Source organism: Rissa tridactyla, chromosome 3 (assembly GCF_028500815.1).
Source record: "Rissa tridactyla isolate bRisTri1 chromosome 3, bRisTri1.patW.cur.20221130, whole genome shotgun sequence".
Taxonomy (NCBI): Eukaryota; Metazoa; Chordata; class Aves; order Charadriiformes; family Laridae; genus Rissa; species Rissa tridactyla.
Genome location: NC_071468.1, coordinates 47,005,044 through 47,121,042, shown reverse-complemented (window position 1 = coordinate 47,121,042; position 115,999 = coordinate 47,005,044). Strand labels below are relative to the sequence as shown.

General features: G+C 39.6%; 1 protein-coding gene across 1 annotated transcript; it reads right to left on the bottom strand.

Moving 5' to 3' along the window:
- Window positions 1–15,167: 15,167 nt before the first annotated feature.
- Window positions 15,168–114,106, bottom strand: GALNT2 (polypeptide N-acetylgalactosaminyltransferase 2). Its single transcript, XM_054195727.1, has 16 exons — window positions 113,897–114,106; window positions 60,695–60,785; window positions 54,073–54,226; window positions 48,198–48,296; window positions 47,551–47,618; window positions 46,586–46,651; window positions 44,635–44,756; window positions 36,879–36,966; window positions 33,010–33,097; window positions 32,352–32,455; window positions 27,386–27,512; window positions 23,387–23,479; window positions 23,109–23,192; window positions 21,311–21,437; window positions 16,974–17,093; window positions 15,168–15,683 (listed from the first exon to the last, which is right to left on the bottom strand). The coding sequence occupies exons 1-16, from the start codon at window positions 114,017–114,019 to the stop codon at window positions 15,528–15,530; spliced, it is 1,710 nt and encodes a 569-aa protein (XP_054051702.1). The 5' UTR covers window positions 114,020–114,106; the 3' UTR covers window positions 15,168–15,527.
- Window positions 114,107–115,999: the final 1,893 nt, after the last annotated feature.

Sequence of the window (115,999 nt, the reverse complement as noted above, 5' to 3'; positions counted from 1 at the left end):
AGATGTCCCCCACGCCTTGAGTTTGTGTCCCTCATTCCCCCATGGCCGCAGAGCCGTCTGCTGGGGACCAGGCTGCAGAGCATCCTCCAGGTAAGTGCTAGTGTGGCTCAGCACTGACCTCTTGCTGTGATCCGCCAGGTGTCTGCCGTGTCTCATTTGCTCAGGGTATTTCTTCACAGTAACTTGTGTTTCCCACGGGAAAAAATTGAGTTTGCATCTAAGTTGACCAAAGAAAAATCCAGATTTTCAGGGAAAATAAAACATTAAACAGAAGCAACCAGCACTGAGCCCCTTGACCTATTTAATATCTCTATGGACCCAGTCTCTAGAAAGTGACTATTTCTCTTAAATTGCTCAGCTAGTATCAAAAAAGGGGAGGGCAGGAGATTCTGGTGTGCTCAACGCAGCCAAGCTCTCACAAACCTTTTCGACATATAGGTAGCTGAATCGACACCCCTTAATGTGCTGGTCTGAAAGACATTTTAGTGTGATCTAAAAGACAGTCTGGACCCATCATAAAATCAGCTTCTCCAAGAAACAGGTTCCTTTTCTCCTATGCCTTCTATTTTTGTGGGGAACCCCCAGGTTTCCACTTTGAGACATCACATCCAAGATCACGGACTGATCAAACCCCAGGGCTCGCCTGCACTGTGGAGGCTGCCTCGTCCCAAGCGAGTGCCGAGTCTGGAAACATCTGGGTGCATCATCGGGGTGCTGCATGGGCACAAACACACCCTGGCTGGTGGCAGGGCTCCACGAGATGTGAACAGCCACACACAGCACAGCACCTGCATCCGCAGCTGGCTCCATACACGGCTCCACAGGCACGCAGAGGCAGGAGGGACCTAAGGAGATGATTATGAGCCCATGCAGTGAGACCAGCCACACGCCAGTCGAGACGGTCAACTGTGTCATAAGCCAAATGAGAATTTCCGTGTTCACTGTGGTGGCTGGAGGCCACCCCCAGGAGCACGTGGCTTTGCTCCCTGGTCCCTGGATGTGCTGTGACCAGAGCTGATGCTGTGTGTAATCAGCCTATACGATCAGAGGCGCGAGAAGCAACGTGAATCATCTTTAACACACTAATTGAATAAAACAAGGAATTTAATTTGTGAAATTATGAAATCCAGGGTCTGGTTAAGACTGACACACACACACACGCATAACCTCCGCGCTGTCATTTAAAGCAATGACATCCATTCATATCAGGCCAGGGCCTGCAGTAACTAAATCTCCTGCGAAATTATTCTCAAGAGAATTTGCAATTAATAATTCCAACAATGTAGTTTTTCTTAATTAAGCCAAACTTATCATTCCATTTTGCGGTGTTTTCTAATATCCTGCTCCACTTGCCCCTCCGTCCCCAGAGGGGAGCAGAGAGAAACAAAGTGCCAAGTCAGAGACGCTGCAGAGAAGGATCCCCCCCAGCCGTCACTAAGTCAAAGCACAGGCAGCTCTTAAAGCAGCTTCATCCGAGACTTGAAAGAGCACTTTACACGCAGTAACAAATGGCATCTCATCAGACCCCTGCAAAGCAAAGCCATCTCAACTCTCCTCAGAGATCGTCTCCGCTCTGGTTTCCTTAGATTACAGCCCAGATCAGAGGCACAGCCAGCCACAGTTTTGTCTTTGGGAATGAGAGTTTAAGAAAACAAAAGGCAAAAGGTGATGAGAATTGAGGACCCAGAGACCTCTCTCCCTTTTCTGCCGTTCCCACATCCCCAGGTGAGGGCTTGGACAGGATTCCCCAGGAACAGCTGCACCAGAGATGGTGGCACAGGATTCAGATATTTTACCAGCTTTGGCTTTGTTTTTGCAGAAATCTGTTTCCCATTACAGGTTTTGCTTGGGAACCTGCAATCCTTCCTTCATCCAAGAAGCAAGAGCAAAAGCAGGTTCTCAGGCTCGTGGGGACTTTGTGATGCACAAACCTGGATGAGAATCAACCTCCCCCGCTCAGACAGGCTCACCCACCGCAGCGCAGCCCTCGCCCCACGCTGGCCCAGAGGCAACCGCGACGTGAACACGCCGAGGTACAACAAGCCAAAATACGCTTCTTTTCGTACTTCCATGACTCGAGGCTGGATTGCAAACTTAAAAGAAGGGTGAGATATTCCTTCTGCCAGATTCAGACTCCCCAAGAACAAGGCAGGATTTACAATCGCAGCATTGTCTCATACCCTTTGGGGAAAACAGCAAAGCAAACCACTTCAATCTCTTCTGGACAGACACAAAATTTAAAAACAAACAGCCAGGTATAACGATGCCAAACAATAATCTACCAAAGTGGAAAGTTGTGAGGGAAAGCAGGGGAGGGGAGAAACACTTATTAAATTTGCTGGAAAGAAGATTAGCATCTGCAGCCAGCCACCCCAGAATAAACTGCAAATCACTGTCAGGCATTGGAAAAGTTCATTGCCTACTAGTCTATCTGTATCCCAAAGCCTTTTAACATTGAAACTGTTGGAGATACAGACAAATACATGAATTAATGTACATATGTATGTATGTTTGTATGAACATTTGGACTGCAAAAGCGGGTCTCCAAACATAAGCAACTGTATCTCCACCCAGCCACAGAAGAAAGTACCCATCCAACGCTCGCAAAGGAAAATATAGCTCTGTACCTGTCAGATTTCCTCTGGTTTGTGTGTGCTGTTCCTCTTCTCATTGTCTCTGCGATTCATCTTTTCTCAGTCCTCTCCATTACTGTGCCCAACAGCCCACTACCACCTGGTACGGAGCTACTTCTGAGGTTATATGGCACAGAGGCGTCCCAACAACTAGCAGCATAATACTAGCATAACATTTTTGTGTTCAAGTAACCCCTTTTTTTTTTGTTCCTACCCCGTGATTAATATAGAGCAGGTAGAGCACTGCTCTGTTCAGAAAAGCAGTTTCAAAAGTGCCACTGCAGAGTTCCACAGTTTCTGTCTTTTCCGACACCCGATAACATCAAGTATTTACCAAACCAAACACGGGTGATGACCCACGGTCTGCAGCCAGACTGAACAACCAGTGCTATTAAATACTGCAAGCCAGGCTTAACGAACTTATTAAAGTAGGGGAGAGAGTAGCACTTTTAATGAAGAAAATTTGTTACTGCAGCCAGGAGCTTGGTGCGTGTCACCCTGGACTAGAGAATCTCTGCCGTATCTGAAAGGTACTTCAGTAGGACTCAGACCAGCTGCTAAACATCCGTATTCCTTACAGGGGTCTTGGCCAATGCAACAAACAGGCATTAGATAGTTTAAACAAATCATCCATATTCAGCAGCACTCTCTTACCCGGGATGACAGCAGACAATTTCAAGGCATTGTGCACTACAGTGATTTTAGAAGCTGGTTTTACATTATATAAGATACACCTGCCTTCCCCCTGGCCTGGGGTAAAAAAGCACACACCAAGTGTAGACATCTGAGTGGACTCGGTCCAGCAACAGCTTTCTATTGCTCATGCAGTAAGCAAAAGAGACTCCTGAACTTTTGTTCCCACAGGCCACCGTCAGCCATCCATTTCTCGAGATTTGTCCAACAGCATCACCACCAAATTTTAATGGAAACATCTATAGAGGCGGGTTGGATCACCAGACCATTTGTAAATCACCTATCGTGAACAGGTTGCAAGGCACCGGGATGAATGTTTCTCGGATTCCTTCCCAGCAGAGCAGCCTGCGGGACTGATGACCAGGCACCCTCTGAGCAAGGGAGAACAGGTCCTTGACAAAATCGGGCTGCAAGGGAACGTCCCTGTTACAGCCTAAACCTCAGCGCTGCTGGAAATCCTGACCTGCAGCTATCTAGGTGGGCACCCAACCCTCATGCCTGTGCATCAGGTTTAACCACCAGATACGCCAGACCAGCCAGACCTTACTCTTCTCTCCGTGTGCTCACCCTACCTGTTTTCTCCTCGGCTTTATGGTTGCTGGTCCCGACCGGCTCCACTTTCCTGCTGCAAATTACCAAATCGCTTTGACGCTACCCAAAAGGGAGAAAACTGGAATGGAAAGAGAGAAAGGAAGAATTTCCTCTTACTGTTTTCTTTTCGAACAACAAGGAGTTATTTATAACACGGTTAGGTTCGTTGTTGCGAGACAGCAGTGCCCTTTCCCAGCTGCCAGAGCCTCTCTAGCAACGACAGCCTCGCAGCAGCCTGCAGGATTTTATGGCCTGGGGGAGCTTAACCCAGTTTCTCGTGTGGTTAATGAAAATCAGCAGCGGATGAGATTTGCTGTCGCTGCGGTTCTTCGGGACCCTTCAGCAAAGGCTGAAGCACCCAGGAACAGCTGAGCAGCTCTATCTTCTTAAGACAGATTTACTTAAAAATGGGTGGCTGCAAAGTCATCTTCCCTCATCGAAAACAAAGCAAAACGTCTTAGCCGGAGTCGAGGGGGTTTACAATCTGGTTCGAAAGTTGCCCTTCCCTCCTGTCGGCACCTCAGGGCTGTGTGATTGAGGCACTAAGCAAAGAGCACACCGCTCCCTAAGCGGGTGACCTGAATCCTGCTTTGCCCATCGATGCTGCAGGGCACTGAAGGGGTTTCGTGTGCTGCCTTCCCTCCCCTCCCCATCAGGTAGGTGCTCCAGGATGCCAGGTAGATGCACCACAGGACAACCCAGGGGCATCCTCTCCTTTTGGAGGAACCCAACAGCTCCACAATCCCCAGGGCTGAGGGACGGTGTCCTCCACAGAGGGGGACAGCCTTCAGAGGCACTGCTAACAGGGTCGGCGTCACAGATGCCAGGCCCTTATCCACACGGGTGCACGTTGGCACAGCACGGCTGAAGGACCCAACACTGCCCTTCAAGGCTCCCCCACAAAGTGGTCTGCAAGCGCTCGCTTCGGCACATGTCCAGCGAGAGCATCTCTGGCCAAACAGCACACAAGTGTCCCAAAGAAGTGGCAAGAAGAGCAGATTTGTAGGTCTCCGAGCTGCTCAAAGCAGTGGGGAAGAAGATGGAGCAGGAATGTTTTAGGAAAGGGTGATAAAGGGTCACTATCATGGGATGCTTTGGACCTTTGGCACCTTCACACAGGCCTCGAGTTTCATGAGTTGCTCCCTGGATGGACCCAAACCTCCCGAGTCGAGCTACGGCCAAAGAGCTTCGCCGTAACTTTGCAGCAGTGGTTGGAAAAAGACGCAGGACTTTTGTTTGGCGCGGCTGCCAAAAGTTAATTAAAACAACAAAAACAAACTAAGGAGAGGGCTGTGCATATGACAGGGTTCATCAGTCGAATCAGGTAGAGCTTGTGCTTATTACACGCGTCAGACCAAACTCCCCGCAGCGAGCTTTCTCTGCCTTTCCACCTCTTCAGGGCTAATTTAAGAGCTGTTCTTCGCAGCCCATAATAATCATTAGGGAAAAAAAAATAATCAAATTCTGTTCTGCCAAAAGGAGGACACTAGAACAAGGGAACCAGCAGGAAACTTGTCTTGCTGCCATCTCTGGCTTTCCTAAGGTAACTTGTGCTCCAGGGCGCCCAGTGACAGAAAACGGAGCTGCCAGCGGGACACAGGGCCCGAGCCCTCCCCGCGAGGGAAGCCGGGCAAACAGAAGCTCGGCTGCTGGGAAAGGGAAGAGGCCGCTTCCCACAGATAAAAAAAAAGCAGTGGCCTGATATGTATAGGTGAACACAGAAATAACCTTACAGAGAAGCAGACAGACAAGCATTTTCTCTGTGGATACCTTCCACTCAGCCTCTTTTGTACCTAACAATCCCTCCAGATCTTCCCTGCGAGGGGAAGGAGTGGTAACCTGGTAATCCTGCGAGGGCTGGGAACCTCCCCTGCCCTGAGAGGCAGCCCCCGACAAAAGAGAAAGCGTCATCTCAGTGACAGAGCTCTTCGCACACGACAACCCCAGCTCAACAAAACGCTTAAAAACACGTTTGTGGCTGCACTTGCTCCAGCCTTTGCAGAGGCAGGGAGCGAGGCCGCCGGGAATGCCACCTCCAATGCAAGTACTCAGGCAGAGCCAGAACAAAGCAAGCAGGCTAAAAGGTCACGTACAACTCACATGGATTTGTGACCCCCATGAAATGACCTGTTATTCGGCCTGGTGTAAAGAAGATATTCCTTTCCCTCTCAATGTTAAAGTGAATGCTTTTCTTTTTTTCTTTTTTTTTTTTTTTTTTTTTAAAAAATCTTTCCAGAAAGTCACTCACAGAATCACAGAATGGTAGGGGTTGGAAGGGACTTCTGGAGATCACCTAGTCCAACTCCCCTGCCAGAGCAGGGTCACCTAGAGCAAGTTGCACAGGAACACGTCCAGGCGGGTTTTGAATGTCTCCAGAGTTGGAGACTCCACCACCTCTCTGGGCAGCCTGTTCCAGTGCTCTGCCACCCGCAAAGTAAAGAAGCTCCTCCTCATGTTTAGGTGGAACTTCCTACGTTCAAGTTTGTGCCCGTTACCTCTTGTCCTGTTGCTGGGCACCACTGAAAAGAGCCTGGCCCCATCCCCCTGACACCCATCCTTTAGGTATTTATAAGCACTCGATTGCTTCAAGGGCACTGCTCACTCCTGCCAGGCTCAGTTCTGCTCCGCACAGGCTGGGCATGTCTTCGGCTTCTTTGACAGAAATTGTTTTCATCCATATGAAATGGATCACAAAAGCATAGTACCGGCACTAACACAAAACGGTGGGGCTGCTTCCCACCTATCCCACAGCGCAGGAATTCCCAGGTTGCAAAAGCCACTTTCCCTTTTTGTCATCATTTCTCTAGCAATAGAGCCCGGCGTGCCCCATCTTGAACCAGGACCTGCTTTGTCGCAGGTGAAGTTATTCAGAAGCTCATACAAGCCTTTCTCCAAGCACTGCTAATAAAGGTCAAAATTCAGATGCGACACAAAGATCATTGCATCCAGGCTGATGGAAAATCCCATGGCATGTTTTCAGAAGTCTATAAGAACTTGTTTCCTTCAGAAGCTCTCAAAAACTGTCCTTAAGGACTGTGCAATGGAGAGACACTGGAATGGCAAAGATGCCGTCTTCTACCTAAGAGGCTATTGAGAATGCCAATTCTTATGGGTTTATATCTGTCACGGTTCTGGATGGGAAGGAAATTCTTAAAATACCATGTGGAATTTGATCCCTGAAGGCACCAGACTTCTGCCATTCACAAGAAAATGCAAAACTGGTTTCCTGATCTTTTCTAGGCTCATTTTTTCATGTTTCTTCTTTCTAGATGAAAGTCTGAAATTTAAAATCTTTCTGCAGCCATTTGCCATTATGATATCAAAATCGACAAAAAAACTTTTCACATTTTATGCAAGAGGTTAAGGACACCGCTTTGTGAGCTGTAGAAAAGAAAGGTAATTTGAAACCTGTGCTGGAGACGAGGTTGTCCACCTAGCATATTAAATATCAGCTGCTTGGTAATTACTCCTGGGTGTGCTCAGTCGGCATCGCCACCTCACACGTTCCTGGCGATGCCCTGTTGCTTACCCAAGCCTGCTGCTCTCCAAGGCGCTCTGTGCAGCCTCAGGTATGACCTACCCAGGGCATTTCAGCTGGAAACTGTTACCCAACACGGACCGAAGGACAAGCTAACCCAGTAACTAAATGCCTAAGGAAAGATCAAAGGAATGAGATTAACACTGAGCAATATTTCCTCCACCTGCCCTCCAAGCTCCCTTCAGTCTCTGATTTGGAGACTTCCTGGTGCATGTTTTAGATGTTTGCACGTTTTACAGCCTCTTTTTTTTTTTTCCTTCACTGAAGAAGCTTTCACATCTATGGAGTAATTTTCAACAGCGTGAAGAACTTTTGTCTTAAACTTGGTACCCGAAAACATCCTTTTTTTGCCTTCTCATTCACTGTTTGTGAAGACCAAGACTTAACTCCCTACCCGTGTTCTCCTTACTGTTCACGATCTAACCTCTTCTTGTAGAGTCACCGTACCTTTCCAGCTCAAATCAGGTGGAACAAGATAATTCCTGCTCCATGCTGATAAAGGGCTTCGAATTAACAAGGAAAGAAAGTGGGCCATGGCATCCGCTCTGTGCCAGTTGAGCTATGTCTGCCTCCCTTACTCCATTTTCCCCATGTCTCTTAAGATTTACCAGCACGCTGTGCGAACACTTTGATCTATTCCAGCACATAATCCTGTCCTGAAAAATGGGAACCACAACAGGTCAGAGATCCCAAGCGGACAACCAATTTTCGGGATGTTTTCCGAGCACACTGACAGACCCTCAAGAGTATCAGAGCAGCAGCCTGAAAGCACTGCTCGTCGACAGCTAACAGGGTTTTCCTTGTTGTTTTTTGATCCAAAAAAACCCCACCCTGTTTTATCACCTGCAGGCCCAACACCGATTTACCTGGTTCTGCTGGATTTGCTGGAAGCCAAGGAAGATGTACCACCCCTCAGGATCGTTGACTCACAGCACTGTCTAAAAGCTGGCTGTCTTTGCTACAAAGCCTGAAGTACAACACCAGTGGTAAGCATCAGTGGGAACCTTACCCAAGGAACAGCCGTAAGGGCCTCATCCTATATTTACTGGAGTTGAGAGGGGTATCTTCTTTGCTCCACATCCCTTCATCTGCCTTGAGGACAGCTCAGGGAGCAGCTGTGGCAACGGATAGTCTGAAAAACCTGCTTCTCAGCTAGTTTAAGCGGCTCAGTCTGTAAGGGGAAAAGTTAAGAGATGACAGAATCAGACTCCAGAAGCTCGGATACAAGAAGAATATTTTGAGGAATGAAACTTGATTAGCAGGCAAGACGGATAGACATTCAGCCTGGAACCAATTACTCATTAAAACAAATATTGGAATAGCTGACAAGACAAGAATTAGATCAGCTGAAGAATAAGATTTCCTAATTCTCAAATTCTTTGGTTTCCCAAGATGTTTAACTGCTTAAATTTTATTTTCAATTAACTGACTGTCCTGCACACTTCTGAAAATTGATCAAGTCTTCTACATCTGAGCTGGATGATGTTGTCGGAGGTCACATCCAAACAGAAGCTGACGACTTAATATGGATATCATTGTTGAAGATGTTACAGCTTCTGCTGTAGAGCGCAGGAGAGCGAGATCTCATGTTACCTGAAACTGTGAATTTACTGACTTTGAAATACATTCTAAGCTGCAGCTCTGCAGCTGCTTCTCCACACCATCTCACCTTGCACCTCCTTCTCTTTCACTTCACTGTTTTTTAATCTTTTCTACCTTGACATCAAGATACTAGTAAGGGTGTCATCTTCTTTTGTAGCTTCTACTGTGACAGAAGCCCTGACCCTCCCACCAGTGACCTAAAGATGCCACCCTCTCCCAAGTAACTCGTTCAATAGGAAAAGTAAAAGCAACATCTTCATACAGTTCTGAAACCAGCTGGCAGAGAGCCTAACACCGGTACGGTTTGCACCATACCACACAAAACACAAACTGCATGCAAGTTGGAGCATTTTCTTTCTCAAGATTGTTTAAACCAAAGCATTATGTCCCTTCCAAGTAGGAAAGTCCATATCAAACATTAGCGTGATGCCGAAACCAAGAAAGAGAATTTTTTTCTCTTTCTTGCTCTCTCTTCCTCCTGTCTTGCCACTACAGGCCCTGCTGGCTTAAGACTCAGATATCAGCTATAAGGCTGTTTTGGTATAAGTAACAATAATAATTGTTATTAAAGGCATCTCAACTGGAAAGCAAAACAGAACATCCCTCAGCTTGGGCTCTCTCATGAAGACAAAAGGTTTGATTTTTACGGTCTAGTTAAGCGAAGCTCGAGTGGCTTTCAGCTACTGAAAGTAACAACACTTTCCATGGGGTCTTTTTTGCCAACGCTCCTCACACCCCTCGCTGGCTCACCACGCGGCATTCCTAACGCTCCTTTTAAGTGCTGCTAGCTCACAGATCAGCACAAGGCAGCGACAAAACTGTTCCCAAAGTCTCACAGTGACGAGCGGGGAGGAGCAGTACCTTAAGCAGATGCTGGATCCCGCCACTCACAGGATGGGGAAGCTGCTTTCATGTTTCACTGGTGCGGAAGGGAGGGAAGTTCAGCATCTTCCCCCCTCGCCTGCTTCTGGTTATGGAGCCCCACCACTTTGTGCCAGCTCCAGCTCTCCACACCCTTCAAAAGGCCGACTCAACTCTCCAAGATAGACAGGAAAAAATACAGTTAATCTTGTCCTGCTGCTTTATTCACCCAATGGTCTCATAGAAGGGGCACCAACACTAGCACAAGGGAGGGGAGGCAGGATCAGCATCCCTCTCCCCCTCGGCAGCAACAAACAGGCCGGCTCAGCTGAGCACGGAGCTGCCACCGAGGAATCCACCTCACGTCCACTTCAAAACCAACTTGATGGACAAGAAGAAAGGTGGCACGGAAGTTAAAAAGTGAAGAGAAAAGTGTTTTGCAGAAGTGGTGCTCGCTACGCAACCAGCGCACAACAGGCTCTTTGTAGTCGTTTTCTAACCCTGGTTTTACCACAATTGCCAGCTCACTAAAGGTGAGGTTTAATTAATACAGGTGTGGCAGAAAACGTAGCTATTTGCTACTTTCAGACCCCTTTTAACAAGAAAAATAAAAATCTTTGTATTAAACCCATCTGCTGGGTAGAAATAGGGACTTGAAATCCAACAGGTCTCCCTTCCTGCATGCAGAGCAACAACACGCTGCTGTGCTGCAAGAAATCAAATCAAATCAAATCAAAAGGGTATTTTGCACCCATTCAGACAACTTCTTGGAGGGCTGTACAGAGAGAACATCTGCGGACTGACTTTATTCCCAATTTTTAAGCTTGATTACTAGCAGATCTTAAAATAGCTACTGGATGTTAAGCAGTAAATAAAATGTGCAGTCTAACAAAAGATGCAACCCTGACATTTGTGCTCATTCTGTAATCATGGCTTATTATCCCAGACTATTTTTTTCAGTGGTTTCCATTCATTTGAACTCATTCTGTACAGGAACAAGCCTCTTGCTAGAGTGTTCCATAAGTGTGTTCTATAACAACTTATTGCTATTAAATTATTCATTGTGTTTCAGGCTGAATGCGGACACAGGTGATGCATGCATGCAACTCAGGCCCACATAAATTTTCCAGAGTATCTACGTTTAATATACACCTAAGTAAGGCAAAGTAGACACTGGTGTTTGTATACAGAAAAAATAATGTATTTTAAAATAACTGAGGTTATGGCAGTAACACCCCAGACAGGAACGGGATAGTGCTCTACAGGACCGACTTTAAACAAGACAATGGTCCTTACCTCAAGCAGATTACAGCCTTTTACTCTACCCTGGTATTCAGCCCCCTTTCCAAACACATGCAGGCATCTATCTTCTTGAAAATTCAAGACTTAAAAATATGTTTTTATTACTCCACAAAGAGGAAAGGTTAAACGTTCCCTTATAAAAGGGGTATAAATATATCAGGTTTTATGTACAGTGACAGGCATGCAGAGTAAACCCATGCATAGAAACTGGATAAAAAGCATGACCTGAAACTCCAGAAAATTAATGACACTGAATGGGAAACTTTTTTCATATATATACTTGGGTATGAGGCAAAGGAACCAATGGAGTTCTGGTCAGAAAGTAATGCAAAATTTGCTGGATGGTTCATTGGGTCCTGATCCTTATACCAAGAAGTTCACTGAGAACAATATGCACAGAAAGAAAGAAAGTTTGCACCCAAGAACCCTCCTTTCCTACAGCGTGGTAAGTAAAAGTCTTTCTGTCAGTACAATTAACAGAGTAGAAGCGTTTAAATCTTTCCTACAAATGCTCCTGCAGGTTATGCTAGCTGATCATGTCCTTGGGGCTAACTGTAGAGCTAAATTCCTTAGACCAGGAGCAAGGATCCTAGTCCTGTATGCCACGGAGTGGGAAAGAAGGATGTGCCCCAAGGACTGACTTGAGGCATCTCTGAAGCACGACAAAACATCACAGATGAGATTTTTTTTTTACCTCATTCATTCTCCTGCTTCCCATTTACCGTCCCAGAAAGCATCGTACCGTCCCCTGCCTGTTTGGCTTGCCGCCCACCTCTGCCAAGGTGATGCTGTAACAGAGCACCGTGCCCTGGCTGCGGCCCCACTTACTCTTACAGCAGTGGGAGAATCTCACACTTTCACAGTTGTCCATCACCTACCATGGAGGATTTGCTCCCTCCCCAACTGTGCCTGTGCCAAGTTAATTTGCAAGCTCTCTAGACTAAACCTATGAAGAGTCCACCTCCCCAAAATGCCTTTCTTCAAAAAAAAAAAGTTCTTTTTTTTTTGTTTTAAATATGGAATATTTAAGATCTGGTTTCCAGTGCACCACAGACATCTGAATTACCACCCTGCACAACAGAGAGCAGAAAGACAATGCGAGCAGATGAGGACAGGCACCCCAGTCGACTATGAGAGCTGCTGCTGCAATCATCCTGCAGGCTGCAGGAGGCCCCAGCACGCTCGGCACAGTGGTTTCTGGCAGCAGAGAGGGTCAGTGGAAGTCTCAAGAAGATCAGGCCTAATGGGGCAGGAGGGGGAGTGCCTGAACAGTATGTTTTCAGGTGACTACATCAGGCAGTGTTAACTCACTCTTTAACTTAAAGCGGCTTCCAAAATAAGACAATTTCCTCAAAGTTACCATATTAAATACAGACAAATTCTCTTTTCACAAATGCAAATATACACCCACATGTACACACTTTTAGAAACGTGATTTTATGAAACAACAAAGTTAACTGAAGCATTTGAAAAATACTTCAGTCTACAAGCTCCAGGCAGACGTCTTGATTTTATTCGGTTATATTAACCACCACACATTTATCTATAAAGCATTCTTCTTTATTTAAGTTAAACAATTTTTCAAGGATGGTTTCCATCTATAAAATGAACAAAGTACAAGCTCTGTACAGCAGACTTTTCAAACCAACTGAAAAAACAGTTTCCAAACTATGTTTTGAAAATCTGCAAAACAATATCACCATTCTTGCTCTGAAGACAATAAGAAAAGTTCTCAGGAGACTCCATCGCAATTTGCTTCAAGGGCTCTTAATTTATCTTTCAAATGGGCAAATTTCTTCAACATTAAAAACCCCTAAAATCACAGTAAGTAACTTTGGCACACTGTCATGTAAACATAACAAAAGGATACCACTTCTTGTCTGTTCTCTCAAAGAAAAGCAATGCTGTCTTTAACATACAGCTCCTATATTAAAACCCCTATGCACAGCATCCATGGGGAATTAGTGAAAATATTCCTACTGTATATGATAGCAGTTGACATTAAAGACTTAAGAGGTGGAATATGGATTTTTTTTTTTTTTACAAGCAATTCTGATTCAGAGTTAAGAGACAGGTCAATATTCAGAGTTGCAACCGCTGATTTCCGTTAGTACTACCCTTACTATGATCAAAGTTGTAAATGGAAATACTTCCATGGCAGAGACTGAGTAGTTGTTTGGTTTTTTTTTTCCTTTTAAATTCCGTTTTTCAAAACCTCAAACAACTGACTTGCCGCTGAGCCCGTATTTCAGCATTTGTTTTCCAGAATATGAAGCAATCTACTGCTATGTTTATGAATCACGTTCTTCAAGTTCTCAGCTAGGTTAAAAGGCTACAGATAGGGAAAGACTAAAAGCTGAGAAATAGTTTATCCACTGTACAGCCTCTAAAACAGGCAAGTTTTGGAGAAAGTGGATTGTGAAGAAGCCGGGGGCGGAAGTATTAATTATTCATAAAAAAAAAGTCAGATAATGGATGGGAGAAACTGGATTTCCCATCCAAAAGGTATGCAGGTACTTGCAAGTCGTGACTTCAGACACACAAGGTATTTATGGGCACATTGACTAGCACAGTTAAAGCCATTTTGCCCAGAAGAGTCCCACCTCTACACCTCATGTAGAGATGCAGCCAAAGGAAACTGAAAAATGGGGAACTACTCCATTTCCAGGAACAAAGCAAGAAGGGAACTGTACCAGCATACTACAGTACAGAAGGTGTTTTTCATCTCCTTATGATCAACCCTTACATTTTTTCCCCCGAGATCCATCATCTTACCAAAACCACTTCCTGGCACTGCACGTCTGCACTCCCTTTTGTCAGTGCTGTCTCACTTATTAATACCTATTTACCTTTCATTTTAAAAGCTCATTGAAGCATTTGCTTTTAATAAAAAAAGTACATAGTCTACACAAACATAAGAAAGGACAGGTCAAAGTTGGGGTTAACTTCGACAGTATTATTTTCATATAAAAATGACATCAGCTGGATTGAAGCTGCAAAATGCACGGGTTCTATGGTTAAAAACACATAGGATTTGCTGGTATCCAGGCTGATTCCCAGAGCCAAGCCTGAATCCATTCAAAAGCTCCATTTAAAGAAACAAAATGGAAGAAAGTTTCCCAGTAGTAGGTCTATAAATTAAGGAAGTGCAATTCAGAGATATTACATAGCTGCTCATCCTTGCAAATTAAAATTCAGATCTTGTGCTGTCAACAGTAACATTACTATTCTATCTTATTTCTACAATTCAAAAGGGGAGTTTGAGACAAAGAAATTTTTCTCATTAGGGCCCAGAATAAAACTGTGCCAAACACACAGGGCTGCATGAAAGCTCTGCAATGTTTATGTAATTTTGTAACAAAGGAAGAAGCATTTTAAAGACAAAGTACTACAGAAATGATCAACGCAAATATCAAGTACAAGCTTAACGTTATCCAGAGCACATGTAATGAATTTCCAAGTTGGAATAAACGATCCGAGCAATCATGTGTGCAGATGCATTGGCTTATTCTGCTATTTTCTTTCTCCTCCTGAGTTTCATGATCTCCAGTGAGGGCAAAGTGTTAAGAAGTAGATCCAGTTTGCAAAGCAAAAGCATCCAGTGTTAGCACGGACATCATACTCAGCAGCACAAAATCCGCACCTTCATAAAGTTTCACCCTCCTAACATTCCAATCCAATTTCTGGTTATACATATGTCAATCACTTCGTTGATAATTATAGGATGATGAAAAGTGATATAAATCGTTGGGAGCTGACAATATATATACTTTTATATATTTATATTTAGAGTCCATCATAGAAAAGTTCATATTCAAATTACCAAGTACACATAGGAGAAAAAAAAAATCAAACCCTTCAAAATGACACTTCTGTTTCTGGAAACGACAAACCATGATTTCTATGCAAATGGAGATTCCAAATGACCTTTTCCTAGTAATTTTTCCCACCCTCCCTCCCACACCCTGTTCCCCACAGGTGTTTCTTCAGATCCTTTTTTTATCATACATCAGCTGTTCCTAGAGTTAATCATCTGCTGTGCAAGTACGTAACTGAAGACAGAAAGGAACCGTTGAAGTCTTCACACCAAGAAGGAATTGTGCTGCAGTCATGTTCAGTGACATCTTTGCAGTGCTCCAAGTCTCCTGGATCCCTGCTGTCTGCTTCAGCACTCTCCTACTTTCAGATAAAGGTGGAATACTGAGGTATATAAGTTCCGTGGAAAGTTTTAAGAAATACATCAGTAATTCAATCAAAACTTTGACCAACGTCTATGAATTGAAACAGCATTTTGCTTGTAAGTCCTTCTACTGCTGCAGATTAAGTGTGAATTTCCACTGTTGTGACAAAGAAGGACCGCAGATCTCAACGGTGAGACCACCATTTTTGGCATTTCGGCTGTCTAGACAGAGGTTGCTGCCAACGTGCCTCAGTTTAGAATTGCTTTCAATTTGTTCCCATTTCTGGAAGAGAAAATACAGTTACTGAGCTGGAAAAGCAGGAAAAGGACAAGTTCTACATCCTGCCTTTTGAAGTCTTCATAAGTTTCCCTGGCTTGTGCTTAGGAAAGCCGTGAAAACTGCAATAATAGTAGGCAGTTTAGATGATCCTCGAATAAGAGCATATATGTTATTGCAAGCCTTGCCAAAACAACTGTTCATTCAGCTAACACACTGCAATAGACACAGAATACACCAAATCATTTTCCTCTACTTCAGCACTTCTCAAATATGCTGTCACTTCACCTTACCCGTGTGAAACCTTCAGTCTGAAGAAAAAAAATAAAAATCACAAAACCCATCCACATAACACAACAATTCTGAACAAAGAGAAGTAAGAAGCACAATTACTAAAGACACCTTTACAGAAATCTGTCACCTTTCAATTATACAGAAGACAACCAGTCAACCTGGTCTGTCAGAAACTCTTTGCCCAAAGTGACACCAAGAATAGAGTAAATCCCAAACACGGGATGTTAAATACAGAATGTTGTATTTCTTACATATTGTGCCTTTAAACCTTATCAAGATAATCTCACTTCCTTAGTTTCCTTTTCTGAAGAGTAGCAAGAATATTCTTCCTTCATCAAGGAATAGCATTTCATTTATCTGTCTGCAAAAACTGAGATACAGAAGCAGAGAAGCTGGCAGACAATCAAAACTGATGACTTAGAAGAAAGATATGAATTGTTATACGACTAGATCAAAAAGATGGAATGACTCTGCAAATGCGATTTTCTGCAGGCATAGGAAATAGATGAAGTTACAATGCTGCATTATTAAAAATGAATTGAAGGAGTCTAGCACTGTTATAAACAGGTCACAGCTGAAAGAAGAAAGGAAAGCCAAACCACACTCTTCTGAGACACAGACTACATAATCTTCAAACTTCACTGAATAAGACCTTTCAAAAATACATTGTGGAATATGTATTCTATTTCAGAAAATAGACGTGGCAGTTGAAGACTGTTACACGTTAATGCTGTTGGGTGAAAGCTTTACATAAGGCCAGCATTGGGATAAAACCTCTATACATTCATAAGAGATTGTCACTAGCATATGAAAACAAAAGCTTAGTACACAAGCTATTTCCCACTGCTCTGCCCAGATGTCATGCATCCTAACTTTACAACAGCGAGACAGAGTGACAAGTAGAACGGACAGAAGAGATGATTACTAGTGCATGTTCTTGCATTCTCATTCACAGCCCTTGTTTTCTCCACTGTTTGCAGAGAGCATTCACAATATACTAACCTGTCTGCTGTCGTTTTCCCTACAGCCCTGAAGTTTTATTAGTGAACCAGGTGCTCTGTCCACAACAGTAAGGCACAAATCCATGTGTTTCACTGACTTGTCCTTTGTTAAGGCCCACTCCTAGAAAAAGGGAGAAAAAAGTATACAAAATTGTTTATACGAACATATGCACAAAGTGCACATGCAATCTCTGCATACATAGCACAGTTAAAATCCTGTAAATAGCTACGTATGAGGATTACAACAGTTCATTCCTTCCCATAAAGCAGGAGAGTCAAAAAAGGTCCCCTTCAAACACCATAACTCCAATTGCTTCAGTATCCCTAAATTGGCTCACAGGCTGGGCTGGCTGTTTGCCCCCTCTGCTGGCTTTACACAAGTACAGCAGGCAGTCACACAGATCCTCAGGTTTACAATATTTGTCCAGCTATATTTTTATTTCCCTCTCTCTCTATATATATATGTGTGTGTATGTGTGTATTATACAGTCCCCATATCTTCTATGTAGGATAAATTTCCATATATGTAAAATATACATATATAATTTTACATACATACATATATATATATATATATATATAAAAAGCCTAAAAAACTGGTTAGCAGCATTGCTGGCCACCCTACCCCACACACTAAACAAAACATATGTACCACAGTGAGGAAAGAGTTATTTCTTACTATGATAGAGACCACCAGAAAGCAATACACGAGAGGGCCAAACTCAAGGGTAGAGGGAGAAAATTACTTCCTATCCAAGGCATGATGTACAACAGAATTTCATTTAAATGCATTTAAATACACAACTCAAATAGAGAGTAAAGAAGAGCTGTTCTATATGTATTGCTGCCCAGCTTGCTTGGTGTCAGCATCCATCTACAGGGTCTGATCTTACGTTGATGTTCAGACTCTCCATGCACTTCTCAAAGTTTGGTCTCCAGGATCCAGATTAGTCCTCATTCGTCTAATTATCCTTTGAGGAAGAAAGCTGATCTAAAGCCACGCTAATTATCCAAATCATGCTCGTCTCTACTTAAAATGTCATGATCAGCTTTTCTCCAGCAACTAAAGAGGATTCAGAGTTGTATAATACAAGACCCTAGATATAGGGGGCCAGGCCTGGCTGCATTTAAATGTTATTTTGCAAGCAATCTGTGTTTCAGAAAGAAATTAAATGACTAATCCCACACCTTCTTTTTTTTTTTTTTTTACTTCTTTTCTGATACCGTAACTGAATTTTTGGCTTGTGTAATCACTTTTAAACTCAGCAGATTTAACAATTATTAAATTCCTTTGAGAACAGATGCTCAGGAAACAACCAGAACTTCTAACCCACATCATTACAAGTAATCACCATCATACAGGTAGCAAGCCATTAGATAGGTACCATATTATGCCAGTACTAGAATAATGACAACTATGCAAAACAAAGCAAAGGGACAACTCTATGTATCCCTTTATTTGCCTCCATAACTCTTTAGCTGAAAACTTTTCCTTTCACTCTCAATATGTTAATCTCAGATGACAGCAAAATTACTTGCCTTCTCAGTTCTGTCCAGTTCGTAAGATGTCAACAAGAATCATTAGTAGCCACTTTTAACAACTTAAGGAATTAAGCAAGTTATTTTCAGAGCTTATCAGGATTCATAAGTGACCCTAAAACAGTTTGCCCCTTATAAGATTTATACTGAATAGTGACAGTTGAAAATACTACCAGGGAAGTGGTAAAACTTCTGTTTGAGAGCCCTGCAGTCAGGGAAAGTTAGGTCCTTGAAAATATTGCTTCATACATCTTCACCCTTGCATCAAAAGGCTGTAAGAGCCCCAGACACAACAGAAACCATGCAAAAAATTAACACATTTAAAGGACAAAGGCACTACTTCACAAAAAGCTCCAAGCTCTGCTGCTGGATACATCTACATGACAGCCCCTTCATGATACAAAACACAGCGTATAGATACTTTCCTCCAGTGATCAGGAACTAGACTAGCTATAATGGAAATAAGATTAAGCAAGTTCCACTGCACCAGAAGAGAAGAGAAGTTACAAGTAGTGTATGTGCTCAGGGCACAGGCTGGAAATAGGATAGCTCCGTATAACAATTTGAAAATCGGGACATCCGAAAGAACCTGTACCATAAATCAGAAGTCACCACTAACCTGAAACCTTCCCCTTGCACTTAAGTGCATTTGGCTTTACTTTTAGTTCCTTATCATAATCCTACATATTTGTACATAATTGTCAAATACACCAAAATTTCTTCAGCCCTTTACAGGTGCACATCTGCCTTTTTAATCATGGAATTCTAGTAACCTCAGGGAAGAGGGGGGTAAGGCAGAAAACCCATTTTGACTTAAATTTTGCATTTTAAATTGTGTTGAGTGTAAGACAGAGAACACTCTTCAAATTATAGGAGGTGGTCTGCACAGCCTATAATATCTAAGTAGTCTTAAATCCAAACCCATCCACCCCCCACCCCCCCAAACCTCTTGATAAGAACAGGTACAAAAGATGCACTACAGATTTAAAGACTCTAATTTGTTCCCTATCTCCCTTCTCCATGCTGTTCATTCCTTCCAATCCAATGTGAATTTTGCTTGGACATAAAACCCGGGTTTGACCCATTCTGCAGACCCACTCTGTCTGCATGGCCTCCCACAGGACCTGTTCAAAGCAAGTGTATATTGCTTTGTCAAGGTCAGCTTCACAGAAGAAACTACATAGAAAAAGAAGGTCAGGGGAGGGGAAAAGAGAGAGATACAGGGGAGGGGCATTTGAAAGAGGAAGATAAATTTGTGTATCTATAGAGAATACGCAACATCACCAGAAACTTCCAAGATTTCTGCACCAAGGAAATTCTGACACATCCACCCTATCTCTTAAAAAACACTATGATATTCTGAAAAGATGAGTGCACTTTCATAAAGATAGTAGAAAAAGCCTCCCCATATACATTCTCTCTAATGATATGGAAAAAGGGGCATATTGAGTATATGATGGCAACACAATCAAATCAACAAATAATCATAGAACGGTTTAGGTTGGAAGGGACCATAAAGATCATCTAGTTCCATCCCCCCTGCCACGGCCAGGGACACCTCCCACTGGACCAGGTTGCTCAAAGCCCCATCCAGCCTGGCCTTGAACACTTCCAGGGATGGGGCATCCACAGCCTTCCTGGGCAACCTGTTCCAGTGCCTCACCACCCTCACAGTAAAGAATTTCTTCCTTATATCCAATCTAAATCTACCCTCTTCCAGTTTGAAGCCATTACCCATTGTCCTGTCACTACATGCCGTTGTAAAAAGTCCCTCCCCAGCTTTCCTGTAGGTCACCTTCAGATACTGGAAGACCGCTATAAGGTCTCCCCGGAGCCTTCTCTTTTCCAACATGGTAACTCTTCCAGGAAATAACTTCTTTATTCTAGTCTTTGGCTGATTTTAGGGTTTTCCCCTTCTAATTTAAATCAGAGCAAGCAAAATTCTGATACTCTTTCAACAGTTAATTTGTAATTGGTCAGCATTCTATTTTAGCAGATGTACTTGAAGATTTAATCTTACATTTGATTTATAGTCCGGTTGATTCTGAAAATAATTTAGCGACAAAGCAGCTCACAAAACAGTGAGCACGTATGCATAGACTTCGTGATAACTAAGTCACAACTGCATAAATAGATTCTTTGAAATAATTAATGCTCTCATTTACAGATTTGACGCATTTCAATTATTTTAAGAGTAGGATTAGAAAGGATTTGTTGAAACACTCCCTTTACTGTGAGCGAATAGGATTATGACATTTAGGCACCTCTGTTTTCAACAAGAGCCAAACAGGGATTTAAGACAGATTTTTTTTATACCCCACTACCGCAAATTGGAAGTGACTAATAGGACATCACAGTAAAGCATTCTTCTATTTTGCTGGCCTTAGGCAATATGCTTAATACAACCCAAATCTTTTTTTAAGTAAAAATCCCCTTCAAAAAAAATCAAACACACCAATGCTTTGAAAAAAGCTTTCTTTACAAGTATAAAGCTCCTGGGAAGGAAGTTACTGTCTTCTAGTGTAAAAGCAAATATTAATAGAGACAAAGGAAGGGGATAATCTGATGCACATTGGATGTATCTCTAGGCTCAGATTCTAATCCTGAAACTGCAAAGTTATATTTGAGGGAGAAGTTATTTAGCCAGTCTGTTATAATAACTGATTTGCTGATTTGGCTTCACCTTCCTATCACCAGCACACAGTACCTGCTTGAGTTAAAAAGTTCCACTTCTGGTTTTTTAACTTAAAGGTCACATACTGTGGAAAAAAAAAATAATAAAATCAATGGCATACAGACCTGATTTCCTCCGGCATTATGACATTCATAAACTCCAACAACTCCATCTGCAAAATGGCCCAAAGTGTCAAGGCAATTGGTACCCTGTTGCAAAGCCCCAAAAGCTATATCTTGATGATCAGGTACCCTAAAACAAAACCAGAAACATGTGATTAATGTAATTTCTTTATATTTGTCTTTTTTAACTCCTTGTCTTTACTCAGAGTATTTTTAAGATGACAGGTTAAACATGAGTGATTACTACTATCTGGAAATTTCAATCATCTTCTGAAGAGGGAAGGCAACTATCTGTTCATGAACTGGTCAAACATGAGTAAACTTGCAAGTTTAGGACAGAATATAAAGACACTTGTACCAGAGAATGAGGATGAACATACAAATCCAGCACAAAAAGCAAATTAAAGATGACTTATCATCATCATTTTAAGGTCACTCAAGCTTAATGCTATCAGTTAAGGTCATCAAGCCCTCTTACTCTTTCAGCCAAGCTAGCTTGTGGCATAAATATGACATTTTACATTTTTTCCTAGACTGTTTTTACTGAAGTGTTAGAAAAGTGAACTTGTGGGGTAGAACCCATGAGTTCACATCAAAGAGTAAGGCATATTAGCTCTTTTTAAAAACTTCAGACTATAATATGAGTGTAGTAATTCAACCCAGCAGAATGAGCACATGAGAGATGACACAGTGTAAGACAGCATTACACTTCAGTAGTGCTTATGGTAGCACATTTTCCAGAAGAGCTTGCAAGATGTATTTTTTCTGACAAATTAAAAAAAAATAAATATCCTCTGGCACTTTTAAGAGAAAAATAAGGAATAACTTACTTCCTCAGCATCATCCTGGTTTATGAGACTCTCTAGTATGTGTCGTTCTGTACATGTTTCACTAGGACTGTAATGGCTGGTGCTTTTGCATTCCAAGCCTAAATGCCACTAGCAGTTACCTGACTCTACTGACGTGACATGCCCCCAGGAAAAAAAACAAGTATTCTTATAAGCCACACAGAGTATCTTACCATTACACTACCAATATTAGGTTGACAGCAGACAAACTAGTTTACAGACTCATATCTGACAGACATACTTATTAATGGATTATTGAACAAAAACCTTTTTATCCTTCCAAAAACTGTTTCTCCCCCAAGGATTTTTCGTTAGTCAGCATGCATTCATGTTACAGAAACTGTTTAAGAGATGTTACCCCTCATTTCCGTCTTCTCACACACCTTCCTCAAAAGTTAGCGATTATCCAGTGACAGAGAACAAGAGACAGAAAGAGCAGAAGACTCAGTTTCTTAGAGTCTTAGGCATCTGCCCTTGTCTGCCAAATGTAGAAGGCCCTCTTGTCTGCTGACTCCCGTTAAATTGTACTGTACTGAGATTCAGTCTCCTCACTCAACTAGGCATGTGCTCTGGTGAAGGCGAAAGCTTTAAAGGGATGACAACGGGATACAGAACATCTCTGAGCAAACAGCTTGTGTAGGAGACTAACTTCAGGCTCAGGCAAGTTGGGTCCTTTGGACAGTGTTCTCTAAAATAGCACGACTACAGCTGCAGTAGCAGGTAAGTAGAAAAAGGAAAAGGAGCTTACTAGGGGAAAAATTTCTCTTTATGAATGGAACTAATAAAAAACAAAAGCAAGTAAGCCTGCATGAGGCATTGATTTCACGAATAAATTAAAAAACATCTTTTACATCCAAGGAAGGGGAAAGAAAAACTGATGATTTCTGGTGAAGGGAGAAAAAAAAAAAAAGAAAAGAGAACTCCATACTATCTCCGATTCAGCCAAGACTCACCGTAACTCAGGATAAACATTTTCAAGATACCACTTGAAGGGTTTGCAGCTCAGTCTCTTTCTGAGTTCCATTCGGCTTTGAATACTGGAGGGGAAAAAAAGGAGCAGTTTTCAAAGTCAGGCTGTTGTCTTCATATACATTAAGGAATACACAGAAAACTCAAGAACAGTAGAACTATCTCTTAAAGAGATAACATGAGACCTAGCACTGCTTTCACCTCAGAAGGTGCTGTCTCATGAGGAATAAATGAATAGGACAAAGAAGCACTTGTGACTTACTTGCCATAAGGTACATTCCTGGCTGAAGGCACTGCGGCGTAATAGAAGTTTTTATACTCATCCATCCAGACTTCTGCTGCCCTGCGTGTATTTCTAGGGACAATGATATGAAACACACAGGTTATATTTTGTCTAGCTGCAATTAAACCATATCATTTATCCTTGGGTTGATTTTAATCCTTCCTAGTACTACATAGTCAGCTGCCTCAAGCCAGGCAAAAGATTCCCTATTAAAGACCCAAGTAATAGAAAACCATTAGAGAGTAACATAACTGAAATCAATGCATTTATAATGAAATTTATGTCTTTTCCACACACATCACTACTTCAAGCTTTCATCCAGAATTTAATACGCATCTTGGAGTTCTTTCTGCAAACTTCATTAAGTTGTTATGTTGCTGTTTGGTTTTTTCTTTTTATAACAGTACCTTGACAGAAGCCAAATTCAGTGAGTGTTCACCTGGATAAGCGAGTTAATTGGAAACATAAAAATCTCAACAATTGGCAATATCTAATAACATCTTTTACCTTTCTGAAAGCAGATATGCTAACAGAGGTAAGATCTATTTTCAGTCTTCGTCCTATTCCTACCAGCAGGTCACTCAAAGTTCCCAAAAGACAGAAGCTGTCATGACACTTAAGGCTATGAGCCAAGCAAGTCTGCTGTAGCTGAGGTAACAGAGGAAATCCAGTAATTAGAAAATATTTTTAATGTTTTAAAATTCAAAATATCAATTATTGCAATAAATGTGAAAAACACTAACCCAAATTCTTTACTTCTAATCAAACACATCTCTAACTAAAATTCCTGTATTTATGTAACTGGTGTCTTTAAATCTCCTTTTGGACTGCCAGAGGGTAATGCCTTTTACATGGAAGCCAGGGGATGGAAAAACTCATTTACTTTTATTGTTTGTAGTTTTATGCTTAGAAAATTAAGTCTTATTTCACTTGCAACTGCCATGCTCTGAACTTATTTTACATTTGGCAGTAAGTTAATCTAAAGCAACTGGAGTAAACTCAGTCAGCCAATAACTTCTTTAATATGATTTTCCAATCCAAAAGATAAAAATTAGTCAGGAGCTGAGGAAGGAAGGACGTGGGGAAGGAAAAAAAAAAAGAAAAAAAAAAACAAAACTCACGGGACAGACCTCAATCATTTTTTTTTTGTTTGAGGACTGATTTTTCCTTGCAAAGATTCCTTTAAGCTTTTTGTAAGCAACATCCCATTCAATACAGATTACAGAGCTATTTCAGTTTATCTGCACTTGCAGTCTCTCAGGCTTGTGTGAGTGAGAGTCAGCCACTCAGCACCTGCCCCTGTGGCTTGCTCAGCAATCAGCTTGGCTGCCCACAGACCAAACAGATTTTAGTGATGGGAGAGGAACTATTCAGTTTGCCAGGGTTTAACGACTCCAAAGGCACTGTCAGGGCCAGAATGCATGCCCGCGTCACGCTTCCCCATACTCAGGGACGAACAGTTCAGGTTTAGTGTGACATGCGTACAGAAACTGTGTAGATGTAGAGAACTGCCTAAACTAGTAAGACCGCAAAGGCGGCAGGGTACCGAGGAACAAAACATAGGGCGCACTCAGCACTTAATGCTGAGCTACAGTTAATGAAACCTAGCACCGGGCGATCAGAGGCAGCTTCGCACGGAGCAGACTGAGGTCTGCAAGGTTTATGAGCTCGTCTGAAGTGGTGTATTAAGGCAGTGCATAATGGTCTAACAAATCCTGCCAGACACAAGCTGTGTCCGCCCACACCACAGAGCCAGGATGTGGTCTCCCCTCTCATGAAACAGGACTCCCAGCCACTCATCCAGAGCCACCAATTTGTTTTGGCTGCCAAAAGGCAGTGCATACTGACTAGTCAGCTAAAAATAGGACGCTTACCCAGAGCACCCCAGAACAAATTGCATACAGTCAAGGGACAGATGATGGTATAAGCTAACAAGTCCCGACTGCAAGACTAGCACAGATTCCATGCAGCAAGTTTCTTGGCACCATCGTCCTACACATATCTGATAATACCTGTATTACATGGGTATCCCATTACCTTACATTTCTCGTTCTCTCATTGCTAAAACTGATTTTAAGGCATTCTGTTACATCGGGTTTGACACCCAAGAAAGCTGACCGATGAGGAAACCAAATATACAGCAACCTGTCAACCCTGCTTTTAGGTGATATGCAACTTTTGTAGGTCAATTCAAGAATAATTCCAATGAAACAAAGAATTTTAATGGCGTTTCAGAATTTGAGACAGCTGGACAGCCAAGGACACAGGTAATAAACTACTTGCAGAGAAAGGTAGAGCTGGAAAGGGATGTAAGTACCCAAGACACAGTTTGCAGGCTTCAGCTGCTCTCAACATTCAAGTACATGAGGGATCTCGTTTCAAAATCATTTTGAATACAAATGACTGCAAAACACAATGCGCCTTTTAAAAAGGCCGTCATAGTAATCGTCAGGATGTTTAAGTGATCAAATCACAATAATGATTTGATTTCACCACAAAATCCCAAAGCTTTAATCCCAGTATGAATGCAGAATCTTCAGTCCCTGCTAATATGATCCATTTCTGATGTCTGCTGTATGCTTGCATGCATACAGCCACACCTTTTTCCTTCTTTTCGGTTGAGCTATGTTTAAGTACCTATTTAAAAAAAAACAAACAAACAAACAAAAAAACAAAAAAAACCCACCACAAAAAAAACCCCAAGAAAAGCAGAATCTTGTCTGGAATAGAGATGTGATGTATTAAGATGTAGATTTCTTTGCTAGCTTTTGTTTTCCTATAAGTACTATTATTCATTTCACTGTAGTATAAGATACAGATCTCAAAGAAAAAGACCAGAAAAATCCCTACTATAACTACTGGAAGAAACAGGACAGTGACTTTATTTTAGCAAACAATTAAATGAGAGTCATCTTGGTGGCATAACCAGAGTGGAAGAGAAGAATTATACCCTAAGGAAGCTCCTCAATCTAAGGTGAAACACAAGTCCAAATGCATCGGCAGCTTACAATGTTTTTAGGAATTTAAGTACAACTGTGCTCTGTGTGTTGCTTCATGTTAAACAGAGTTTGGGCTCCATATCCCTTCAAGGGTGAACAAACAACTTTATTTGCAGCTCTTAACACACAGAACCTTTAGTTGAGACTTGTACTTCTTCAGCCCCCTGAGAATCAAGTCCAATTCTCTAAACCAAAACCTACAGTAATTCTTCAGCCACAACTGATATAGCCTTGGTCAAAACCTCCACCATACACTTATACAATACCTTCATCCATATTACTTAAAAAACACTATGAACATGAATCAGAATTACTGTTCTCATTCTACAGAGGAGAAAATGAGGAAATAGCTCAGTATTTCAGCTACTGCTGAACATTGTATCAACAGCAAAATTAATAGGCATATTAATCTAAACCCTTGATACCTCAGTTTCTTAGGTCTACAGAAAAAGCATTTTTAAACATATCACAGGAAAGGCAAATATGACATAGGATGAAGTTGCCAACAGACTGGCACAAATGCCAGAATCAGTCTACATAATCATTTGCATATCACATACTGATCATGTATTAACAAAAAGCAAACAAAGCATATTCATAACTTAGTGTATTCTGGCTCTTAGTGAATGATGAACCTTTCTATAAAACAAAGATTTATGAGACAATTCTGAAAAGAAAGCCTCCTTTAAAACCAATTAAGCAAAGTTCTCAAAATTGATAGAATGCCAAGCTAAGCATTCCCTTTTTTTCTAGATTCTCAGGCTGTGCCTACTAGAAGTTTCCCTTTTTCAACTTTCAGGTTCTTCTCTCAATCTGCATAGTTGCTTCAAAGTCATTAATTTCCTTTTAATTTTTTTCCACGCTAGATAATATTGCAAATATTTCTAAAGAAGAGATCCTTAAAATGAAATTACTGCCACCTTCTGATCATCTGAAGAAATCCAAAATATTGCTATTTAGCTGAAGACTTAACAGTTACCTTGCAAACACGGTACCACTCCCACCGGGAAACGTGTAAGGATGCTGTTTGCGGAATACATGACCCACTCTGCTGCAAGGGATGATTTCTAGGCTCCCACCACATTGCCAAACTCTGAATGAGATCTCTGAAATAAAAACATGAAAGACCAACATCACAAAATACTGTAATTTTGTAGTATATTATTTACAGAGAAGGCTTTCAGTGATTATTGCTGAGAAGATCAATAAAATGGTTTTCTGAGAAATTATAGGATAAACAAAGACATATTTCAGCATTTATTATTCTCCAAGCTTGAGAGAAATAATTATAATAACTTGGAAGCAAACCTGTATGTCTTCTCTTATCAGAGGTTACCAGCATTCCCCAAATTCATAAACCACATTGCAATTTGCCAGAGTACATTAGGTCTATATGTACTATTCCTGTGCTTTATCTAAAGGGTAAGCAACAGTAGGTACCCTTAACAGACAAATTAATGTTCTAGCTTATAGCAGAATTTTTTAGCTAAAGATGGAACAACACAGTGGAAAAAAAATCAAGGCATGATAAAACAACCAATAGATACGAGCTGCTAACTTATTATAGCAGATAACCAAACAGTCCCAAACACTGGCCATGGAAGGTGTTATATCAAGTCAATCTTTATTTGAAGACAGACTGAATAAAAATGCAACTTCTGTAAGCCAAAGGTTATGGACAGTACAATTCTCAGCCACACTAGTGAGCTTACCCACCTAGTGAGGACAAGAAGGTCTAGAAATATTTATACACCTTTCTCAGCTTAGGCCTTTGGCAGCAGAAGTCACCTGGTGCTGATAGAGAGCTTTTCCTCATTCACTCCAAATAAGCACAGTCAGAAGAGTGAAACAGTGCTACTGGATGCAATTTTGATGATTCCCCCTTTAGTCCAGCAGGTGCTGCCAGTTATTGAGTGCTACCTTTAGTTTCAAGCCTCTTCATAATCATTCAGTATATTTCCACAAATTAAAAATGATAGTAATAAATGCCTCTAATTTAAATTCAGTGTCTACCTTTTATGACTTTTAAGTGCCATTCCATCTCCCATAAGTCTTCCCCTCACATACACAAAATTAATCTTAAAAACAGCATTACTTCAAAAATTAAATTTACAAAAACAAAACAAAACCAAAAAACAACCCCAGACATTAGAGAGCATGTCTTCTTGATGGTCTGTCCACAGAAAAAGAAAGAAAGAAAAAAAGAGGTGCTGTGATTTCAGCTGTTGACAGTGCAAGTCAACTGCCTTTCTTCTGAATAGCCTTTACTTTTACAAGGATAATTTCCTGTTTGTTTTACTTCAGTGATAAGTTCTGTTGCATCAGGGCCAATTAGGCACATTCACGAGTCCTAGACAGTCAACATAATCCAATCTCCAGACAGATTATCCTCCAAAAATATTAGTGACAATATTGTCCTTGTCAGTAATTTTTGGTCTTGATCTTCCACTTAAATTAATATGAGAAAATAGGCAAAAGTATTTTTAAAGCCATTGAACATGACGTTCTCTGCATACATTTTTCACGGCACTGACTTCATTCTTACACCTCTTATTTTGAGCTTAGAATGAAAAAAGTGAGAATCGCAGTAAATGACTGGTCACTGCTTCTATTAAACAAGTAAGTAACAAAAGCACTTCTATGTTTCTACCAGAATAAATTACACACAGATAGAAGATTTCAGGCTTTCCCATATCTAGCTCAAATTTCATCCCATACTTCTAAAATTGTGAAAGCAGAGGAGTAATAGTTTTCTTGTACCACTCTGAAGCATTATTTATGGAGTTTTGATAGAAAGTTCATATAGTTATTAGCCCAATGTGAGGACAAGCTAGTGACAGAAGACAGGGAGATCTATCAAAGATAAAGGCTTTTGCATTAGACAAGTAAGCGCAGACTAAATGCTTCAAATCTACTATTAGACTTATTTAAGTATTAGGAAACAAATGCCTCTGAAATGATGTAAAGTGAGATTCTGGTTAAAAATGAAGGTCAATGCAGTATGCCTAAAGCTCTTTCATTTTAAAATGATTCATTTGAACATTTAATCCAAAAAGTCACTGTCATCTATTAAATGTATGTGGGTATTGAAAAAGTATTGTTGTTTAATAAGTAATTTTGAAATACCTTGTGTCAACTATTTTCATTATTCATAGCTTCCTCTACCGTGTACATTAATTTGATTAATTCTCCTCCATAAATTCCCAGAAATGTAAACTTACACGTATACTTTCCAACACCTTAGATTCTGAAGATTCTCAAAAAATGTGAAAATGATGAAAAATAGCTCTATAGAAAAAAGAGCAAGGGACTAGTAAATAGGGAGAAGCAAACTAGTTCTTATTTGCACCAACATGGCTTCTAAAGCCTATGTGGATTTTTTTAAAGAAAAAGGAATGTACAGCAACTGAGACTTAAACACCCCACAAATTCTCAACATACTCAAATAGTGGGAGAAGAAATGTTACTATTGTATCAATGTCAATGGACAGTTTTTCATTAAAAAGGCATAAACAGTACATCAAACATTCTTCAGTTGCATGAGGTTACGTTACACCTCTCAATAACAGATTTGCTCTTTTTATTGTAGTGTGTCATCAACATAAAAGATAGGGAATGTCTCACTCACTCCCTGATTTTAGCAAAATTAAGAAAGGCCCAGGTTTTCAAACTAGACCCAAACTTTCTAATGGTCCCTCCAGCTTTCCAGTGTACTCCAATCCTTCTCTGCTTATTAAAAAGCATTGTAAAGATTCTGAGAATTAGAGTTTAGGATTTCAAGACAAGACTGAACAAACCCTGATCCATGTTTTGTACAGCAAGCACGTGTCATCAGTCACATTTAGCAACAAACTGAAAATGCACTGGGTCTTCATGGTAACGGTAAGAGCTGTCTCTTAGCTAATTTAGGGAAAATACTGCAGGCCCATCTTGAAATTTGTGAAGTTGGGACTATACTAACATGTGAACAAAATCTCATACAACAGCTGCTCTGTACGTGCTTGAACGAAAAATGCTGAGTTTTATAAAGCATAAATATAATGTATAGAATTATTTCGCAAGTCCATCTAGCAGGTTATTTGCATGAAATATCAAGCTGCTGATCCAGAGATACACTTGAGAGCAAAGAAGCGTGTGAGTACACATGTTGAATTTTAAAATGCACACCACAGATTTCCAGTATCTGGTGCATGTGTCATTTATTGCCAATAAAATCATTCGTCACATGATTTTTTACTCATCTTCAGTTAGTCTGGCAGTTATGAACAAATCATTAGCTGTTTGCTGTACTGACTGACTTTGCCTTTTCAGCGAGCAGAGAAAAGGCACCCCAAAGTCTCCATCTCCTCCTTTCCACGGAGAAGGGGGAACAGAATGCAGCAGCAGCAACATAAACAGTCTTCTCATCTTGAGTAAGGAGCTGTTGCTTGTGCCCCTTCCTGCTATCCAGTTCTCAATTATGAAAGCAGCTGCTAAATTTTCAGGAAAAAAAGCTTTGTCGCTCACGTACATGCTTGCAGCTAATCAAATATTTAAGTTCTCTAGTGGCAAAGGAGGTTTTCAAAGTGAATGCGAGTATTGCTGTAGTAAGTCTATCCAATAACTTTCCAGTACATTTAAAAAATGAAAAATTATGATATGCATATGAATACAATTTAGCAATATACAGCCATAATAGTGAGAAAACAGAAACACAGAAAGCTATTGTTGAAAATACATAAGAGCTTTCTTTGAGTATTGCATAGAAAGGTCAGAGACTGGACTGTAAGGATGCCTCCTTCCAGCCTTTAAAATCCTTACAGGAGTGTTAAACATTTGGTTACCACGTCTCCATACTTTGTGTGCTCTATACAGCAGACGTTTCCTTGTAGGCCAAGCATACACTCAATGCATATGAATATGTCAGTAACTCAAAATACTCATGGGTTTTTACAAGTTCAAGATATTTTAGGATTTTGCAGCTAGCACGTGCAGTAGAGAAGTTTCTATCCTTAGAACTGGTCCTGAAAACACACTACTTTGAACCATCCCTACCCTAAAAAAACTAAATTAATGACAGACTGGAAGTCTTGAGAAGTTAGACAGTTCTGGTCCTCTCAAATCTTTTTTGTTTTAGTACAAGTATACCAGTCTTAACTGGAGAAAAAAATTGCACAATACAGTAATGCAAAGCACAAAAAAAAAAAAACCAAAACAGTACTAAAGTCAGATCTAACCACCAGGTCAAAGAAGAGATGGCTAAAGCACAAGTTCTCTCAGCCCCTGCTCCCTCTTCCCTAAATCCCACTCACTTAAACATCTGAAAATAAGGAATTACAGCAAAAATGCCTTCTCAACCGTAATTATCTTATAGGGCTAAAGTAGGCATTTAAAATTAAAAAAGTCACTAAGTGTAGATGTCAGGCAGTATAGTATTATTAAAGTTAAGAAACAGATTATTCTTCAGTCAGAGTTTTAAATGATTTCTTAAGCTGTAAGAACATTAAACTCGAACTCCTGTGTTCTACTTTCCACGATTAAATTTCAACGACTTCTTAAAACATGCCTTAGATTGCCAGCATTTAAACATTATTGTATTTTAATCAATAACTTTAGATAAGGAGATGACTTGCAAACAAGATAGTGTTTTTGAAAATCCTTTTGAAAGGATTTTGAAAAATCCTGTAATTTTTTTATTTTATCAGCCAACTTCCATTAAAAAAAAAAACCACGGTGTAATGAACAAATACTTTTATTCTCTCATATTTAGCATATAATTCCTACCTTGTTTTAATCCTTTAATTGAAACAAACTTTTTGTATTTTGCCAATGATATATGTGAAGCTTTAACTCTGGTTTTAACCCTTTTGGCACAAAATCAAGGAGACATGAATCCGTGACAGTAAAGGCAATGATGAAAACTTGCTTGCTTTCAAAACTGATCCGAAGGTAAATAATATACATACCTAAGTTTTCTCCACCCCAAACATCCATCATCATGTCATACTTCCCTAGTTGTTCAAAATAAGATTTGTCCATCACAAATAACCCACCAGCTATCATGGGTGTCCTAAACAAACAAGAAAAAATAAATTAAACACTTAAAGAACCATGAACTGGGAGGTAGCTATTATTTGCACCTCAAGATTAACATCTCCTTGAAAAAATTTGCAATGCTTTCAAATGCAATGAATTTCGCATCTACCACTTCAAATGTTGTCTGCACACATTTCTATAGCATATAGAGTGCTATGACCACCATCAGAGGCAGTTCCCAATCTCCATTTGGCTCACAAGTTCCTTATGTAAAGGGTGGCAATTTGTGCCAGCAATAAAGCATTCAAACTGATGCCTTATCTTTAGCCCTCAAAACATGCCAACTTCTAACAAAAAGCGGATGCCACTCTGTTTAGGGGAAATAATCTACTAGTGTGCTTTAAAGTATTTTTTTCAAATACAATTTATTTCTGAAAGTCCCATAATGCTACACAAATACGAATGAAATTTCAATATTAATGAAAGCTATAGTAAAGATCCCCTTTCAGACTCAGAGAAGATGATTTTTAACTTTGGTCAGTTGCAAACTACAGTCTTTTAGAGGGAGAAATGGTGGTTCAAACATACTTTATGGGAGCAACTGGATTTCCCTGCCGTGCTCTTCTTTGCTCTGGTGTCATGTAATCCCACTTAAACACCAGGTTCCAATCAAAGCCTTCAAGGAGAAAAAAAAAAAAAAAAAAAAGAGTAGGATGTTAAAAATATTATGGTCATCATTCAACTTGTAATAACATAATGTTGACTGAAAAAAACAGGATCTGTTACTTAAAGGAAAAATTTAAACTTTTAAAAGCTTCTCGGTAAAAAACAAACAAGTAGGAGTCCAGATGAAAGATAAAGAAGTGGACAGGAAAATAAAACAAAAAGTAATCTCAAGTTCAAAATAACTTTGATTTCTCTTGTTGCCATCTATTACACGAAGTAAGAAACCCAGTCAACACGTGAAAAAAATGCCTTATATATGAATCCAGTGTCTCATATCCTTAAATCAAGTAGAACACCATATGAAGATCTTCCAGCCATTTCAAATGCTCCTAACAGTCTTTACTGTTCAACTCCTATCAAATGATCACATATTTATGTTTACACAGGCTTTATGCAGTACTCTTGCTACTCCTCTATCAGCAGAAACTCTGTACCGTGAAGGTCACAACAGGTTATGTAGCTCCCACTTATCTCATTAACGTTCATTTAACTTCCTGCCTCCCCACTGCGTCCTTTAAGTGCATCACTTTTTGAACCTGAGGCAAACGCTACAGCACCAAAATCTTACTTCCCTTATGTATGCACATATATGTGTGTACACACACAGCAACAGCTGGCCTGGTCCTTTTGTGAGTTTAGCACAGAAGAACATAAAGATCACTAGAATAGACAAGACCAACAGATCACCTACAGCAGCTTTCTACCTGACAACCATTTGAATTAACTCCTTTAGGCAATGATAATGCAGCTGGTATAAGACAAACTTCCTATAGAAAACACTTTCATAACAGTTTCTGAGCTGGGTTATGCCCATAAGCATGAACATCTATTAAAAAACTACAGAAGGTCCATAGCCCTCTCCCAGTACACCTAGCAAACCAGCCTTATACAGACTGCCTGCTGCAAAACACATTTAGATTCTATGAAGTCATATAATGAATGATTTCCAGATTTCTGGTGCACAGATGTCAATAGTTTTCTTTCTCCAGCATGAAGATAAAGCAATTACTTTGTGGGGAAGTGAGGAAAAAGCTAAGGTAAACAGACAACAATTACAGTTCTACAAACTGTCTGTCTGCATCCATAAATGTGCATAGTAACGATTGATGCAGGGAGTTAAAAACTAAACAGTTTTCATTTTAAGTCACAAGATACTTATCACACACAATACAGAAATTATCCCGAACAGGCTTTACAGCATGCATGCCAACTCTCTCTCTCCATGTTTGAGTATTTCATGAAGTGTTGCACTGTAAAAATGAAAGACACTCTAACTACTCCAAAACTCAAGTAGCAAAACAGTAAAATGGCTACAATCAATAGTACTGCAAAGCCTCCAGCATGAAGAGTAAAATGAGTTCGAATATTTCCATGCAGTTAAAGAGTCACATTTCATCATACATATGCAGCAAAATCACTTGCATCTGGGAGACCTTGAAAATACCTACTCTTCTCTGGCAGAAGCGGTAGAGATACTGTTACGTATACTCCAGTGAACACAAGGGGTCTCTTTTGGAACACAGCACTCTGTTACAAAGTCTGAACAAGTGTATAAATTATCTACCCATAAAAACTGGTTTTCTGCCTCCATTTTCACTGACTCTGGGAAAAATCTGCACTCAATGAGATAATATCAGTAACTCTGTAAAAGGAGTATTTTTAAACACAAGTGCATATCCAATATGAAATTCTATCCAGTGTAAACTGCATCATAGGCATAGTCTAGATTATTAGATCTCAGTTAACTATAGTTTATTCCAGTGATTAAAGTGTTTCTCAGGGCAGCATAAACATTTTTGCAAATCCACCCTCAAAAAAAAAAAGTATTTGTAACATGAAGTGCATGGATTTAGCATTGGCCAGACTTGGGAAGTATTTCAGCACTGGCTGTTTTAAAATGTTTGTAGCATTTGCCAGGTTGCTCGTCTTGGGTGATTAAGTCCTTTCAAAACAGGCCAGGCACAACTGCTGTCCCAGCTGTCTCAACTCTCCCAGCTTCAGCCACACAGATACTGTATCTAAGGTTGAAAGCATAGTTTGGTCTCCATGTTTAGACTTGGCTCCAGCAAGAGTCCCGTGATGCCAAATGCTGTAGTGCCTCTAACATGGTAATCTGTCCTCTGGGAACTGAAAAGAAATATATTATTCATGTTTCAACAGACCCCCAAATAGCTTTAAACAGTGGTATGCGCAACATTTCTATTGTTAACATTAAAAAAAGGCAGCCTCTCACTACTTAGTCCAGAAGTATGGAGGCTCCAGGTACTTTAAAAAAAAGAAAAACAAAATTCAAAAAAATATTCTATTTCTATTGTGTGCAAGGGGACAAAATGAAAAAAAAAAGTTAAAAAGATAAATAAGTAAATTGTGAAACCGTTCCAAAGATGAAAAGTGAAAAGCAACAAGTGAAATGATCTCTCAATCTTCTCCCACTTCACTTGGGAAGAATTAAAGAGCATGAACCCCGCAGGAACCAATCGAAGGTTTCAATGAAAGAATTCCTCCTCCTACTGCAAACAATAAAAGCCGCATAATGGTATAGAGATTTCCATACTCAAGGCATAGTGAATAGATTGGGTAAAAGCCTTAAGGTTTTAATAAAGCTGGCACACAGATAATAGCACAGAACTATCCATTAGCATACTGTGAATATAAGCACTGTAGGTGTTATTTCAGAACATTAATTAAAAGGATTAGAAGCTCTCACCTTCAGATCACTGACCGAAAATTGAAGCATATGTGACATTTTGCAAATATCACTTTTATTTTATTTTACTGGAACAACACTTGGTGGCCAGTTAGGGACTAGTAACTGATAGAACAGGCTCAAAATTTGTTTTTCCTTCCTCACTCATTCAGAAAAAGCTGAAACACTGTGGCAACTGCAATGCGTAATTTCTACATTGTGGTTCACCTTATACCTTTGAGCAGACAGTTCAGTTTCCAGGTTTGTGGAACAATTATTTCAGGAAAAAAAGAAAGGGTGTGTGTGCACAGAACAGCTGTTTTAAATGCTAGATTCTTGCTTACAGTGACAAAAACCAGGGAAGGATTTTTATTTTTTTTTTTTTTGAGAGAGAGCTTCACAAGTCTTTTTATTATTTTCTGTCAACAGTTTACACTAGCTAGACATAGTGAAACCGTAGTACTTCTAAATTCAATTTAACAGGAATTTTTGTAACTGTAAAGGTATAAATACTGCAAATTTTCAAAGTCACATGTTACTCTCTTCACAATTACAGATCATGGCCAACAAAAACATTTAATTTTAAAACACATTCCAAAACGTTCTGCTTATTTAGAAGAGTTTAATTTTTTTAAGCAAACCAGCATCTCAAAAAAAACTCATAGGCACTGCATTGCTGATGGGCTTCTAAGCTAGAGAGCAATTAAAGCCTATCTTATCTAAAAAGAGAATCATAAACTCTGGCCATAAGCTGCTTCTGACACATTTACACAATCCTACAAAGACTGGATTCAGTACTGCACATTATAAAAAGGCAGCATAAACTTACAAGAATTAGTATAATAAAGATGAAGTGTTTTAAAGCAGAAGACAATAAGGCCAATTAAAATCCAAGCCTAAAACCAACTGAACTATAGAACTTAAACTAAATATATGAAAGGGAAGAAGAGTACATTAAGTGCCCATTCCACAACTGCAGTGATCATGAGTTTTGATTCCTGATGCTGTTTTTAAAAAAAATTTGTATTCCAGTACAGGTACATACCGCCTTTTAAATCAGCTGACGCCCCCACGTACTGGAAGTTGTCCATATTAATTACATCAATAATAGGAGACACAACTCTGGTCTTGTCCTAAAATAAATATTAGAAAGTAATATTGAAATAATGAAATCAATATATAAAGGTTCAGGCAAGATGAGATGTTGAACAGTGCAGCAGGATTTCATTAGCACGTCTCCCCCAGCTCTCCCTTCACCTTATGGGTCTGAAAAGCCAGCGCTGGGAATAGCATTACTCAGCTCTGCTTCAGAAAGCAGAAACCACACGATATGGCTGGGAATCCTCTTTCTATTCTAGGCTACTTATATTCAAGCAATCCCCCTCTTCTGACTTGCTCTTGAAGAAGGCAGCAAACTTAAAGTTCTAAAGGCAGTGAAGCAAACAGCACTTCCATTCTTAGTTTTAAAACTAGCTCAAAGAAAAGAAGCATCCAGCCAATTCATATTTTCCACAGGAAATCTCTAGCCACGCAGTGTACTACGGTCTTATTATTTCAACCTTTAAGGAACACTTAGGCCTTTCTGCAATCAGAAAAGTCTTAGGTTAATGCTAACCCATTTTGCACTAGAAGAATCACACTTCACAATCGGATACTTAGATAGGAAAGACAACCTAACCCCCTCCCCTCTAAACTAATGAATGCTATTAATCTCCAGCAGCCAAGATTCCAGTGGTACAGATACTACATTCCTCTGTCGAACCATGGTCTCGTATACTACTCTGAGCAATATTAATTACCTCAGCTGATGTTTTTGGCAAAGCAGTTTAAGAAAAAATAAAAATCTTTCCAACAACTCCACATGCATCATCCAGTAGGATCACAAGACATCAGTACTCTAAAAAAAGACTCATCTAATATTAGAAATGCAGTATCATGGTTAAGCCAGTTTGTCTCCATCAATTATTAAGAGGGAAAAAAAAAGTTACAATTACACACTGGAGCATAACTTCTATGGTAGTTTGATGGAACATTTTGATTGAGCTCAAAATAAAAGTTTGAGCTCCACAATTCGACATCATTCAGAGAGCACAGATAACTTCAGAACAGTATAACACCAAACGTGTGAATATAAAAAAATGTTTTGAATAAACAGGAGGTATTTTGGTAACTGTTAGAGAGAAACAGGTCTCATAGTTAAAAAACCCATACCAACCTTAACATCTCTATTTTAAGAATTTACTTCATAAGTATGTCTTCAAACAACAATACATATATTCTAAGTAGTGGCTCAGCAAAGCAAAGCATCCCTCTTGCTAATCAGTATTATACAGAACAGATTGGAACCAAACTAGTACAAGAATAGCTTGAGCTCATAACGTGAGATTTATAAGCCACTCTCCTAGTCAAATGCTTTGCTTGGTCCAATAACGACATCAAACACCCATTGTAATTTATTGAATCTTAACTATTCAACTTGTGCTGATTTTAATAAGCCCTAATTCCACAGTTGGCATTTAGTAGGTCATTCTGCCTGAGTCAGCAAAAGGTCGCTAACTTCTTATCAGCCAAAAGACGAATTCAAGAGAATCCAAACTGAAGACTAAGCCAAAAGCTGAAGACTCATTACTGATTTCTATATTCCTTTTAAGTATCACTGCAGCTATATCACCTGGGCCAAATATCTGCATTTATGAGGGATACAACATAAAATCTAATCAGGTCTGCTACTAAGTATTAATTAGCTTGGTCTAAAGCAAACTGGAAACACAGACAAAGAGACCAACCTGTCCTATTCCCTCATCGATCACATCTTTAGCTCATGGTTTTGTTAGCTGTAGCCCCAAGTCTGTGTTTTTAATGGCAAGCATACAGTTTTGCTGTGTTGTACTTGAGAGCCAATTATGACTTACTGCACCTTAACTGCAAAATACTGTGTTTGTGTGCCCTCCCCTACACCACTAAAGCACTTCAGATGCACCCATGAGCTTATTGTAGGCATTCTATGTACAGTGACAGAATTAAAAAACTCCTTTATTTGAAGACTGATGAATTAGAAGATATCCAGTTATTCACTATATATCCATCAGCACGAAACACAAAAATGAAACTACCCTTCCTTTTTTTCTCCTTCTTTCCTTAGATGAAACTGAGACATCTTTTACCAAGGCAAATCATGCCTGACCAATCTGATAGCTTTCTATGATGTTATAACGGGTTGGCTGGATGAGGGGAGAGCTGTAGATGTCATCTACCTTGACCTTAGCAAGGCTTTTGACACTGTCTCCCATAACATCCTCATTAGGAAGCTGAGGAAGTATGGGCTAGACGAGGTGACAGTGAGGTGGATCGAGAGCTGGCTGAGTGACAGAACCCAGAGGGTTGTGATCAGCGGCACAGAGTCCAGTTGGAGGCCTGTAACGAGTGGTGTCCCTCAGGGGTCAATACTTGGACCAATTTTGTTCAATATATTCATTAATGACCTAGACGAGGGGACAGAGTGTATCCTCAGCAAGTTTGCTGATGATACCAAGCTGGGAGGGGTGGCCGACACTCCAGAGGGCCGTGCTGCCATCCAGCGTGACCTGGACAGGCTGGAGAGCTGGGCAGAGAAGAACCTAATGAGGTTCAACAAAAGCAAGTGTAGGGTCCTGCACCTGGGAAGGAAGAATGCCAAACACCAGTATATGTTAGGGGCGGACATGCTGGGAAGCAGCTCTGAGGAGAAGGACCTGGGGGTCCTGGTAGACAGCAAATTATCCATGAGCCAGCAGTGTGCCCTTGTCGCCAAGAAGGCCAATGGCATCCTGGGCTGCATAGGGAAGACTGCGGCCAGTAGGTCGAGGGAGGTCATTCTCCCCCTCTACTCTGCACTGGTGAGGCCACAACTGGAGTACTGTGTCCAGTTTTGGGCTCCCCAGTTCAAGAGGGACAGGGAACTACTGGAGCGAGTCCAGCGAAGGGCAACCAAGATGATTATGGGACTGGAGCACCTCCCTTATGAGGAAAGGCTGAAAGAGCTGGGACTCTTTAGCCTGGAGAAGAGAAGGTTGAGGGGGGACCTGATTAATGTTTACAAGTATCTAAAGGGTGGGTTTAAGGAGGACGGAGCCAGGCTCTTTTCAATGGTTCCCAGCGACAGGACAAGGGGCAATGGGCACAAGCTAGAACATAGGAAGTTCCGTTCAAATACACGGAAAAACTTCTTTACAGTGAGGGTGACAGAGCACTGGAACAGGCTGCCCAGGGAGGTTGTGGAGTCCCCTCCTCTGGAGATTTTCAAGACCCGCCTGGATGCAGCCCTGAGGGATGTGCTTTAGGCAATCCTGCTCTAGCAGGGGAGTTGGACTAGATGATCTCTAGAGGTCCCTTCCAACTCTGAAGATTCCGTGATTCCGTGATCTTATACATCTATGCCCATCTCTAAAAACCTTTTCTGACAAAAATGTGCATTTTCTCAGGTGGTTGTACTTCGCACAGTCGAATGTTGTGGTAAAAGTTGCCCAAGCTATCAGGTATCACATTAGCTGGAGCTTCAGTTAGACTCCAACTTCTGTCCACTGCACTGAGTAAGCGGGTATCATGCTGTCTCTATACCTTTGGGAATTCCTCAGGCTTTTACTGCTGGTCTGATTAGTTCTATCAATGTCAGTGTGACACCACAGTAACACCACTTGCTACACCTAACGTATTATTTAAACAACTTACAGTTGTTTCTCCAACAGACAAAGAGCCAGGTTGTGAGCATTCAGTTTGATGTACAACCACCACTTTGTTAGCTTGGAAACATACTGTTCCTTCCATGATTTGAAATAACAGATTTGCTCAGCAGCAAAATAGACAAGACTTGCACATTCTTAAGGTGATGCTTTGCTGGGCACTACAAAGTTGTTAACACAGAAACTGCCAAAAAGAGCTTGTGGGCTCCAAAGTACAGGGCGTTCATTCACTTAAAATACTAAAAAGCAGATGTTCCCTTTAAATTATCCTAAAGCCAGATACTTATTTATCCATAGTGTGATATTAAAGTAGAAATCTTATGTGCATTTTAGGAACAAAAACACAAGCAAAAAGGAACTCTTCTTTTTGTAATCTCCTGTTTCGTTCTGGGGGGATGATGCCATAATTTATAATGGAACATACAATTGGAAAACCATGTGCTTCTTGGTGAGGATAACGGAAAGAAATAGCCTGTGAATACTGCAAGTTTGTAGTGCCTGGAAATCTGTAGCAGAATATTTAATTTTAATACTTCATAAGGAGGTTATGTATGCTCTAGAGACTTTGACTATTATATATTATTCTCATAAACCATCAGAAATTATCCTCAAGATTCTGAATACATTGCTTCCTCCCCCCTCTAAAAATCTCAAGACACTTCAAAGATTAAGCTTCACAACAGTCTCAAGAGGAAAATATAAATATTTCCCTTTCAGCATTGTGCCACTTAAAGGTTGACGCATTCAAGGTCACAAAATCCGAGACAGATATGAAAAAGCAATCCACATCTCAATTCTTAATTTTAGGTCTTTCTTCCTTTTAAGATCATCTTTGTTTAAAAATACCTTCCTAAAAGTGATATAGGATTTGCAGCTATGCTATGAAAACAGATCAGTTCAGTTCTGCACCAGAATCTTCCAATTTTTCTTTTTCTCATATAACTGACGCATTATAAGAATAGAACATCAAAGTGATTAGAAATTGCAAATGGAAAAAGCCAAGTAGACAAATGCTCATGAAATAGCTAGTTGTTACCAATGTTTTCAAGGTTGTGTGTACTTATCACTATGTTGAAATTTTGGGACAATCAAAGGGTTAAACTCCAATGGCTCCTCATTTAATCTTCCTTAACCAATGCACACACACAAAAAATCTAGAAGTCCTAAAATATAGCCTTAGGGAATCAGGCAGAAAATCATTCTCCAGGAGGGAGCAAAGAGGGAGAAGATATATCAGCTCCAGGTTACACAGTTATCTGAATGTTCTGAACTCTAAAATATTCACCTTGTACGTATGTTGCTTCTGCTTTAAGCCTTTACTCAAATTGCTGAAGAAAAATTCTTAGCAGCGTCAGACCCCTCTAGGAATGTTAAGCAAGTATGATCAATAGACAAAGATACGTAACCAGAAAATCATCTTGAAGAAAACTGTGGGATGGTTCATCCTTCAATTGAAGAGGAGCGCGTGATGCCTCAGGGGCTCCTAACACAAGCAAGAGGTCAAAGACACAGCTTTCTAAAGTGGTTACAGCACATAGAGTATTGTAGAACTGATTCTATTCAGACTGTTCTTGGAAGCTGTAAGTTTTTTATATTGTAACACACACAACTAATCCCCGAAAACTCTGACAGAATCAAATGCCAAGTGGACAATTCTGGAAGGAAAAGATAAAAACTCCCTACGCTTTCCACTACATATAGCACAGATGCAGCAGCTCATCAGAAAATACTCTCTTAGTGTCTAGTAACCCTGACCTGAAAAAGTTACCTTTGAGGTCAGAGCAGAAATGAGTTTGTATCTGTTCAGCTTCTTGTCACTGAGACTATCCAGATTGTTTAGCCTGGAGAAGAGGAGGGTGAGGGGAGACCTTATCGCTCTCTACAACTACCTGAAAGGAGGTTGTAGTGAGGTGGAGGTAGGTCTCTTTTCCTAATATCCAATCTAAACCTCCCCTGGTGCAACTTGAGGCCATTTCTTCTCGTCCTATTGCCTGTTACTTGGGAGAAATTTCTTCAAAAGGGTTATCAAGCATTGGAACTGGCTGCCCAGGGAAGTGGTTGAATCACCATCCCTGGAGGTATTTAAGAGGTGGGTAGATGGCTTAGGGACATGGTTTAGTGGTGGTTTTGGCACTGCTAGGTTAATGGTTGGACTCTATGACCTTAAAGGTCCGTTCCAATCTAGACGATTCTATGATTCTATGAAGAAAATGCTGCCAATTAAGATCAAGTAACATACCGTCTGCACTGTGAGCAAAACCAATCCATTTAAAATAACAAAGAACTATCATATACTATACATAAACATTGTCACTGCCTTAGTTATTTGAACAAGCAGAAAGCTTAGAAGCTACCTTATCAAACCCCATACCTGTTGGTTGGGAATCTCCCCAGATGAAGGTAAACTGGAATTCCACATCAATTATTTAACAGTACATCAAGCTTTTAGCAATGGAAAACTGTAGTCATACAGATGAAAACTATTCAATGGCACATAAGATTAGCATGTATCACAGTGACAATTATGAGGAGCAAGTTTTGAAGGATCTAATAATTCATGTGCTGCTCAAAAGTAGCTGCTACACAACACAAAACATGCACCAGTTTCTCCCACCAAGTATACCATGTGAAATGCTGGATCTTCACAAAGTTGTCAGCAATTTAATAAAAGGCTTTACATTCTGTTATTATGAAAAGCTAATGCTTTTTCATATCCCATATCAGTTTCGGAAAGCTAAATGAGTGTGCCCTGACAAGCAACACAGTTGTCTTACTAAAAGCAGGGTTTTGTTGACCAAAACTACCATTTCTCTTCTGATTTCTCAAACGGGTAGATGCTTCAAACCTTTTACACAAAAAGGCTTGAAAACAGTTCCCACATCCTAGAATCCATTTATGAATTAGCTTCAAGCATTCTCCACTTCTTTCTCAGATGTATTTAATGCCTTCAAGTTTATTTGCCTAGTTAATAATTATAGAGAAATTTCCCCAACCCTTCTGAGACTGCAACACTTTACAGGGCCACAAAAATAGAAGGAAGTGCTATGTTACTCATGCTGAAGGGCTTTGTAGGCTCTAGGTATTTTAATAGTCTCCAGGTTTGGGCTGATTAAAGTTATTTCTACTCCAAAATAGGATTTTAACTGCTGATGTGTCTCAGGTGACTTACAGTATTTCTGGAATACACAGTAAAGCATCATAGAACCAAACAGAATAAGGAAAATCAGTCATCAGTTGATGCCAATGGAGAACCTACTGAGTATAAGGATTTAACTTCCTTATACCCCTCCCCTCCTTTTTGGGGGAAATGCAAAGGGAAGTGTAGGGAGGATAAGCAAAGAACTGGGCATTAACAAGACAGAGTAATTTAGCAAAACCACTTTGACCAGAGCATTTTGAAAGAAAGCCCTTCCAGGAAGAGGAGTTTACCAGAGAGAGAATGCAATAAAGAAAGAAGAAAAACCCTGTTGTCTTGAGTGTTCCCCAGTGCTTCTTAGGATCACACTTGATTCACTTACCACTTCAGTTAGATCCTCCAGAGGAAGTATAACCAACCCTTGGAGAAAACAGTATACTTTCACTCTCAATACTCTCAATTGCTTTTCTGGGACACAGATTAAGCGTCATTTTCATAGAAGCTGAGAGCCCACAGTCCCTGCCAATTTCCATGAAAATTTTAGTTTCACAGCTCAGCCTCTCTCCTATTATCACACTGAATCTTAATGAGACATAAATACTCAGGTAAACTGAATTACTTTGAGATAATATTGGTTGAGAAGAAATATACTTTGCTCTAAAGATCTTCAACGCTTACAGAGGAGGTCCCTAAAGAACCAAAGAAGCCTATATTTGAATTGCACGTAAAGATAATAATAAATATTCACATTTTATGTTCCTGTGTTCACAGATTAAATGAACAAAAAGTGGGTTTTAATCACGAAACTCTCTGATCATCTCCATCATCTCACTTCAGAGAAAAAGCTTCCTTAGAAAAATGCATAAAATTAATGTAGTATAAACCAGATGGCTTTAAAATTTAAAAGCCGCTCCTTTAGGAAATTACTTTAGAAGAACACTACTAACCTCAGCTACTCTTTCCAAAAGTGGTTCCAACCAGTGTTCATTGCATTCACAGTGGCTATCCAGGAAGGTCAGTACTTTTGCTTGTGCTGCATCTGCCCCTCTGACACGGGAGCGCATCAAGCCTGAGATGTAAAGATAAAATGTATAAAGTATTTATTGAGGAAAACAATCTACAGTAGTGAGAAACTATTGCATTCCAAGTTAATCATGAATTAAATTACTTTAACTCGGACAGGACAAACACACAAGTTCCAATGTCAAAATGAGAATCTAGTTAACAATTCAGTGAAATGACTTCACAACAAACAGCCTGCAAGCTTCCAACCTACTGCACCTTAGCCTACAGGTTTCAATCTGATTTAAGTAGAAAAATTAAAGTACCTTTTTGAAAAGAGTGATACACAAGTACAGTTGGGTCTGCATTACAATAAACAGTATTTATACTTATAAACATTATTCGAGGTGAGTCCTAAACCCAAACACCTTTCCTACAGTTCTACAACAGAACTGCGGAAAGCACCATCATTAACTCAGCCCCCCCACCTTTTTGCTGCCCCCCCTACCCCACGTCTCCCAGTTCTCATCACAGTCTGTCCATTCTTCTATCGTCTCCTTCCAGAAATAACCATGCTTCATTAATTCATCTCTGAGAGCCTTCCCCCCACCTCTTTCAACTGTCTTTCTCCTATGATTCTTGTGACTCTCTTGTTTTGTGGTTTGGTGAGTTTTTGGCGTTTGGTTTTTGTCTTAAAACTTACCTTGAAAATTTCATTTTCAGATACACTGATGCATATTTTTAAGTATGAATGAAAATTCAGTTCATCTGTGTATACATTATAAAGGTAATATTTGTAATTACCAAAAATTACTAAAAAATAAAAATAAAAAAATTGTTACTTCATTCCATTTTTCCAGTACTATTATCTCCATCTTTAAGTGCTGTACTGATCAGGGGAATGATATCAACTTACTCAGAACCCTGCAGCCATGCATGTCCTAAGAGGCCTACTTTCCTAACAAGCCTTTTTTCACAAGTATATCCCATCCCAAACAAAATATTTAAACACTAAGAGCCCATCAGTTTGCAATTACTAATTACAGGACAACACAGGTTTTGTGCATGTCATTTCCAATTTCTGACAATCTAATGATTCTAGCTGCTCCCTAGGCCAGGCTGGCAGCCTAGAAGATACAGCACCTATAAAAATAAACAAGCACATATCTGCTAACTCAGTCAGCTATTTCAACTGTCAACTCTCAGTTATTATTTCAAACAGCTGTAGAATAACAGTTGCCTGTATCTAATACTTTAAGCTCCGTAGCCAGGAAGCTGCTAACTGAAGGGCTCAGTGACATGGGACAATAATTTACAAAGCAACAAAAGGGAAAACAAAAAAACATAAGACAAGTTTGTTACATGGCAGACTGGCTTCAGCAAAACTGGCATATATGGTCCCAGCCTTCCTGGCTACCCAAACACTCTCAAGTCTGCCAAACAAACTGTGTGCCGGGCTGTCCATCAACTGGATCCTTAAAATGATCTCTAGTAATGGAACCAGCAAAAAAGGAGAGCTATTTTTTAAACTGGATCGTTTCAAACATTCATACAGTTTACAGTGAGACTTTACTTACAACAGAAGCAGGTTAACTGAGGATTCAGTACAGTAAGAAAAAGGAGAGGGAAAGGGTGAAAAGCAATTTCTCAAGTCAGTAAAAGCCAACAACGGGCAACTGCACACACAACAATATGGAATTAAACTGGATTACTGTTTTGATGTGCACAAATGCATTTGTTGTTATTCCTTACATTAGTAAGTTGATTTATAAAGTGAAAATTGCCCCTCCAATATGGAATATATAGCAGAATGTTCCTTTAAAAAGTCTTGATGAAGATTAACAGAGAAGGCAGCACAGAGGAATTTGTATCTTCCTTCCCCCAGATAAAGCCTACCTTCTCGGCGATCATTTCGAAGAACCCGCACTTTTTCAATTTTTCCCAAGAGAGCACCATCCTCAGCTTTAAAAAAAAAATTAAGAAAAAAAAAAAACAAGTTATGAGAACCAGTTTAATATCCAACACTGTATACCATAAGGGAGGCTGTCTTCAAAGAAAAACAAAAGCTTTGTAGTGGAAAATGTTTATGGTCATAAATAGTTACATATAAAATACATGCTTAAAAAAAACCCACCTGCTTGTCTCACCAGAAATTAAGGAAAGTCACCAGGCTAAGAAATTGCTACCCTCATTATGTTATTTAAACATAATTTAATTTTAAACTCTTGAAATTTTTATTTGATTGTATTCTCTTTGCTTACTTTAGCCAGTTTCTACATTGCATAAGGAAAAAAACACTTTTATAGGATTAAAAAAAATAAACAAACTGATGTTTTTGCACATAAGAAAGTTCTCTTTTTAACAGCATTAAGGCTTAAACCTACCCTAAGCTAGCTATAAGCTAACAATGCAAGTGTAGACACTAACTTCCTTTAAGAAATATTACTCAGAGGTCCATTTCAATTGTTGAAGTTTGTATTATGATACCCTAGTAGTTATAAAACCTTAACTTAATTTAGATTCAGTAAGAATTTTTCCAAGAGACTGATGGAGACCAGCATTCATTTAAAGCAGTGCTACAAAAACACTTGGCGCAAGCACCATGGGTTTAGTATGTTAAGGCTATTTTCAATTACATACTCCACTCCTTCAGCTAGCAGGAAGCAATAAAATACACTTGAAGTATTTATTAGAACTCTTCACATTTCCACAATGACAGATATGAAAGAATTGATAACTAGTTTTAGATCAGTCTCTGCAAACTCCTATTCACGTTAACCTTTCTTAACCAAGTCACCTACTAGCATTTACAGAAAGTCTTACCAGAATAAACAAAGTCAAAATCCTGTAAAAGTACTTACAATCATTACTGTAGTCATCTACCAGTATGATTTCCTTAATAAGATGTGATGGGCTTTTTTTAAGGACACTGAAACAGATTAAAAATAAGGGTATTCAAAACCAAGCAGTCTTAATTTTCTACAATAATGTCATAAAAGCAGTTACTTCATTAAACCACAGTAGAACCTAGCCAAGGATGCTATCTTCAATGTTGGCTTATTCTTACAGAAAAGAATCGTGAAGAGAGGCACACATAGAATCATTCCCCCCAGAATTCCAGCCTCCAGAAATGAGTGGATTAGACAACTTGTAACATGGAAGTCCTGCAGATGCTTTAGGTCAAACATCCCGTGAGAATCCATCTTCCCCGAGTTTTTCTTCAAACAAGTTATACAGCCAACTTCCAAACATCTTCTAGTAATCGGTTCCACATTTTCATGCATTTGCAGTTAACAGGAGGGATTTTATTTGTTTAATGCTGCTATTTCAGAATGTAAGAACCGGAGGCATGAAGGAAATTAAGGCTCAGCTTTCCCTCTGCAAACAGTTCAGAAAGACATAATGGATTGTTGCCTCCCTTCCTTATCATAAGCTATTATCTGACACAAATGAATGGCCTTTAGGGGGAAAATAAAATAAAAATAATTAAAGTCTTTCTTAGGTATACCTGACAACAGTTCGAAGCAAAGCAGATCTTGCCTCATTATGAAAGGTGATCACCACGCTAGTGGCTGGCAAATCTATCCGCCATTGTTTCCGTTGACATCTGAAAGACATAATACCCTGTCATTTAAACATAGTATTTACATCCCATGCTTAGCAGACAGCCTTCATCATGAAGCAGTTATCTGTTATATTCATATACATACTATATCTACCTAGGAAGAATGAAATATCTTCTTTGAAGGTGAGATTATAATCAACTCCTGCCACTTTTGGTAGCTGTCTTAGTACACAACAGCCTAAGAAGTCAGTGTAAAATATAGGCAAGTTCAGAAAAGTCACTGGATTATCATCACTGCAGTATGTCATAAACACCTTTTATGCAACTGAATAAGGAACCAGAGTGCTTATTTTACATTAAAAGCATTCAATAAATCTAAGCAAATGAGCATATTTTCAATGAAAATGCACAGGCTAACAGGCTACCATATGTCTCCTCTTTAGCATGGCACAAGTCCACTTCTCCCTTTATTTTTAAAGCTCCCGTAGCATCCTGGTCTTGCTCATAGGAAAAATAGCTTTCTATTCTAATGAGAAGTCATAAGGATTGTAACATTCAGGATTTGAAAAATAAAGCTAGCTGTGATGATATTGAGCCAGCTAAACACAGAACCACATCCTACCAAACCATGAAGATAATGAAAAATTCCATCTATGTCAACTCAGTTTTCATCACCTTTAGTAGCCTGAATAAAAAACAAATCCCAAAGGAATTCCTTCAGGACTACATAAAGCTAAGCTGTTCGAATCCATGACAATAAACCTAAAGAAGACACTACTCTCATTGTATTAGAAACTAACAGTACTAGAAAACACTGTATATCGAGTCTATGCTGAAAAAGCATTACAGTCTAACAGGTCACAATACTGATCACCGTTACGCAGTAACATACAGGAGTGATGATTTCTTCACATATCATTTATTTAATATTAGGGGTAGAGTCTGAACAGGCCTGATTGTCTTCAGAGGGAATAAACTCAGCTAGCATACACCTGTAGCAAATTCAGCAAGTAATTCTGTACTCCGTGCAGCATTAATCAAGCTAGAAGAAGAGAGGTAAGTTACATTGCTACCTAAACTTCTAAAATTAGGCCTCTGCCTATAGAAAAGGCCTCTCTACACCTAAGTAAACATCTGCAACGTGTATCGTAAATCACACCACCTTTATCTTCTTGGAATCAGAGAGCGAACAGCAACGTGCTGCTTTCCCTTGCCCACTCTACAAAATCCCAAGGACCTGCAGCTTTTTCGATATAACACACCCATAACATCAACACTTAGTGCTTGCTGTGAAACAAAACATTATTGTGCCATGCTGACCTCATTCACTCTGAAGAAAAACAAAGCCCATGCCAACCCTACAATTGCTGTATCAGATTAGGAAGTCCTTATCTAGCTCTGTTTCTCAAATGGTGGATGTACAAGATGGCTTCGTCACTAGCACCCAGCATTGAAGCAATAAATCACAAACGTGTATGCATTCCTGGAAAGCAAAGAATTAAGACCTCCCCTATTGCAAGCTTCTGGCAATTCATCTAGACAGCTAGAAGACATACAGCTACTATACACCAAAGCCTACAGTGCCAAAAAAGATAGTATTTTTTCCGCTAACTTTCAAATTGCCCACAGAGGACAAGCCTACTGTACATGCAGTTATCACATGAAGCATTTGCATTAGAATAATTTAAAAAGTCACATTAAACTTATACTGATCTCTTTGCAGAAGAGAGCACTTGAGGAGAGCACATCTTAGGGTAGAATTACTCAAGGCAATGAAGCCTCTCAATTTTAAGAAAACTTAAGAGAAGAGCACTCCTGTGTATTTCTGAGGGAGAAATTAAGATCTTTAGGCTTTGAAATAGAACTGGAGGAATATTTCAACCAATGTTTCTGCTCTTCAAAAATCCCTGCTTTAACTGGCTTAGTAGTGGTCCTCCTCCCATTCTGCTGTGTCAATAGCGCCACAGTTAAAAATCAAACCAAAGAAACGATGTCATCACTTTTGGCACAGAAATTAGACTTTCTTTCCTCAACTTACAGCACTTAATTTTTAATGCAGAAAGAGAAGAGTCATTTCGATTAAATAGAATTTGAACTGAAAACTTCAATTTAGAGCTTCAATGCTCAGCATAGGTATTTAAAACCAGTTAAAACATGGAAAGTACATTCTTTTCCCCCAGAAATTTGAGCCACTGGACTAGCTCACATCATTAACAAATTTTCTGAAATGTCCATGGTTTATTGAAACCATTTTTTGACAGAAATATCCACTTTAACTAGTGCAAAAAGTACATTCACCTCAACAGATACCTGGTTATCAGAGAGACAGGAAAGTTTGTCTGTTCTCTACTTAAGAGTAAAACTTGTGTGAGGTCAGAAGCTTCGATTAGTTGCCAAATGTGAAAGAAAAAACAGTTTAGCCCAGCTAAAACATTTAGCAGCAATTCTCAAGAATCAAGCCAACACATCAGGTAAGAGATGTGATGAGAAACCGCTGGTCCAAAGTAAGCATGGTGGACATTGGTCCACAAAAAAAACACGGAGCATTTTACATTTCATCCCACTTGGGAGACTATTTTACCTTGACAGGACAGATCTGGAAGTTTCCTATTGCAACTGTAACACTCTCTTTCTCAATCTCCAAAATCTACTATGACACGGATTGCTCTCCGTTACTCCTTGTAAACACACTGCAAGAGGGAAACCCAGAGGTTTCTCACAGCTGTTGGAAGTGGCAGTTGTGAACATCAGCTGGAATGGGAATCTGCATTCCTGCTCAGACCTCTTCTCTCTACTTCCTTTCTTATGTCGTACCTGCCTGTTTCTCACTTCTCCCTTTTGCTTAAAATAAAGGCAAGAAGCTCAAACAGGCAAACCAAAGTGTTTTCTATTGCTGCTGGCAGGCTTTCTGAAAAAGCAAGTAGTAAACTTTGGTCTTAAGTTGATGCTAGTAAAAGTTTGTCCAGAGCAGAAAAGACTAAACAAAGTAGCATTGAAAGAGATGCATAATTACACACACATTTACATATCTAACGTAGAATCCTGATAAACTGTTTCTAAATAGCCTAGACAATTTCAGTAATTAAAGAGTATTATTATGCAGTTATTTTACAGTCACACAACCTCTTAGACACATCAATACAATTAATAAAATGTTGCTTAAGCTGAAACAAGTATTTAATAGAATAGAATAATTGTTTTGGTAGGAAAATGCCTTTAAGATCATCAAGTCCAACTGCTAACTTAGCACTGTCAAGTCCACAACCAAACCGTATCCATCAGCACACCTACACATCTTTTAAATACCTCCAGGGACAGAGCCTCAACCACTTCCCTGGGCAGCCTGTTCCAGTGCTTGTCAACTCTTTTGGTGAAGAAATTTTTCACAATGTCCAGTCTAAACCTCCCCTAGCATAACTTGAGGTCATTTCTCCTCTTGTCCTCTTGCTTGTTACTTGGGAGAAGAGACCAGTCTCCACCTCGCTACAACCTCCTTTCAGGTAGTTGTAGAGAGTGATAAGGTCTCCCCTCAGCCTCCTTTTCCAGGCTAAACAACCCCAGTTCCCTCAGCTGCTCCTCCTAAGACTTGTGCTCTAGACCCTTCACCAGCTTTGTTGCCCTTCTTTGGACATGCTCCAGCACCTCAATGTCTGTCTTGTGGTGAGGGGCACAAAACTGAACACAGTACTCGAGGTGGGGCCTCACCAGTGCTGAGTACAGGGAGATGATCACTTCCCTAGTCTTGCTGGCCACACTATTCCTGATACAGGCCAGGATGCTGTTGGCCTTCTTGGCCACCTGGGCATACTGCTGGCTCATATTCAGCTGGCTGTCGACCAACACCCCCAGGTGTTTTTCCTCCAGGCAGCTTTCCAGCCACTCTTCCCCAAGCCTGTAGTGTTGCATGGGGTTGTTGTGACCCAAGTGCAGGACCTGGTACTTGGCCTTGATTAACCTCATACCATTGGCCTCAGCCCGTTGAACCAGCCTGTCCAGATCCCTCTGTAGAGTCTTCCTACCCTGAAGCCAATCAACATTCCTGCCCAACTTAGTGTCTTCTGCAAACTTACTGAGAAAGCACTTGATCCTCTTGTACAAAACATTGATAAAGATATTAAAGAGAAATGGCCCCAATATTGAGCCTTGGGGAGCACCCCTTGTGCCCAGCCATTAACTGGATTTAACTCCATTCACCACCACTCTCTGGGCCTGGCCATCCAGCCAGTTTTTCACCCAGCGAAAAGTACACCCGTCGAAGGCACGAGCAGCCAGTTCCTCCAGGAGAATGCTGTAGGAAACATTGTCACAAACTTTACTAAAGTCTAGGTAGACAACACAGCCCTTCCATCATCCACTAAGCAGGTCACCTTGTCACGGAAGGGGATCAGGTTAATCAAACAGGACCTGTCTCACAAACCCAGGCTGACTGGGCCCGATCACCTGTTTGTCCTGTGCCATGTGATGGCACTCAAGATGATCTGCCCCATAATGTCCCCAGAACTGTGGTCAGACTAACAGGCCTGTAGTTCCCTGGATCCTCCTTCTGGCCCTTCCGGCATTTCTTGTGAAAAAAAGTATGTGTGATGAAGAAAATTCAAAAGTCATTTTAAACTCCTCAGTATACCACAGGCATTGTGCTTCTCACTGCTTTCCTGGCAACAAGTGAAATACCAGATTCTTCCTACTTGTCGGTTCAATTAACAGCAAATTATTCAAAACTTGCTTTACTCTATCTACAAGTCAGCTGCTTAAAGGAACCTAAACCCATGCTATTATACAAAGTATTCAAAAATGACATAGTAAGTGTCTGAGTTTTTATACAAATCTCCTTCACCGTGCCATTCCTGATTAAAGAGCTTTTTGGAGAAAAAACAGGCACCTTCCTTTTCTCTGTCCCTCTGGTGTCTCCTCCAGCTTCTTCTCCCTACAAAGCTGTGAATGTATGTTCATCCTAACTGCAGAATTAGTTAGGCAAATTAACTATACACAGTTGGCTAATTTTATGCTTGGAGACTAGTTTTTAAAATCAAGTTCAACCTGCTTTTGTTGTTTTTAAGTTATGGAAGTCCCAATGAGCAACTGCTGTTTTAATATTAATCAATTCTGCTTAAACAAGATTAGTGCAAGTCACTGAAATCCCTTTCTAAATGAAAGTCATCTCCACCCACAAGAAAATAATGCTTTTCCTTACTCTGAAGTGTACTATTTCCTGAATCTGCACAAGCAGCCTGACACAGCAACATTCGTTAAGCATCTCAAGCGTAATTCTGTCCTGTGTTCACTAGGGTGTGCATAAATGTTTTCCTTTAGGTCTGAGTTAGCAATCGTCATATACTTAGAAGAACAGAATCACAGAGCAACTGAGATTGGAAGGGGCCCCTGGAAATCTTTTAGTCCAAACTCCCTGCTCAAAGAAGGGCTAGCCACAGCAGGTGCGCATTGGACTTTGAATATCCCAAGGCTGGGGACTTCACACCCTCTCTAGGCAACCTGCTCCACTGTCTGATCATCCTCACAGTGAAAGAGACTTACAAATGTAGAAACCAAGAAAAGCCATCAGATAAACAGGAACAAAAAGAGACTGAAATGCAGTAGCAGTTTGGATATAGAATACATACTGATGGAAGTCATGGGAACAGAAGAACTTGAATAAGATTCATTGCTGTTTAACCCACTGTTCAAGGTTCACACTACAGTTTAGTGTTCTGTCATTTTGAAAGCTGGAGAGCTCCTGCTTTAGAAAAAACACCTGATGCTCAAAAGCCATAAATATAAAAAGGTTAACCCAAAGTCAAACATGGCTCAGTTTGGCACTTACTGATCATGCCTAGTGTCAGGAATGCTTCGGTCCATTCGTAGTTTGTCACTTTCTACCTGATTGAACTTATTGCGGGCATACGGATCCTGACCAGATCGCACCATGGTAGCGCCAACATAAGCATCTTGATCAAAGTCTTGCCACCGAACTTTTCCTACAATACACAAAAACAGGAAAATATCTAATTTAATCCTTGCAATTTGAAGAACAGCATTCAGCAATCCAAATGTAACCAATGAACTAGCTTGTTTTTTTAAATTTTGCAACAAAGTAATTAATCCTCAACAGCACTGTTAACAGTGTAACATCAACAGTCATTTTTGCTTATTAAATTACTCTAGAATACCCTGCGAACCAAGTAATCACCAGACCATGCTTCAGCTTGTCCGTTTTGGGTTTTTTTTGTTTGTTGTTTGTGGTGAGTTTTTTTGTGTGTTGTTGTTTTTGGGTTGTTTTTTTAAAACCCCAACTACCACAATTTCCATTTAAAAAAAAAACCCTGCATGTGTCAACAGACATTAATATGGCAGATGATCTATCCATAAAGTTATCCAAGTAACATTAATTTTTTAAGATTTAGTCCAGACTTCAAAGACATTATAATTTACTGTCTCATTAGATAAGTAAAAACAGTCAGTCATAAACAAACCATTTGAGGACAAGGCCTTTTAGAAGGACAAGGCAACATTATTCTCAAAAACAAGCACTTCATGTAGGCAGAGCACTAGATCGCACTCCAACATGACATAACTGCAACCTCCTTCACAATCAGAACTGATTCACAGATTAATCTCTCCTTAACAAGGACCGTGTTATTATGTGACTGGTTGTGGCGCTAACACAGAAAGACGCATTAGCATCCAGCCATCAGGAATGAAATTTCAGGACTTTCACCATCTTCAGGTGTCAAACAACAGTATGATATTTACCAAATATCTTAAAACTACCAGTTCTTACCTCTGGTTGAACATTTACCTTTTTTGCCTATTGACAGCCAAACCTATGCTACCTACAGTAAATTTATACCACCTTTAACTCAAAATCAGAGCTCAAGTTCTAATGCAATACAGATGTTCTTGTTTTAACATGGATGTATATGAGAAGTATGTTGTGTGGTGAACACAGCATACTGTTGGCATAAAAAAAAAAGATAGAAAGCAAAGGCTGTCTTTGGGGGTCACTGTTTATTACAGATGAGAGGAGTTAATATTGTTTTCATAATTAACAAGTTTTTGAGGTACTTTCTATTAAATTCAGTAAGTAGCAGATTGCAGAGATGTCACTCCATTCAAGCTCAACTTTTAGACAAATATAAGCTCAGGCATATCCTAAACTAAGCTGATACGCATAGAGGGGATACTACTCCAGCAACAATTAACAAGAGTCAGAGGTTGCTCAGATGTTTCAAGATTTGCCTTTCCTCTGTCTCTCAACCTGCACAGCGTGGAAACTAAGGCAGACCTCATTTACAGCTTTCTATCCATAAGCCATGCCCCAACTATGGTGCGTTAACTCCTACTAGGAGATTTTGGTATTGAAAGAATACTTTCCAGCATTAAACAAAATAAGGGTCTGTTGTTTAACCAGACAAATACTACCAACTTGATTAAAAATTCTCTGTAATCTTAGGATCATTTAAGGAGCTCATCTACAAAAGCAACTTTGACCCAAGGCGTGGCTGGGTTATCAGATGGTAGTGGAGGTTGTAAGGAAAAAATATCAAAGTCAGGGGGAGGTGGCTTCAGGTTGGTAGGTTTGTTTTTAAGAAACTTCCAACATCCAAATAAAGTCACAGAGTAAAAGAAAAGTGCCCATACTTTTGGATTACTGGTTTAAGAGCTAGCCTAGCCAGTTAATACTAAGCTACTATTTTAACTTCTTTAGGATGGTTATTCAGATGTAAAAACATGCACACACACACACAGAAGCCAGAACTAGAGAGTTAAATAAAAACAGACTGCAGAACATTTAACAGACACTCAGTGAAGCAGCCCAGAGGGGAAACTATAGGAAAATGACTGGAGGGAAAAATACAAATTTTCAAATCCCAGTTACTGAAAGAACACTACAAAGAAACTTTCCAGCTGTTTTGGTAGCCCACAGACTGCCAAGAGTTTTTCCTTAGCCTTTCAAGTTCTTTCTTCAGAATATTTCCAGGAACTTTGAAAACAAGTTTACACCTCAGCCAGCTACCACACTATAAATAACCCAATACAGAACTGTTTACAAATATTACACTAAACCTCACTTGCAACAAAACTATACAAAGTGCAAGAGCAGCCGATTCAGGAAACTGGAAGAAACAGCAGAGATCACAAGATCATGTCCCTGTATAACTCTCTCCCTTAGCATTTCCCAATGCTTTTGCAAACTCCTTGGTAACTAAACTATATTACCACCCTTGCTTCTAATTTATAATATAACTTCAATCTGGAACATATGTTGAATATTTTCTGAAATACAGAACATGTCATGTCACTGCTTTTCTGGTCTAAAAATAAGGATTTTAGTGCATTTTAGAAAATGCAATGTACACTTAAAAATGCATTTATATAGGACTTTGAACTTTCAAACACTTCAGCTTCCAATGGATTTTAATGCTATGCCTGACTTCGGGTCTGCCAGCCCCATCCACTCCTCCAGTTGCCTTCCATCCCGTGCAAAGAGCAGCTAATACACAAGAGGTCACAAGGGCACCACATCAGTGATAAAGGTGATGCCATCGCAAGTATTCTTCTTAAACAGGTTGTGCTCTTCGTGAACTACAACATGTCATGTGGGCTGCCCACATGCTTACAAGTGCTAATGGCTCAAGTTAACTACTGGAAGGACATGGACCTGTTGGAATGGGTCCAGCAGAGGGCCACGAAGATGATCAGAGGGGTGGAGCACCTCTCCTATGAGGACAGGCTGAGAGAGTTGGGATTGTTCAGCCTGGAGAAGAGAAGGCTCCAGGGAGACCTTAGAGCAGCCTTTCAGTACCTAAAGGGGGCCTATAGGAAAGATGGGGAGGGAGTCTTCATCAGGGAGTGTAGCAAGATGATGAGGGTAATGGTTTTAAACTGAAAGAGGGGAAATTCAGATTAGATATTAGGAAGAAATTGTGAGGGTGGTGAGGCACTGTAACAGGTTGCCCAGGGAAGCTGTGGATGCCCCATTCCTGGAAGTGTTCAGGGCCAGGCTGGATGGGGCTTTGAGCAGCCTGGTCTAATGGGAGGTGTCCTTGCCCATGGCAGGGGGTTGGAACTAGATGATCTTTAAGGTCCCTTCCAAACCAAACCATTCTACGATTCTACGAAAATGAAGGGCTGATCCAAAGCTAAGTATACTGTCCAGCCTTACTTTTGATGAAAGGCTTGCCTTTCTGACAATTTATCAACTAAATTTTGAAGTCAGAAGTTGTTTAACAAACCTTTTCTGATAATACGTGCTGTTTCTGTTATACACTTCCCTGGGGTACACAAATATGAGCATGTTTGGTTTAATTTCTTCTGGAGAGTTAGCTGGCTCTCTAGTTTTCTGAGATTCAATGACCTTGCCAGGTGGAATGAGTATCAGAAAATGCAGCTATATTATTCCAAACTTAACTTAAGCATGTTTATAACTTTAAATTCAAGCAAATGTGTGTCTACCTGTACAAAGGCCTACACTACAATAAATTAATCTTTTAAACTCAACAGTAAATGAACTGTAGAGTTTGCTACCAGAGTCAAATAGAGCCAAAATATAAAATTAAAAAAAATATATTAAAAAAAAAATCACTGAAGCAGAACCAGGGTATGCTGCACTGCTAAACTTTTGACAAGAAGTGCTTATTTTACAGGCTGTTCTGTGCCTGAGAAGCTGAACAGAAACAAGAAAAAGGTGAAATCCAGTGATGCTGCTCCTCTTTGTCCCAGGTATTTCACAACTCTGAAGTCTTGGAAAAGGCAATCAACAAAAATAGTGCAACTCACTCGATTTTAAATAGGAGGCACATTTTGGTTTTCTTTGCCCTGTAATAAGTAGCTGTATTTAAAAAATAGTGCTAGTTTGGTACACTTTATTCCCTTACAGTTCCCATCCAAGTAGAGCTTGATATAAATAATTGTAAATGTATTATTTACCATTTTCCAATACTTTAAAACCAGCAAATGCAACGCTAATCCAGAAAGCATGGAGTAAATTTAAGAAGAAAGGAAGGACACTGCTTCATAGGACTAAATTTACTGAAAAGCAGTGACAGCCCACAGAATATAAGAACAAGTGAATCTGGCTTCTGGAGCCAGAAGGGAGGGCAAAGCCTGGCTCTGGCTCCAGCAGCTCCAGCAGAAGGCCCTGTCAACTGTGTGCAATATGAATCAGACCTATTAGGGAAAAGTCAGATAACAGTACGAGCAGCTCAAACTGAGATAGAAGAGGGGAAAAAAAAAAGCCTAGCAGATAAATCTGCACAAAATCAAGCAGCAGGCAAGAAAGAATAGGAATAGATGGATACAAAATCCTCTAAATAGCCTGCACTCCCTCTTACAGACTCAATACAGCTCAAAAGCAATAGGATACTTCATATAAATATGACTATTTTGACTTACAGTCATTAAGAGATTCCAGTTCTTCATTAACTAACAAAAAGAGCTGTTTGAGTAACTGATGAAACCATGATTTCAGAGAACTGGTTATACATTTTTGCTTTAGTTATTGATGCAGACAATTCATTGGTCATTCTTTCTAACTACAAGAGCTAACACCACTATCTTCACAAAATAAGCAACAGACTTCTGCAGGACATAAAAAAAGTCACCAAAGGACAAAGGATGCATACACCGTGATTCTCAGAAGGTAAAAAAAACACCAACAGTTTAAATCTTTATATAAAGCCATTTTAAAAATAAAGATAATAAACAATTCCTTAATTCTGATAAGTTCTGAAAGATACTACGCTCTATAATGCTGAAACCTAAACTACAGGTCTCAACCTCTGTGGAAAAGCAAGAAAGTTTTGAACTAAAGCCCTCCTAAAATTTGATCACTTAGCTTTAAAACAGCACAAAGAAACTGGAGAAATAAAAATTTCAAGCTTCATTGCCATAAGGATTCAAAAGTTTGCCTACATGAATTGAAATAATCAAAATAGTAATTGAAGAGTGCGTAATTCTGTGTAGCCTTTGACATTTGATTCAAGACTCTCATACTACTTTGCAGTAACAATTCTCCTGCCTGCTAAATCAAGCCATAAGAGATTACTAATCAACAGATGAAATGAAAAAAAGAAAAAACCCCTCACCTGCTTTTACTTCTAGCTTCAACTCTTCCAGCTTCTGATATCTCTCCCTTTCAACCTGTTACACTTCCCACTTTCTTAATACTCAAATGGCTACTTAGGGACACTGGGAAAGGAAGGTCTTAGAGGAATCGTACAGTGTTTGGCACAGAATATATAAACATTCAAAAAGTGGAAACAAGAATAGTAGCTGGAAGGTACAAAATTGGCTGACCTATAATCCCAGTAACAATATTTGCAGCAAGTTCTGCTAACAAAAAAAAGTACTTGAAAAGATCTGCCAGAAACCAAGTTAAGTAAGCCAGGCTCTTCAACTTTTTTAGCATTTATTTCCCAATTCATACACAAAGTAAAGGTTTTGCCAAAAAAACATACATACATAACCAGAGTCTTGTTTCCTCTCCCCAGAAAGCAGCTGAAACGAGGTAGGCCAAAGACTACAGGAAAAAAGCCATGAATGTCAAACAGCTTATACTGTACCAGGAGTCTAAGACTGTAAAACAAAAATCATACCTCACATTATTGGGAATGGAAGTTTCCAGCTGTTTAAAGGAAAATTTACCTTGGTTAGTTCTTTCTTCAAGACCTCATAGTATTTCAAATGTTTGGCTTAGACAAATTTGTCTAAGCCAAACATTCAGATTAACAGAAGAAGAATAAAACGTGTTGTGCTATCTGATCAGAAGTTGTCCTCCTTGTATGGTAAACATTTTTGATACAGTGTAAAATATTCAAATCCATTTTACTATTTTTTTTTTATTCCCTAGTTTGTCAACTCTAGCTGTATATTAAATCTCATTGGTGTGAGACAGTTAAATAGCAAAAGAACTTTATGGAAGCAGTTACATAAAGTGAAGATTCCTTAACACTTAGCTTTTCTAGCTCATGCTCAACACATAAGACCATTTCACTTAAATAAAACAAAAATCATGTTGCTCTGTTATTTGGCAGCATGTGACAAATACTGAGCAAGTACGAAAAAATAAGATAGACCATCCGCACATTCAGGAAAATCTGCCACATCAAAAGCTAGACAAAACTTAAGTATGAACCTTGGCTAAATCTTCAGTCAGAAGCACAGTCCCAAAATGACTTGTCTGTTGCCTGCCAGTATCATCCATTGAGAAATCGACTACTTTTGTACCAGAGGATTTTATGGCGCATAATAGCAAAGAGTCACATTCTCTATGGTTTTAAACCCAAAGGAGCAGTGAAGCAGGTAAGATATAAGGAAGCTGAAGCTTTAAGAAAAGAGAAGTACATATTGCTAAAATAATCCTGGCACTTCCAAACTACAAAGAATCAGAACAACTGCTGTGTTTTATGGCTATGGATCTTTCATAACAAATGTTACTGCAATACCTGGAGGTAGCGTCTCCACACTTTGTGCTTTGTCCTCCCCATCATTGCCACGCACGTCTTTCCTTTTGGGGTTGATATCATTTGGGTCCTCCTGAAAAAAGTACATAATCTTTAAAATAATCCCCTTAATTGATTTAATTTTGTGTTTTCAAAGCAAACAGCAATAACTAAAAGTTTTGTGGACTTTAAGCTCGTGAAGTGGTCCAAAACAGTTAACTTTGGATTTTAAATGAAAGGAGGATTATTTCCTCCATCACTTGAAAAACAGAGCAAAAATTTAAGACAGGCCTTTGCATTTAATTTATGCAGCAATTCTTATTTGGATAAAAAAAGGAAGGTTTAAGAAGGAAATGTATTAGGAAAGATGGAATAATGTATTTTTATTTTTTTAAAAATCAGTAATACTCAAATGAGCAACGCAAGCAAAAAGATTAACCAAAACCTGAAGAAAGCCCTACTCTAGCAAGGAATAGCCCAAACTGGAAAGTTATCTGAAAAAGAGAAGTCAGGTTATATCCAGAGTGGCATTCTTACTATTAGAAAAAAAACAAAAACCCAAAAAAAACCCAATTTCTAAAGTATCTTCAAGTTGCTGTTTTCACATGTTCATTTCAGTGGAGCTTATTCTGGGCTTCACAGGCAACTCCATGGGATTTGTCATTCCAGTAATATTGATAATACACATATAAAGAGGGGGAAAAAAGTTTCATCTCCCCCCTCCCCCGATTTCCAGCATTTATTCTGAACCTGTAAATCTCATTTTCCTTTCAACAGAAAAGAATCCCACGCTCTTGTATGCTCATTACCACAAACATACAAGACGTCAAGCTGGAATTATCCCATTACGCATTTGGAAGAAGCGGAGAAGAGGGTAACTTTTTTTTTTAAAAAAAAAAAAGGAAAGATAATTAGCAACTGTATGCCGATTTAAACACTACACTTAGCCAACTGATTTAAGTGCCATCAGCTTCTGTTGTTCTTGTACACTTGCCAAAGGAAATTCTGTTTCCTTTTCTACATCTGCATTGAAGAAGTCCCAATTATAATACTGGCTTTATTTGCACAACCCTGCTAAAGACAACACCTTTATAAATCATGTAAGAAGATACAATACTATGCCTATACTAATCAGTAAGTGCACCTAAAAACATTACCAGGCACCAAAGCCAAGCAGTGCAGAACAGTTCGTATCACTTCTAGGAATCTGTCAGTCTCCAGAATGGTGTACAAACTGCATACAGTAAACTGCCTCTGCCATCCCAGCTCCTAAGCCACGGCGGGGAATTCTTTGGGTAGAATAGTAAGTAGCTGGAACAGGCCAAACTCATGTTGGGGAACATTTCAACCATGAATGATAGCACTTCAGCATGTCTGCACATGTCTGAATTTTCCAATGTAAATTCAGTGTAAACTAGTATTTGGAAATATGTTGAACAAAAGGCAACCGATTTCTAAAATACTGAAATGCAAAACTAAATATTGATGCTTTTTTTGTTACTGTTAATCATTTTCTGAGAAAAAACAGTGATATAAACACTAAATCACTTAAAAATGAAATGCTACAAATGCATGTTTTTCATAGCATCATGCATCGAGGATATCAGAGAGAAGGAATTTGTCCAGGTTCTTATACTACATTTCACCATGTTGGTACATGCTTTGGGCCACTGTGCCTTGTGGAGGCCAATAACTTTGCTTAAAGAAGGATTTAAGACTACAGCAAAACACAACCCAAACACACACACAACACATATCAAGAAAACGATCCTGGCTCAAGTGCACAAAAGAGGGAGAAAGCAGACATTAAAGCCATAGACATAAGTACAACCAGTTTCTTTACATCTCTGATCGTAAATTGCTTCAGCATGTTAATTTGGTGCAATACACGAATGAATCATATGGTCATATGGCATTCCTATGTTGTCATCACCACAATACGGAGTTGCTTTTTCAGCTTGCTTGGAGTGAAACAAAATCCCAACTTGTAATGTGATCTTCAAAAGCTGCTTGCGTTTGATGAGTAATCTTCTCAGAAGATAACAATTCTTGCTCCGACAAAAGTCATTCATACAAAAAGCTAAGCTTAAGGCAAGATTGAGAGGAACTGAAACCATTTGAGAGGAGGCACAGCTCTTTAATCATGAGAGCACAAGAGGGAGATTTAATGAATAAAAATTAAAAAGAAAAGGCTAATGCCTTTTTCTATATTAAAATACTATTAATACTATTAGTACTTAATACTTTAAAATACTATTTTCCTGACATACTAAAAAAACTGACAATACCAGGTCACAACCTAAATATGGAAACGCTGTAAATACACCTGGGACAAGTATTTTCAGCTTATTAAAAAATAAAAAGGTAGCTGGCCAGCTAGCAGAGACACTAACCAAACATTAGATGCATGTGGAACGCCACTAGAGTACTACATTTGTGGTCATTATTCACACAGTTATTTTCTCAGGCCAGGACACATATAGCAACATCAGAATAAGTACATGCCACCTATAATGCATGTGTTGCAGGAATTTGGCATACATTAGTTTTATACATCGTGTCACTGCTTCCCACTAATTCCTGATTCAGTACCAGATGACATGCGAAGAAACAAAATTGAAACCTTTCGGCTCCATTCAGAGGGTAATCTTACAACAGTATTTCAGTCATATTTTTAGATGTACCAAATAAACCTAAATTAAAGGTAATTTTTTAATTGAATTGTCTAAATACCTCTGTTACTCCAAAAGTTCAGACGTTAAGGTGATGTACACTTACTTACCAAGTTGTTAAAATATTCCTTGCAAACCATAACCACCATTCATTATGGTTAAATTGAAAAAATTTGGGGTTTGTTTTTTTTCTTTTAGCTTTTTTTTTTAGGCTGATTAATCACTGAAGTGCAGTAAATATTTTTTTCTTTCAGGAGGTGGTAAACTCTCTATACCTCAGAAAGCTTACATCAGTTTAGAAACCGTGCTATTACCACTTCTTTTCCTGCTCAACTCACCCACTCCATTAAGCCTACCCCGTAGACTGAATTTGAGATATGACAAAGATGCAATATGAAACTCCAGTTTCGAGAACTAGACTTGAAAAAACTGTTTCACGAAATGATTAGTTACACATTTGCAGCTGCTCTGACTGGTGTGGGGAAGAGAGGATGAGGTAGTACAAGTGCAAAGACAGATTCAAACACATTTTTACAGCATTTCCACACATCTACAAGAAGACACAATTTAAGAAAGAAATTGAAGACTAGTGCCATTTGAGCTTAGAAAGCTGTAATTATACACAGACATACATTAGTGGATAATTTCATTACCATTACTTAGATCTTCCAGACCATTTACCCTTCTGGTTTTGGTATATTTGTTTCCATTGAATACTGCATTCCTTACAAGCATCGCAAAGCAATTAGCGTTTTGTCAATTGTTGTTTCACTTGGCACAAAAAAAGATATTAAACTGATCCAAGTCCCTAGGTATTGCTCCTATATAAAAAACACTTTAAACCACTACTCTTTTTCCTATTTCTGTCTTCCAATACTTTTTTTTTCTTTTAAAGTTTCAAGTACCACGGATTTGACATTTAACTGCTATGTATTAGATCTCATTATAGCAGAGATTTCTGTCCTACACTGGCTTCTTATCAACAAGAGAACAACTTAACCAACATGTAACATCACTACATATATTAAGATGTCACACTCCTTACAAGTGGCAAGTCAACACAGACTTCAGCAAAGCTCTTATGGTTGAAAACATCTGAAGTGGGAGCTGAGTGTGCCTCCAACACCAGCCATTCCTCTCACAGACAACCCAGATGCTGAACAACATCAACATTCAGGCGCAGGAGATGGCTGAGAGCTACGACTGCACCATGCGCTACCTGGACAGCTGTTCCCTGTGTCTTCCATGGAAATGTCAGCAAGCCAGATGAAAACAACTCACAGGCTAACACACAGCGCTACCCCAGGGCTAAAGCCATCCCGCTATCCTAGACCCACGCCAAACCAACTGCTTTGCTCATCACCGTGTACCAGCACAACTTTTCAAAGAAGTTCATAGAGAATATAAAGCAGGGAATTACACAGAATACAGCAAAGTTCTACTTGCCTTGGTAGCATACACTCAGAATAGTTGAGAAATGTGGCTTCATGGGACAAACTACATGCTAAGGCTTCATATCTGTTTTGGTACTTGCTTTTAAGATGTTGGCCAAGGGCCAACTGCAGACAGATTTTCTTCTACTGATGATTTTCTAAGAGGAAACTGAATACTGGCAGCATCTTCAGAGAGCATCATTTGATCCAGCTGGCCTAATACAAGGCTTCGCTGCATCATGCAGTACAGATCAGTCAAATCAGTTGATGATTTTGGAAGGGGTGCTCTCACTGCAGACAACACTCCTCTCAGCACTTCTTATACTTCTCTGATCATGTACCTGGGGCCAGATACACAGAAGCACTTTGATGTTACATAGAGCAGCACTTGGCATTCCAACAGTTTAATGCCTGATACAATTCAGATCCCTAAACCAAGCACAAAGGCTCCTTACAGAGCTTAGTTACCTAAGAAAATGACTCAAAGCTAAGCAGAGTCAGACAGCTGCCTAAACCACAGACATAGCCAAAGCCCAATCTTCTTTGCTCCTGCTGGCACTTAATATCTGCCTCTTTTTTCCCCTCAATTCAAATTGCAATCTTTTAATTAGACATTACATTACATGCTTATAGAATAGCTAAGCAGGCTCTGAAGCACCAGTTCCTCCTAACCCAGGAGAACCTTCAGCAGAGGACAGAGTCCAGCTGTTGGCTTGCTTTCTGACCTGACACTCGCTCACTGCCTTCCGAGAGCTCTTCAGAAACACAACTTCAAGCCTCTCTTGCAGTAGTAAACGAATACAGCTTTCCTATGTGCCAGGCAAGCACTCTAGCAGTTCAATGTAATTATATTATAGGGCACCCATGTCTTCCCTGGTCAGCAAAAACGTTTTGTATGAAACATACAAAGATATGAGATAAAGCATGCTCTGAAAATGCCTGGAATGCTGCTTCTTACAGGCAAGACGAGCAGAAAATATCCTAGAAACAAATGCTGACTTCCTTTGATTGCCAACTTGCTTAAGATTAGTAAAACAAACATTTCCAAGCACACCAAGAAGCAAAGCATAAACAAACAGAAAAAACTCTGAAAATATACATACTTTGAGATATTTGATTACCACTGTTAGACATAGTGTCTGAAATTATTACAGCAAAGATGATTTAATTTTTATTCTTATTCCTTTACACGGTTTAAGTAAACTGCTGCCAAAGGTACATTCCTTTCATATGGTTGGATATTCAAATCAAAAATAGAAGTTTCCAGCAGGGGGGAACAAACATATGCACACATCCCTTGTGCATACAAGAAAACAATTTTAAATTCTCAAAAAGCGGGGGGGGAAAAGTAATCTAAGATTACACTTTGGTGTCTCCATATATAGGAAATGTGTTTAGATCTACTCTAAAAACATTTTTTAAATGCCAATTACTATAAGCTGTAGTTTCCAGACAAAATTAGATGCCTTAGTGCCCTACCTTCTCTGTAAATTTTACCTTTGCTTAGGGAAAAGTACATATTTTAGAGCTCACAGGCACTATCTGAAGTACCAAAACAACTATAAAACCTGACATTTTATAAACCCAGAATGGATTAGAGAAAAATAATGCTTTATCTGAAGTTTCTGGTATACACGTATACAGGTACTTTGAGGAAGGTCTGATCCAGCTTTGCAGCAGAAGACTTATTTGTACAGCAAATGGGATCAACTGGAAGTTCTGGTTCAACTTCATTTAAGATTTCTGGGCACAATAAACTTATTCAACTGAAAAGAGTCAACAAGCAACAGAAACCCCCAGGTAGGGCAGGTAAGACTATGCAGGCACTAAGCTTTTAAGTACAGGTAAGCTGTTAAATAACCTAAAAGTAACAGCATGGCTTATCCCCCAAATCCTCACATTGGTTTAATATACACTGGGTTAATTGATTAGCCCGCAAATGCTATGCCAGTTTAGACTGTATTTCAGTATTTCACATAAAAAGATAAATCCTTCTGTAAGCATCTGACATCATATAACATGATCCTAAAGGTATTAAAAAACCCACAACACTCTTACAGCTCCATCAGAATTCAGGTATCCAGCTCTAGGTGACCTCTAATAAACCACATTCCCTTTTGCCTAGAGATTTCATCCACTCTAGTAGTAACTGTCTAAACTAAGTGGTCAACCTCATCATTTACCAAGAAACCAGAAAACTAAACGTTACTTGCCTTACAAAATTGGCAAGCTAGTATACCACCAGAAAGAGGAAACAAAAACCCCTAAAGTCCACAAACCCAAAAAACTATGACACACCCTTTGTTTTCTTCAGTTATATGGTAAAAAAAGCTGTCAGAGCAGAAGTGGTCATCAATCTGAGAGGACAGTCAAGGTGCCACAATAAGACACATCTCTGCTCAGATAAAGCATGGGTGGATAAGAACACATCTTCTTGCCAGAAGCTACTTCTAACATCAGCTAAGCCAAGTCTACCATGCCTAAAGAAGCCTTACCAACCAAGCAAAAATCTTCACAGAGACTAACACAGACAGAAGCAGGATCAGCACCTGCTCTGAAGTGCCCAAGGACCAAAAGGCAAAACAGAATCTTGCTCTGTCTCAGGGGAGAGACTATTGCCTCTCTACAGAAACAGCAGAAGCAAGGGGGAAGTCTCATACACCAGAAAAAACACAAATGCAACAGAAACACTGCAGAGGAGCCATCAAGTCTTTGCTTCTTTTTTTTTTTTTAAAGTTTTTTTTCTTTTTTTCTAAGACTATTCAATCTTCACGTTCATGAAGCTGCATAGATGTATAAGGGTGGATGGCAGGGTGGGGGGTGGGAGGGAGAAGAGGAGAAACATTTAAGGGTACTGGAGCTGATAGAAGGGTAAACTCTCAAGTGCACTAGTAACTTTAAAAGCAAGGAATAACAATCTCTAAGGATGGCAGCAGGAAGTCAGAAACAGTATCCAGTATTTCCTGTTAAATTTATCATGTCCCAGAAAAAAAAAAAACAACTCACTTGTCTGCACTACCTGCCACAGACTATGGAAATAAAACATCATAAAACATTTGCAACGATTACTTAAATTCAAGATAACATCTAAGTCTATTATCACTCAATTTTAGTTCCCAAAAGCAAAGATTGATGGAGACAAAATAAGACATTTCTTTCAATAGTTAATTCATGGGGGCTTTTAAATAACATTTTAAACAGCCTTCTATTCCAAAATTATTGTCAGTGCAGACACATAGTTCCACTATTTCCACAGTAAGTGCACACTCAGCAGCAATGGTGTTTACATTGCTCTTTTAGTTGTGCTACATTGGGAAAAAATCCAAGAATTAATTAATCATAAATAATCATCAATCAAAAGGAGCTGAGTGATCTGATCTGTTACACATATGCCAGGAAATCAAACTTCAACAGCAAAAAAGAAGAGTCAGGAAGATGCCTCAAAACTTTACCATTTGCAACTTGTGAAAAGCATCTTATTGGTATGTCCATATTCAGGAAACATTTTGTCATCACGTCTCATACGGGTTAAAGAGTGTTTTGAGGTACATGCAGCAGCATTAATTTTAGCATGCCTATCTCATACATACTGCTTTTCCCACACCTTATAACATTTGCAAAGGATATTTTAAATTTTTTTGTTTGATTGTTTGAATCAATCAATTTCTGGAACGAGACAAGGTATAAAAAGTGGCAACAAATCCCAAAAGAGTAGGGCATGGCTTCATGCACAAATAGTATGTGCCCACTGTGCTTCTTTCAAAGTCCATAGCTCTTGTTTGAGAATGACTGACCGTATTCATTTTCTCGCTTGAGCGCTTTCCAAGATGTGAAATCTGAACATTCGAGTAGCTTAACACAAGTACACAGACACCAATTCAGATCCAAGAGATACAGTGGGCACGTTAGTCATTCAAAAAATTAACGAGATTAGAATAAAGCCCTGTTTAACAATCCCAGTTGGTTTTACTTACAGCAGATGAAAGATCCCACAGAAAAACTAGTCCAGCAAGGGAAAGAAACCAGAGGACAATATAATACTAAACTGCTGCAACGCTTGCAAAGCAAGCATGTAGCTGGTGCCACATACCCTGACAAGTCAGTTGCTTTAAAGGCCAGCTGCTGCTGAAGGGGGCTGTTCACACTTCACCACACCTCCATCCTGAGCTGCTGGATGGGACCCACTTCTCCCCTTATAGACACTGGTGTGGCAGATCAGGTGATGCAATGAATTCAGCTGACTCGACAGTGGGCTGGGGGGCACGAGGGGTATGGATGTATTGTTTCACTGGTTGCACTTTTTTAAATTATAAGATCAACCAGTAAATTATATAAGTAGTTTGCTGCAAGGGAAGCAGCAGCCAGGGTAGCAGAGTAAAAAGTGCTGAAAGAGGTATTCCCATTAGAAGTAAAGGATTACAAGTTTAGTTACAACATTAAACCACCCATCACTCAAAACCACTACATATTTTTCTGCTTGAAAGAAGGCAATTACTCCAACAAATGCTCAGGCATGATTTAATGCCATCTCTTGTTAATTCTACAATATCAGAAGTGTCTGATGAATTAGCCTGCATTTCAAAGTCCTGTCCCTAATCCTCTTTGAATTCAACTCATCATTGCTTGCTCTTAGCTCTAAGACTGACTCTCTAAAGAAAAAAAAAAAAAAAAAAAAAAAAAAAGCTTTTCCACTGTAAGGGGTTGGGGGGGAAGCACAGAAAGCGAAGGGTACACTGCTTTGCTTTATTTTGATATTTACACAGAGGAGAAAGTCTTATATTTTCTGGAAGTCCAGAAAACTGGAGTTAAATAATTGAAAGAAAAGCGACGCATTGAAGAAGTGGAACTCAACTGAAAAGGATGTATCCAATAACTTAAGTATTGGAATAACCCACGTATTTCCAATTCTCCACCTATATACTTCTGAAGGAAGCAGTAGGCAATCCCTCAGCTGCAATACAAGAATCAAGTGGGGCAGAATGGGGAAAAAAAAAAAAACCCTCTCGTGCCTTTACACACATCCTGAAGCGCAGAGAGCAAAAAGGGAAAGCAATTAGAACTAAACCCTTTTCAGCTTATTTTTGTTTTATAAATATTTAAACCTGCAAATATAACTGAGATCAAAAGGATATACATTTATCAGAAATGCAGCTATATGTAAAGGCAAAACTGCTGTGGCAGTCACACCTGCAGTTTTTTAGTAAAGCGAACAAGGTGACTATTGCAACAGAACAACACAGAAACAGGATCCAGGAAAACTATCTTGGATGAGGAAAAAAAAGAAAAATGAGATGCAGTTAACAGGTTTAGTGTTTTGCTGTATCAGATCTGCAGGATTATGATGCAATGAAGTAACACAACATTACACCACATTTTCTCAGCTGTAACAGAAGGTTATCACAGACATATAAGGAAACTGAAGATCGGTTGAGACATGGGAATTAAAGTTGCTGTGTCTCAGATCTTTTCTATAGCATGCAAAAGCATTGCTTTGTTCTCTAAGAAAACAATAGGAAAACCAAAAGCAAGACTGACTTAAAAACTTATCCTTTTTAAAAAGGGGGAAAGGTTAACCTTCAGATTCAGAAACTGAGCCACTGAAAAACACGGGAACTATTTCCTTCTAGGAGGACATCTTTGAACACAGATGGAATAAGTCCCAGAAGTCTGAAAAATTACTTAGTAACTCCTCTAATTAAATAACCTTATGACAGGCTTGCATTTGACAGATGACTTCTGCCTTTAATAACTCTGCATATTTTCCCCTTCCATCCCAACATTAGGATTTATGGACAAGTCTCTGCAGCTCTGGGCACATGACACAGTACACGTAGTATCACTATTTAGCATCACTGTTTAACTGCAGATTCTTATTTTTTAAAACTTAAAATGAAAAATACTGTCCACAGCAAGTGTAAGTTCTAGTGCAGTCCAAAAAATTTTGACAGTAAATATCTACTAATGCATCCAAACATTATCTGTGTGAGTTTCGTACTGTGGAGACGATAATTGCCAGTAACATCTTTCAGTTTTGCCAGACCTAGGCAGCGTCGTTCATGACTACTAAATCAAAGCTCAATCCCATCATGAAACAAATGCCTACCACAAACCAGACAAGAAGTGTGAAAGGCAGAACCCTGCACCAGGAGGAAGAAATACTAATCCCTACAGAGATAAGGGACATCTATACTTCCTTCAAATCCTTTCTGGCAATTTTTAGTACTAAGATTTGCATCTGAAGTAGGTAATGCAGATCTTTGTATCTCTGCTCAACACAGAACAAAAAACTATACAACATTATACCTTTGAAAGACACCATTCTGCAATAAGGCACCAACTGGGGAAAAAAGAGCTTGCTTTTTTTTTTGTCTACTAAGGTTAACACCCAAACTGATGCTATTGCAGGAAACCAATGTCAGAGCACTGTATTAGTAAAATTTCAATCATGCACAGACCCCCAGCTTCAAAGCAGGAAATCAGGCATTTCGCCTTGCCGGTACATGCTCTACTCCTAGCACACAGCGCTGCTTTTTCTCCTTCATTCCTTCAAGTTGGGATCCCATTTGTTCAGCCCTGAGCAGACAGTGAGGTACAGAGGAGAGCAGCAGCTTTATGCAGCTAAATTTTATACCAAATGTATAGATGGAGCCCTTTTGATACGATTTAGGTCCCGTGTGCAAAACCTTCAAGATTTACCACTGTGTATCAGATATATCTAAGACCTGGGAGAACATAACCTTCTGCTAGGTTCACTGAGACAAAGCTAACAATACACTAACCTGTTCATAGGAAAACAAATTTTTCAGGACCACGTGGAAGATGTTTAGGAATGACTGGGTAATTTACTGAAGCATCCCAGGAATTCTGCACACTTGCAAGCAGCAAGCTGGAAGGCAATTTCACACTATACAGGCACACTGGAGTCAATCTCATTCTAAAAGGAGGTGGGAAACCTCCTCCTGGATGTTAAGGCCTATCAAGAAGAGGACAGGGGCTAGAGTCTGCTGAAATTATGGCCTATTCATTTGCAATCCCTCAGAGAAGAGGTCACCAACTGTGCACCCTTAGAGGAGATCTCACACAACCTCCACAAAGAGCCTTTATCATAGAAACTGACCTAAGAGGCGGAAAGCCGGAACTAAAGGCTGATCCAAGCATAACAGCTAAACCAGGTGCAGCGCAGAAAGCTTTTGTGCTGCTCTCAAACCTACCAATAAGGAAAATCTTGGAATTTAATAGCTCAAAAGACTCCAACAGGAAAGATGACTCCAACTCAGATTCTGCTTTAAGATTGCCTAACTCATAAACTATTAGAAACTTCTGAAAGTTGAAATTTAAACCCTTCTCAGGATTTTATGAGCTACCATTTTCTAGAATTCATTAGCTCAAACAAGGTTTTTTACTACGAACTTGGAAATGGAATATTAGTCCAAATGTTGGAAAATGCCAAAAGATGAAGCAATAACCTGTTTTGAGTTATAATATATATATTATAAAATATATATATTTATAAAAAATAATCTGTTTTGAGAGTCATGAATGGTATATAAAAAGATAAGAGCAAGACGTCAGTCCTGTCATCTACAGTTTCCACAATACGTACTACCTCACTATTTTCAACAGTGAGCTCTGTGTCCTCTCACTAGATACATCATCTACTGACATTTAAGTCAGAAGTCATACCAAAGTAAGTGCGAAAATAAAAAAAGGATTTGAGAAGAAAGACTCCCGAGATTCATGTGTTTGCATGCATATATATGCACACACAAAAATAAATACACACATGCATACACAGAGATAAGTATCCTTTCACATCAGTGGCCAGAAGTGAACTTGAATCCCAGACTTGGTGGTAGAAAAATGGGGGCAGGCACAGGGTAGGAGACCAAGTGCACTTTCAAAAGTGCAACAGAAATCCTAGTAAGTAATTTGAGCTACCACTAGAAGACAAGAAAAAAAAAAAAATCTTGTGCTCTGGCAATGAGAGAAGAGCTGAAATCCTGATTATAGCACAATAGCAAATAAAATTAAGAGATACATTACCCCAAAGAAGGAGAAAAAAGAAAAAAAAAAACAAAAGAAAACCAAAACACAGCCAACCAAAAAAAATAGTAATATCAACTGTCTTGAACCCAAGCCACAGTAGCATTATCAAATTTAGCTGGTAGAATAAAAGGGTGTGTTCAGCTTCTTGAAAAATACATTGTCATGTGAATGAGAAAAGTCCTTAAAAAGATGAGAGAGTAAGGACTACATGATACTCAGGAAAGACATGGTATGTCTATACAATAGAAGGCAGCTCCAAATCACAAATTTGGAGCTTAGCTTAGCTTCAGTAAGAATACGCTTACTTAGCTTCAGTAAGAATATGCTTACCAGTTTGATGCTTGTACCAACCACAGGCTTCATATTGAGAAAGATCACTGCACTGCTGCAAATATTTTAATTACTCTACGTGAACATACTGACTCATTCATATGTTGGTGGTCAATCAAGCAAGATACAGTCAGGTAATGCAGTAAGCACCTAACACTACAAATAATTTAAAAAAAAAAAAATAGCACAACTCATGACCATAAAGAGTTTGTGTTTCATTAATAGGATATTGCTTCTTATTTCTCATAATTTTTCATTCCATTTTCTGCAACAGTCAAAACAGTAACAGAACTGACAGAAGGAAATAACTGATGTGGTGGGAAAGGACTGAGGATTATTTTAGTATTGGCTATTCCACAAAATACCCAGGAAAAAGAATATATGATTTGAGACAGTGGTATTTTCCTTCCTTGCATCAGTCTGAAAACATGGATTTTATTTGTGCCCTCACACACTGCAGATATGGTCCTCAGTTTTGAACATCAGTAACACCATTTCACACCTGAAATCTGACTCATCTACTCTTTTACAATTGTTATCCGACAAGGGCATCATCTCTACAAGACAGCAACCTTCTTTCTGGCTAAAAAGGTGATCTCTGTCTTTAAATCAGACTCACACTCCATAGGAAGTGCCACTGTGTTGACTAAATTCACCAGACACGTCTCATCACACACCAAAAAAAAAAATAATTTTCAACACTGGACTGTGCAATCAGATTGCTATGGCTGTATTTTCCACTTTTACTGATTGTAGAGACTGTTTAATCTCTCTTTTATACAGAATTTTATTTTACGTAGAACTTGAAGCAGGCTCATCCTTTACAAACACATAAAACAGCTGTCCAGCCCCAACAGTTCAGACAACGGGGAGATGAAGGGAACAAGTAGTGAAGCAAGATACTACATGTAGATATCAAGACAGCTGCATCATTGGCTTTTTAAGCTACTTCCTTCAACGTTGTTCTTTCAAATCGTCCGTAATTCCTCATCACAATGAAGCATTAGAAGTGTCAAGCTTCATCAGCCAGTCCTTTCACTTCAAGGCTGAATGATATTTTTGAGAGCAAGAGGGTACAGCTGCAGACATCCAGAATCTAGCTTTCAGGACTGAGACAGTCTAAGACAAAACAAAAAAACACACCCAAGCCAAAACAACTTTTCTGGATATTTCTTAAGACCTAGAACAGTTTGTTTCACCTAAAAGATTCAGAGAAGAGATTAAGAAACAAGTCATTCATCAAACTTGGAGGGATTCAAACTACATGAGCCAAAAGTTCTCAGATACTGTCTTACCTTCCAAACGACTTGTTTTGAATAGTGTAGATAAATAAACCAGGTATAGTCGACTGGCTTTAATTTTTAGACCAGTCACGCTATCCAAAAGTCAGAGCCACCAGATTTGAGAAAAACCACACATTGGTCTAATTTCTTACCCATTTTGTTCGTGTTTTGGAAAAAAAGCACCAAAGTATTGAGAATACAAGTAAAAATGCTTCAGAAAGGTAGTACTTAACACAGCGATACTTCTCACTTACACAGATTAATAATTCAAAAGCTATTTCTAGACTAATGAGTAAATATGATCTGTCAAATTCCTTAAATTCTGACTCACATAGCCAGATTAATAGTTGAGTTGCAGCCTAAATGCAGCCTTACCATCATTTTTAAGACTTCAGTAAGACTAGGATAGATAACAGAACTATGCAAGCAGCAGCATTTGTAAGATAAGGCCATAAGGAATTGGGCTTTGTAATCTTAACACACAAGGGGTTACAAATATTTCAATTCACAATACAGCTGTTCCTTCAGGGATGTCATAATCTGATCTGTCCTTATCTACTACATTGTCTACTTTCAAAGAACTTGACAAAAACGAAGTATTGAAGTTTATTTTGAATTGACTAAAAGATTCAAAAGCTACAGGAGGAAGAAGGAAGAAAAGAAACAGGACAGCCCATCAAGAGAGTTTTCTGGGGCAGGAGGAACGTTAAAATAATACTGACACACAGATGCAAAAAAACTAGAGAAACTGAAGGAAAACTTCAGAACCACCAAGCAACAATTCAAAGCAAGTATTTCTTTGACATTTAATTCTCACTACTGGATACATATGTTTCAGATAAGAGCAACTTTAAAGGGTTTATTATTAAAAATATAGACCAATTGAAAACTCATTTATTTTGCACTTGCAGGAAAACACAGATAAAGACAGAGACATAGATTAGTTCACCTGCTCTTAAAGTGTGTGCTGTTCTGTTGATGGATATTAGTTACATGTTGAGATTAAAGTTGAAAAAACAAAGTGCTAAAGAAAAGGCTGAAAGATAAAACCTCCTAATTTTACACAAGTGCTAAAAGCAACACTCACAAATAATTTAAAAGGGGAAAGGAGGGGGGACACATTAACTTCATTGGCTAGTGAATGCTTCTTTCCAAAAGCCAAGCATCTGCTACCCTTTGTCAGCCCTGAGCAATATTGCTTGGTGTCTCCAACTTTCTCCACCTTTTCCCTTTTCACTTATGCACTCACACTTCTTTCCTCTAAAAGGATGAATCAGTCCTTAAAATCAGAGTGAATTCTTTGATGCTCAAACTGATCAGGTACCACTGAATCAAGCTGCAACACAAACAGGAGCAAGCTACAGCAGTGATTTCCTACATTGCTTTTGAAAACTGCCAGCTCTACTTCCTCCTACCATCAAAACCTGTTCTGACCCTGCATTTCACAAGGCCATCCCCTTCCCTTTCTCCAAATGTTTTTGACTGCTGGCATTATAAAAAGGAATTGCTTACTGTCAGCATTAGCTGCACCTCAAAAAAATGTATTATAATTTGTGATGGCCATACTGGGTTCTAAAACAGGGCTAAACACTGTTTATATATTTTCTGCTACTGCTTCAAAGGCATGCACGCAGCAAACGCTGTTTTTACAGATTCTTGTGCTTGTCAATCCTTTATCATCAGCACTAGTAGAAAAATACTCAAAACCCCATTGTCAGCGCCATACACAATGCTAACCACTTGTTGCAGTGGCACATATTTAGAAATACTGCTGAGATTATATAAAGGTAAACTCTAAACTTTATTATACATGGAGAAATGCAATGGGGCAAGAGTCTCCCTTCATAACCACAATAATATAAGTTGGTTTGGAATACTTGTTGCACAAAATTATTATTGGGCCTATTCCTCTATCAGCTGCTTTCATATTACCAAAGGAATACTCTTTTTTGGCTGGAGTTATTGAAACAACTGGCCCATTGCTAAAGATGAGATAAGTGAATTATCAGCCATAAGTAGGAACTCAGAATTTTAAAATCATATTTAAGTAGATGCAAATCAATAGAATATTGAATATGGGTTAAAATTCATGACCTACACAATGGGAACAATAGCCTTTCTTTTAAGGAACACCTTTATAGAGTAAACTGGTTTTTAATCAGGCTATTAGTTTAAATGCTTTTCACATACATTAATAAGAATATCATTAAACACATGACTACAAACAACAACTTCAAGAATAACTTTGGTTCATTGCTTGATTACAGTAAGCCTGAAGCAGTGCACCAGACTTTTTGCTGTTTGCATTCCTAATCCACTTTCTATGTTGGTTCAGCACACAGAAGGATGTGTTACAAGTTTATTGATTAGTTTTGGACACAGGAAGATCTTGCATTTATGAAATCAACATACTTGAGGCAAAGATAAACTTACACAGAAACTCATACACTATAGTTTACGCTTCACTTTAATAGAAGGTATTGATTCTGTTTTAAGCATCAGTTTACTCCACTGACTACAAACCATTGCTGCTAGCATCACCAAAGAGAAATAAGGCAATTTAATTTTTGGATTTTTTCAAATACCCTTTTGTGCTGTTTTTCAGAAGTGTTTTAATTAATGGTAAAATTTTATTTATGGAATAGTGAGACACCCTTGACACCACTGCAAGTAAAAAACAGAGTAGAATTTTTAAGCCTAGGATATGAAGTTTTACGACAATTATTCAAGACTTGTCTAATGAATTTAGTATTTGGAAATAGCTCACTGGCAACCACGCTTTAAGCCTTGTGAATAGCAAGCAGAACCTTTTATTTCTTGGTATCTCTTTACACAAGGATGAACCTATGCCTGTATCTTCTCACACTAAACACTTTCAAGTTCAAATAGCACATTTTTCCACTCCTGTTTAATTTAGATTTCTCAGCCCAGTTTTCCTACCTGTTAATGGATTTTTACTACCATCTTGCAGTCCACTAAGTTTCTGGATTAAAAGGGGCGTTTGATTTTTTTTTTAATCCACTTTTCTGTATGGAATGGTTTAAAGTAAAAGAGAGAGACTGTCCCCATAATAGTTTTTATTTCGTGTGCTTATTCTTCCATGCCCTCCTCCCTGAAGAAAAATACACAGTACCTCTCAAACAGTTTACACAGCTGACGGCAATTCTCAGGGATAATTTTGGGGAACACCTGCCACCACCACAGAAAACAACCACCTCATATTGAAGATCTGAACCATATCACATAGGAGGGGCATATGGGGCAGGGCAATCAATACAAGAGGTGATCTGGAGAATATAACCCATCAGCCCTCAGATGTGATATAAAGAGGGCTGTCTCCTGAACAAAAGATAATGCTTCTCACTTTTCAATCAGGTTAGTCCTTTGTATCGACTTAGATCTGCCAAGGTTAAATTCCAGGAAACTCTGTAGAACTCTACAGAACCTGAAGAATGGACAGCAGCAGAGTCAAGAGATTTTTTCAGAAGAAAGGGACTCATCTGGAACTCTCTAGAGGGAGGGAAATGAGGGGGGGAAAAAAAAAAAGAGGATAATATAATATACTGTTTACTCATAAAATCTGAACACATGCATCTAAGGAAAAAAAAAAAAGAAGCAGCTGCATACTCAGGTTTAATTATGGAAGAGAAAAGCATCTTGGGATTCCTTCAACCATAAACTCTTGGAAGGCAGCAGGGATCATATGAAATGGTTCTCCAAAATGAAAAGAAACCTAGAGCTCTGCACCAGCAGGATGAAGAAAAAACAAACCTGCTCTGAAGTCCAAAATGAATCTTAATCATGAATATCTACAAACTATATAACGGTATGAATAATACATATTCCAGATGAGAGAAAGTAAATATTTGTTTTCTTAATGAAATCATTCCTTTGGAGATGAAATAAAATACTGGCTATTTTTACTTAGCTTTGAGTCGTCACGTTTTTATCCCCTTAAAAGGGGAACTGCATCCCTAATGATGAGGGATTTTCTTGGAGATCAGTATGAGTTGCAGGGCTCTGAACTTCCTAGAAACTATACTGAAATCTTGTAACTTTTTTGAAGAAAATAATGTCTTTATTGACAATCACACACTAAAAGCATGAATTTCTGTAGCTAAGGTAAAAAAATACAGTGTAGGAAGCAGGAAATATATCAAGCGCCAGGGAACCCAAATGAGAGAGCTACTGAAGAACACCACCACCTCCCTCCTCCACACTGTTAATAAACTGGACGTGTCTGGCTTTCAATGAAGGACTAGATTAAAATTAGTTTTCTCTGCTCTTGCACCAGACTTTTTGTGGTTTGCATTCTTAATCCACTGTCTACATTGGTTCAGCACGCAGATGATGTGTTACATGTGCACATTGGCAATATGTTTAGTTACAGATGAAAAACAGCTCAAAAAACCCTTAAAGTTTATTTCTAACGAGCTGTGGATATCTATCTAGTTCTGAGTATGTAGAAAAGCAAACCTAGTTCAGTCATATGCACGCCACCACCAGAAGATTAGCTTGTTGAAATAGTGATCGACTCAACTAGCAAGAACTAAGGACGTACATGAGATAAAGGCAAAGGAGCAGAGCTGGCACACAGAGAAGAGCGTGGCTGTCCAGGAGCTCTTCATAGGGCTCTGCAGAACAGAGAAAGAAGGAGAGCTCTGCTTTGACAGACAGAACTCTTCTAGTAGTGAGTCAAAACTATCAGAGAATACTTTCAAGCAGAGTTTCTCATACTTCCCATCTAGATCTTTATTAATATCTTAACAAATGCCAACAGGGCATCACTTTTGAGCTTTCAATTTCATTTTCCACTAAAGGCAGGCTTTGGGCACCTTCAAGCCATCATTACATTACGCTTTGGCATCCAGCTGCGCAACTATGTTAGCTATGACCCAGCTAAAAGTTGTGAAGCTCAAGAGCGTGAAAGCACCGATATGTGAACCCAGACACTCAGCGAAAGCCTGTTTTTCTAGACCAATTACACCAGTCCTCTTCAAGTGGCAGAGCTAGCACATCCAAGCACATACTGCAGCAAAAATGTTATAGCATGTATGGATAACGTACTGTGAGGACATGGTCAGCCAAGGCAGCAGGTTTGAATCATCAAAAGGAGAATTTGGTCATGAGGGCAGCCCTCTTGACTGCTCGGAGACTTTAAAAGTAAAGGAGTTTGTGCCCTGTGAAGTTTTGCTCTCTTTCTCTCCAGACATTGGAAGAACTATTAAATATCACCTATTAGGCTGATCCAGAAGATGGATGTGCAAGACGTTTTTTTAGAAAGTACATAAGTAAACTGAATTTTCTGGTAGTAAATTCACTTGCATTTTAGCGATCCCTACTGAACCTAAGGAAGGGATGTATTTTCTCAAGAGAATGTTATCCTCTACACAAAAATTGCCCCGAATTTAATTTTTTTTAAAATGTTTTCTTGTGTACAAGAACAATGGAAACTGAAGCGGTGGGCAAAACCAAACCACAGTACATATTCAACACTTATAAAAGGTACAAAACTTCAAAATATGCCATTTATCCTATTCATTTTCTAGATAACTAGCACTTACAGGTGAAGTTTCAAACAAGTCTTCCTTGTAAGAGCAGTAAGTACCGAACTTTTGTAACAAAACAGTTGGAAACAAACTAGTTTTCTCTCATAAGATTTTTGCTTAAAAATAAAAACAGATTCCACCTCAGAAGCCTACCTTTCCAGAAGTTAACACAGACTATGAGAAATCATTCTTTATTGTTCTGCAGCACCTTACACAGCAACATTGACTAATATGACAAAAAAGACATTTCTCCTTTTCCATTGGTCCTACATGGTACTTTGATAAAGCCAAATACCACAGCAGATGCATAAAGAGTCCCGGGCCAACAAAGAAATTATTAGATGAACTACTTTTTTGTTGCACAACTAGCAAGTTGTATGGAAAAATATTCCTTTCATAGGAAAAAGAGTTATAAGAGAGAACAGAAAATGAAATAGCTGTTCTGGCAGTCAATACTTCTCTTATCCTAGAAAAACATACTGCATGTCATCCATCGTGAGAAATGTATTAATAAAGAAATGAAAAGTCTAGAATCCTCAGTCTGCCAAGTTTCATTGCTGTGCAAGAAAACCAAGTTTGGCTTCCTCTTAACTCCTACTCATGATCTTATCAAGTTCTTGTATTAGTCTTCCAATGACTCATATCCAAACAAACAAATCTTCACCTTTTAAATTATTTTTAATTGACTTACTACTGATAAGATTTATATAGATGTAAACAAGAAGAAAAAGAGTGGTTTATCAAAATAAGATAGGTAAAATGCAAGAAACATGCTAACCCTAAAGTTTGTGTGAATGCTTATCTGTGGGTTGACAACGTTCCTGTTCTGAATAATACTCTTTAAATTAAGATTTATTAGAAGTACACTAGATATACTTCTTGGTCTACCAATTAAGGCATTGCTTGCTAAAACAATCCTGTTTTACTGATGATTGAAGAATAACTTCGCAAAACTGTCAGAGTTGTCTAATTTATGAGAACAAAAAAAAAAAAATATTTCCTAGTAACATTCCTTTCCATCTTGAGAAGGTGACTGTAAAGAAAAGGATTTTTAACTTTTGTTTTTAAACAAAATGCATACTGTAGACATTACCACAACTATCTAAAAGATAAAGCTTATAGAATATTAAAGAATTGTCTAAAGTACAGTAACAGTTAGCTATTCCATGCAGTTACTACACTCTAGCACATCCACTTTTCCAGTACTGTATCAGGGATTTAAGCATTTCTTTATAAAACGTTCCCAACATTGAAGCCTCTATACACACACTGTAATATTACACTCAGAGTTTTCCCTGACTTTTTTTTTTTGAACAAAGAACAGATACTCCTGACAATTTTTTTGCAAGAGAATTTTAAGACTTCAGAATGAAGGTGTAACACCCATGTAATGCAACATGATTTATATCTTTCCTAGGCATTGAATGAAGAGCAAGAGCTGAATTAAATTGTTAGGCCAATCTGCCAGCACAAACAAGAACTTGACTAAATGGCAGTTTTCCTCTTAATTCAAAAGGCTGTGTTTTGGGCAGAAATTCACTTCAGTGCCTGCACAATGACCCACAGAAGAACTATCCCCAGAGTCCACAGCTCACTGCTTGGCCATGGGCCACCCCCTGCACCATGCAGAAGTTGGCAATACAGGCCTGCTCAGAGCTGCCAGCTCAACCGCACACTCTGCCAGGAAGCTATTACTCTGTGGACGCACACAAGCCTATGGGAGAGAGCAACTGAGAACTAGTTATTCCTGAAAAATATCTTGAAACGCAACAAGAACTATGGGCTACATTGCTCTCCTCCAGCCATATTTTCTACCATTAATTTACTGCAGTCAGGAGGAGCATCAGCTTTTGCTCCACTGCTATGCTTAGCGTGCTCAAATCAATTATGTGCAGTTTTGATGACATTTAACTGTTTCAACACAGAAGTGCCAAGACATGCCTGCCCCACTGACATTTGCTGTCCACCTAGTCCCCCTCTTGTGAGGCTGTTCATGACTAATACAACTTTAGCCTGATCTCTGATCAGCTCAGCCACATCAGCAATAAATCACAGAATCATAAAACCACAGAAAAATGATTTGTTAGAAAAATATACTCCTTAGTTGCTGTCAATGCAACTGAATAAACATGCCTCAAAACCAGGCAAGCCTTTACTTCGCTAGTGATGGCCCACATTGCGTGGCCTACAGACTTACATGTTGACGAGCAGAAGTTAAAAATATCCAACTAAATAGCATAAAAAGCAGAAGACAGACTAACAGCCAGTTCTGTGATCCATCTTGCACTGTACAGCATGCATTCTCGCACAGGGCTGTGGTCTTACCTCAATAAGCAGTGAAGTATCACGTCAAAAGAGAAATGTTAAATTTTTCTTAACTTGTATTGCTATATAGTCTAAATGACATCTAAGGACATAATTGTGCCCTACTGAACACTTAAACACAGAGCTACTTTGTTAGTTTTCCAGTTAGATTCACAAGCAGCCTTATTCTCATTTTTAATGGGGAAACCATCCCAGAATGAATGTGTGATAACAAAGGCAAGACCATTTGTCAAACATCCAAAATTATTATTTTGGAAACAAATAGACATGTGCAATTTAATTTCATTTCACTTAGCAAGTGCTAAGAGCCAAACAATGTGATACTAATTAGTTCATGTTGACAACGAAAGGAAACTCCCAATTACTCTAAGGATTAGTTTTTCAAAGTCAACCTTTCCTAATAAAGGCAGAACTTCTATACTTACACAGAAATTGTAAGATTGAAAGAATTAAGTTTCTGCAAATTTAGAGAAAAGTACTACAAAGATAAACTTTGCACTACAGTACTTCATTCACTACTTTAATGGCTGTACAGCACTTTTAGAAGCAAAAGTCAGTGTTTCATGTGACTATTAGTTTCCTGCAATAATTAATGCTCTGGGGAGGCAGGACAGGTTAGCCTCATTTTCAGATATCTTGACCACAAGAAATGCCATAGCATTAAAAGACAGAGTGCTATGCTACAAATACATAGGCAGTACTTTCAAGGAAAGGAAGAACTCAGGTAACGGTCAAGATAGCAGGCAGCTCCCCAGATAAGAGAAAGACCACAGCTGGGCTCTTGATGAAGAGAAGTCATTCATGAAGGAGTCGGGAGCAAAGGCAGAGCTACAACAATTATTCTACTTTTAAAATATGAGCTAATACTGAGAGTAGTTTGGGGGAGGGTAAAGAAATCAAAGCAACTCTAGTATATAGTTACACAAACACACACAAAATAAATCAGTGAATGTTCTTCAGTGTCATAAAAAGATAGAATAGCCAAACTTTGATAGTTAGAGGAAGAAAAAAAAAATAAATATATACACATACATACCTATACACATAGTAGCCCATGTATTAGGCCTATTTGGTATAAGGTTAAGATAAACCTTTTATATAAGAGGCATTCCAAATCCTATTCTGCAAGAAGATTGAAAGTAATTTATCATGTAAAAGCAGGTCCTTTGAATAAAACTCATTTCAGAGATGCACATTGTTAAAAGTCTGTGATTATTAACTGAGCAAAGGGATTTTGAGCACTTAAGATCCACCTAATTGCTGAAGCAATATTGAAAATTAGTACTATGACGTTTCCAATAACTTTCAGTTCTGCAGAGTTGCTTTGGGGAAAACCTGATCTCTCTGTGGTGCCTTCAGAGTAATTCAGTATCATCATGACTATGAGGAACAGAAGAAAAATCAGACAACACCATGAATTCTTGGAAGACATGGTCTCAGTACAAATACTTTGCAAATTAACCATGGAGATTTATAAGCACACCTATAAAAGTTAAACATAAATCTCTGGTCCAGAAATACTGAGTGGCAGTTTCATAAACTGTTTTAACTCCAAGAAGATGCATCCAGCATCTAAAAAGGTACAAAGTATCTTGAATGAATAATTATCATGCTTCTACAAAGGAACTTGAGAGCCACTGGAAATATTAGAATCCCTGCCACAGATTTCAGTACAGATCAAAAATAAACTCCTGAGATATAACTTCTATTCTGCTGCAGGCACAAGTGAAAAAAAAGTTGGAAGTGAAAGGGTATTTCCTTCTCTATATGAATTTCAAGAAATATCTTTGCAAGAAGCTAACTAGAATTGCCACTGATATTTTACACCAGTTAACCTAGCCTGCTTGAGTCTTCAAAAGTAACCACACTCCTTTCCTGTTTAAGCTAAGGAAGGAAGCTTTGCCTTAATTTATCAGTCATGCTCTGAACAAATGTTTCCATAACCAGGAATCCAAACCACTGCATATTTCACAGCTTCAAAAGATACAAACTTCAAAGATATCTTTAACCTACCAACTTTCAACAAAAGAACAGCAAGAAGTGAGATACAATAGTTTTTCCAAATGAAGTCTTGCTCAACTGAACATCTTAAAAGTCGACCCAAAAAAGGACTGGTTGCGAAATGGCTCTTTGCCCTAAAAGTTTTCCGTAACTTTATAAAATGAGAGAACAAAGGGTAAAACATCAAGTCCTGTTGGTCTCAGATTTGTCAAAGGACATAGATTACTAATTGCCACACCTTAGTAGAAGGCATAGGTGAAGTAAAGAAAAAAAGCTCTTAAAAATAGTGCACCTTCACATTAAGGAGCAGAAACCCTTTTTCTTCACTGAATTGTAAAGGAAGACGTCATTTCTCCCCTCACTGAATTGATGGGCTGTGTGCATCTTTTCTCCTAATTATTTGAACTGTCAACTTTGTGTTAAATATCCAGGGTCTGCTTAGCCTGGAACACTATTTACACAGACGCTGTAGGAATACACTCATGTTTCTCACACATTTAATTTGTGAAAATTTTCTTCATTAAAAAAAATCTGACAGTTGTTAGAAGTCACATCTTCTGTTATTCAGTTCACATAAATTCACTTTCAAAAAAACCATTTTGCAGCTGACAGTATTAAAAAAACATAACGTCTTTAGAGCATCATGGAAGTGGCATCCGTGCTAGTTCAAAAACAAGTATGTTCATACAAAGTTGTGATCAGGAAGGCCTGTATATAACTTGTGGGAAATAAAGTTTGAAAGGGTACAATATAAGGAACTAACACAAGGAATATTAAGCGTTAACAGGCATTTGCATTTTGATGTTTAATAATCTTTGGCAGGCATATGATTTCTGTGGCAGTTTTCAGGTACTCAGACAAATTAAGAAGGACACACAAAAGATGATGTTATAACTGAATTTTAGACAAAGCAAAGACCACATAGAGATATTTCAATTTCTGCTGATTTTTCATATGAATTTGCAACTGTTGACTGTTTTCCTCCTCCTATTAATATCAAAGAACTTAAAATAACTCCAGAAACTTGTCTCCTACAGACCTCATTCTTCAAAGACATTCAGAAGGTACAGAACAAGCCTTTAGCAACAAGCATTTAAACAGGTAATCATACCTCTATCTATTTTAGAGTCGTTTTCACCAAGGGCTACTCTCTAGATCATACAGTATTTCCTCCAAACTTCTCTCTAAAATAGCAGCAGGCAACTAGGAACAGGAGTATCACCTCAAATAAGGGCAGAGTCTCAGAGCATCTCTCAACTTTCTTTATGAGTGTCAGACATTAGATTTGTCCTTTCCTAAAAATAATCTTTCAGGAGTTAATGGAAAGCAAATTTACAGTGAAGCATCCCTGTTCAAATCCTGATATTCTTGCTCAAAACTTCCCCAAATCACTACAGAAATATCAACTTAATTATTGGAAAGATGTTATTAGTCATCTAGGAAACTATGCAACCTACACAAATCTGGCAACTAACTGTAGCTGCAAAACAGTTATAAAAACAAGTGACAGTTTTAGATCAGAGACCTTTTCCCAGAACCCTCGAAGAAAACACTCATTTCCACTGTTCAGACAGAGTAGAAGGGCAGATGGATCCTACACCTGCTACCAGAGCCTAGAGAAACTGGAGTGACTAGGCAGCCCTCTGGATCTCCAGCAGGCAGAAGGCAACAGTAAAACCTCTTTCTTCACAGAATGACAGTCCAGGATCAGAACCACTAAACCTTCTTTTAGTAGTGCAATTACTAACAGACTCTTCAAAAACATTAAGAACTGTGAAAGACTGATTGGAGTTAAGGAGGCAGTTATCAGGAAGCTGATTGAACACAGACGTTTTTACACCGAATATGCTAAGCAACAATGTAACCTGTCAATCCAGGGAAGAGTGGCTATAGACATCTACCAGGCTTCTTTCCCACAGTAAAAGAACAGAGCGGAATGGATGAAGTGACTAAGGAGAAGAGTTAAGATACCATGGAACACAAGAAAGCAGAATAGAAGTGGTTGAAATATTAATGGAAAGACAAATTGCAGTACACTGCACCAACTGTAGCCTTCCAGCTAAAAAAATCGGCAAGTTCAGAGGTCCCAATCAAAACCAACCAAAAACGTTTGGCTGCTTTTCCGCCCAGACTATCAGGCTCTAACTCCTGTTTTTAACTGACAGCAAAGTTTTCAAAGCTCATCACTCAAGGGAGATTAGCGCAGAGGGGAAAACACAGCATTTGACTTCAGTGATAGAAATCAAATTTTAATTGTCAAAACCACTTTGAGAAAATGGCAGATCTGTGCATGATGGGCTCTACTGTTTCTTAGCTGAAGACATAGTAGTGCAGTTCTGAAACTGCAGAAACAAGATACAACTTCTCATGCAAAACTAATATGCCTACTAGAACATTAGACAAGGAAAATGTTATTGATACAATTTTACAAGCAAGCCATTAAGGAATATGGAAGCATTCATACTTGCAGGAAGATGCTTTTGGTGTCTAATGGAGGGCCATTAAAAGTTGCTTTGAAAATTACCACTCACAAGGTGGGGAGTTGTAGCGAAGCTTCAGAGGGCCCACTAGCACTGCCCATTTCCTGGGCAACACACAGAGCAATGCCAATAGCAGAGTCAGGAAGCTGTTTATAACACAAGCACTTAAAAAAAAAAAAAAAAAGATTTAGAACAGACCCACAGATTGTATATAGTCATCACAGAAACATGCAGCAAGCTGCATCTCTAAATCAATTTTAAATCTCTAATAAATCTCAAATCAAATTTAAATCTCTAAATCAATTTAATCAATACTCCTCTAACACACCAGGTGAGCTAGGTAAGTAAAGTTTTATTTTCACAATTAGTTGTGAGTGAGTGTGCCTTACAGCAAAACAACAAAAAGCCAAAAGCAAGATGCGCTTCATACTATGAATATTTTTTCTGTGGTCACTCTGCCATGAAATCACTGCAATCTCTCTATTTTCTGAGTCAACTAAAGAAGTATTATCACCAAGGAGTGCCAAGAATATTTTGCCTTATCTAAAATTATAACCCTATATATTCACAGTAAGTGAAGAAGAATTCAAAATCTGTAAGACTATACGTGATACTTTTTTAGAAATTGTCTTTTTTTAAGAAGTACAAACAATATCACATAGTATTTCTGTGACATTCTAGTATGGTAACTCACTATACTGCACATAAGTACTGATGATTGAATTTCCATAAAACCTTCTTTTAGTTTAGGAGAATTAAAGGTGCATCTTAAGCGGTTTGTATCTCCATTCTTGAAAACGTGTACCAAGTTAACAAACAGAACATCATAGAAGTGTATTGACAAAAGCGGTATCAATTTTTATCCTTTACTCCTCTAGCGACTCACTTCAGATATTGAAGTTAGTTATGCCAGCTGGCATACCAAAAAGCGCGTCTTACACTCTAAAATGCTGAAGAGCATCACCATAACTTCATCCTCTTCTATATTCCTGAGAGGTGTCCTCAAACACTAATCAGTTTCGTGCTGTTTCCATCGGTAGCTGCTTTCTACAATGAAGTGCAATGTTACCTTTCTAACTCACAACTAGGTATCTCATTTATGGCTTCTCCATATTCCATTTTTCTGCAGCGCAAGTTCATACGCTGCTTTGTGAAACATAACTGAACTTTCCATCGCTTGAAATCAGTTAGTCAATAAGTACTCTGCAGAAAACACACTTTTTTATTCTGCTACAGATGACTATCTAGAATTTCAAGACGGGTGGTAGAAAAGGTTTGCCCGGTATTTTGCAATGGCAGGGGACAGAATAACATTGTTGAACTTCTGGAAGGAAACACCATTACATACCCACCCAATTCTCTACTAAGGCTATGCTCTAGATCCCACTGATAGAAATTAAAATCCACTTACTCTGGGCCAACTCTTTGCTATCCTGGACTTCAGCAAAAGTAGTGTAGAACTGACCAGCAGGTATAAAAAGAACTGTTGTACAGAAAGATGTGCCCAATAAGTACCACCATTTCAAGGCAGCTAATTCTACAGCTTGCTGTAGTTCAAGGCAGCCAATTACACTGTGATTCAGATTACTTTTATTTTTGCTTAGACAGTCCCCTAGTGCTTTTTTTTTTGTGCTAAAATATAGGCTGGAGGAAGACAACTATAGCTAGAACAGGAATTTGCACTTTCTTAAGCAAATTTTTGTCAGCAAAAATCTAAACCACTATAATTAGTCAACATTTAATTACCCCTGACATGCAAGAAACAAAGATGTAATCAAGAATGATTAGAAAAATTGCAACTTCAAGTTGTGTAGCTTAATGCTAGCAGTACCTTACAGAAATCTCAGAGTTCTAATTTCATAGAAATTAGCACGATTTAGTGCTAGGAGTTTCTGAAGATGCAAACAAACACCAAATAAAAAAAAAGCAGTACTTGTTTCTTCATGTAAATTTGTGAGGCTTATACTCATGTATGCCCCGATGGTTGATGAAAAAACATACACATGCAGAAAAGCCATCACAGACAACACGCAAGGCCCACTTTTCAGGGACTTTGTTAGTCACTGAGTTTGTGTTTTAATTTATTTCTGATTTCACCCAAAAGTAGCTTTCTTTTCAACAACCAGAGCAGTTTAGAGTTTCAGAACGTACATGAGTTCAGACCGGACTCCTGTTCTCAGCTATGCCCTTTAATCCTGGTCAGGAACCAAATAAAACACATTTCCTGGGACTTGAATAAATTTGTGTCATGCAATTTCCTTTCTAAGACAATACCAAGTAACATGACTTTGGGAGATGCAATGACATGATAAATGCAAACAGATTTCCAGCATGGTCAATATTAAGCACCAGACTTGAATGCCCATAGTATCATAGCACAGTAGCAACTATTAAGCCTAACCAGCAACACCTTTTTGCTGACAAAGAGCACTAGCAGATCCCGACTACCTGGATCCCATTTAAATTCTGAAAGCAGACATGCCACATCTGACCTTGTCAAGTATGAATTAGCATCACAACAATTTCTAAACATCTGAAGTGCTCTCTGTCTTCCTTCTTTGCTTATCTGGGACATCCGTGAATGTTGTCTACCAAGACTTTAGTAAAGCTTTTGACACAGTTTCCCACAGCATTCTCCTGGAGAAACTGGCTGCTCATGGCTTGGATGGATGTTCTCTTCACTGGGTAAAAAACTGGCCAGGCCCAGAGAGTGGTGGTGAATGGAGTTAAATCCAGTTGGTGGCCAGTTCCAAGTAAGTGTTCCCCAGGGCTCAATATTGGGGACATTTCTCTTTAATATCTTTATCAGTGTTCTGGACAAGGGGATCGAGTGCCCTCTCAGCAAGTTTGCAGATGACACCAAGTTGGGTAGGAGTGTTGATCAGCTTCAGGGAAGGAAGGCTCTACAGAGGGATCTGGAGGCTGGATCAACAGGCCAAGGCCAATGGTATGAGGTTCAACAAGGCCAAGTATCAGGTCCTGCACTTGGGTCACAACAACCCCATGCAATGCTACAGGCTTAGGGAAGAGTGGTTGGAAAGCTACCTGGCAGAAAAGGACCTGGGTGTGTTGGTGGACTGCTGGCTGAATGTGAGCCAGCAGTGTGCCCAGGTGGCCAAGAAGGCCAACAGCATCCTGGTTTGTATCACAAATAACATGGTCAGCAGGTGAAGGGAAGTGAGGCTCAGGGTAGACCTTACTGCTCTCTACAACTACCTGAAAGGAGGTTGTAGCGAGGCAGGGGTCATTCTCTTCTCCCATGTAAGAAGCGATAGGACAAGAGCGAATAGCCTCAAGTTGTGCCACAGGAGGTTTAGGATGGATATTAGGAAAAATTTCTTCACCAAAAGGGTTGTCAAGCACTGGAACAAGCTACCCAGGGAAGCTGTTGAGTCTCCATCCGTGGAGATATTTAAAAGATGTGTAGATGTGGTGCTTAGGGACACGGTTCAGTGATGGACTTGTCAGTGCTAAGGTAACAGTTTGACTTGATGATCCTAAAGGTGTTTTCCAACCTAAACAACTCTATGATTCTATAAATTAAGCATTCAGTAAGCAGATTACAGCTGATCGAAAACATTAACAGTGAAGTAATAGATGTGACTCACATTAGCTGCATCTACAATAGTGTTTTAGCATGCCAGAGGGATATTCCTTCGTGCAAGTTTGCATTGTGTCTATATCTGGAGTTCTGCAGCATTTATTAAGGCACAGCCCAAGCATGCTCAAAGCATCCCCCTCCTGGTGAAACCAAAGCTGAAGTCCTACCCCAGGACTCTACCTGTAGTTCCCTACTTTTAATAAAGATGCAAGATCATCTGACAGTTTGTTCTCTATGCAAGTGCAGTACACTCCAAGGACTGATAGCTAATGCAAATTTTCCTGACATGAGAAATGCAAAGTGGATATGAAGTCTTAGAAGCACAATGGAACATAGCAAATAGCCTCTCTTCACCACACAGAGCAACACCAGAGATGCACCCAAACAACTTCTTATATCAGTACTACATACATAGCAATACCAAAATTAGTTAATTGGTTCCTAAGTTAATAACACCTAAACTTGTTGTACTAAACTTATAGTAGATTGTCAGGGTTGGGGGGGTGTTTTCACAAAAATCTTATTTTTCTTCAGAATACCCCATCTGGGTACAGAGCAAACACACCAGCAAATATTAGAAGTAAGCTGAGGTGAAGTTTTCGAAGTGAATTAACACTTAGGCTTATTTACATTTCCTAAAAAGTGATGATAAAGAACAGGTGTTTGGTCTACCCACTGTCACTTTAAAGGCACAAGATCAAAAATAACATGCTTAAATTCATTCTATCATCTACCCTCCTTTCACTAAGGCCCATCTGCTCCTTCAGCTCTACACTGCCCACTCCCTGTGCTCTGCCAACTCTTCTCCTAAAGGAGTGCAATTATTTCTACCATGCTATTTTGACAATACCGCTTTGGTAGACATCCTTACATATTTTCTTCTTCTGCCTTTCTTCAACCCTAACTGTTTTTTTTTGAGCTTCTTTCCTGCTCCCTTCCTCAACTCTGCTTTCCTCCCCCTTTGCTTCATGGGTTGCAGAACAACTGGGTCTACCAAAGTCTCTTTTACCAGCCCAGTAGTACCGCCCACTAAGTTATCTGTTCTTGCTAGATAAGTATTGATACAGAGTAACTGAGATCACATAAACCTATTAAGCTTAATAAGCTGGTTAAAAGAGGGTTCCTGCAAAAGCACAGAGCAATCAGTGCACACCTGAGTGTATTGGGTTTGTGTGGCAAGGTTTTGGTAGCAGGGAGGCTACAGGGGGTGCTTTTGTGAGAAGCTGCTAGAAGCTTCCCCCATGTCCAATAGAGCCAATGCCAACCACCTCCAAGACAGACCCACCACTGGCCACGGCTGACCCAGTCAGCAACAGTGGTAGTGCCTCCATGATACATATTTAAGAAGCGGGAAAATAACTTCACACAACAGCAATTGCAGCCAGAAAGGAGTGAGAATGTGTGTGAGAAACAACTCTGCAGACACCAAAGTCAGTGAAGGGGAGGAGGTGCTCCAGGCACCGGAGCAGAGGTGCCCCTGCAGCCCCTGGTGAAGGTCACAGTGAGGCAGGCTGTCCCGTTGCAGCCCATGGAGGTTAACAGTGGAGCACGTATCCACCTGCATCCCATGGAGGACCCCATGCCAGAGCAGGTGGATACCCTAAAGGAGGCTGTGACCCCATGGTAAGCCTGCACAGGCTCTGCTGGCAGGGCCTGTGGACCAGTAGAGAGAAGAGCCCACGCTGGAGCAGGTTTGCTGGCAGGACTTGTGACCTCATAGGGAACCCATGCTGTAGCAGTCTGTTTCTGAAGGAACCCTGAAGGGACCCTCACTGGAGTGGTTTGTGAAGAACTGCAGCCTGTGGGAAAGACTCACATTGGAGAAGTTCATGGAAGACTGTCTGCCATAGAAGGGATCCCACGCTGGAGGAAGGGAAGAATGCAAGGAGTCCTCCCCTGAGGAGGAAGGAGCAGCAGAGAATGTATGATGAACTGACTGCAGCCTTCACTCCCTGTCCCCCTGTGCTGCTCAGGGATGGGAGATAGAGAATTCAGGAGTAAAATTAAGCCCAGAATAAAGGCGAGGGGGGGAAGGTGTTTTATTTTTTACTTCTCATTATCCTACTCCGATTTGATTGGTAATAAATTAAACTCATTTCCCCGAGTCAAGTCTGGTTTGCCTGTGACGGTAATTGGTGAGTGATCTCTCCCTGTCTTTATCTCAACCCATGAGCCTTTCATTGTATTTTCTCTCCCCTGTCCAGTTCAGGAGGGGAAGTGACAGAGCAGCCGGCGTCCAGCCAGAGTCAAACCACCACACGAAGCTAGACTGCTTTTAGTTACACTGACAGTCAGAAGGTAAACAGAAAATTGTTTCCTCATCACTACTGCTTTGCTTCCAAACAATGCATTGCCATACCAGAATTTAGAGACAAATAATAAAGGGCACTGGCTCAAAATCCCTAGAAAACCACATAAGTGTTAGTGACACATGCTGTAAGGCAACCAAACTTCGACAGCATGGCAAGGTAGAGACATGGCCCCTTACCACTTCCTCTTGCAGTTGTCTAACAAACCAGTTATTACATGACAGGCCTCACACACATGGCTACTAGACCTCTAGCAAGACTAGTAACTATTTTACATCAATGGTGCTAGCCTGTGTGCTTTTATTTCTTCAAAATGTAAGAGTGAGCATATCTGTTTAGATTTTCCAGACTCCCCACGCACAATTAGTGCTCTGATTATCACTGCTGTTTCATTCAGCAATCTACATCTTTTAACACATATGACAATACCATCTGCAATGAAAATGTACAAAGTTGTTAGAGATCCATGATCACGCTATTAATGATACAGAAGCCCCTTATCCCCTATCATAGTTCCTGTGTTTGACAAGCTTGCACATTTTCCTACACTGTAAATGTGCATATGAACTGTGCACCAGAATTGTTGACTACTCTCTTGCTTTACCACCTTTTCACATTTTTAAGTATGTTATATATGTTATATTTAATTGAGTTTCTACTCAGTTAAGAGTTGAACAAGTAGAAATTTAAAAAACAACTGAGTTTTACAGTGACAACAGGAAGGGAGAAGGCAGAAGAGCAGGGAGTGAAATTAAGCCTGAGAAGAAAGGAGGGATGGGTCAAATTTGTTTTAGTTTATTGTTCTAATTTCTCACTATCCCACACTGTTATTAACTGTCAATAAAGTAAATTAATTTCCTTAAGTAGAGTCTGTTTTGCCAATGACAGTAGTTGTTGAGTGATCTTCCTGTCCTTATCTCAACCCAGAAGCTTTCCATTGTATTTCCCTGCCTGTCTTCTTGACAAGGCTGAGTGATAGAGCAGCTTGGTAGGCACCTTGTGGCCACCACACTGAGCACAGATGAATGAAGAGCTATAGTCATTTGCTTGACTTGAAAATGAACAGTCCTCAAACATCATTGTCCAGAATCTCCTTTCTACTCTCTGCTGCAAAGTATTTTTTCTACAATACTCTCATGCAAATGGAGTCTTTCATCATGGACTGAAGAGTCAAATCTTCCTGACACATAAGCCACAAAAAAAGCCTTTTGTAACCCACCCTAGTGTGGTGAACAGCAAAACATATCCCACTCGCCTCAGAGAGCAAAGGCTGACAATACTCATTCATAAACAGAAAAGCTGGTTTAATCTCCATTGAAATATAGACACGCTGTTACGTTTTCAAGGTGCCAGCTATGTCTGCTGCAGCAGTTCTGTGGGCTCGCACTCCACTGTAGTCACATATTCACCCCACAGTCCTTTTGACAATAAAAAAATCACAGAAAGCACAGCCAAACTTGCAAGCAACAGCAATTATTTTGACTTATTTCCAGCCACAACAGCCTTTCTCAATGGCACTCACTAGGACACTTGCAACTATGAGGAAGAGGGAGTTCACAGTCTATCCATATCCCAGCATAGATAGGAGAATGGGAAATTGTCACATTAGTAGCAAAAAGGATCTTCACAGCAAGCAGGAGCTAAGAAAATAATAGAACGCTTTTTATAGACTATGCTTATTACTGTACAATACAGCAAAACCAAAGAAGAAAGGATATTTGTATGCTGGCTGTGAGGCTTTCTTCTTCACTACTTGCCTTTTTAGACTCAAAGCAAAAGAGCTTCCAACATAATACAAAAACACAGGGTTTGTGAATTTGTTCATAGGCTTGCTCTTTGGAGTCTAACCAGACAAACTAAAACACCAGATACAAGATGCTACCAATCATTCTGAATACTCCACAAGCAGGGAGGAAATGGAAATCTAGATTGCCCAGGAGGAAAGCCATTGTACTTTTAGAGGTACTGAAATACCTTCAGCATTAGTTGACAGACTCAGCCCTTGAATTTTTAAATTCACGATCTGGATTTAAAAAAGAAATACAATACTATTGTGCTACTATCTGCAACCGCGCAGCCTCTCCCACCCGCCAAAGAAGAGAATTTCATAGCTGCTTGTAAAAACATACTCTGTCTCGCATAGTTGTATGAGCAAGACACACTGGGAAAATTATCTAAGAGTCCAACACCAGATTTCCCTTTGAATTCAGCAACACCCCTCTTCAGACTGTCTTTTCCTCATGCTCTCCCTCCTTCACAGGAAAAGCCACAACGATTTACAGCTAAAAATCTGGTAAACAGAAATCAATTCAATCTACCTCAAATAAGAACAGAAGGAGGTACGGGGGAAAAATAATACTGGGGGCTGGATTTGGGCACATTTAAAAATTGGCTCTCAACAAAATAATTATGTCAGTTTATTTGCTTTCTGCATAAATTGAGACCACTTATTCACCCATTTAACAGAGAAGTGCCCATACAGTACTTTGTAAGATTTGATTTCTCATCAGAAAACAAGCTACTCAAGAATACAGCAATACTACCATTAAAGCAACAGGAAAGAAAGACTTGAAAAATGTGACCTTTCCACTGGAAAACCACATTAGATTGACAAAAAAGAGTAGTCACATGGATAGAGAAAGCAATGGCAGGAAAGAATTCCTGTGTGTTGCTGTTCAAAAAAAAAAAAGCCACCGAACAGATTGCTTTTTTCTTACATCAGACAAATGCTTATACTGGCTTCACTGAACAGAAGTACAACAAAGGCATAGCTTACAGTCAAAGACGTTAAAATAAGATTTTAAAATCCAGAAGCCACTCTCAACTACTTATGATAACAACCAAGTAATGTTTCAACTTCTGAATCTAGCTTCAGCATCAGAGGCTAAATTTGAGAGGGTTTCTGTATTGTGGTAGTTTCTACCCATACATCCGCGTTTATAATACGCGCCAGCAGAGCATATTTTTCTGCAGTTCACAAACTGTATTCTTGTCATCAGTACCTGCTATGGACAAATCTCAGACGTGAAAAGCAGAAATGTTAACTTCTACATTCCTCTCAGTCAATACAAACTCCTGGGTTTGAAAAGCAGTTCTTCAAGTTAAGCAACTGAAAATGTCACAAAGGGAAAGGAAATTTCAAGGAAAAATACTGAGAATTATATTTTATGGAATGAATATATTAGAATGAGCAGAACAAAGATGGTTGATTTTGTATACAACTAGAATAAAGAAATAGCTACATCACCACTCTTCAAAAACTAATTCCCAAGCCTTTGGAGATATGCCATGCCACACAAACAGAATCCAAGACTGCTACTAGTGCAGATTTCTTTGGAAAAAGAAAGTCCACAATGACAGCAAATTCAGATATGGCAGAAACTGTTCTTCAAAATGTCCTTGTGAAGCCATCTTTAAGTTAACCTTCATTCAAAATCTCTGATATAAATTCATACCTAAGTTCAGTTTGAAACATCAAATTGCCTGACGCAGTAACCTGAAGCTTTACTACCCACACTCCCACCACCCAAGACACACACTCTCACTGTGAAGAACACTTTTTTTTGTAAGACCATTTTATTCCTTGGGCTCTAGTTACTATCAGCACAGCATTGTGTCACACTTTCTCTCCAGCAGGAAAATAAAAATGTTATTTTTCTTTTTTTTCCCCTGAACTTCCACATTTCACACTAATTTGAGGATTCTCTAAGCAAGAGGGGGAAAAAAGTTATTCTTGTTTTATGACAATGTTTTACATTATTTCCTCACCAAGGGGTACTGGTGTGCACTGGTGGTCAAAAACCCTCAACAGGCAAGAATTCTTATTTTCTTTTAAGTCAGTGCCTACATGCATGGCTCACATCAGAAAAAAAACACTGCTGTAAAATAGATAAAGAATTTGGCTGCCAGTAGGATTGTACTGCATTAAAACCTGCAACAACAAAATAGCATAACTTCGCAGGAAGATACTAAAAAAAAACCCACTATTTGTGAGAACAGGAACTACACAGCTACTTATTTGCAGTAGTCAAGTATCAGCTGGAAGGGAGAGAACAGAAAAATCAGAGGGACAACACAACACACAGTTAGCAGATGCAAAGAGAGCCAGGCAGCACAGAAGGAGAATCTACTCAGTGATCTTTATACACCAAATCCAAGTTCCCTTCCTGGGGCAGAGCTGAATGTGCTCCTTGGTACAGCAATGAACTAACCTTCTGAACACATAACTGATTTTTTTTCAGTATCATCTTGAAAATGAACATTAGTTTTAACTTAAAAGTTTGGTAGCCTCAGTACTACTTCCATATAATTATGCAAAGAAAGCCTGCTAAACCTTACTTGAATTTCAAGCATTTACTACACACCAAGATTTTTTTATTATGACAACTGCATGCAGAAGATGCTGTTTAAGCTCTGGAGAAGAAAGACTTTGTTATGAAGAACAACATGCTTCAAGGACTCCCAGGAGCTACTTGGTCTCCCAAAGGTTATAACTTTCTGTAATTCTCAAGGAGGTAAATAATTGTGTGTATTAAGATTGTATTCCTATACAATTCCTATACAACACTATACAATGAGGAGAGCAAGGGGCGGGGGGAGAAGGACGGACTCAAATTTTTAGGTAAGTATACTTATGCATTAATCATGACCATATGGTCATCGTATCATGCCATGAGATAGTTCAGTAACAGTGCAAAGACAAAAATAAAGTACAAGTGACCTGTCCACAAGGATTTTACTCCTCTTCATTAGTCCTTTATAGAGGAAATTATTACAATGCCCTTATCTCTGTGGCATTTCAGGTCAACATTTATCTAGTTTGGAAAACATGTTCAACTACAACTGTCTCATAACCTGAGATCTAGAAAATAAGGCGTTGGCCTGCAGCCTTATGTAGAAAAGTAAAGGCTCTGACATGCCTGTTGCTTCCAACTGTAGCACAGAGTAAACAGTGATGTGAAAGAAGGAATCGGATACATTTTGCCATCCTCAAAAATAAACAAGCTCCAACATATTTAAGAAGTCTTAAAAATTGTAGACAGTACAATGGCAAAAATATCCCAAGCAGATTAAATCAGCTTTTATTTATAAGACATAATACTTACCACTTGCACTCAATGCAGACAGTTTATAAAGTAAAATACCGCGCTTACATCAAATGGTAAAAATATTTTGGAAAAAATGGTGCTCGTTATTTCTTGTTGCAATAGTAGAAATCTCCATTCCAGTTTCTTTTACAGCAGTGTGACGAGACAGGTTTTGTTTAAAAGTAATAAAGGTGGACAGCAAGGGATGCTGAACACTCAACACATTCAGAATTAGTGCATCTTTGAGGCAGCTGCAAAACAGAGCCTTGGCAAATGAACATTGTTGTGAAATATACAGCTTCTCTCAATGAACAGCCCAAGCCTATCATTGAAGTAAAGTTTGAAAAAAACATCGTAAAATAGCAAACAAGTTAAAATTTCTAGATACCCAACCACAGGAAAAAATTAAGTTGCCAATTTCACCTCCCTTTGACAACTGCAGTTCTCTCGAAACACCTTCTGAGCAATTTTGAAATAAGCTGAAGTGGTGCAACCTTAAGAAAGGCATTGACATTTCTAATGCCCGTGCCACTTACTAGCAGGAGTGATGGCCCAAGAAGTCAGGCAGAATGAAAAAGAAGTTCAATGCCAACTGGTTTGTATCACAGAGAGGCACTGAATGCAGTGGGAGCCACGGTCGTCCCATGCTTGGCAGACCCTAATTCACTACCTACCAAAAGTGGGTACAATCCAAACCACCTGGCATCCTAGGATGAAGCACCATGACTGTGTTGTATCTTTTTTCTTAGTTTTGTACATGCCTACACCACATATTTAATTTCTCTCTACAAACACCATACTTTATAGCTGCCAAAAAAGACACTGTAGTATCACGATGGATGTGGTCTCCATTTCTTGAAGCCTCCTTCTCTACTAACGTAAATCTGAAGGCAGCTGACAGATTCCATTTCCTCACTATTCACAGTCTATGAAAAAACACAATTGTCATCATTAAAACCCAAAAATGACTGAAAAAGAAATAAATCAGTAGAGTTATCAAGGAGCAATCAAATGGTCAGGTAGAGGTATACAACAGCCCAAACAACAAAACATAAACATGAAGAGAAGAGCTTTCCACTCATATTTGCTCTTAATAGTAAATAATTATTTTTGTCTACAAGTAAGCTTGGTAAACAGGTATACTGAACAGCTCAGTCTAAAACTACATTGTTGTTCTTAGCAGAGAGACTATCGTTTTATAAACCTCAAAGCTAAGTGAATTTAACAGGATAACTAAAATTATACATAGTTGCCATTAGTACAAATGAACAACAACCAAAAAAACCCCACATCTGCAGCATGGTATTCTCCCCAGATTTCCTTAATTTCAACTGGATTTGACTTTCAAGCAGAAACCAGGTAATAATACAGGCGGCATATACTAATGGTAAGATTAGTATAATACGCATTTGTTCTCTTAGAGCTTGTGATGATTTTCCGAGACAGAGAAAAGGGAAGTAAAAGTCTAGGCTTCTTTAGCATACCCTTCTTCGCTTTTTGACCTACCGCTTATCTTCACCTGTTTTTTACTTTTCTTACACAGGATGCTTTGTTGGTGACTGATGAAAATTATGTTCAACAGATACTATGCCTTTTAAAACAAAGTAGCAGCCTGTATCACTACCTTTCCCTTTTCTGTTACAGAACACAAGTAAAATGTCTGTTGGTGTGTGCCAGATACTATCAAAATTATTACATTCTGGCAGCCCTTCTTCCTCCATGGAAACTCTGGTTTTGGGCACGATAAACGGAAGCAGCTCATTCCTAGTTTCAGTTACTTACTGAAACAGAAACACTGAGCTCTTTTTTTGTATTCTACCAGTATGCAATTATTTAATGCATAAATCTAGGATCATAAAAGTTCGAGTTAATGGAAAATAATAAAGTGACCATCCAACTTTCTCTTTATAAGCTCCTGGCAAGATAGCAGATTTCCCAAGAAGTATTCACCATACATTCTTTATTCCAAGGGAGGAATACCGTCATGTCAATACCAGTAGCTTTTCATACTTGCAGGGAAAAGTGAACCTGGAATTTATTTATGTAGTACTTTCTTTCAACTAAGACACAAAGAGTACAGCTGCTAGAGATTCAAATACAAACCCAAGAGCACAGCACAGAAACCGGGCAAATGGAACTAATACAACTTCTGCTGTACATCTTCAATCCTCAAAGGAGTAAGAGGGCAGCGTATGTTATAATTCACCTCTATTATTGGAATAGGCATAAGAGCTAGGACTGTGCTTCCAGGAAAAAAAAAGGGCAGAATCAAGTTAACAGTTGAAAAACTACATGGTACTACGTGTGAGACAGACTACACTCTGATAAGTAAACATAAAAATTGTTATTACTAATATCATGGTAGGGACTAACTACTCCCACTATAAAATGATAAAAGGCTTCTCCATTTTTACTATACATGAGCCAGTCATTACTATTTTCTTCAACAGCAAACAAGAATACCCTTGGATAATGTATTTAGGGGATTAATCCTAAAGTTAACATGGACGATTTAAGACCACATACTTAGGCATGCTAGCACTCAAAGGCACAGTAGAAATACAGCCCATACCATGTTATCCACCTATAAAAGTACAATTGGGAAAATTCCCATCTCAATAGTAGTTCTATCCATGTTAACATCACTGCATTAACTGGCAAGCACTGCTGTTTACCGGCAGAGTTGGAAAAAGCTTTGTTTTCCTGGCAAAATCCAGAATTCAGAATGAGAGGGAAGAGGAGAATTGACTGCTTGATCATTGAACTATGGGCAAAAAATAGCACTCAGGCATGCAATAACCACTGTAACTTCCAAAACCAGAACCGAAGCCAGTACTAGCACTTCCTAGCACTTCCTTGCCATTTTTGTCACTACTTGTATAATGGCAAGAGGCCATTCAAGTATGGGGGGGGACGACACACACACAGACGACTACAAAATTATTGTCTTAAACTGATCAGCCTGAAAAAGAAGACTAAACCATGTCACGAGAAAGCAAACATGCTGACATCCCAGCTGCTACAGCCTACTGCCAGTAAGAGCATGAGAACAGACTAAATGAAAACATCGTGAAGTTGCCAGAAGAACAAGTTATACTGACATTCTTCCAAAAACCTCTCCCATTGGAGACTTCTTCCTTCAGCTGACAAAAGAAACAGCTAAACAAATTCAGAGCTAGAAAACTGGTATCTGCAAGCACTAACTGATCACAAAAAGACAGAAAAAATTCTTATTAATTATTCTAATAAGATGCTTATGTGAAACTATGTTTTCCAGACTGATCATTTAACACTCCCTCTATCACCTACCCCAGGAAAAGGAGCACATTACTTTAACCCACAGAAGACAAATGCAGACAAGTCTTCAACTCACTTGAAACTGCAGATAGCAAGCTGTGTCACTGCAAAGTTCACACTTCTAGGCAAAAAGAAGAAAATTAGACTTGTTCAAATATTGTAGGAGAAACAGCAGCAAACAAAGTTTCAGTACCTACATAAAGGCCCCTGTCTTTGGTTTGACAAAAAAAAAACCACCAAAAATCACACAGACACTTTACCAAAACCAGTTTATATCTATCTTCACTTGTATAATAAAATAGAATCTCTACCTAAAAGCCTGGTTTACCTAAGAAAATGTGTTTTAAAAAATCCACCATGTGTCATGATGTTCTGACTAAGAATTATGACAGTGCAAGAAGAAAGTGACAGAGTCATATAGCTAAGGGCAATTAGGGATAAACTCAAACTAAGATGGTATAGAACACAAACAGAAAAGAACTAATAATTGAAGCAAACTGCAGACACTTATTAGCTGTTTTGCATACACAAACAAATGTTTAGAGTCTTGAAGCATTGCCATAATTTCAGTATTCCATGGACTATTTTAATAGAAATTGCCATCTTAAACACAGGATTTTTCCTTAAGTTCTACTACTCACATCTTTTAAAAGAAGAAAATAACATCTTGGAAGACTATCAAGTTCATACACCCACTAACATCCAACACCTTGCTTATTCATCATCACAAACTGGGTGCACAAACTGGTAGTTTTAGAAAGTCTTCACAAGACTTTACCAAATGACTTGTGCAGCAGTTCCCTCAAAAGGGAAAAAAAAAAATCGTCTTCAAAACAACTTACAATTGAAAAGAGATCAGCTCAGGCATTGTAAAGTATTCAAAGGAAGTAACATCCAAACTACTCCTGTACCCCAAGACTCATAGAACAAAATCCTAAACTAACTTTTTAATCAACCTTTTGGAACACCAAGGACATTCTTGTAAGTTTGGGAAAAAAAGTCATTACAGGATACATAATATTCAGCAAACAGAAGAGTTTTACATCAATTTTCTTGTGTACTTATCCAGATCTGTCACAGGAAACTTTTCTCGGTAACTGGGATAACAACATAATGAGATGACAGCCACAATCACAGTTAATCTGAACAAATGCCATGATATTTCCAAACTGTTGTCTGCGTCTGAGCTCTGCTCTTGGAAATAAACATTAGAATATCGCGATTCTAAACAAAATGGAACACGCATGAACTGGAGGTTTCATAAGTGGTCAACATCAGCCACAAAGATTAGACACTAGATGCGGTTCACTGCATAGCATGATTACCATATCAGACCCAGACCTACAATACATTCTCACCCTGTTCTCATGAAAGCTTAGCAGCATGAGGTCCCATCACACTTAAACACCGAAGACTGACAAGCTTGAGCTATCTTTTCCATATGATGTGTAAATTGGGACATTATAATTTGTTACATTTAATTCGATTACTGAATTTTAATCCATAAAAGCCAGTTCTCTTACATAGTATGTTGATATGCACAGACAAAAAGGTGTGGTTGTGAATGAAAGGCCACACTAAGAGATGGCCACATGAGAATTTCTACTGTAAGACCACAGCTAACGTCCACACACTGATACCTGAATCCTACTAGGAGGAAGCCCTTTTCTGAGTTCATGGTGTAGAAATAACCTAAAACCACTCAAACTTTTGCACAATAGAACCAGGACTCTAGACAGTGCTATAATGCAAACAACAGTCAAAAGTCTCCTGAACAAGTGGTGGTTATCTTTTCACCAGAATTTCCAATATTGTCAGACAGCATTTACAACATCCAAGTTTATCAAGAAAAGGATTACATCTACACAGACAGGCTAGCAAATGTGCTACTGGAAATTGTCAAAAATATTTTCTACTTGCTTACCTTAAAAAAAAAAAGCTACTTTGGCATATTACTAAATAAAGACACAGTCATGGACAAATTTGAAAAATTTGCAACCATTAAGGAATAATAATGACAAATTTAAAAAAAAAAAAAAAAACAAAGATAAAATAAAATCACACTCCAGGACCACCCATGTGTATAAAACCAGGTTTTGCCTCAGTTTCTGGCTCTTGGGATTGCAAGCAGACACAAGAGAGAACATTAAGTGATTGCAGACTGATTTTATCATCTTGATTTTCTAGCTATTGTTCCCAGGATACAAGTAGTATTTTTTCCTAGAACACCACTATGATCCGTATTAGTTATCTCAGTAGGTAACCGAAATGGATTTTTAAGCAAATAGCTTTTGCTGTGTATAAAGCCAGGTACTTTATGTCTAGGCTAAGTGAACATCAAGATCAATCTCTTGCTTATTTTTGCTAGAGAATATTCAGGAAGTGTTTGGAATAACTGAACAACTGCACCTTAACAAGGTGTACTGCAGTACTGCATGCTTACCAGGTCTCTCACAAACTTGACAGTCAATGCAGAAAAGTCCTTCAAAATTTTTTTCTCCTCTGTTCAGTATAAGTTTTGCCCTAATATATTTCTAACTCTTGTGATACCCCAGTGGAAGTATCAACACTCTTCCACTCAGTTCAGTCTTCCCACTAAGAATCTACCAGGCCAAACAACACTTCCACTTATGTTTCCATAAAGACAAGAAAAAAAAAAGTAAAAAGTTTCCTCAAAAAGCGTTCAGGCACAATTGTTGCTGTACAAAGAAGCCAAGTCCCTCCCTCTGTACTTTTTGCACATTAAGTATGAAACCTAAGGATGCAAACAAGCTGTTTGCTAGGCCACTGTCCACTACTTTTAGTTGAAATACTTCTTTCAGTCTCCAAATGCCTTTTTATTTAACTACCAACACCTGCAAGTTCTTATGACATGCCTATTAACAGAAAGCACATAGCTTAGCCAATTCAGGGGGGTGTCTTTGACAGACATCTATCAGTTTAAGAGGTATTAAGAGTGGTTCTCAAAAGAGCACCAAGTAACTGAACCAAGCTCCAGTTCTCTCACGGCATCCACCTACAGAGAACACTGAAAGAAAGCTAGATAGTGCATCAGTGGAACGAAAAGGAACATTTCCTTAATTAAAACTTTAAAAAGTATGCACTAACATTGCATACACAGGTAATAACTATTCTACGTGCTAGAACAGTTGGTTCACCATTTGTTGAGACTAAATGACATAGCACATCTTCGTGTCAATAGCTGTTGGCACAGCAACACGGTAAAAACCCAAATACACATTGTGTTGTGAGAGCACAACTCAGAGGACTAAAGAACACCCCCTTAATTGCTCCAAATAGATAATGCTAGAGAAAATGATCAAGGTTGCTGTTGATGGATGGTCTGGTATGGTAACCAGGAGGACTGATACATGCCACTGTAGCAGGAGACATGCTACCATCCATAAAAAGAACGTATTACATTGTTTGGGCAACATATACAACCCTGATCTTGTGAAACGCTCCAGCAAGTATATACTGTAATTCAGTCACCCCCACAATTTTGGTAGATTCACCTACCACAGCAGTGGTTTTGTGATAGGGGTCTGTAACCATTTCCCAATGGTTGAAGAGCAATCTGTATATAGGGTAGCCTACCATTAGTCAATAGCAGCTTGCTACCAAATAGAGTAATTAATGAGAAGGAAATTTTCTTTTTCCTTACAAAAGTCTTAAGAGAACCTAAGTGCATTTAAGCGAACAGACTTTTCCATTACACTTAAGAGACCCAAGAGAAAGAAAAGCCAAGCTATCTAAAAACCTTAACATTTCATCTCACTAAAGCATATATCCACATATACACCCATATTTATTGACCATCCTTAAACTGACAGGCCAGCTAGAGCAAATTTATTTTAGCAACTGAAACTAATTTCAGCTGGGCTGATTATTTCCAGGGTGCTTAAACATTTGGAACTTCATACGAGGAGAAAACATTTTCTCCTCATCAAGTCATAGCTCTTTGAGGATTTGTACACAATAGCATTAGCTTGGTGCCAATTCTTTGTATAATCTTTCCTTGGCTTAAGTCTTTTTGTTTCAAGCAGATCTGTTACTCAGTACAGAGAGCCTACTGCACTTTGCTAACGCCTGAATTCAGCAGAATCTCTAGTTATTCTTTGCTCTCTTTAAAAAAAGAAAAAAAAAAAAGATGCCCAGGTTTTATGACAATTTTACAACTTCAGAATAGTTATTCAACAACTGAACCTGCAACCTTTTCAATAGGCTCCTTCTTTCCATAAGAGACCATAGTTACAAAGACAACAAATCCAAATTATTGCCTTTGATGGGCACTACATAGCAGTTTTGGGGGATATATGGAATGCTCTAAAATTCAGACTTTATGCTCTTTTACTATCTCATTCCTTTCCCATTTGAATTTCATAAGGAGAGCTCAAAACTAACATCTGCCTGAATAGTCAGTCCCTTCACACAGATGTGCCCTGTCAGGTGGTGGAGCTATTTGAACTAGCATATTTTAACTTGTTTAAATGTTCATAAAGATATCCTGGGCAATTAACAAGACCAGTGTATAAAAAAGGGACAGTGAGGAAAAGGCAACTCCAAAAAAAAGTGTTGACAGTAATTTGCACAGGCTAGGTTGGAAATGTTATCATATGAACAAATTACTTTGTTTTCTCAGAAGAAAAACAACTTTAACATGCAAGTTAATACAAAAAAAAAAACAACACACACACACACACACACACCAAAACACCAAAAGAAGCCTACCTTAAAGCCGCAATGGAATTTTAAAATAAGCTATATTCTAACAGGGGATGTATCAGTCACAGTTTATAGAAAGAAAACAGATGCTGATTTTTTCCACTTTCTTGATCACTAAAGACTATGACAGGACACAATAAATAGGCCAGGACTGCTTCATTCACGGCAAGATTACTTGGCAAATGAACACTTAGAGAACAACAGGTAAGCATGTACTCAGTGTGCATCAGTAACATACAGGTTTCATAAAATAATTCGTTCTCCAAATAACAGAGAAAAAAACAACACTCACGCATTTTAAAATTTTCACTTCCACTTTGCAGGAGAGGTCTATCATATGAAGTTTTCTATGAAAGAACCTTACAGATACAGAGGGAACATGAAATGGTTCAGTTTCTAGTGTTATCTAGACTGTCTTATGCTATGCCTTTATATTCCCAAACACACAAAATGATCATTTTGATGTGGACATTTAACATTATTTTCTTTCCCCCCTCCAATCTTCCCTCTCAATCCATTCCTTACTCTTTTCAAAGCTTACATGAAAGGCAAAAGCCAAAGAGAAGATGAGCACCTAACTCGTATCCAAACAAACAGCATGACAGAATGCACCCAGGTTTTAAAATTTAAGATACCACCTCTTTGAATTACATGATGGCAATAAAACCCTCTTAGTGTTTCCTTGTGTAACACCCACGCTGATACTCTGTTTCCACACTATCCCAATATATTTGGGCAATGACATTCAGCCCCATACCCCTGCAAAAGAAAAAAAAAAAAAAAAAAAAGGCAAATCTCTCACTGCTTCCTGGAGATTCATTATTAGAATTCGAAGGTATCACACAACACATGGCACCACCAACATATTGGCAATATATGGCTTCTCCACTAAGTCCTAATAAAAATCACATTTAGTAACAAGTTATCAATGGCCAGAGAGCAGAAAAACTGTTCATACAACACCTGGCTACACACCGATTTGTACTGCTATAGCTAAACTACTGTCAAGAGTAGGTTATTTAATAAAAGACTTAGGTGGACCAAAACAATTTAAACAACAATAAAGTTTATAATTTGCATTGACTTTATTTGAGCAGCTTACATTCATTATCTAAGTTGCACAGGATCAACTGTGTCCCAATGTTTTCTTTCCAAACAGACTTAACTTTATAAATAATATAATATACAGTACCTTTGGTTAAGTTACCTTTGGTACTGTATATTATATTATTTATAAATTATATGTAGTTACCAAAAAGCCAACCAAAAAAAATGTATAGGCTATCTGCTGGAATTATTATTTTTAAATAGTTTCTAGGCACACAACAAGGGTTACTCTCTCATGACACCCAAAGGTCTCTCTTCCATTCTGTAGTAGAGTATCATTCTGACTGGCTTTCTAGCAGGCAATACCACATCTCTAATCTGACCTACCATCATCTTAAAAAAAACAGTATCAGTTATATACAAGCCCTTGGATACCACATAACATCGTAAATCAAAGAGAAAAGGGCCAAAAGAACAGACAAGACAAAAGAGCAAAAAATAATCAAATAATCAGTATTTCTAAGGAAAAAAAAATACGGAATTATCATGTAATTTTGAAGACTGACATTGAAGTTCTCTAGTATACGTTTAAATGGTTTATACTTTGTTTTTCTAGGTTGGTTTAAAGACCAAGTGATGACATTTTCATTTGGGTAATCACCACTGAGATGGATCTTTAATATTCTTCATATGAAGCAATATCCTACCTTTTCTAAACTAGAAAAAAGTGCTATTATATCACTTTCCACGTTGTATTTTTTGAGGGATCTAGAATACATGGAAAGAACAACTGCCATTAATTTGCAATACAATTCAAAACACAAAACTGACAAGCCAGAACAGGTAAGGTATGTGGCACACTTCATTAGCGCACTAGTTAATTTTTAAACAATATCTGTCAAAGGACATCACTACAACTTACAAACTTTGTACACAGAGATCACAGCAAGCACAGCAGCAACAGAATAACACGGAGAAGCACAGCAAATTACTACAATATCCACAGAAAAGGGGAAAAACTAGGGGAAAATCTGCTAACCAGCCTGTTTCATATGAAACTACTGAAGAAATCATTCTTGTTTCCCCAACCCCTTCTGCCATCACTACAGCCCTGCTCTACTTCTCCATTTATGAAACAAAATAGCTATCAGTAATCCAGGAGCGATAGCATCTGTACCAAAGCCAGAGTCATCAGTTTCTAATCTGGCAGGTTGCAGGGGACAACACACCAGTCTTCTAGCTAAGAATTAATTTCTCGCTACCCCTCCATATCAAGAGGGAAAAAAATACCCACTGAAGCACTTCAAACAGAAAGGGAGGAAAAGGGAAGAGCCCAATATGACCACAGACCTAAACAGACAGCACAAAGTTTGCATCTGACAGTCTTTTCATTGCACTCAGAATTAAATTCTATGAAGTAATCCACAAAAATAAGTAACTGAATTGACAAGATAGTAATTTTGTTAAGTGACATATGTGAGATTAAGAAAACATATGTACGACAAATTTCAGAGACTCATTTTTACATTCTAGTGAGAGAAGGACAGCTTTATTATTCAAGTGCCTGGGCATTTAATTTCTTTCCCATTTATTATAGAATTGTAGAGAAGAAAAACAATCATGAGCAGAAACTGTTACCTGTTATACAGAGGAACATCCTGTTTTATCTCCTTGCACCTTCTAGGAAATGAATGCCACAGAAGTTACACATGATAATTTGACCTTTTTAGCCTTTGATATCTTCACTTGTCTAAAGATCAAGATATCAGAAATCATATCCAATGTCACATCATATAACGGACTGAAGTTACATTTAAAAATGTGGCAAACTAAACCTAGTATTTAGCAATTAAAACACGCAATGTCTTCCTCAGATGAAAGAAAATAACAGAATTGGGGAGGTTACTTTTAACCCCTTTCCAAAAAAAAAAAAAAAAGCTCTACTGCCTTCACACACAACTTGAGAGAAAGAGTCAAAAGAAGTTACACTCTGCAGTTTCACTCTCTGACAAAAACAGGTTAATGTACCTAAAATTAAAACACATTTCCTTCTTCCTCCTACTTAAACCTTCAAAAAGAAGGTTACATACACTGAATCTGTAGTATATGTAGTGCTTTTGCTCTCCTATGTATGTCATTATGTATAATGGCAATAAGAACCTCATTTAACAGTAACTTAAATAGTTCAAGGGCTCCAAAAAAGGAAAAAAGAAAGCTTTCTGTATGCTGAGAGGCATTATTCTCAAGTTTTATCCTTGTAGAACAAGAACTTGCAAAGCTTGCTTCTCTTTCCAATGCTTTCTCAAAAGTGATTGAGTCACTTTTAGTCAGTCATGTACTCAAGGCAAAGCATCACCTTCTACCTTTGGATTTACTTCATCTCAGCTAGCTCCATGGTACAGCCACCTATCAAAACCTTGCTCCAAAATAATAAAAAATAAAAATAAAACAAGACCACCCCCAAACCAGAATATGGAAAGGAAAAATAGCACTATATACAGGGTAATAATCAGTTCCACAGGAGAAGCCTGCCTCCTTGTGGCTCAACTAATCATAAATCAGATTTCTCCAATTTGTTCCATTACATCCAGTAAATCTGGTGAGCCAAGAGAGTAACAACAAGCTTCCAGTTTGAGGTGGCTTTTGGGTTTGGTTTTTTCTTTGGTTTTGGGGTTTTTTTGGGGAAAGGGGAGAGTTGATGAAAAAGAAAGATGTTTCTAATTTTAAGAAACTGGCAAAAGTTATCCGTCTCTGATTACTGAAAGATTGCTTTTAGCCTCCTTTTCTAGATAGCAAAGATGGGCCAGGAGGGGACAGAGGCCCAACTTAAAAACAACCGACATTCTTTACAGGGCAACAAAAGCAAAAGCTTGTCCGCACTTTGGCACCTAAATCCAGAAGGGTCCAAACCTTGGCTCAGCTGCAGCTTAACCTATCAGGCTTCTCTTGATGCCTTAGCTTTCAACGGATAAATCCCCCTTCTGCCTACAGGTCTGCTTCAGGGTACACCTAGGAGGATTTCACTCTTGGCAGCGGTGGAATGTTTGCTGCTTTCAACAAGATGCAGACATTCCTCTGTCCTGCCTGAAGGGCTCAATTACATGGGGCTACTTTCTTAATGCCTAGAAGAGTAAGTCCTTTAGAAAACAGCTGGGGCTTTTGGCTTTTTTTTTTAATCCAGTCACTCTATTGTGCAAGAGCTTAGTGGTTAAAGAACTCAAAACCTGTGTGACAAATACACAAATTCAAATTCACACCAGTCTTAGGAGGGGATCACATCATCAGGATGACTTTGGCTTGGGAGAGCATGAGTAGCTTTCCAACCATCTTGCAAAAGCTGCTCCATTTTGTGCAAGTCTGAGACACAAACCACTTTTGCTACAGATTAGGAAAGTCATCCATGAAAAGAAGGGAAGTTCCAGCCTCCAGTCCAAAGGCTTTTTAACATGAAACACATTAAGTCAATGCAAAAGTAGCCCACATTTTTCTCAGTCTCACAACTGTTGGGCTTGCAATTTGCTTCCTTCTGTGTCACAACCCCTGTTTTAGGAACTGTTTTTCTACCCTTTAAAAAAGTGAATCGGATTCACTCTTTCCAATCTACAACACAGTGATTTTTCTGGAAAAGGAGTGAACTGAACCCATGGCGCTCTCATGCTTGCAATCATTTTAATTGGAGATTCACTGGAGGGGAGAATCAAAAAGAAAAAATTAAAAAAGAGACATTTCTGCTCCTCTCCAAGCACATTTTGAATGAAAGGCCTTGACTCTACCTTTTTTTTTTTTTTCCCAAGGAAAAAAAATAAAAGAAAAAGGTTGGCACCCCTAAATTACAGACATAGAAGACATCCTTTCTTGCTACTACAATTTTTATGTCTACATCCAGAATGAGAAGCATTGCAGGTTCCTTTTTTTTTTTGTTATTATGATTTTCACATTTACTAATGAGACAGCTTCTACATTATCTGCTCTAGCCCTTTCGTGCCTGCTCAACTCCTGCCAGTCCAGAGCACTGCACGCAGGGCTGTGGATTCCACCACTCTCGCCAGAGGCCAAAAATTAGGCAAGGCTGTACCGCACACTGCAATATTCAAATAGCTTCATAGACCTCATTAGAAAGGTTATAAATGGAGAATCAAAATAAGTAGAAACTTATATTAACTCTGAGACTACTCTAATAAAAAAAGCAAAGCAGAAAAAAAAAAAATCACTCTTTTCTCTTACTCAGCTGCAATCCTGACAAACACCTTCAACTCTACTGAAGAGAAAGGGAATTGGTGGTGTTCATCACATCACGGGACTGGCTGCCATACCAAACAAGTCCAGTACGTCTGGATAACGCACTGTCTGTGTATGGGGAAAAAAAAAAAATCATCCTTACGGAAAAAAACATTCTGTTTGTATAACCAGATCTGTAATTAACATGCAAATTACTTACAAAAATGAAGAACTATCCCAGCTTTTGTAATTTTATAGACTGAACATGGCAGACACTTCAATTTATTAAAAGTGATGTTCTTCTGTAAGCAACTCTGTCTCCATTATATTGAAATAGTGTGCAAGTAATAAGGACTACATGAAGTCATACACACCAAGAAATTTACTACAGCAGGGTTTCTGTTCATAAGTTTAAGACAGTTTGTGTTTTTGCTTTATACCAGGGCCTGACACTAAGTTAATAAGCCTTTTATTGAGATTCAAAAGCTATTACATTACACACATCTTCTTCTACTTACATTTGCTAACCTATGCTGAGGCCCAGGATTAAATTTTACGCTTCGCTGACAGAAAATAGAATCCTAAATCACAAATCCACACATAATTGTTAATTTCCCCACTTTTTTCTTGTGGTCACAGTACCTATTTTCTTCCTTACCACACAGCCTTACTCTAGACTTTCACATTTTTAAACCTAGCTCTGAGCTTCAGTTTAGGCCTACGAAATTTCTCATTTTCTTTAAATTATCTTCACTAAACTCTCCCCATTACCCCGACCAGAAAGGTTTACTAAATTTTGAGCAGAACATTAACAACTACTGAAGCAAGGATCTGGATCATAGGTCTCTTAAAACCTAGTAAAAACTCTTACTAATATCAATAATAAACAGCAGCAGGTTCTAGTAGATTAAGTACCTGACTTGTACTCAGAAAAAACAGGTTTCTTTTCTATTTTATCCTCACCTAGTCTTCTAGGTGACCTTGGGCAAATCACTATCCCCACACTGATGTTTCCCCAGCATTAAAAATGAACTGTACAGAGTTGCAAATCCGTCTGGAAACTCCAAATGAAACACACCATAAGACTTAAAAATACATTTCCCTACCTTCAGATATATTTGCCTTAGATAGCTATTCTTTATCCCATTATACATCATCAGCAGCGTAAGATTGCTTTTACTTTCTAAATACGCTATGGTTGTTCCTCAAAAAGGCTTTAGGCTAGTGCCTTACTTTGTATCACATGCTTGATCTATTTCTGATACTGTATCTACTTTGAAAGACCAAGAGCTTGTATTTAGCAATACACACTTAACACACACTTTAATATATTATGTCAAAAGTTGCTGTTGAACGCATTCCTAAGCTACTGGGAGAAAATAAAACAGGACACATGAGAACAGAGAGCCAATTACCAACGAGCAGCAACTCATTCTCTAGACCCTTGCTCACGTAAGCAATCTTGTAAGTAATCATGAAAGTATTCGTTTCCACAACCTACCACGGGAACCAGTCATCAACAGATTTTTACTGAGAATACATGCATTGATGAACCAAACTGCATCAAAGCAACAAAGAAAGATTCCTCTTCTTATGCACTGCTGGACTTAAGAAACATTACTTTCCATTTAACAGGAAACTGACATTTAGCAGCAAATAACACTGCTTAACTGCGGTGCACTTCACTCACTTGCCCTCTTCCCATTTCTGGGTTTGTTTGGGGTTTTTTTTGAAAAAAAAAGATGTAATCATGAGATGCTTTTCCACTTTTCCTATTCCAAAATACAAGGCTTAAACAACAGTTTCTAAAAGCTCTTGGCTTTGCTAGTCTTTGGCAGAAAAAAGCACACCAAAAAAGCGCACTTGATCATAACTATTTTTTCTAAACAGAGATTAGTGGATAACGTTGACACTTCCCATATCATGCCACAAAAACCTGTTTTGATTGACATAAATGTGAACTATGACGTACTTAACTTCCAGCTATTTTCCTAATCAATGAATTACTACAACACATTGAAAAATTTACTTAATAAGTTGATGGACAGAATAATGCAAAATTAGTCCTGTACTGCCAGACAACTTCTTGAACATCAGTAACTGAGCCGTTAGAAAAAAGGAAGAGACAGACCTTCCACACCACAGACACGAAACGTGACAAATCCAGCTATTTCCTGAAATATTGCAAAACCGATCGGAAAACTGTATCTTTTGGGCGTAGCGATAAGGAGAAAGGAAACCGCTGTGCATCCAAGAGGGGGGAAAAAGCGGGGGGAAACGCATTTGCAGCTCGGATCCTCGGCTACTCTCTAGGTGGGAACACCAGCACAGACGACTCCGGTGCCAGCGAGGGAAGGAAGGGGCAGACGTTATCTGCCGTGAGGGGAGCGGAGCGGAGCAGACACACACAAACCCCCACCCCCGGCCCGGGGCTCAGCCCCGGCCCCCCCCGGCTCTCCCCTCCCACAGCAACTTCCCCCGGCCCGGGACGTGGCCGGCCGCAGTTGGATAGGGAGCGACGTGACGAGGCTGAAACCGGTCTGAAGTCCACAAAGAAGCCATCTGCCTCCGGGAAACGGGCTGGGGAAGGGCGGGCGGGAGGAAGGACGGGAAGGAGAAGCCCGGAGGAGTTTCACCACGCCTGAAAGCGACCGGCTCTCCGCCCCGCGGGGGTGAGGAGACAACCCCCCCCAACCCTCTCCTCCGCCGCTGCCCCCGCCCCGAGCCGCCCCACCGCCGGGGCACGGAGCGGGCGCACCTTCCCTGCCCGCCCCGCGCAGGGGCTCCGAGCTGGGCTCTCACCTTCCTCCCGCCGCCACCGCTGCCTCCGGCCAGCGCGGCGCTGCCGCCCGAGTACATGTAGTAGGCGATGCCCAGCACCCAGAGGAAGGCGAAGCAGAGCAGCAGCCGAGACCTGCGCCGCATCGTCCCTCCCGCGCCGCCGCCAGGCCACCAGGAAACGGGCAGCAGCAGCCACCGCTCCTACCGCCGCCGCCGCCGCGCAGGGTCAGGGGGCAGAGGGCGAACGCCCGCCCCCCCGACCAATCCCGCGCCGCCCGGCCCCGCGGGGGGCGGGGCGGGGCGGGGCGGGACTACCGGCGTCGCCATGGTTGCAGCACGCCGGGCCGCCGGCCGGGCCGCCCCCCCCCCCGGCTCCTCCTCCTCCTCCGCTTCCCTCACGGGCCGGGGGCCGCGCGCCCCCGGCGGCGGCAGAGGAGCGCACCGGCACGGCCCCGCCCCGCCCCGCCCGCCGGCTGCCTGCCGCCTGCCTGAGGGGCGCGCGCTGCCCGCCGCCCCGTGAGGGGGTTGCCGCGCGCTGCGCCTCGCGACCAACGGCCGAGCGGCGCGGAGCAACGGCTTCCTCTCCCTGGGGCGGCGGGATCGATATATTCCCCTCCGGCTGCGCTGTCCCCGGGCGGGCGGGAGAGCAGCCGGCCGGCGCCCGGAGCGGCGGGTGCGGCAGCGCGGTGTGGCTTCGGAGCCGCTCTGGGGGCCGCTTCGCCGGCTCGGCGCGCTCTGGGCCCCGGCCCGCCGCCTCCCACCCCCGGCCTGCCTTCGGGCCGAAAGCGGCGAAGGGTCGGTGGCCGCGCTGTATGGAGCGGCCTCCCGCGGGGTCCCGACGGAGCTGGGGCACGGGCAGCGCCGGCAGCGGGAGCCCTGATGTGAGGGGTGATCCCGGCTCGCAGGGTTTGCTGGTGGCTGTACCGCCGTTCAGTGCAGTCTCTGAGCACTGTAGTGCGCCACTGGTGTGTTGGATCACTTGGGTTGTCTCTCTCCCACCTGTATTGGTGGATTATATAGAGGCTCCCAGGTCCACAGAAACTCCAGGCTGGCCACCACAGGTGATGTCCATCTCTCTCCTTGCTCTTCCCACCGAACAGCAGGGAACGGAGAAAGTGCTTTATGAAGGTGTCCTTGAAGCCACTTGAGGCAGGTAGTGAGGCTGGTCTTCATTAAACCTCAAAGGTGAGAAAGCAAAGCCATGTTGGATGATGCCCAGTGTCCTCTGCGTGACAGGTGTCTGCGCCTCATTTGATAAGTCTGCCTTATGTTATTTAAGAGATTCTTATGTGGCCTTATGAGAGACATCAAGCTCCTGACAACCCCACCATCCCACTGAGGTCACGCACCTAATCCCCTTGCACTTCTGGTGTCACTGCACTACAGCAGTGCCCTGTCTGGAAGCACGGTTGCCCCTACGCGGGCCTAAAGAGACCTCTGTGGGACTCTACCTGGACCTTCCCAGGAGGTGAGGCTCCACTCTTAGAGGCTGGTCTGTTGATACGGGGTCATTGCCTGAGAAAATCACCTTCTTTCTGCTTACCCAGTTCCACCCTGAAACACCTCAGGACAGACGCTACACTGCTGCTGGCTCTCACTGTGGTTCACTGACTTGTGTGTGCACGGCTCATGCTGCTGTTTTTCCACGCCACTGAGTTTCCTGTTGGTCGGCATTTGCTGCTATCTCATCCCACTGTGAGACATCAAGAAACAAGGACGCAAAACTAAGAAGGGAAGAGACATATTCCCTAACAATTAAAACGCACCTCTATTTCAGAGCCACGGTATCCACTCAAAGCAGAACATTCCTGGTTTTCAAAGGTTATAAAAAGTATGCATTCAAGGAGGGTAAAATAAAGACATTTCTTTCTTCAGAGCAAATGACTCAATAAGCTCAGCATTACGATTCTTGGTGTTGGAGGGAGTTGGAGAGAGACACCCAATTTGTGCAAAATACAAGTTTTGGAATCAAAAAACCGGCATCCATTGAAGTGAGGTACACTGGAGAGCATGGGCTGCCAGGAGACACGCAGATGTTCTGGATGAGAGTTTTTGATTTATCCAAAGTGTGTTTGATGCAAGTGAGAGCAGTTCCTGCAAAAGCACCGATTGTGCCTGCGTCTA

Bases quoted from the DNA above. Each gene is read 5' to 3' on its own strand.
- GALNT2 (XM_054195727.1), bottom strand. From the start codon at position 114,019: ATGCGGCGCAGGTCTCGGCTGCTGCTCTGCTTCGCCTTCCTCTGGGTG. The intron at 47,619-48,197 runs GTATACCTAAGA...AATCTGTTTCAG, and splicing joins TTGCTTCGAACTGTTGTCAG to TGTCCTTAAAAAAAGCCCAT. The intron at 27,513-32,351 runs GTATGTATATTA...TTTTTATTTCAG, and splicing joins TTGGGGTGGAGAAAACTTAG to AGATCTCATTCAGAGTTTGG.